Raw genomic sequence first — 144,179 nt, forward strand, 5'->3', positions numbered from 1 at the left:
TTTATTAAACCATCCTGGTGGTTGGAACATCATGCAACCTTGGCTGCTTTAGCTCAATCGCCAGTTATGTGATTGTCCTGAACTAGCATGGTTGAACAGACATTAGTTATTGACCAACCCAGTGGTTGAAATTATTGTGTTTCTTAGTACTTAAATTTGTTAAGTTTAATTTTTTGCTATTTGGGTCATATACCACTGTTAAATTGTAAAATTCAAAAATGAAAAGCAATATATTGTTATTTTCTAATAGTGAAATTCAGAAATGAAATGCAATATACTTTTTATTGTCTAATATGTGGAGTTGATACCGTCAGGCTAAACCATCCCGGTGGTTGAAATTGTGATAGTGTCCTAAACCATCTCGGTGGTTGAAATTGTGACTGTCCTAAACGTGTCCTAAACCAACCCAGTGGTTGACTATCCTAAATGTGTCCTAAACTAGCCCGGTGATTGAAATTGTGACTATCCTAAACCAACGTGGTGGTTGAAAATTATTTTGCTTCATTATATACTTTAATTAGACTATGTTTGTCCTTCTTTTAGTAGTAGCAAAAAGGGGGCTCAATGTTCTATTGTTCCTGCATGTTGGGTCGGCAGACGAAGTTGTATCTCAAGTTTATGGATCAAAATCTGGACATTTCAATTGGGCAGAGGAGCTTTGAGAATTGTAAGCCCTGGTACATCAGGAAACTCAAAGACAAGAATGTTTGTTGTTGCAAAACACACATAGACTTTGACCTAACCTAGCAAGCTATGAATGACTTGAGATTTGGTCATGTTAGAGCATTCCTCCATGGGAATTGATGCCGATTTCTCCCCAATGAATGTGCAGTCTGTAGGCCACCTAGATCCTCATCGTGTGTTGCAAGGGATGGTAGGTTTTGTAGCCTAAGGTCTCTGTGGGAGCTAGTGGTTTGTCCAAAGGGAGACCATGAGTGGCACAAGATTGAATGCATTCACGGCACATGGAAGTATTGCAGTTTAAAGCTGAGGAAGAAGACATTCAATGTCTGTCCAAATGAAATGAGGGAAGACAACCATGTTGCTCTAAAATGGAGGAGATTTGAAAATGTCAATGTTGAAGGATCCGCTAAAAAGAGATGTCTATTGTCATATAAGTGCACCTAGCCAAGGGAGCACGTGGTTCAATCCATCCCAAAATATGTGCTTCACAATTTCATGGCCAGCTGGTAGGATAAGTAGTTCAGGATGTGTTTTGCCAATTTTTCCCATGACACTATTGTATCTATCATAGATTTTGCAAAAAGTTATTCATTTCAAGAACAAGATGAGATACAAAGTGCTCACTGGTACAACAAGCAAATAACAATTCTTGTGCATATCACGTACAGTCATTTGCTTGATTCTTCCATGCTTGATGCCAATCTACTTGTTGGTTGACTCACAGAAGTCTAGGTCAGTGCAACGCACGTACCATTTCTACATTTTAGATGATAGGGAACATGACACCTTATTTGTGTAGCATGCTTTTCTAATGCATTGGGAATGGCTGAAAAAGGGGAATCCCCATGTAGAAAATATAAAACAACATTGGGTGTGGTTAGATGGTGCTGCCTCTCAATTTAAATCATCCCGTGGATTCTATGTCATCTCAAGGTTCAAATCCCAGATCACAGTCTAGACATGATGTGGAATTTCTTTGGGTCTAGACATGGCAAGGGTGAACATGATGGATGCAGTGCTATTATTAAGTAAGCTTGATTTAAAAACCAATTAGCATGCCCTCAAGAAAAACTCAATGATGCCCATGATGCTGTAACATGTCTTACAGCCAACCTCTCCACAGGCGTGCATTCAACATACACTAAACAAAGCCTTAAGAATACTGTAGTATGCAAAGTGTTCCACGAAGTGAAAGTGGATGAATTGCAAAGGAGAAGCTGGTACGATTGTGAGAAAATGAAAGGAATTTGTGGTCTGCACACCATATGGGGCTTTTCAAACAACCAAATGATTAAAACAAGAAAACTTTCTTGTTTTTGTAGTGTGTGCATCATAGGGGATCATGACGATTGTGAGAACATTGCAACTGTGAAGACATGGGGGCAAGCTCAAGTTTTCCCTCTACATTCAGATGGAATGACAAACAATGGAGAGACAAATGACTCGCCATAGTTTGGGGAGAGTTTCAATGAGCTCACTACTGAGTATCTAGAAGAGGGTAATAACTTATCTGAGGAGAATGAGAAAGATGATGTGGGGGTTAAAGGACACTATACTTTAACCCCGGTTATGTACAATACTCAAACACACACACACACACATATATATATATATATGGATAAAATAGAAGATTAGGGTGTTATGCACCCACCAAAACTTGTGTCTCTCAAGCTCCCTCTCTCCCCCTCAGCTTCTGTTGTGTCCTCCCAACTGGTATCAGAGCTTGGCAATAGAGCTTGGTGGTAGCGTGAACCACTTGGTGTAGCCTCTAGCCCATAGCCTCTAGCCCAGAGAGAGAGTGGTGCATCCCAAAGATCCTCGTTTAGCCGGAGGAGCTACAGATTTTGGAGCTACTATAGTAGTTGGAGGAAAGGGGCAAAATCCTCTTGGGCATTTGTTTTACTGGGTTGCAAAGTTGAAGGCGAAGGATATAAGCAAATCTTCTCAGACACACATATGTAGTGGCACAAATATTCGGAGCTAGAGACAGAATTTTGACTTGAAGTCTTAAAGGAAGTTGTAGATCAGATTTAGAGCTACATTTTCAACATCTCTGCCATTTGAGTTTTTCGTGAAAAGTTACAGCTCCTACAAAAAGTGATGGAATTTATTTTCTACAAGGATTTCATGTGTTAGATCTCCATATCCAGGCCATTATTTGCAATTCTAACACTCCCAGTGGATCTAGAGTGGTCCAAAACTTCTACTTGAGAAGCTACTTCTGATTCCGTGAACTTTTGAAGCTGTGGTGAATCTCTGTCTACTCCGACATCTTCATTTTGCCATTTTCTGTGTGAGTGGGATCTCAACATCCGGGCCTCCATTTGCAGAGTTGTCTGTCCCGTTGGATCTGGGACTATGCCTGAAACATATGTTTGCAAAGCTGCTTGCCATTCCATGAAGAATCAAGGGAGTTGTGATTCTCTGTGTTTTTCCGTCATCTCTTTGAAGGAAATTTCTCAAAGTTTCCAAGACCTTCTCATTGATTGCCATGTGGCATTTTGGCTAAGGTTAAGTTTCCTAAGGTTCATTTTTGTAAGTAAATGCAAGGGTTGACTAGCTCTTACTCCATCCTTGGATGAGATTTTGGAGTTGTGGCAGAAGAGAGATATTTGTAGATTGTCTTGCTGAGTTTGCAATGACGCCCATGTTTTGAGACATCCCAGTTCTACTTTCACTAGTGGTCATTGCCGTAAAGCCGTGATTTCTTGGATATACCTTATGCATATCACTTTGGTTGTAGTATGAGCTGTGTGTGCTCATTTGTGGTTTGCATTGGGTTGAAATGCATGCTTTACAGGCCATTTGGATGCATTGCGATCCTTGTTGGATGCGCTGATAGGCCCAGATTACCTTGTGGGATGCTTTATTGATGAAACTTTAGCACACAGATGCTATTTTATGCTGAGGGACAGCTTTGACATACTGCAATGGATGCACAAGTTGTGCTATGATCTTTTGGATAAGACATTATTGATGCTTATGCACATGGATGGTGTTTATGCTTGAGGCATTTGGCTCTTATTGGCATTATATTTACCATTGTTTTGTCATTGTGGGTTGACATTTTCTTTTGGGCCAGATTTGCTCATATGGATGAATAGTATATGCACATGAGTCAGATGCTTTTTTTTTAAATCCTTTGAGCCTTGAGTTTTAGTGACACTATCCTTCATTAAAGCAAACATATTGGGTGCACCTGGTATATGGTGTGATTTCTCTTTAGGTACTAACATTTGGGATTTTGTTTCATTTGCCTCATGGCATCCTCTTCCATGTCTAAAAGCAATTTTTTAGCATTAAAAAGTTTGATGAGACAAACTTTTTGTTGTGGAAAGAACAGATAAGGGATGTGCTTATTCAAAAGAAGCAGATTAAACCCTTGGCAGGGATTGAAGCTAAGCCTACAGATATGTCTGAGGATGATTGGAATTAGTTGGATGCATAAGGTGTTGAGAGTTCACGCTCAACATCATGTGATCATGTGTGCATAGCACCATCACGTGATCATATGTGCATAGCACTAACCTTATAGAGTGCTATAAAGGAAAGGGTTAGAACCCCTAACCCTAACCCTAAAAGGGTTTGTATATATTCTATTTTTTCAACTAAATTTAGTGTACAGTTAGTCATTTGTGGTGTGCTCTCTAGCTGTGCCCTCTCTCCTCATCTCCACTCTTCTCCTCTCCCCTCTTCATATTTTGTCATGGTATCAGAGCTCCCTTGCCTTCCATAAGGCATTGTGATCCATATGAGAGAGTGTGATTGATTGAGAGATCGAGAGATTGAGTGTTCTTTCACTTCTGTTGAGTGATAGAGAAATTTTCGTCCATTTGAGAGAAAATTCCGTCCATTTTCTTTAAGAGATTTTCATTCAGCTCTTTGAGAGAGAGAGAGAGATTATTGTGTGGAGTTAAGAGAGTTTCATATCTACTGAGAAAGAGAAATTTTGAATGTGTTCATTTTGAGAGAAAGAGAGGGAGAGTTTTCTGAGTTGAGTGCTTTGCAGAGAGATTCTCCTTACTTTGATTGTGTGAGAAGAGAGTTCTTTGGATGATTCTCTCTCTGAGTGGCAAGAGATAGAGAAGCCTCTTATGAGATAGAAACACCAAATGGCAGTAGCCTATCTACAACTCTCGAGAGACCCAGCTCAAACGCAGTCACTACCTCCTACCACCATAGCAGCTTCAAACAAGGTCCACAACTTCGCCAATGACTATGTAGCAATCAAGGCTCTAACAACACGTCTAAGGCTCACGGCCTTCTACAGTGTCTCCTAGTTGGTACCTGCAAGTGGACCTCCATAGTCTTCTATGAACTCTGCCTCTATATACTACTCCAATGACAGCTTCATCGACACACAACTCCTTCCAAGCCTCCCTTCAACGGTCGCTTCTAGCCCATCAGCAGTCGACCTGATGGAATCTCCTACAGCCACGGGCCATTGACGCAATGCCAACCCGGATGGTCGCTCCTCCAGCAAGAGCTCCTAGTAGTAGCCTCAGCCTCTACACTGACCTATAGACTCTCTGAGAGCAAGGACTCACAAAACTCGCCAGCGAGCACCTCCAATGAGTGCCTCCAAACGACGAAGCCCAAGCCAGCCCACGACTCTCTGCTCCAAAGCCTTCTCGGAGCATGAAGCACATGGTCGACTGACTTCCAACGGCTCAGAACGACCTTCTACAAGCTTCTTTGACGGATGACTTGCAAGCACACGGGCTGTAGCGCCAGCTCCAAGGAGTCCATGATGCCTATCCAAGCAGCAACAGACAAAGCGTCGCCTCCAACACATCCATAGCCAACAGCTCACCGACCCCTGCACGGGCAACTCCTCCAGCTTCAGCACGCCTCTCCATCTCCCTCGAACGGTTGGCCGACTCCCACAGGCAATGACGGACCTCCAAGCTTCTGCAAGTAGATGAGAGAGATGACGACGAAGGATGGAATCCTGAGATTCCGTCGGCATCTTGAGAAGATTTCGTTGGTCCTATCTCTACAAGACATGTGGCACCCATAGAAACTAAACACGTGGCACCTTATCTCCACTGCCACATCAATAGTCTCCAGCGCATGCCACGTGGCAACCTTATCTTATCCACTGCCACATCATCTGGCCATGTCACCACTGCCATGTCATCAGCTTATCTCAGTGCCACATCATCGACCACGTAAGCAATCCATGTCAACACTACCATGTCATCACCGGTAGCCACGTCAGTAGGCCACATCACTTGTGCCACATCAGCAGACACGTCATCAGTGCCACATCATCAGGCCACATCATCAGGCCATGTCATCAAGCCACATCATCACTGCCACATCACCTCTACCACCTCAGCACTGCCACCTCAGCAGTCCAATCAGCACTGACCTCTGCAGGCACAGTCCCTTGTCAAGCACACTGTGCACACACTACTGCATGTGCACACAGTTGCCACCTCAGCACAAAGCTTCACTGGCACACCTCTTGCTAAGCACAGTGCCACATCATCACTGCATGTGACTCACAGTGACACATCATCATTGAGCACATTTGCACTTCTTTTTCCCCTCCACCTAGATCAAGTCATATCTCAATCCAGAAAGAATTTGAGGGCGCTCCAAAAAGGAAAGTCGCTTGTTTTTTCGTGCTCTATGCGCTCGTTACATCATGCGCACATTTCGGCACAAGTTACACTCACATTTGAGCCTCGCTGACAAAACCACTTCCTTCACACACATTTGCCTCTACATCGACGCATCTGACCCAGCACTTAAAAAGAACAAAAGAAAATGAATTATTTGCTGTTCTTTCATCGATCGACGGTTGGTTTAGATCGAGATTAGACTAGATCGCCATAGAGGGGACGCTTTGAATTTCCCCAAGTTGCCAATCTAAGCCATGTCCGAAATTCCTGACTAGTACCTACTCGAAGTCAGTCCATATGCTCACATATGGTTTCACATCATTACATTACCTAAAACCTTACGTTCATCAGTTCAGTGAGCAGACTTCAGAGTTTAGAGGCATTGCAGATTGATTCAGTGGGCAGATAGCATTTGATTTCACACACACATGCCACCATTGTAAAGCCTATTTGGCTATCTCACGGCATCATGCACATCATTTCAGCCTTGTAAAGCCTTTTGGCTATTCCCGGCATCATTGCCACAAGCCTTGTAATATAGATCAGATTTTATATACTGTAGTTCTATCTTCACCGACGGTATAGAGATTTCACTTGGCATATTCAGTGTACTTGCAGTTGATTCATACAGAGATTTTCACGACACTTTTGGGTACATTTCTTGCACCATGTCGACTAGCAACCTCAATCTGGAGGCATCTGCTAAGTTAGACAACTCCAATTACGGTACATGGAAATACCAAATGGAAACCATTCTTGTGCTTCAGGACAAATGGGAGTATGTCGATGGGTCTACACCTAGACCATTGGCCGATCCAGCCACCAGTAGCTCTACTCCATCTGTTGTCACAGCACTAGCAACGGGATGTATATCGAGATCTACATCTACACAAATAGTTTCCGCACCAGTAGCAAATCCTGCCATTGCCCGAGCTCAAGCAGAATGGGATAAGAAAGACAAGTATGCCTATCACCTGATCAAGCAGAATGTGCAAGATGTCATGATAGGACAACTCAACACAGTCAAGACATCAAAAGAAGCATGGGATATGTTCGCAGCTCTCTACGAGTCCAAGAACACATCCAGGATTCTCACCCTAAGAAACCAAATCAACCAGAGTTTCCGCAACAGCAGTGAAACCGGTCATGCTTATGTACTCTGCATTAAAGACTACAACAATCAACTTGCAACAGTAGGAGAGACTAATATCCAACGGCAAATTCCAACACTGGAAGAACTTCAGTCAGTTCTATTTGGTGAAGAACTCAGGACTTAGGCCATTCAAGCACGTAAAGGTCATTCTAATAATCAGGCATTCACAGCTTCAAATAGAAGCAGAGGCAAAGGCAGAAACAGAAGTAGATCATACCAGAAAAGTGGTCATCATCAACAAAATCAAAGTCAGCATCAACATCAGCAGCAGCATCATCCTCAGCAAAATCAGAATCAACAAAGAGGAAATCATTCCAATCGAGGAAGATTCCAAGGACGAGGAAATGCATCCACCAATGTGTCAAACATTCAGGGCAACTACTGTCACAAGTTTGGACACTATGAAAGAGATTGCTGCAAGAAGCAGTACGACCAAGGCAGTCAATCCAATAGAAATTGAGGGAATTCCCGCGGAAGAGGAAATCATCATGGTGGACATTCTAGTCACAGTCATTTTGCAAATGAACATGGAAATATGTTTCTTGCAAGTGAGGAATTGCATCAGACTGATACAATGCACCTAGACACTGATTTCATTCCCAAAGAGGATTTCAACTATCAAGTCGACCAAGTGGAACAGGATCCTTAGTACATCGACAGCGGTGCATCATCTCATATGACAAATCATCAGGAATGGTTCACAGAGATGAAACCATTGGAAGGATAGAAAAATGTCATCTACACAGCAGATAATACGCCGAATCCAGTTCAAGGGATAGGTGTTATCCCTATGAACAATTTCACTGGTACAAAAAAATTAGTCAAAGATGTGCTCTATGTTTCGAAGCTCAGCAAGAACCTTTTGTCAGTAGGTCAAATGATGGAACACAACTAGGAAGTCATCTTCGATGGTGATGAATGCACTATCAGAGACAAATCCAAAAGATGTCAGCTAGTAGCAAAAGGTGTCAAGGAAGGACGCTTATACAAAATGCTAGCTACAGTACCAGATAAGCATGCCATGTCAGCTCAAATGCAACAGATGCCACTATCTACAAAATGGCACAAGAGATATGGTCATGTCAACTTCAAGTACTTGTTAGATCTCAGGAATCAGAATATGGCAATTGGGATTCCAAAGCTACAGTTTCTTGGAAAAGTTTGTGAAGCATGCTGCTTCGGCAAATAAAAGTGAACCAACTTCATCAGAAGTACCTCTCGTGCACGAGGTATTCTTGATTTGATACATACAGATGTATGGGGTTATGCCTAGACCCGCAGCATCAATGGTTCACTTTATTACTTAACCTTCATCGACGACTACAGTAGATATCGTTGGGTCTACTTTCTGAAAGATAAATCTGAAGTGTTTTCCAGATTTCAAGAATTCAAAGCCATGGTAGAAAACCAGACAGGCAGAAAGATCAAGGTCATGAGATCAGACAGAGGAGGTGAATACATGTCTTTAGCATTCATGAACTTTTGCAAAAATCATGACATATGAAGACAATTCACATGTGCAGATACTCCTCAGTAGAATGCAATAGCTGAAAGGAAGAATGGGACTTTAGCAAACAGTGCTAGAGCAATGCTTAGTGAAAAGCATCTTCCGAATCAGTATTGGGCAGAAGCAATAGCTACAGCTAACTACTTGCTTAATCGGCTTCCTACCGAACCGATACAAGGTATGACTCCTTATGAAGCATTCACTGGACACAAGCCACGCATTGGGCATCTCTGCATATTTGGTTGCATAGCATATGCCCACATACATGATGATCATCGGAGACTCTTGTGGTAGGTTGTCATTGTTGGGGGTGTCATTGAGAGAATAGGTAAGGTTTCCATGAACAAACTGGTCTACACACCTAGGCTTATGAATAGATTCTAGTGTTACAAAATAAAGAGTAGAACCTTATTGGTTAGAGGTCTACATCACTCCCTAATGGGTGGCCTAGATGAGGCAAAGAGCTATGTACTAGAGACAATCACCTCCCAACCCCAAGGCACATCCTCATATTTGATGCATAGACCTACTTCTTCATCACCAAGCAAGGGAGTAAGTGTAGAATGTTAGAGTGCTTCTCTCATCTATGGTGCCTCTTGTAGAGACATTATGGAAGAGCATTGAAGGAGGGATCATTTTTCTTTTTTTCCTTATTTTATTTTAAAGAGAGATTCCTTCAATAGGGTATCTCCAGGGCTAGCTCGTGTGAAGGGAAGGTTGAGGCACAAAGACAAGATAGGAAGGGGCTAGCTCTTGTGAAGGGAAGGTTGAGGCACAAATACAAGATAGGAATCTATTTCGTAGGGCACATAGGAAGGCTAAGAAGGTAGCTAAGAGAGGGCTTTTGGTTTCTAGGGTCGGCCAAATAGGTGTTGTACCCCTATTTTAGGGTAGGTTTGCCCTCAATTTTCATTCTTTACATAGCCTATACACATAACTCTCCTCCCCTATTTAGTCATGTATTGAAGCTCTGATAGTACGTACCAAGATTGTAGAGAGACATCTCACATTTAAGTCACCTATCATTACAAGTTTTATCAACTATTAAAGCTCTTAGTAGTATGTACCAAGATTGTAGAGAGACAACAAGTTCATCCCACATTTAAGTTACCTATCATTAAAACATTTATCAACTATTAAAGGTTTGAGTAGTATGTACCAAGCCCATGGAGAGACTTAGAGGTCTATATACCAATTCATCTCACATTTTGATTACCTATCTTTAAAAGCCTTATCAACTAATTTCAATCACCTATCTCACATTTTGATCACCTATCTTTAAAATTTTATAAACTCCTTCTTCAGTGGAGCTTGGTCATGTCAATTACTACTTCCATTCTCTATTTTTTAACAATAAAGCTCTCAATTTCAAACAAGTTTATTTCCCTTCTCTTTAAATGTTTGTTGCAAACAACATGAAGATTTTTTAATCCCGATAGTGTTGAAGTTTTAGGCTTTGGGAACCTTCAAATAATGTCATGTATGTTGTCTTGATGACCAGCAATGTCTTAACTTGCATGCTAGTCGAGTAAGCCCTAACTCTTTCCTCACTTACAACTTGCATGTAGGACAACCACTATAGTGTTTAGACTTAGGTGGTACATGTTATAAAACAAGAGAGAGTGCTCATGTTGGATGAAATCTCACAAGATGGGCAAGAGAGAGAGAGAGAAAGAGAGAGAGAGAGAGAGAGAGAGACAGAGGGAGAGAGAGAGAGAGAGAGAGAGAGAGAGAGAGGGAGGGAGAAAGAGAGGGAGGGAGGGAGGGAGGGAGAGAGAGAGGGAGGGACAGAGGGATGGAGGGACAAAGGGAGGGGGGGGAGAGAGAGAGAGAGAGAGAGAGAGAGAGAGAGAGAGAGAGAGAGAGAGAGAGAGAGAGAGAGAGAGAAACGGAGAACCACACAATAGAAGTCAATCGACAAGATAGTATTGGCTATGACCAACATCAAATGGAAGGTTAGAATGATCCACACATTACAAGGGGGGTGAACACCAATTAAATAGGAAACCAAGCCCTCATCTTCTAATCCAAACCCTATACATGATCCACATCCACAATCACCTGGATGTAGATTTCCACCCCTGTAGTCACCTTGATCTATAATCCTCGATACTCCTTCTCAATGGTTGTGCAAGTAAGTAGAGGCTTGTATACTCATTCATCTCACAATTTGGTCACCTATCTTTAAAAGTTTTATCATATACTTTTGCACTACAGCTTGGTGATTTTGGCAATCTTCAGTTTACTACTTTCATTCACTATTTTCTAATTGTAAAGATTCTCAATTTCCAACAAGTTTCCTTGCCTTCTCTTTAAGTGTTAATTGTCAAAAAAGATCAAAAGGCTCTTTTGGTGAGGGAATCACTTATCAAAATGTGTACATGTATGGAGTCCTCAAGTAGGGATAGGTTGTGCTTATGCACTCTCTCCTCTTAGGATGGATCTATTTTAACGAATGGGAAGGAGGCATCTAGTTGTTGGAAAACTCTACCACTCATTAAGAGGCAATACAAGGATAAGGTAGAGAGCTAGCATCCCAATTCTAGTTCCATGCTACATTTTAGTATTTGATACAACACTTGAACCTATTCCTCAACTTCTCTCTCTCTCATTGGATCAACCCAAGGGGCATTACCAAAATGTGAATTTGCACCTTGAAATTATCCTCATAAAAGTTTTTGTGGCACAAGAAAAAAAGAAGAGTAGTTGCAGAACCATATTTGAGATTGAATAGGGACATGGATCAATCAAGAGCAACGATATTGTTACCTAGGATTGTTGCCTTTTATAGTTGATGCTTCACCACCTTGAAAGAATTAAAAACTTGACTTCATTATAGAAGCAACCAAAGATTGATAGGCATGCTTCTTCCTCCTAGCAATTGCAGAGACATATGCTACAATTTTTTTAGCAACTTTGTGAGACATCCAATGGTAGCATGTCTAATTAGATGGCTCTAGTTGACACTAGTCTAGATGCGCAAGTGGTGACCATAGAACTGTTGGATGTGGTGGCCTTCACCCTCATGCATGCAGAAATGGGGCCATGGAAAATACAAAGGATTTGAGGAGCTCTGCACTATTGACACTTGTACAGAGGGGAATTTGATCCCATAAGCACTTGTGCCCTTGTGGTAACCTTGAATATATTAGACTTCTTAGCCCTCCACAATTATCACCTCTTGAGGTTTTTTGGGAGACTGTGAAGCTTTGGTTGGGCGATTAAGGAGCGAGACCTGGGGACCCCGTACCAACTCACATCTTCGGTGCCACGTGGTACATTCTTTGTCGATAAGAACCAATATGATTAACTGCATTTTTCACTAGCTTGGGGCACAAGTCTATAACTACTTTGGGAGTAGTGAGATCAGGAATATCAATAATAGACACCCACCAACTAGAGGTTTGGAGGCTAGACCAGATATATGATTTGCCAACACGATCGCCTAGCAAGAAATTATATACCTTTTGGAGAAGGCAAATACAAAGAGTTGGGCAGCCAAACCATCATTAGAGACAACAAGGAATGGCAAGGTACATATGCATGCAAACTATTGAGAGGAGGCATTGTCTAGTGGAAGTAACATGTGTTAGTCTAGAAAGACAAGCATCATCTTAATGTTTCCATCTAGAGGCCACATGGACATGTAATTGTCTCAACAAAGAGATCAAAAGGTATGTTTTCACTCTCTCTCTCTCTCTCTCTCTCTCTCTATATATATATATATATATATATATATATATGTATGTATATATATATATATATATATATCTTTGTGCATGGAAGGTACGTAAAAAGACTGTTGTCTTTGTAGAATTAGATTGTTGTTGTTGTTCTATCCAAGCCAAGAAGCTCCATTGTGCTATGCATTCGTCGTGTTCTTCTTGCCTTTAAATTACATATTGCACATATTTTCCACCATGTTTCCTTCAACATGACCTTCCCTTGATCCTTTTCTCTAAATTCTCTCTTGGATTAATTTGCTTTTTAATTTGTATGACCATGTAGCCATTCCTCTAGCAATCACAGACACCCTGGGGATCTCAAAGAATGGAGTCATAATCTAGAGGATGCATTCAACAAACTTTTGGTCTTCCATTTCAAACCCTTTCTTAGTCAATTTGTCCTTAAGGACCTCATCTTGTTCACATGATCCATCAAGCGAGGGGGCGGGTGGGGTGAGCGAGGCAGGTGAGCGAGGGGGTCGGGTGAGCGAGGGGGTCGGGTGAGGGCGGGCGGGCGGGGGGCGAGGGCGGAGAGGCAGGGGGCGGGGGATGGGAGGCGGGTGAGCGAGGCGGCTGGGGATGGGAGGTGGGTGAGCGAGGCGGCGGGTGAGGGGGAGAGCGAGCGGGAGGCGAGGGCGAAGAGGCAGGGGGCGGGGGTGGTCGCGGAGAGGGGGGGCTAGGGAGGGGAGGTAGCGATAGCGGTGGGGGGGGAGGGAAGCTCGCAGGAGCTCTGTCGATGAGTGAAGACTAGACTTGATAGCTGCTATCTTGAATGTATCCCAAACTCTTAGGCAAAGTGACAAGAAGAAACATTGCCTTCACTGAGTCCAAAGGCAATTTTTTGAGCTGAGAGTTGATTGACAATAGTATTGAACTCATTTGGATGATTGAACATTGCAGTTCCCTCATCCATGCATAAGTCAATGAGTTTTTTCAGCCACCCAATAGACTTGAGAAGTAGCACTTTGCTTCTCATAGAGATCATGTAACTTATCCCATACTCCACATGCATTGCCTTTAGTGTCCTTCACATTGAAGTACATAGATTTGGAAAGTGTGAGCATAATGGTGGAGCTTGCAAGCTCATCTATCTCTAGCCATTCATCATCATCTAGGAGCTTTGGCTTTACGCATCATCCAGGGCACCTTACATGATTTCTCCAAAATCCAATGCATTTACTACCTGATAACATATGTACTTCCCTTTATTCCTATGTGCTTGAGAGGTCTTGTGTTCAACTCCTCATGGATGCTTAAATTTTTCATTGTGGTTTTTGAACACACAAAGTTCAAAATCATCAAAAAGTCATCCACATGAAGACCATCTCAAAAAGGTTCATCACAATTACTTACTAGAGAGACATGATAAAAAGTGGTGATCCAAGGATTCAAAGGAGGAGATCTCAAAGGTTCTCATCTTCCCACTCAGGTAAAATTTTGATGATAGAAAGGAAGATATAGGAGACATATTTTGGCTCATATCTAGCATAGAATTCAAAGGGCAATTTAGAGCTTTCTAGCCAAAATGGAGTGAACGTCTTGTTTTTCACTTTGCATTGCTCAATTGGAATGTTTGAGCAATTTAGTGTGGGTACAGAGATCAAAGGACTAATTCTTAGTGTTGACAAGTTCTTTAATCATCATCAACGTGATTGTGAGTGGCATAATTTTGTATGCTAGACATTGATATTATTTTGTGGGAAGAAATTCTACATCTAGAAAAATTTGATAAATAATCTCTTTGTGGAAAGGAAGTTATGGGCACTTGTTGATGGAAAAGTGCCTGCTCTAGCGTAGAATGCCACACAAGTAGAGAATGTTTCCTATGATAAGATGGACGCTAAAGAAATAGACATTTTTATAGCATGTCTAAAGAATACAATGTTTGCTTAAGTGATGCATTTTACAAAGCATCTGAGTTGTGGACTACACTAATGCCCATTTATGAGGGAAAGACACTGGTCACATGTATTAATATAAAGACATTGCTGTCAAATCTCCAAATGAGAGATGGTGATGCATTCCGGAGGCCCAGTCGGACCCTCCCTCTCCAGATGCCTACCGCGTTATCCTGACAGAGCAACAATCATCTCGTGTTCAGGAGGTTGCCATTGACTTTGCCCGTACCTCTGTTTACGGTAGAGTCATTGGACACTCTCCCTCCAGATCTGCCATCAGGGACTGGCTCCAGTCCACTCTCCTGCTAGAGGATGGCCATATTGAGGAGGTGGCCCTTATGGGAAGGGGCATCTTCTGGCTCAAACTCTCCAATGAGAAAGCTGTGAGCAACCTGATTGCCGGTTCCCCCACATCGGTGGATGGAAAGATTATCATGAGAGTCCCGTGGTACCGTGGATTCAGCGCAGCAGATTTTGATGTTCGGTTCCGTATACCTCGCCACCCAGTGACACTAGTTTTTCCAGGGCTTGCTGCTGAGCTGCGGCCGATTGTCAGGGACTTGGGCTCCCATTTTGGATGGGTTATGCACGACACTTTCGCTGACGCGGTGACCACGACAGGAGCCCCCCGAGTCCGTGTGGCTGTGGCAGATCCTACGACTCTCCCTGCAGTGATCGAGATTGTGACAGATGCCGGCAGCATCACCCAGAGCATGATAGTCACCGGACAGCCAGGTCAGTGCCTGAGGTGCCACGGCTTTGGGCACTTGGCGGCTGCTTGCCCACGCTTCGCCAGCTCATCTCGACCCTCCCCGCCCCCGCCTCCTCCGCCCCCGCCCCCCCCCCGGACAGCCACGTCAAGAGGAGCCGAGGCAGTCGAAGCCCGATCCAGAGTTAGTGGGTGGTTGGACCGAGGTTAGAAGGAAAAGAGGAAAGAACAAGAAGATCTCGGATAAAGGCAAGGAGGCAGAGGTTACCCTTCCGGCAGCAGCACCCCAGAGACCTGACAGGCAGCCGCCCCAGGGACCTAGGAGAGCTTCTTCGTCGACGGCAGCCCACCCTTCACAGCCTCAGTTCCCCCTCTCTCCCGCTCCCCCGCCCCTTTCCACTCAGTCCCAGCCCCTTCCCCAGTTTCCCATCCCTTCGCCCGACCCGCAGCCTCAGCCCCCGTCTCTTCCTCCTCAGTCTCCTCCTCCTCCCTCTCAGCCCCAGCTCCAGAGGCGTCCCCATCCCCCCCTCCCTCCGTTCCCCTCGACTCCTCTACAGTGTTAGCTGCACCTTCGGCTTCCCAGCCGAGGGCAGCCCCCGCTCCGCCTCCTCCACCTTCTCCGCCAGTCGCCTCCGTAGAGTCCGAGTCGCCTACCCCTCAGCCTCCTCCCCCTCCCCCCCCGCTGGCAGGACACCCGGAGTCTACACCACCACTGGAGCAGGCTTCCATGGCCGCTAGCCCCTCAGTGGCAGACTCTGATGGGTCTCAGCTTCAGGAGAGAGAGCTTTCTCGAGACTTTTATAGATCTGGCCCCTGGGACTACTTGGACGTGGCCGACCTTGGGACCTTCCCGGCTTATCTCGACATCAGTATCTTCCTGCTCCGCAAAGGGGCGGATGGGAAGATTGTCGCCTTGGCCCCTAGGGATGGCCCTAGCTTCGCCTTCACGTTCCTCAGCGATGGCACCGAGACCTGGATAGACGACTCGGTTTGGGAGGCGCTCAGAGAGCAGACACACGCCCAGGTCTGTTCCTGGATAGGCCCGTCCGGTGGGCAGCTTCTCGAGACTCAGTGGTCCGAGGGCGATGTGCGCCTGCGGTGGCGTTGCGCCGCCAAACGCTTCCGACTGATTGTGATCCTCAGACCTACCCTATCATGGCCTCTCCCCCAGGATGTCAGAGCTTGGTCCCATCAGAAACTCCGAACTTTCTATGGGATGACCACTTCAAAGATCTCGAGCTGGCTTGAGAAAGCATTTGTTCATGGCACCAAAGGCCTCTCGCCTTTGCTGAAGGTGTTGAAGGACGGGCAGGACGACCCCGTATCCCCCTCCAAACCTTCTCATAAGCGGCAGCGCCTCCATTCCGACATGTCTGATTCTTCATCGACTTCGACCGCGAGCAGACAATTGTTCGCAGCCCCCCATCCTTCTCCATGAGCCTACACCTCGTATCCTGGAATGTGAACGGGTTTCACTCTTCTGGCACCCGTGGTCCCAGGAAGCTCATTTTGCGACAGGAACTTCAGCCTGCAGTGATTGGTCGTTTGGATGTACTTCTGCTCCAGGAGCACAAGCTCTCTGCGGCTCATTCCCGTAGCTGCGGGAAGGTTCTCCCTGGACGTTCCTACACTTACTGGGAGCCCTCGATCGGCGCACAGGGGAGGAGTGGGGGTGTCTGTACCTCCGTGTGCGAGCAGTTAGCCCAGGGAGTTTTCGGTCATGGCACGTTGGTCCCAGGCCGAGCCCTTTGGGTAGGCCTGGATTTGGAGGGATCCAAAATTGGAATACTCAACATTTATGCTCCTACAGACCTCCGATGCAGAGCCACCTTTTGGAGGACACTTACAGGGATTCTTCCAGACATGGATTCCTGGATTGTTGGAGGTGACTTCAACAATCTGGAGACCTTGGAGGACCAGCAGGGCAGAGGTCCGGAGTTCACAGGTATGGCTCAGGCAGAGCAGTCAGCTTGGGACTCCTTCATCTTCGCGACAGGAGGTAGGGACAGTTGGAGAGACCTGTCCTTCCGGCGTTGGCACGGGAGCCTGGACTTCTCTTGGGGCTTCCGCAGGGAAGGAGGCAGACTCCTGGAGAGGCTTGATAGATTTTATGTCAATGATTGGGCCATCAGTAGAGGCGGTCAGGCGGGTATAGTTCCAGGGACGACACTTTCCGACCATGCGCCGGTACTCCTCTCATTAGATTCGGCAGCCCAGACCCTTCCCCCCCGGTCATGCAGGATTCCCGACTCCATTTTCTCGAGGGAGGACGTGCGCAGCAGTATTTGCAGTCTTTGGGACAGAGACTGGGGGGAGTGCACGGATTTGGTGGACTCAGTTGCGCAGGCTCTGCAGGAGTCCAGCCAGATCTGCCAGCTAGCAGCCCTACAGGTTCGACAGGATTGGTGGAGTAGAGAGAGAGCTCTTCGAAGGGACCTCGCCTCCATTCAGCGACTCCAGCAGGCTTCCCCGGGCTCGGAGGAGCTTCGGATCCAGGCCCTTCGAGCCAGAGCCCTCCTGGAGGAGACACTCCAGCGCCGCTCAGAGTTTTCCTATCACGCCTCTCTCTCCTTCTGGGCCCGGAAGGGTGACCGGATGTGCAGGGAGTTCTTCAGGACGCATGGCCAGAGAGCTGCAGGTGATCAGCTTCGGAGTCTCAGGACAGCGGATGGTCACATCGCTACGGATCCGGGGGAGGTCCTGGGGTTGGCCACTGACTTCTACAGGACCCTCTTCCAGCAGGAGCCGCTTGCCCCTCGTGCTAGTCATGCCCGTGAGGAGGTGTGGAGGCACATTCCATCCCTGGTCCAGCCTAGCATGCAGGCGACGTTGTTGGTGCCGTTTACCTCGGATGAGATGCTGGAGGCCTTGATGGCTATCGACGGACAGAAATGCCCAGGAGAGGATGGGCTTCCCCAAGCATTCTTCACCTGCTTCTGGGACCAGATCCATCAGCCCCTCCTTGCAGCTCTGCAGGGGATTTTCAGCAGCGGTCAGATGCCAGAGAGCCTCTCTTCGGGACTGATTTGCCTCATCCCGAAGGGAGGAGATAGACAGGAGATCCGCCAGTGGCGTCCGATCACTCTCCTTACCACCGCCTACAAAATCCTCGCCAAGATGATCAGTGCCAGAGTTCGGCCTCTACTCCCAGACCTCATTCATGACACTCAGACAGGCTTTGTCCAGGATCGCAGTATCCTGGATAATGTCTTCACCTTTTCATCAGAGGCGGCGGAGTGGGCTCAGCACAGTGGATCACACCTTGCCATTCTACTTCTCGACTTTGAGAAGGCATACGATCGCGTGGACTGGTCCTTTTTGGAGGGGACTCTGGAGCGGCTAGGTTTCCCGGCAGGTTGGATTCAGGGTATCTCAGCTTTGTACAGGACAGCGTCTAGCAGGGTCATCATTGGAGGCAGGATGGGTGAGCGCTTTAGCTTGGAGAGATCAGTGCGTCAGGGCTGCCCCCTTGCTCCTTACCTGTTTCTTTTCTTCGCCGAGGCCATGACTTACTACCTTCGGGCGAGGTCTACCGGGATCAGGGGTGTTCGCCTTCCACTTCGGGAGGACACGGAGCTTCTGGACTCGGAGTACATAGATGATACAGCCCTTTATGTCCAGGACGATGAGAGGATGCTAGAGAGGGTGCGGATGGCCCTGGAGGTCTTCTGCTCGGCCGCTGGTGCGAAAATCAACTGGAACAAGTCAGTTGGTTTTCTCACAGACCCTGGGGCGTGTTCTCAGTGGGGGCGATTTCTGGGTTTCAGATGGATTCCACGGGGACAGACAGCTAGATACCTTGGCTTCCAGGTTGGCCTAGACATCACGCCAGCTCAGCAGTTTCTCCCGGTGCTAGACTCCATCCGACGGAAGCTGGGCTTTTGGAGCACTGCTAAGCTGTCTCTTGCAGGTCGTGCCCTGGTAGTTAACCAGGTCCTCCTAGCCACGGCGTGGTATGTGGCTTCCTGCTGGTGCTTCTCGAGATCCAGCGTGGCACAGCTCAGGAGGTTGGTTCGGAACTTCCTTTGGTCTGGGGAGGATGGTCTTAGAGATACCAGAGCCAGGGTTGCTTGGCAGACAGTCATTCTTCCACAGGCTGAGGGTGGCCTGGGGGTTATCGATCTAGAGCTTCAGAGTCAGGCCTTGTTAGGCAAGCTTGTCATCCGCGGTTTGACCCCGGGGGGGCAGACGTGGAAGATGTTACTTCAGCAGGGAGTTGGCTCTTGTGTCCCGCGCCGAGGTGGAGAGTGGCTACCGTCCCTCAGGTGGATCTTCACTTCCGCCCCGCTCACTCAGCCCCGTTCCCCACTCGTTCGTAGCCTCCTCATGGTTTGGAGGCGGCTCCGTCTCAGTCTCATTCAGTCCCAGCCCAGCTATCAGGAGGAGATCGATCGCCAGCCGCTCGTCTAGAATGGTCAGGTCAGAGACGCCGAGGGCCTTCAGTTGGGGGAGAGATCACATATCAGGTGGGACGGCTGGATGAGGGGGCCAGCCCGGTCCCTTCGAGTTTGGAGGGATACGTACAGACATCTGGAGATGACCGATCTTGCAGACGCAGCTGGAGGTGCACGCGGAGTCCAGGCGAGACGCACGGAGATCGACGGTGCAATCCCAGCTGCTTGGTTGGTTCCACCTGAGCCTCAGGTCCTCATGCCTGGTGACACCCGCTGGCTGGGACAGTTCACCCCCCGTGGCATCCCACTGGTGGTCGCAGGACGTATGGATGACTCCTCTATCTCCTTCTTCGCGGTTTCAGGGGATGGACGACTCAGGAGAGAGGATGCGCTCATCGACCCCCTACTCCCGTGGCAGAGGGTTAGGGTCGTAGGCCTTTTGGGGAAGGTCTGGCGTACCGACCCTAGTATCGAGCAGGACCAGTTGCAGCTTTGGCGTCTTTGGCTCTGGGAGGGGCGGGCCTTGTCAGAGCTTGAGTGGGACCCAGGAGAGTGGTGGTGGCCAGAGATTGTGACAGGACAGGGGCCGACCTCCTTCTTCGCCTACAGCACGGCTCTGGGCAGGCGAGTTCTCGGGAGGATGCAGAGCCGCCCCCCCACCCAGCGACCCAGCTGGTACGCACAGGGTATTTCCAGGTTCTTTTTGCAGGCATTCTGGAAGGCCTTGTGGGAGAGCTGGCGGCCGCGGAAGATCTCATACTTCCTGTGGCTTCTTGCCCACAAAGGTCTTCCAGTGGGGAGCTGGTTGAGGCAGATAGGCAAGGACGGATGCTGTCAGATTTGCCATGCGGATGAGGAGTCACGAAAACACTGCCTGTGGAGCTGCACGCGCGCCTAGGAAGTGTGGAGGTGGACTTTCGGGCTTCTTACTCGTGCAGCACCAGAGCTAGGAGTGATCACTTGAGGTGCGTTCTGTTGGTGCAGCACTGCACCTGGTCTTCATCACTTATTCGAGGCATGCCAGCAGGACCCCACTTTCCTTATCACACAGGGGACGTGGGGGCCGCTCGAGGGTATCCCACAGCACCTAGCAGAGGCTGATACAGGAGTTCGGGAGAGGCAGCCAGTCTGGGAGATTATCAGCAGCATTACAGGATGGCACATCTGGACCTCGCGCTGCACGCAGATCCTCGGTGGCACCTCCTTATCGACTGCCCAGATCATGGCGGAGATTTGGAGTGAGATTATTCATACCCTCAGAGGCCAGTGGGACCAGATTCAGGGAGACTCCCGGGCTGGTCAGGAGAAGCGGAGATGCTTCCTCCGGGCTTGGGACACACAGGGCCTCTTCTTTGAGCAGACTACGCAAGGCCTTCGGTGGCACTACTCACCACCCCGATGGCTTTTCATTCACACTCAGCATATCCCTCCGTGAGAGTATGACTTATTATGTTACCTTTTAGGGCTGCGTCCGGTTTGTGAACGCAGCCCGTCAGCTATAAGCTGACCTCTTGTATCTTGTTCTCGAAGTAATATAATTAGCACTGTTTTTTCGGCAAAAAAAAATACATTCAAGATAGCCATTAGTAACTCTGTACCTGCAGGTGTAGATGTAGAGAGTAGCCTTCTCACATAGGAGGTTAAGAGAAAGAATAATGCACAAAACAAAAGCGCAAGTGCCCTCACCATGAGGGGGATATCTTAGTATAGGGGGAGATATAATGTAAGAGGGTAGTCCAAAGGCAAATCTAGAAGCCAATGTAAACGCAGAACAAATGCATATAAAAGAGACATTGAATGCTTCTATTGTGGCAAGAAAGGTCACATGAAGAAAGATTGTTTCAAATGGCAGAAGGCCAAAGGAAAAGGCAAAGAGCACAAAGAGGACAACAAAAAGGAAGTGAAATCCAATGTCAAGATAGAGGAAGTGAATGCTTTGTGCAGCAAGCTCACCTGCATTTGCGCTCAACTTCACATTCTACTCCAAAGGAACTAAAATAGGCTTACAGCCTGTCATCCCATATTTGGACAGCATGTCCAATCCATACTGCCTCTGTAAGAGCCATATCCCACTTGTGGATCTAATCACCTCAATGCCCAAGAAGTAATGCCGCTCTCCCAAATCCTTCATCTCAAACTTCTGCTTCAATAGCATTTTCACATGAAGGATATCTTCATCACTATCACCTGTGATGATCAAATCATCAACATAAATGATAAGCAGCATAATGCCTCTCTGTTTTTCTCACATAAAGTGAGAAATCATCCCATATTTGGACAGCATGTCCAATCCATACTGCCTCTACAAGAGCCATATCCCACTTGTGGATCTAATCACCTCAATGCCCAAGAAGTAACGCAACTCTCCCAAATCCTTCATCTCAAACTTCTGCTTTGAGAGCATTTTCACATGAAGGATATATTCATCACTATCACTTGTGATGATCAAATCATCAACATAAATGACAAGCAACATAATGCCTTTCTCTGTTTTTCTCACATAAAGTGAGAAATCTGCCTTGGAAATCTGAAAGCCAATAGTGACAAGATACTGTCCTATCTTGTCAGACCATGCTTTGGGTGCTTGCTTCAAGCCATACAAGGCTTTCTTCAACCTGCAAACAAACTCAAGATGAACAGCATAAACATAACCTAGTGGCTGCTCCATATAGACCTCTTCTTGCAAATCACCATGCAAGAAAGCATTCTTTACATCCATCTAATGTAAATACCATCCCTTTGATGCAGCCATAGCAATGACTGCTCTTACGATTGCCATCCTTGCAACCGGACTGAATGTTTCTTCATAATCAATGCCATATGTCTGTACATACCCCTTGACAACTAATCTTGCCTTGTATCTGTTCACAGAACCATCTGCATTGTGCTTCATCGAAGACCCTCAAGTGCTTGTATGGTTGTGATATAGGTGCAGATGCAAAATGGACATGCTTGTATTACACCCACTCTCAGAAGATGCAAAAGGGAAGCCTACAATGGGAAAATGGCATCCTTTCTTGCAACTAAAGTGCAGCCCTTGATCATCAAAAAAAGGATCCTAAGTGGGATCCCATTCTACCAATTCCATTGGAGTAGGTACACGTGTGTACTTTGCATGCTGAACTACGTATACTCGAAAAGTTACTCTATCTCCATCTAGTTTATGCTTGGAATATGAGGCCATGGCAAGTATCTGCACAATGCATTGCAAAAGCTAAAGAACTACTCTCACTAATGGGACTTCACGGAGGCAATGTGAAGCTTAAGCAGGACAAGAAACAATCAGGAAAGACACAAAATCTTCCTACTAAAGTGTCTATGGGTGGAGGAAAGGCAAGGAGGTTCTTGTCCAACCACAATGCTGATAAAGAAAAACATACATTGGCTCAAAGCACCCTAGGTTGGGAGTACTGGAAAGCTTTGTCTGAGTGCACTACAAATCAAGCTTCGCATCCGCGAATTGCTACTTTGAGAGCAAAACTGTGGACAAAGCTTGATGCATTTATAAAGTTGCTTAGACAAGATCAAACAGATGAGCTTTATTATGAGAGATTCAGGATAGCATTGGGAGAATTCATATCATTGATGGTAGAAGCATGGGGGGAGTCACATATTACACATTACATGGTAATCCTCCTTAGGTTGAAATTTTGTGCTTTAAACTTGATTCAGTTTATGTTTCTAATACAATGTTTTTCTTTACAGCATATTCTTTACACATGCAGCATGGTTTGTGGAGCAATGGGGCCCTCTGTCCATTTGGAATACTCAAGGAATGGAGAAATCGCACTACAGAGCAAAGGCAACATACTTCAAGAATACAAGGCAATGGGGTGGTATCGCACAAAGCAATGCACGACACGAAATGTTCGATTGGTTTTATAAATGTCGTGGCCAGAACTCTCAAGCGCGATAAGGTAGAGGTCTCAAGTCTCGCAAAAGCGGTGATCGAAGATTGTGGAGCACACTTTGAGGAGTTCCACTATATCCCAAATAGCATGTGCTTGCATATTCTACCTCCAATTGTAGGTTCACATGGTACTTGTTGGATATGTCCTCGAATGGTGCCATGAGTACTCAAAGAGAGGTATCAGTGATGCAGGCTAAAATGTAGGGGAGAGCTAGCAAAGATGGAGCAATGAGACGGAGAGAGTAGCAAGGAAGAGGGAGGAGGAGAAGCAGATAAGGGCAAGAGGAGGAGAGTAGGGCGACAGGTGTAGAAGGGAGGGAAGGAGCTACTGTTGTAGAAGGGAGGAGGAGAGATGCTATAGGAGGGAGGAGGAGGAGGATTCTATAGGAGGGAGGAGCAGAGGAGAGGGAGCCTGGGCAGCTGGAGAAGGAGGGGAGAGGAAGGAGGGAGGAACCAGAAGGAGGAGGAGGAGGGGAGAGGGAGGAGGGAGGAGGAGGAGCAAGACGGAGGAGGGGAGAGGAGGAGGGAGGGGGAGGGAGGGAGAGGGAGAGGGAGGAGGAGGGAAGGAGGGAGGGAGGAGGGAGGGAGGAGGGGGAGGGAGAGGGAGGGAGGGATAGAGAGAGAGGGAGGGAGGGAGATTCAAAATTTGAAATTCAAATTTCAAAAAGTGGCCCCCTCCCCTCATTGATGGGGGGAGAGGTGGGCTCAAATGTGGGCTTAACCCACCTAGGTTGGGCTGGTTAGGCCTCTTTGGGACCCTCCAAGCCCCTTGCATTAGCCCACTAAGCATTCCCTAATCCATTCCTTATGAGGCCCTTTTGAGACCCTGATTCTCCCCTAATGGTTACATTCAATTTTGAAGTGGTTTTTTTACCAAATCGATATCCAAAGTGTGATCAAAGGTCATAACATTGTGAGCTGCTTGAAGTTGAGGGCTATGGATCCTCCATGTAGAATGGCATCTAGTTGTTGCTGACCTCAAGACTATTAAATGTATGTTTAATGTGGTACATGGAGCAAATACAAGCCATCCTTGTCTGCTGTGCATGGAAACGCGAGTACCTACAAAGGGTGGTAAAAAGAATCAAAAGAAATGGGCTTTTGAACTTGCATAGATCAATCAAACTAAGGCACCGGATAGGGATGCTATTGTGAGAATAATTGAAAAGTTGGTGCATCTGTACATCATTGATGCATATAACTTGAAGCTCCAACAAGAGAGTGAGAGGATGATTGCAAGAATTAAAAAGGCTCTTTCAGATTTGGGACTACACTCTGGGCAAGTAAAGATTACTCTAGGACTACACTCTGGGAAAAGTTCTTTCAGATTTGGGACTACACTCTGGGCAAGTAAAGATTACAAAAGATGAGAAAAGATCTGAAAAAATAGGCAATGTTCCTTGTCAACCAAGCTTTGGTGGTGTCAAGGCTTCTAATTCCTTTCTACAAATAAGAAGAATGACAAGCTCAAACATGCTAATGAGTTTGATGTATGGACAAAGTGACACAACACCTGTTGTGAATGAGGGAGGAAGGGATAAGAAAGATTAGAAAAGGCTCGAGTATGGTTAGCTCTTGATAGCTTGGTACCTTTACTACAAAAGAAAAGGTTCAAAGATGATGATGCATAGCATTTCACCAATGCTGTGAATGCCCCTGGGCACGTGGCTATGAACCATGGTGTCATGAGTTCGAATCCCTCCTCGCCCACAATCACCATTTTTGGGCGGTAGGGAGCATCAAGGATCCCTTCAATATTCCCAAGAGGGTGAGGAGGGAAAACAACTTTAGTCGGAATATGGAGATCGCTTGGGGAAAGAATCATGTCACACATTACATGGTGGTAATCTCTAACTCAGACATTGAGATGTGCATATTGAATGGTCCTATACTTACTAATTTGTTTTTCTATTTGGCAGCACATTTGATACACTCATGCACCATACATGGCATGGAATTATGGAAGCATCGGAGTGTGGTCCACACTCAAGGCATGGAAAGATCGCATTGGTAAGCACATTGTGCATATAATAGAGAGACCCAACACAGGGGTGGTAGAACTAAGTCAAGCTCAAATGTTCAATTGGTTCAATGGTGGTACAGGAATAACAAAATAAGAGCAGCCAACACTAGCATTCAAAGAGTCCTTAGTGTCCCATGCAATGCAAGTTGTTAACGCGGAACGTAGAAGAAGGATATACACATGGGAAATTTTGAGTTATTGGATGTTAATTATAAAGTTTTTCGCTCAAGGTTGCACCAGTTTTAATTTTTTTAGAGTTTATATTAAAAACAAATATTTTTAAATTTTAGGGTTTTGGGCCCTATATGAAAGAATGGGCCCTCATTTTCATTTCATTGTTTGAAGAGCTCTCCACTCCCACACCCCCTCCCAATTGCCCTGACACTCCACCTTTTCTCTTGCACCCTCACCCTTTTTCTCACACACTGTCTCCATCCTCCATGGCTAGGCTCAAGGTCAAGGTACTAAGGAGATTGGCAAAGTAGAACCCATATCCTCCAGACCTAGAGATAGAGCAAGATTCCCCGTCCTCTCCCCCCAATGATTGCCCTTGAAGGGAGAAACTGTAGTTCTCGAGGCTAGAGAGGGAACCACAAAGGGAGCAAAGGGTAGGGCCATAGCCAAAGGGAGAGAGGAAAGCCCACGAGGATCAAGACACAGAGACAAGGACTCATAGAGCATAGAGGAGGAGAACAAGGAAGAGGAGCAAAGGAGGGAGCAGACGACCAAGGCAAGAGCAGAGGATCAGTGTACATGCCCACGGGGGAGAGGAGACCCACCTCTAGCATGTCGAGGGCAAAGAGGCCCTCCTCCAGTGAGGAGATAAAGGTTCAAGCCAGGGACCATGGCACTTCGAGAAATCAAAAAGTTTCAAAAATTTATTGACCTACTCATCCCGATGGCAGGCTTTGTGAGGGTGGTACGTGAGGTCATGCAGGACCCATGTCCCAGTATTACAAGCATGGAATCATGGAAGCACCATGGTGTATTTCTAGAGATGCCTTGCTTGCCTTGCAGCATGTAACTCAGGCCTAGCTGGCAGACCTCATGGCTGACACTGAGCTGGCTGCAATCCACAAGAAAAGGGTCACTATTATTGCAAAGGATATGAAGTGCATTGTGTGTCTTAGGAAGTCCAAGGGCACTTAGGTTTTTTATATACACATCTTGGGTGATGGTTAGGGTTCAATTGGTGTACTCTACCTTTGGGCATCACTTTTGTATCATCCTCTTTTGAATATAACAAAGTGTCCTTTTTTGCATCATCTTTGTATCTGCAATCTCCAATTTATTTTCATTGTATTTGCAATCTACAATTTAGTTACATGCAATTTGAAACAATAAATAATATTTTTCCTTTGTGTTCGCAATCTTAATTTACTTACATGCAAAATGAAATAATATTTTGCAAATGTAACATGCAAAAGGAAATAATACTCAATTTCACTTACATGCAAAAGGAAACAATATTCAGTAACAAATAATAAAATAAATTGAAATTTGTATTCTTTATTGATTCAAATTGGTATTACAAAGAACATCCCCTTTAGGGCACATGTTACTCTAGCCTACGCTTCTTCTTGCTTGGCTTAGCTCCCTTTTTAGCTTGCTGGAGAGGGTTGCACAATTTAATTTTCTATGGCTTGGAAATCCATAACACCAGGTCACCCTGCAATAGCTATGATGCTATGGAGAGGTCCGGATTGTGTGTCTGAGAACAAAAATGAAGCTACATTATGCCTAATCAAAACAACACGATCAGCAGTAGGACGAATGGCCCTCATCTTCACCATGCAACTAAGGATCCTAAACTTCATAATATTTAACTTTCCATCTAGCGTTAATTGCTGATGGAAGACCAAAATGTGCAGAGCCACTCTGTTGATGTAGTGGCCAATTGAAGCCATCCCTCAAGCAGAAGATCCTCTGGTTCCACCCTTATGCTTAGCATATTCATCAATCCACAAGATATCTTGCAATCAACATCTTACATCAAAACCCTAAATCATGATTTGTGATTATATAAATTAAGAAAACATCATGTTTTAGAAATAAATAAGGGTTAGGGTTTTCTCATATGAGAAGAATCAAATCGTAAAAATATCATCCCTACCAGGACAGTGAGGACTTATGGTCCATGTGCATGATTTCTAGAGAAAAAAGAACCCTGTAAGCCCTAAATCTGCCATCATGCAACCAAGGCAGAAGATAGGGTAAACATGATCTACAGAGGCATGGGAACTAGTGGATGAAATCCACTAGTCAAAAGCCTCTCTAGGGAAATCATCAGTGCAATAAGATGCTTGGGAAGACGAAAGAGGAGGCTGTCGAAAGCAAGGTTACTCAACAGTGCGAAAATGACAATGTGAAAATGACCTTAGAAGTGTACTTTATTAAAAGGGGTATTGCCCTTAAAAATGCTTTTAATTAAAATATTTTTATATTTATTGTTTTTACTTTGGAAAATCTCTCTCTCTCTCTCTCTCTCTCTCTCTCTCTCTCTCTCTCTCCCCCCCCCCAACTTTCCCTTCCTTTGTCTCTTCCCTCCCTCTGCCTCAACCCATAGTGGCTTGTATGTTTTTCGATCTATGATTGACTTTGTCCCATAGACCCACGAGGTCTTATGAAGACGTTAATATATCTTTCTTTCTTATTTCCTTTCCATCCCTTTGTGTCCCTCATCTCTCTCTCTCTCTCTCTCTCTCTCTCTCTCTCTCTCTCTCTCTCTCTCTCTCTGGCACTCGATGATCATCTTGTTGCCTCATTGCCCTTAGCTATCTATGTCATGGACATTGGACACTAGATTTTATTTTTATTTTTTTTGTATTTTGTTAATGTCTCCAACCTTTGGATCAGTTGTATCTGGTTTTTTTTAGTCTCATACGTCTCTCGAAGACCTTAATAAACTTTCTTTTTTTCTCTTTCTCAATTTAGAGATGCAAATGAATAAATGCAATCTTAACTCTCTCTCTCTCTCTCTCTCTCTCTCTCTCTCTCTCTCTCTCTCTCCCTCTATCTCTTCCCTTCCTCTCTCTCTCTCTCTCTCTCTCTCTCTCTCTCTCTCTCTCTCTCTTTCTCTGTCTCTATCTCTCTCTCTCTATTAATGTCTATTCATACATCTAACAATGTCTCATGGCCAAGTGCATTATTTGTATGCCTTATTGCTCTCTCTCTCTCTCTCTCTCTCTCTCTCTCTCTCTCAATGTCTATTCATACATCTAACAATGTCTCATGGCCAAGTGCATTATTTGTACCCCTTATTGCACTCTCAACCTCTCTCTCTCTCTCTCTCTCTCTCTCTCTCTCTCTTGCACACTCTAATTGCTCTCTTACCCTAAAACATTTTTCCCTCTCCCTCTCTCCCTCTCTTATTCTCTCTCTCTTGCATAATACAAATATACAAATATACACATATTTAAAATTACAAATATTTATCGCTTTATCATTCATAGACCATAGAGAGCCACCAATCTAGAGGTGTAAACTTAATAAATAAAATCTTAACAATGAATGAAACAACACTTTGTATTATATATGATTTATGTTCATACATGTAGCAATCCCTCATGTCTAAGTGCATAATTGAAGCGCTAAGGATCCAAGAAAGTGGATGTTATGAAATCCCTACCATCATCTTCTCTCTCTCTCTCTCTCTCTCTCTCTCTCTCTCTCTCTCTCTCTCTCTCTCTCTCTCTCTCTCTCTCTCTCTCATTTTCCCTTACTCTATCTATTAGCAGTGAAGAAACAAACGTCGAATATAGTCTTATAGTTTTAAATATCATCTACCTCAGTCTCTCCCTCCTCCTTGCTTTGTGTAACAAACATATAGACAATGTGAGACAAAAACTTATCTACTTAATACAGAGAAAACTTTCAAAGTGAAATCAATTCATTACCTAGAAAGTATGTTTTCTTTCTATACTCCAAAAAGGTACAAAAAGAGTCAAAAATGATAGAACACCCATTTTTCTCACTCCTTCCAAGCAGAGTCAGGTCGTAACTTTGGTTTCTAAGAGAGAGTGCAATCAGTAGAGAATGAATAGAAGAGAAGAGGGATGAACAGAGCTTGGGGAGAAGTTTCTCTAAGAGATTTTCATAGGTGGAAGAAAAATGTAAGCAAAGAGGAGAGAGAATGACTAAAATGAAGATAGTTTGAAACCAGCTACTAGAAGTTGGTAGGAATGGATGTTTGAAACGTTGAAGAAGAGAGAGAATAGTGAGAGAGTTGGTTAAGAAGGCAAAGTTTGGGCCAAATGGTTGCACCAAGTGGAAAATGTGAACATAGTTCTAGCTAGGGAATAGTTTGCCATGGGAGGAAAACATAGAGGCCTAACATGGTCAGGGCAGGCTTACCAAAGTCAATTTTTTATTGTGAAGCACCAATGACAGTTTTTGGGGTATTTTGAAAAAAAAGTGAAATTTTCCCTAGATTTGGGGAGCCTCTATTATAGATAAGTCCACATGGCATAATCTCTTTCATGGATACCATATTCCCTTAGCCAAGCCTCTAATATTTTCGTAATTCTCCAAAGGGCCCTTTTTCAATCCAAAATTTTTATAATGAATCTCCCCCCATATATGAGTGCTCACACTTCCTCATTTAGAGTATTTATAATATTTCATTAAAGTAAAAGGAGATAAAAACTATCCCCCTTTTCCAAAAGTGAGGGATTGCTTTGATTTCCTTTTTACAAAGCCACGTTGGGCTCACTTGATCCAAAAATGGTTTATCTCTTCTACCACAAATATTGCCCAAGGTTTATAATATCAATGAAATGAAAAATTGATCCATGGCCATATAAAATCCCTTGGGGTTCACTCTTTGTAAGCGCCATGTAGCACGTGCTAGCAAGCATGTCTAATAATAGCCCTAGTCTTACATTTTTACATTTTCTCATGTCCCCCTCTTGCATGAATACATTTTTTAAATCTTGAAATTTAGACACTCCTCCATGAATCTACACATCTCTGTTAGTTTATAAATCCCCTCATGCATATAAATGCCATGTAAGTCCCTCTTTCAAAAAACGACCCCTTCATGCACTAACGTGCTATGTTACATGCTTTTTGAGTGACCCGTGTGGATAAAATATAAAATTGGCCCATGGCCATAGAATATAAAATTGGCACATGGCCATGTAATATGCGCTGTGCCACACCTCAATCAGTACCCTCATACTTATTCCAATCCTCATCATTAGTACCATCACTTGTACTGAAGCCCCAATTACATTAGTTGTTACAATCAATTGAGTTTGATTGACTAAGGCACCGAATCAGTCAATCCCAATATAATTGTGCTCAAAGACAAATAATCAAACACAACACCAATAACACTAGTGACATTAATATTAACATGGAATCACCAACAATATTGACCATCTAGCATGGCGAAGCACAAGTTAGTTAGGTGTCCCTAACTAGACAAAGCAAAGGATCCCCTGGGACCCGTGCCACGTCCGATGAGCTCCCATGGAATACTTTACCATAGTCAACACGACCAAAAATAAAATAATAAACATAGTAAGAATATGAAAAATACAATTTCGTAACATCTCTCTTGCTTAGATTGCAATTTACCTCAATTGCGTAATTGATTGTAGGATTTGATGAGGCTTGGAAAAGATCAAAAGAACTGTTCAAGCATCCACTAAGCATTATCTCTCGGATGTTTCTTAGACTTGAGCAAATATTTGACATAAACATTTTCTTTTACAGGTTGTGATCAATGGTGCATTCAATCTCAAGTATCATCATCGAGAATGTCAAAAAGTACATTTGAGAGATCATAAATTACTCTCAATGACTAAGAAATAGTGAATTTATCCAATTCAAAACTTTTGAGGGATTATTTTTATTCCTATCCTATACCAATAGCAAATGCTATACCTTATCCATTCATTTTCTTATGTAACTGTTGTACAGGTACAAGCATTATATTCCTCAACATCTATACCATTCCATACTAGTAAGATATTGAGAAATAACAACAAATAAAACAATTAATTCTTTAAGTCTTTTCCTTATTATGTGAGTAGCAATTAGTGACATATATTACTCTAAGGTTAGTAGAAGAATATGTGTACATCATTGCCTAATCACACGTCAAAGGTTTGATCATTAACTTAATTTTATGGTGGCTAGCAATGATTCCACATGTATTTTCTATGGCTAGAAATTACATGCAAGACAATATCTAGCATAACCATTCTTTAAGCTATTCTTGAAACTTTTTATCAACAATATTTATATCACAAGCAAGTTTGTTAAGGTTACATTCTCAACTAACAATTGTCTGTCCCCCCTCTTGCTAAACAAGTGTCATAAGTGTTGGGAGGCAAGCGTTGTATGGGTCATCTCGGGGAGCCATGTGGCAATTGCATGCAAATATTTGTGCATGGGCATGTGGGTAGATTAGGCTAGCCGTGTAAAGGAGATGCCTTTTCTTTAGCATCTCTTTGATCTCCGTAGCATCTTCGACCTGTCCATGACATTCATCATTCTGCGATTCTCCCATATCTCACCTTATCATGCCACTATCCTATCCACTTGAACAGAGTATTCTGAAGCAAGGTAGTCTCTCGGATTTGCTACATAATATGAGTGTGCAGCTTTATCATGTCGTGCAATAGTTCTATCATTTCATTTTGCAACGGTTTTGTTTTATTAAGAATCACCAATTTCTACAGTTGGTATCAGAGCAAGATCAAAAATATGAATCAATCAACTTGATCACCTTACGGGTATAAACTTTCCTGCATGGCAACTTGGAATCAAGCTCTACCGAGAAGGGTTTATGGCCAATAGTATCGGGAGTAGAAGAAGAATCGAGTGAATCTAACAAGCACAAGGCAACATGGAATAGTCACAATGAGAAAGCTCTTGGGATCATTGGTTGAGCACTTTGAGTGAAGTATAATCATCACCTTGATTTAATGACCAACGCAACATGCAATTGATGCACTATTTGGATCTCGACTCAAAAACTCGAAGGTAATTCTGAAACAAGAATTTTTCAACCTAAAGATGGATAGTACTACTTCTCTAGGTAAGCATCTTAGTCACATGAGAGCTATCTTGAATCAGCTACTTGACCTAAAGGTGAAGGTAGATGATGATGACATTAAAGTTGGTCTTTCAATTCTTCCACCTGCTTATGCTAGTATTGCCAAGATTCTACATGTGAAAACTATGAACTTTCTTTGAATGAGACGATTGCCACCCTCCCACCTGCTTATGCTAGTATTGCCAAGATTCTACATGTGAAAACTATGAACTTTCTTTGAATGAGACGATTGCCACCCTCCTAGACGATGAATGATGTAAAAAGCTGGACGAGAACTATGACATAGAACTGCATATATCTCTAAGATTCCCACTAGAAAAAACAAGGCGATCGCGAACCAGAAGCATGCACTGAAATCCTCAAAGTTGAGGGACGGATTTCTGTTCTGCGCAATGTGGATATCATGGAAATCCCCATCATCACGAAGAATATTGTTTTCGAAAGAGAGGAAACTAAAAAGAGAAGCAAGGAGGCAACAAAAGGGAAGAAAGTGGAACATGTTGTAGGTCTAAGCGAGGTGACAAAGATCGATTTACACCTTCTAAGTTCCTATGTTTGTAATAAAGCCAAGCCAAAAATAACCCATAGGGTTGAGGCAAGTTGACTTTTGGTTCTTATGCTTGTAATAAGTGTGTTAGTATATTTCTTTAATTTAATCTCCTGCAAGTTTTCAGACAAAAGCCTTTGAAATACTCAATTGGTTTTGTGACAATATTTGGCTTTTCGACGGTCTTTCTTGTTCGTCTACTTGATCCAGATCCTTTGATTTAGATCCTCTAAAATTTGTTCATAGCAAGCTTTATGCATGAGATTATGAGATCACCCATCCTCAGTTTCAGGACGTTCTTGGGAGGCAAACTTTGTATGGGTCATCTCCAAGGGTTGTTAGGTTAAGGGGGGAGCCATGTGGCAATTGCATGCAAATATCTGTGCATGGACATGAGGGTAGATTAGGCTAGCCTTGTATAGGAGATGCCTTTGCTCTAGCATCCCTTTGATCTCTGCAGCATCTTCATTCTGTCCATGACGTTCATGATCCCGCAATTCTCTCATATCTCGCCTTAGCATGGCTCGATGCTATCCTGTCTGAGGGGGGGGTTTCCTAACACTTTCGGAAGTATTACCGGAGGCCTAGGGCCACTGGTGCAAGAAGCGAGTAAGACGTGCCATAAGTGTCATTGATGGTACGTAGGTGAGTGCTTGTCGATGGTGTCAACTATGTGCAAGCGGTAGATGGTGTCAACTATGTGCAAGCGGTACAAGCGCTGAAGTGATGTGAGCAAGAAGAAGACCAAAGTGGAACAACATCATGAAAGCCATCCCTCGACATGAACAGCAAAGAACTTCAACCACATGACACAGGTCCGTTGTACCAGGTGAAGGGAGAGGAGGGAAGGAGAACACAATGAAAAGAGATTTTAGAGTAGCGAGCAAGATGGGAAGTAGCATAACTCATTAGAAAGCAAGATGACTGATACACTCCCAGAAGATACACACGAGACGAGCTCTTGACTCTAGCCTCTCACTCCTTCACTCCCGCCTCTCGCCCCTCCAAAAAAGTCCCTCTCCCCTTTCCCTTTCCCCCTCTTCACCTTCTCCTCCTCTGCTCCACCCCCAGCTACCAATCTCCTCTCCTTCTTCCTATTGGATGTCTTCTTGCACCCTTAGCCATCCTTAGCCATTCCACCGTTTGTGGGCCGCTCTGTCCTTGATGGCTTCCGCAACACTCCAGCCTGTCCTGGGTCAGTGAATCCCGTGCTCCATGTGTTCTTCTGTGCTCCTGACACTAGTTGGTTGAGAGGGTTGGTGCACCACCTATGCCTCTTAACTGTTGGACTGCTTCCCATGTGCACCAACAGGTGTATCTCATGTACCATTGCGCCAATACTTCCCTCTGATTGACTTTGACCATGGTGAGTCGAGGTTGAGGTTTGGCACTCTTCAGTCATGTATTGCTTCCGTCATACCCAAGTCATGTCCATGTCAAGTCATGTCATGTCCAAGTCATGTCCATGTCAAGTCATGTCATGTCCAAGATGTGAACACATGTGAACACGCTGCGACTAGGTATGACCAAGGTCTAACAACTTGGCATGTTGCTGAGGTGACCATGACGTGACCCAGGTGTGACTCTTGGTGGGTCGCCATAAACTTTGAGTACAACAGATCCCCCGCCACTATCATTCACCATCCCGGTGAATGACCTAGGATCTTGTGAGAGAAAGTTAAGTGTAAATTACAAATAAGAAAGTGACCTTGGGGTTGACATCCCAAAACTGAAAAGAAAGGGCTCATGGCCTTACAACTGTAAAACTGAAAAAAAAACTGGCTCATGGCCATACAACTCCAAATTCCTTATTTACATGAGAATCCAAATGTACAGAGCTCGCAAAAAGAAATGCCGAACTAAAAGATCCAGGAGCTACTGCTTGCTGGATGAAAGTCAGGGAGGGGGAGGGGGTGGGTGTGGTGGGTGTGCTGATGTTCCGGGGCTGGTCCTTGCCTCTTCCCCTCGACTGTGTCCATGAGGTTGCGGATGTCCTCGTATTTGGATTTATACCTATGGTAGCCAGACCTGTAATGTTCACATCGAGATTTGAGAGCAGCATTTTCATCTTGCAGCCCATGGAAGTTGTCCTGCAACTTGGAATGTGAAACTTGGAGATGGTCTTCTGCCTCGCGAATCTGCTTCATTTGACTCCGCACCACCTCCACCTATTGATCCACAGTATGCTTATCTGCAGCCAGTGAGGTGTATCTGTCCTGTAGGGCGGCAAGCTCCCGCTGGATTTGAGCCTGTTGGGCTGAATGATTGTCCTCCAAAACTTTCTTGGTGGCTGTCCACTCTGTCTCCTTTACTACAAGACATTGCTGAAACTCGTCGTGCTGAGTTTTCCACGCAGCCTCCCTTGCCTGTAGAAGTGCTCCCCACTCCGCTTCTTTCATTTGCAATGTTGTATCCCATTCTTTATTCATGCTGGCTACCTACTTCTCATGGTCCAAGCGGAGGTGTTGCTTCTGTGACAGAAGCTTGCAAACCTGACCCGTAGTATTAAAGAGGGAGGCACCCATCTGAATGAAGCTGTCATCTATAATGCGCTGAGCCATATGAAGGGACCTTTTAACCCATGCATACCTATCCCGATAGGTCATTCGGTCAGCCATGTCAATAAGTTCGCCATATTCCTCGAAGGCTGCTTTCATCCCCTCTTGCTCTGGGTCCTCGAGAGCTGCCACTGGAGCCAGTGTGTCGATGTCTAGGTAACAGTTGGGATACATTCTTGTTGGAAGCGATTGTGTCTTGCAAGGGAAGTGTGAAAATTTGGTCCAGGTCCTCCTCCTCCATGCAAACTGGAGACCGCTTCCGCTTTAATGCATACAGCAACCGTTTGTGTTCCTGGCTCTGTTCCTCTATCTGGGCCTCATGGGTGAATAGATCTCCTGAGGAGGTTGCGAAGTAGGTATCCAACATATCATTTTGAGGAAGTGGAGGACAATCCGCTTGAAAAGGTATCTTACCCCCAGCAAAAATAACCTTGCCAGGTCGAGTTTCCAGTAAGTCCTGTTTAGCAACCTCCATACTTGGTTCAGGGGTCAATTGTCGAGACACCCGGGGTGGTGTCTTCGCATCACCAGTGGCTCCCAAAGTAAGATTCAAGTTCAATAACCTGTGTAGCTCTGATGCCTCTCCATCAAGAGATTCCAAGGCAGAGGTGCCTATTGCCGTAACTTCTGTCGAGGGATCCCCCTGAGTTGGGGGGTTAATGTTCATATCTTTGCACCCTACTGACCCTGATGAGATGATCGGAGGGGAAATGGTCATGACTGCGGGTGAGGTAAGTGGTAATGTCTTGCCATGGTGGGTGAGACCTGAGGAGGGCAGGGGAGTGACCGGAAGAACATCATCAGGGAAATCAAAATCTGCCTCGAAGGGGATGGATGGAGAGGCGACTCCTGCATGAGCAATTGATGGCAAAGCTCCAGAGGCTGGCCCAAGAGGGAATGGCTCAGAAACCTGTGCTGCAGATGTGGGTGGAGCGAGAGTGGGAATGGGGACTAGAGATGCAGATGTGGGGGGAGCAAGAGTGGGAATGGGGACTGGAGAGGAAGAGAGGACAGAGACTAATGCAGCAGAGGCCGAGGATGCTGGGGCCGCACGAAGGGCCAGTGGAGCTGATCTCAAGTGGGGGATTATAGGAGCGGAGGGTGGGCAGTGAGGAGAAGATGAAGTATGTGAAGGTGGAGGAAAAAGTGCAGGCGTTGCAGCCCGCCACTGGTGCAAGATTTAGGTGAGGTGAGGTCCACAAGTACAGGTGTGTGTGCTTTGGCGTGTGCGATTTCGAACAGTGGCCCGGAATGTTGAATAAAAGAGGGATGCAAAATCATACTGAGTGATGGTGAAGAGAGCATTGAGAGCAAGACGGATACCTTTCATGATGTAGTAATGCCCGGGTGCTGAATAGAAGCGAGTGAAGAAGTAGCATGTGATCACTGCTTCTCTGCTTCCACCTTCCAAAACCTTTTTGCAATCATATCCCCTCCTGTTGGGTTTGCACTGTGAAAGGAATGAAAGGAGATGTGGTGAATCGTCGGAAGGAGGCTGAATAGGGAGAGCAGGGAGCCCCATGTACTGTGAGACCAAATTGGGTGTGAAAAGCTGCCTGGAGCCCATGAACTCAAAAGTGTCTGTGACAGAGTCATAAGATCTGATGAATCCTGTATACAGTTCCACATCCACAGGAGGGAAGATGACCTTGTCGAACTCAGTTAGACTGAGGGTCTGGATCTCGAAAGATGTCAATACCGAGGATAGTTTGAGGTTCGGATCAAGAAGAGGTTTAAACATAACCCGAACGTGGGAGAGGGGAGGGGTGGTTATCGAAGGGCTCTGTATCTCCGTTGGCCCACCCGACCCTTCTGAATGTGGTCTCCGTGCAAAGGGGGTGTAATCTGAGCCCCCATGGTCGAAAGAAGAGGCATTGGAGCTCTGAGAGTGGAAAAGAACCCCCCGCTGCTGTCTTGATTGTGGTGGCTCTCCATCCGAGATGATAGTGATGTCCGAACCAAGATGGGAATGCATCACTGATGAAGTCGGTCCTGCTAATGAAGTCGGCCCTACCGATGAAGTTGGCCTTGCTGATGACAGTAGCTCTGCTGATGAAGTCGGCCTAGCTGATGTAGTCGGCCCTGCTGAGGCTATAGGCATGGGTGAGGTCATGTGCACTACAGAGGCTGCCTGAGACGTCATGGCGGTATAGAAAGGGATGAAGAGCTTATCTCTGGGCAACCGTGGCTTATACTTGGACTTCTTCTCGAGCATGAAGAAGAACAAGAGGTGAAGGAAAAGCTAATGACGAAGCAGGAAAGGAAGCTGATGACGAAGCAAGAAGGTGAGTGATGACAAGGCAAGAAAGGAAGCAGGAAGGGAAGGGGAGCTGGTGACGAGGTAGGGGAGCTGTTGTCGAGGTGTTGGCAAGCCCGCTGAGAGATAACGAGATAGTGGGGCAGGTGGTGACAAGAGGGGGAGCTGATGGCGATGAGAAGGGGAGCTGATGGAGAAGCACGGAGGCTAGAAAGGAAGCAGGAAAGGAAGCGGGAGCTGAAGGCGATGAGAAGGGAAGCTGATGGAGAAGCACGGAGGCTAGAAAGGAAGCAGGAAAGGGAGGGGGAGCTGAAGGCGATGAGAAGGGGAGCTAATGGAGAAGCACGGAGGCTAGAAAGGAAGCAGGAAAGGAAGGGGCACTGATGATGAGGCAAGAAGGAAGTTGGCCAGGTGATAACGAGAAGGGGAGTCGATGACGAGGTCCAGAGAGGAAGCTGGCGAGGTGATAGTGAGGAGGGGAGCTGATGACGAGGTCTGCTGAGAAGGGAATTAGCAACCAGAGTATCTGCAAGTGATGCAGTCGAGGAGAACGCAAGAGGAGAGAGATGGAGCTGGAAAAGATAGGACACAATGGAGAGGTGGCACAAAGTATAAGGAGAGAGGTGGCGTAGTGGGTTGGAGTTGGCCCAGGGTGGCGCAGAGTGGAGATGGCGGAGGATGTGGAGGTGGGTAGGGAGTAGGAAGCTGGCAGGAGAGAGGGAGTGTGGGGGCGTGGCCCAGCCCAGCAGTGGGGGGTGGCCTAGCCCAGCAGAGTAGGGGAGATGGCGCAGGGTCTGGAGGTGGGCAGGGAGCAAAAGCTGTCACAATTCACTAGAAGAGGGGCTGCCAGGAGGTGGAGATGTGATCCAAGGCCAAGGGCTGCCAAGAGGATGCGCTGCAACTTTCATTGTAGATTTCATTGATGGAGGAAGCTGCCAGGAAATTCATCGATGGAGGGAGGGCTGCTATCACTGGTGGAGGGGCTGTAGGAGAAATCACTGAGGGAGGGAGAGGGGCTGCGATCTTGATGGAAGGGGCTGCAGGCTGCAGGAGAATTCGCGATGGAGGGAGAGCTGCAGGAGAAGGCGCTGGAGGGGAGGCTGCAGGAGAATCTGAGGGAGGGAGAGGGGGCTGCGATCTTGATGGAAGGGGCTGCAGGCTGCAAGAGAATTGCGATGGAGGGAGAGTTGCAGGAGAAGGCGCTGGAGGGGAGGCTGCAGGAGAATCTGAGGGAGGGAGAGGGGGCTGCGATCTTGATGAAGGGGATGTAGGAGAATCTGAGGGAGGGAGAGGAGGCTGCGATTTTGATGAAGGGGCTGCAGGCTGCAGGAGAATTGCGATGGAGGGAGAGTTGCAGGAGAAGGCGCTGGAGGGGAGGCTACAGGAGAATCTGAGGGAGGGAGAGGGGGCTGCGATCTTGATGGAAGGGGGCTGCAGGCTGCAGGAGAATTGCGATGGAGGGAGAGCTGCAGGAGAAGGCGCTGTGTTGGGGTAAAGGCACATTGCCACCCCTTTATTAAAGATATGACACCTATGACTGTCTTAAGACAGTCATAGGGTGAAAAACCTAATCCTAAAAAAACCTATGAGTATTTGGTGTGGCTCATCACTTCACACCCGCATCTTTTGTGTCACCACACTCTCTCACTCTCTCCTCCTTGTACTTCTCCCTCTTACCTTCCCTCTCAACTGGTATCAGAGCCTACCCCTCCCTCTCCACTCCGTCTACCCACTTCCCCTACCTCTTTGCCCTAGTGGCCAGCAAGGCAGCAGTGCAGGGCAGCGCGAGCTACAGCGGGGCAGTGCGGGCAATAGCAAGGGTAGCAGCATGGGCTACAGCAGGCAGCGTAGTCAGGTAGCGAGGGGCAGCAGCGCAATCAGGCAGCGAGGGGAAGGGCATCGTGCAGGCGCACACGTGGGCACAGGCAGCGCGCCATTTTGCGTGCCGTACAGTACAGTACGGATGTACGGACGTCCGTACAGCCGTACGGACACCGTACAGACGCCGCCGTACAGACTGTGACAGCAGGGAGCTGCGTCAGGGATTTTCGACAGGGAGGTGCATTTTTTGTTTTGGATTTGCATCAGAGGAGTGCATTTCGAAATTTCTCCTTGGATCTGTACCCTGCACAGGTACAGCAGGTACATTTGTACCCTACACAGGTACAAAGGTACAAAAGTACAGCAGGTACATCAGTTTTTCTTTGGGGGAGAAAGAAAAGGAGAGAGAGCACTCTGCTCTTCATTCAGGATCATTTTCAGTTCTCAAAACTGTGTTTTGAAAGTACAGCAAGTACCTTCGTGTCCCTCATGCTTGAGGTGACTAGTACCACAGTGTGTGGTTGATTGCACAGTTATCTTGTTTCGGGAAGGTAATGCCTTGATTTTGCAGAGGACTTTTATGCTTTTGCTGAGTGCAAATCTCAGCTCTTGGGTGACATTTTCAAAGGGCTTTTGCCTGGAAGTCTATGCAGTGTATGCCTTGAGGCAGTGTGGAGCCAGGGAGCCCACATTGGTCTTGTTTTCGCAGTGTATTCAGTGACATTTCTTGCAAGTCACATTTTGTGTACGACACCTTGGAAAATCTCAGTTGAGCCACGCTTGGCCAGGGCGCATCGACTTTACTCGGTCCCTAACTATCCATCGTTGACAGTGCTCAAAAGATTCTCTTCAGTGTTTGTACGTTGGGATCTGTGTTGTTATTGTGTACACAGGGCTGTTTATGCATTGCATTGTTAGGTGAAAGTGCCAAGAGAGCGCTACTTTTTTGTATGCTACCTCAGTTTTGAGGTGTTTTTCACTTGGTACAGGTGTTAAATCAAAGGGCTTTTGCCCAGATTTTGCTTGAGAGCACTTGGGTTACTGTTTGAGACCTTCAGATGCCTTTTATCCCTTTGGCAGAAGGGTGATTGCTTGGGATTTGTCCCATTTTCTGTTGCAGGTTTGTGACAGGCTGAAGTGTCTGGAGCCTCTTTTACAGTGAACAAAACAGTGTATGACAAGTGGTTTATGCATATAAAATCAGTGCAATACCTCATCTGAGGTGGGAGAAGGGATCAGGATAGCAGTGTTTTATGCTTCATCAGACGATGATGCACTGTTAAAGCACCTGTGGAACAGCTGCAGCATTCTGAAATTACTGTTTTATGCCTATTTGAGCACGGTACAGTGTGTCAGAAGGTACAGTAACTGGAGGGAAATTTACTGTTTTGCTGTAGATTCTTTTGACAGTAAAAAACAGCACTATTGTGAGTGCTTCTGGCTCTTGATAGAGCAGGTTTTTTCTGAGAAATCAGAACTTTATTCAGTCATTTTTTGACTTAGAGGGAGTCAGGAACTTTCCTTATCTAATATGGCATCAGGGGGAAGTGAATCTTCAATTCTGAACATAAAGAAATTGGAAGGAGCACACAATTATGCATTATGGGCAGAACAGTGTTTGAATGTACTTCTGCTAAAGAAGATTTCTAAGCCCATAAGGGTGAAGGGTGTCAAGCCATCTGACATGGCAGATGATGAATGGGAAGAACTTGATTTGTCCGCAAGGGTAGCTACCATGCTTACTATTTCTGATACTCTTGTGTTCAATGTTCAGGCCGAAAAGACCTCTTATGGCCTATGGCAGAGGCTAGCAGAGTTGTATGCCCAAAAGAGTTCAGCCAGTAAGGTTTATTGGTTGAAGAAGCTGGTTGATCTTCGCATGAAGGAAGGTACAACTATGACCTCACACTTGAGTGAGTTCAATGCCATCTTTACACAGCTGATTGCACAGGGTTTGAATCTTAATGAGGAGTTCAAGGCTACCTTCTTATTGTGTACCCTCCCTGAGAGTTGGGACACTTTCAAGACCACCCTGTCAAATTCAAATGTCATTCTTATGTATGCTGATGTGGAGAGCTCTCTCCTTATGGAGGAGATGAGCAGGAAAAATAATATGGGCAGCAAGTCTTCAAATGCTTTGCAGGTACACGATAGAGGCAGGACTCAGTAGAAGGGGAGATCTGCTAGTAAGTCCTAATCCTGCAGTCAGTCCCGTGGCAAAAAGTATATTGAATGCTTTTATTGTGGCAAGAAGGGACATGTGAAGTCTAAGTGCTTCAAGTTCATACGGGATCAGAAAGCCAAGAAGGTTGAAACAAAGGATGCAGGCAGTGGAAGCAAAGGCAAAGGCAATGCCAAGGCAGATGACTTGGATGCAGTGAATGTTGCAGTAGAGGATAGTGACAGTGACACACATGATGTTTTATGCTCTTCTGCTATAATTGCACATACTTTGGTTATTGATGGCCATGACATGCACACCTGGCTCTTGGATTCAGGTGCTTCTTTTCATGTTACTCCTCATAGGGAGTGGTTTACTTCCTACACAGGTACTCATGGAGTTGTTCATCTTGGGAACAACTATGCATGTCAGATTGCAGGGATTGGCAGTATACAGATAGTATTCCCTGATGGAAGCATATTTATGCTTGATGGTGTCCGCCATGTGCCGCAAATCAAGAAAAATTTGATTAGCACTGGCTTGTTGGATGACAGTGGTTACCACACCACATTTGGGGATTCCAAATGGGTGATTACTGATGGCTAGGTTGTAGTGGCTGAGGGTTATAAGAGTGATACCTTGTACCCTCTTTATGTTTCCAGTGTGGGTAATCATGTTGTTGCCATAACCGAGCTGCCAAAGGTTTCATTGTGGCATAGCCGGTTGGGACACATGTCTATTAAAGGAATGCAAGAACTATCACGTTTGGGTTATCTGCCGTCTCTTTCTTTTTCAGATTTGCCTACTTGTGATCATTGCATATTTGGCAAGCATTCTGTGACTCCTCATAAGAGGAGAACTCCCCAGAATAGAGCACCGCTTGATCTAGTGCACACTGATTTGTGTGAGATGCCACAGTTATCACTAGGGGGTGCAAAGTATTTTATTACTTTTATTGATGATGCCACACGCAAAGTGTGGGTCAATTTCTTGAAGCATAAGAGCGATGCCTTAGATGCTTTCAAGAAGTTTGTCGCTCAGGTTGAGAATCAGACAGGTCGTAGGCTGAAATGCCTCAGATCCGATAATGGGGGTGAGTATGTGTCACATGCTTTTGTACAGTTTTGTGAAGCTAAGGGCATTAAACAAGAACTCACAGCCCCTCATAATGCATCTCAAAATGGTGTAAGTGAGCGGATGAATCGAACTATTCAGGAGAAGGTTCGATGTATGTTGTCTTATGCTGCATTACCCCATGGCTTTTGGGCAGAAGCCGTGCAAACAGCAGTTCACATTATTAAGAGGTCGCCAAACAAGGCTTTGGAGTTGAAAGTGCCAGAGGAGGTGTGGTCTGGCAAGCCACCTTCATATAAGCACATACGTGTGTTTGGTTGCGAGTGCTTTGCTTATATACGCAAAGAACTGCACACCAAACTGGAGCCAAAGTCTTTCAGATGCATCTTTATGGGTTATGGTGACGAAGGTGAAATGGGGTACAGGTTATGGGATCCCGTTAAACGGAAGATTATACACAGCAATGATGTCATCTTTAAAGAGGATAGTGTACACAAGGAACCTGTGCAACCTGTGGAATACAGGAGGGTTATTTATGATGATGTTGGACAGCAAAGAATGCCCATTTATATGCAACAGCAGGCTACTGCAGATAACCCTGTTCAAGAGGGTATACAGGCTGAAAATCAGCCAGATAATTTTGCCAATGATGCACCACTAGATATGCCAGCAGATGGGGCTGTAGAACAGCCAGATATGGTGGTACAGCCACCTGTCATGCATGACGAACAGGCTGGATAGCAGCCTAATCCGGAACATTTTGTTAGGAGGAGCACCCGTGTACAACGGCCTCTTGACAGGTTTGTTCCAGGAGCCAACAATGTGGCTGATTTTATTATGCTGACAGATTGTGGTGAGCCTTCCAGCTTCAAGGAAGCTATGGGAAGAACAGAGAAAAGGAAGTGGGAGAAAGCCATGCAGTCAAAAATGGACTCCCTACTTCAAAATGATACATGGGACTTGGTGCAGCTACCTGCAGGCAGAAAGGTTTTGCCATGCAAGTGGGTTTACAAAGTCAAAGTGGATTCAAATGCTTTACTAAGGTATAAGGCCAGATTGGTTGCCAAGGGATTTAAGCAGGAGAAGGGCATTGACTTTGATGAGATCTTTTCCCCTGTAGTCAAGATGACTACTTTGAGAGTAGTGTTAGCTCTTGTTACTCATGAGGACATGGATTTATGTCAAATGGATGTGAAGACTGCTTTTCTTCACGGAGATCTCCATGATGAGATCTATATGAGTCAGCCAGAGGGATATGCTATTAAAGGGAAAGAGCAGCTTAAGCTCAAGAGGAGCTTGTATGGACTCAAGCAGGTGCCAAGAGAATGGTACAAGAAGTTTGATGCCTTCATGCAGTCCCAAGGGTATCATAGGTGTGAGAGTGATCATTGCTTGTACACCAAACGGGCAAAGGATGGCAGTTTGATGCTACTCATTCTATATGTGGATGACATGCTGATTGCCAGTAAATCTCAGCATGAGATTAGTGCTTTAAAGAAACAACTGCATAAGTCACTTTGACATGAAAGACTTGGGTGATGCAAACCATATTCTTGGCATGCGGATTACTCGTGACAGGTCCAAGGGACTTTTGTTTCTGTCACAGAAGTACATTGACAAAGTACTGCAGAGGTTTAAAATGGAGGGGGGGAAGTCTATTAGTACCCCGTTGCCTCCACATTTAAAACTCAGCAGTAAGGACAGCCCCAGATCAGATGATGATAAGGCTGAAATGGCCAAGGTTCCGTATGCATCTGCAGTTGGTTCTTTGATGTATGCCATGGTTGCCACTCGTCCGGATATTGCTTTTGCGGTGGGAGTCATCAGCAGGTATATGGCAAATCCAAGCAAGCGGCACTGGGAAGCAGTGAAAGGTGTCTTGAGGTATCTCAAGGGTACCAAAGACTTGTGCATATGCTATGGTAGGCAGGATGCATTGGTGCATGGTTTTACAGATTCAGACTATGCAGGGAATGCAGATAACCGGAAGTCTACTACCGGTTATATTTTCACATTTGCAGGAGGTGCTATATCATGGGTGTCTCGGTTGCAGAAATGCGTTGCACTGTCAACCACTGAAGCTGAATATGTTGCAGCCACTGAGGCTTGCAAGGAAGCAATATGGCTTACTCGGCTGGTGGGAGATTTGGGCATTACAGGAGATATGCCAGTTTTGCATTGTGATAGTCAAAGTGCTATCATGTTGGCAAAGAATCCGGTCTTTCATCAAAAGACCAAGCACATAGATGTGAAATATCATTTCATCAGGGAGGTACTGGAAGACAAGTGACTTGAGCTTGTGAAGGTGCATACTGATGATAATCCTGCAGATTTGCTCACTAAGAGCTTGCCTACAGAGCGGTTTGCACATTGCCGCCACATTGCTGTAATTTTTATTCTTTCCTCCCCTCTAGGCACATTGGCCTTTAGGTGGGAGGTTGTTGGGGTAAAGGCACATTGCCACCCCTTTATTAAAGATATGACACCTATGACTGTCTTAAGACAGTCATAGGGTGAAAAACCTAATCCTAATAAAACCTATGAGTTTGTGGTGTGGCTCATCACTTCACACCCGCATCTTTTGTGTCACCACACTCTCTCACTCTCTCCACCTTGTACTTCTCCCTCTTACCTTCCCTCTCACGCTGGAGGGGAGGCTGCAGGAGAATCTGAGGGAGGGAGAGGGGGCTGCGATCTTGATGAAGGGGCTGCAGGAGAACCTGAGGGAGGGAGAGGGGGCTGCAATCTTGATGGAAGGGGGCTGCAGGCTGCAGGAGAATTGCGATGGAGGGAGAGATGCAGGAGAAGGCGCTGGAGGGGAGGCTCCAGGAGAATCTGAGGGAGGGAGAGGGGGCTACGATCTTGATGGAAGGGGCTGCAGGCTGCAGGAGAATTGCGATGGAGGGAGAGCTGCAGGAGAAGGTGCTGGAGGGGAGGCTGCAGGAGAATCTGAGGGAGGGAGAGGGGGCTGCGATCTTGATGGAAGGGGCCGCAGGGGAAAGCGCTGGAGGGGAGGCTGCGTATGGTTTCGTTGTTGGGAGGGGGACAGCCATAAATACACAACCAAGAGATCCAAATTTAGAAAAGTAAGCCAAAAATAGCATGAGTGGGCTGCAAGATGCGGTGGATGAGCTGATCCCAAGGATCCACGCTGAGTTTAGCCAGATGCTAAATATAGCACTGGTCAGAATTGGGAGATAAAGGACAGACGCGCTGAATTTGGTGGCTAAATATAGCCTTGGTGGGAGGTGGTAGGTGAGAGAAAAAGCGGTGTGGGCAAGAGGAAATATTTGAATGAACACGGTGGGAAAATCGGAATTTGAATTTTACTCTCTCTTGTATAGGCCATTGGATGAGTGTGTCATAGAGGTGAATGAGGCTGAATGAGGCTGAAGGAGGGATGAACCAAGGGTTAACCAAGGATGAACAAGGGGTAACATTGGTGTGCCCATAGGTGACTGAGGGTGAAAGTGGCAAGAAGTGACCTAGGGTGAACAAGGGAGGAACAAGGGGTGACATAGGGAGGAGCATAGGTGACAGAGAGTGAGCTTGGGGGGTGACATAGGAATGAACAAGGGTGAACTAGGAGTGCACAGGGGTGACCTAGGAGTGAACATAGGTGACCTAGGAGTGAACATGGGTGACAGAGAGGTGAACATGGGGAGTTGACATAGGAGTGAACAGGGGTGACCTAGGAGTGAACAGGGGTGACCTAGGAGTGAACATGGGTGACAGAGAGGTGAACATGGGGATTTGACATAGGAGTGAACAGGGGTGACCTAGGAGTGAACAGGGGTGACCTGGAGGTGAACAGGGGTGACAGAGAGGTGAACATGGGGAGTTGACATAGGAGTGAACAGGGGTGACCTAGGAGTGAACAGGGGTGACCTGGAGGTGAACAGGGGTGACCTGGAGGTGAACAGAGGTGACAGAGAGGTGAACATGGGGGTTGACATAGGAGTGAACAGGGGTGACCTAGGAGTGAACATGGGGGTTGACATAGGAGTGAACAGGGGTGACCTAGGAGTGAACATGGGTGACAGAGAGGTGAACATGGGGGTTGACATAGGAGTGAGCAGGGGTGACCTAGAGGTGAACAGGGGTGACCTGGAGGTGAACATGGGTGACAGAGAAGTGAACATGGGGAATTGACATAGGAGTGAACAGCGGTGACCTGGGAGTGAACAGGGGTGACCTAGGAGTGAACATGCGTGACAGAGAGGTGAACATGGGGAGTTGACATAGGAGTGAACAGGGGTGACCTGGGAGTGAACAGGGGTGACCTAGGAGTGAACAGGGGTGACCTGGAGGTGAACATGGGTGACAGAGAGGTGAACATGGGGAGTTGACATAGGAGTGAACAGGGGTGACCTAGGAGTGAACAGGGGTGACCTGGAGGTGAACAGGGGTGACCTGGAGGTGAACAGAGGTGACAGAGAGGTGAACATGGGGGTTGACATAGGAGTGAACAGGGGTGACCTAGGAGTGAAGAGGGGTGACCTGGAGGTGAACATGGGTGACAGAGAGGTGAACATGGGGAGTTGACATAGGAGTGAATAGGGGTGACCTAGGAGTGAACAGGGGTGACCTGGGAGTGAACAGGGGTGACCTAGGAGTGAACATGGGTGACAGAGAGGTGAACATGGGGAGTTGACATAGGAGTGAACAGGGGTGACCTAGGAGTGAACAGGGGTGACCTGGAGGTGAACCGGGGTCACCTAGAGGTGAACAGAGGTGACAGAGAGGTGAACATGGGGGTTGACATAGGAGTGAACAGGGGTGACCTAGGAGTGAACATGGGGGTTGACATAGGAGTGAACAGGGGTGACCTAGGAGTGAACATGGGGGTTGACATAGGAGTGAACAGGGGTGACCTAGGAGTGAACATGGGTGACAGAGAGGTGAACATGGGGGTTGACATAGGAGTGAACAGGGGTGACCTAGAGGTGAACAGGGGTGACCTGGAGGTGAACATGGGTGACAGAGAAGTGAACATGGGGAATTGACATAGGAGTGAACAGGGGTGACCTGGGAGTGAACAAGGGTGACCTGGAGGTGAACATGGGTGACAGAGAGGTGAACATGGGGAGTTGACATAGGAGTGAACAGGGGTGACCTGGGAGTGAACAGGAGTGACCTAGGAGTGAACATGGGTGACAGAGAGGTGAACATGGGGAGTTGACATAGGAGTGAACAGGGGTGACCTAGGAGTGAACAGGGGTGACCTGGAGGTGAACAGGGGTGACCTGGAGGTGAACAGAGGTGACAGAGAGGTGAACATGGGGGTTGACATAGGAGTGAACAGGGGTGACCTAGAGGTGAATAGGGGTGACCTGGAGGTGAACATGGGTGACAGAGAAGTGAACATGGGGAATTGACATAGGAGTGAACAGGGGTGACCTGGGAGTGAACAAGGGTGACCTGGAGGTGAACATGGGTGATAGAGAGGTGAACATGGGGAGTTGACATAGGAGTGAACAGGGGTGACCTGGGAGTGAACAAGGGTGACCTGGAGGTGAACATGGCTGACAGAGAGGTGAACATGGGGGTTGACATAGGAGTGAACAGGGGTGACCTAGGAGTGAACATGGGTGACAGAGAGGTGAACATGGGGGTTGACATAGGAGTGAACAGGGGTGACCTAGAGGTGAACAGGGGTGACCTGGAGGTGAACATGGGTGACAGAGAAGTGAACATGGGGAATTGACATAGGAGTGAACAGGGGTGACCTAGGAGTGAACAAGGGTGACCTGGAGGTGAACATGGGTGACAGAGAGGTGAACATGGGGAGTTGACATAGGAGTGAACAGGGGTGACCTAGGAGTGAACAGGGGTGACTTGGAGGTGAACATGGGTGACAGAGAGGTGAACATGGGGAGTTGACATAGGAGTGAACAGGGGTGACCTAGGAGTGAACAGGGGTGACCTGGAGGTGAACATGGGTGACAGAGAGGTGAACATGGGGAGTTGACATAGGAGTGAACAGGGGTGACCTAGGAGTGAACAGGGGTGACCTGGAGGTGAACAAGGGTGACCTGGAGGTGAACAGAGGTGACAGAGAGGTGAACATGGGGGTTGACATAGGAGTGAACAGGGGTGACCTAGGAGTGAAGAGGGGTGACCTGGAGGTGAACATGGGTGACAGAGAGGTGAACATGGGGAGTTGACATAGGAGTGAACAGGGGTGACCTAGGAGTGAACAGGGGTGACCTGGAGGTGAACATGGGTGACAGAGACGTGAACATGGGGAGTTGACATAGGAGTGAACAGGGGTGACCTAGGAGTGAACATGGGTGACAGGGAGGTGAACATGGGGATTTGACATAGGAGTGAACAGGGGTGACCTAGAAGTGAACAGGGGTGACCTGAGGTTCAACCTGAGTGACAGAGAGGTGAAGAGGGATTAAGGAGGAGTGTGTGTCAGAGAAGGCAAGGGCTGTTTCCGTCTTGCCAGAGAAGGAAAAACTCAGTTTTTATTGGTCTCCCACCAAAGAGTGCAATGGGGTAGAGAGTAGAAGCTTGACAGGGTTAGGAAAGGGAATACATTGTTGTTATTTGAATAAATAGAAATTCAACTAATAGGAATGGAAATCCTTATCCAAAGAGAGAGAGTCAATGTGGATGATACTTCTTTACCCGTGAGCCATTTACAGGTGCTGGTAACTTCTTGCCCTCCAAGGTGGCCAAATAAACCCCTCCACTGGGAATAATCCTTGTGATAAAGAAGGGCCCTGTCCAACCACTGACAAATTTGGGTTTATGCTTCAGGAACTTACTGGAATATAACAAGACCAAGCTGCCAACTTGGAATTCCCTCTTCCTGAGATTTCTGTCATGCCATGCCTTCTGCCTTCTTTGCCAGACTTCCTGAGCAAGGATCGCTTCACGACGATGTTCATCCAAGGCTTCAAGATCCCATAATCTCTCAAGTGTGCATGCCTCCAAGTTATCATCCATCTATGCCATGACCCTAGTGATCTTCATGTGGAACTCATAGGGCATAACCGCCTCCAAGCCGTAAACTAGCTGGAAGGGTGAATATCCAGTGCTAGCCTTGTATGCGGTTCTGTAAGCAAAAAGAGCAGCTGGTAGTAGAATATCCCAATCTGCCAAGGAATGAAGGCATAACCGAGCCACAATATGAGACATGGTCCGATTGGAGCTCTCGGCCAAACCACCACCCATTTAGTGCCATAATCAGTAGCAATCAGAGCATACTTGTTCCCTCTTCGAGTTGCAGGAGAGATGGGTCCAACAAAATCCAATCCCCATCTATAGAAGGGTGGTACAGGGCTGGATGGCTGAAGGGGAAGGTACTCCCGTCGGGTAGGCTTCAGCCCCCCTCTTTGACATGAGTCACAGCGGCGCACATAAGCATAGCAGTCTTGGAATAGCTTTGGCCACCACAACCCAGAGCGCATTATCTTTCTAGCAGTGGCCTCTGGTGCCATATGACCTCCCCCCATTCCTGAGTGAGCCTCCTGAAGGATGGCTTGTGTTTCATGAGGGAGCACACACCTCCTCAAAATGTGGTCCTTCCCCAACTTGTACAGCTGACTCGCGATCAGTTTGAAAGGAGCAGCCTGAAGAATCTGCCTCCGCTTTTGTGCTGGAGTAAACCCTTTGGAGAACTCCCCTGTAGACAATAAGTGTACAATGTTTGCATACCATGGGGGAAAGCAATCCACAGCAAACAGGCAGTCATCTTTTGGTACTGTGGCATCGACACGGAAGAGGCCTGCATCTGGAAGGTCATCATCAACTCCTATGGCTGCTTCACCTGAAGAGATCCTTGACAAGTGGTCTGCTGGTTGATGTAATCGGCCTACTCTCACTAGGATGTCAAAGTCAAACTCTTGAAATAGAAGAATCCACCTACTCACTCTCCCCCCAAGCGTTGGTTTGTTCAGTAAGTACTTGAGAGCTTGATGATCAGTAATGATGATAAACTTACTGCCCAAGAGATAGTGCCGATACTTTGTCATGGCATAGACCATGCCCAAGCCCTCGCGTTCAGTGGTGCTATAGTTTCTTTCTGCTCCATTGAGTTGTCTGCTTGCAAAGTACACATGTAGGTCGAGTTTGTGCTCTTCATCTGGTTGGGCCAATATCGCCCCAATCGCCAGCCCACTTGCATCTACATGCACATGAAAAATGACATCCCATTGAGGTTGCCGCAAGATGGGTGCCTTTACTAGACGATCCTTGAGGTTGTCAAACGCCAGTTGTTGAGGTGCCGACCAGTTGAAGGACTACTCCTGCCGAAGGAGTTCCGTCAACGCCACCGCTATGTCGGCATATGACCTGATGAATCTTCTATAATAACCCACATGTCCCAAAAAAAGACTTGACTTCTCTGGGTGTGCGAGGAATAGGCAAGGTCAATATCACTTCCACCTTTGCTGGGTCCATGGTCATTCCCTTAGCTGAGACGATGTGGCCAAGAAGGACCCCTCGCAAGGCGAGGAAGAAGCATTTGTCCGGATTCAAGCACAACCTAGCTTCTCTGCACTTATCAAAAACCCACCTCAACTTACTCATGTGATCAGTCTGAATAGCAGGTTCGAGGTGAGAAGCATTCTTACCATTGAACACAGAGAAGTCATCCAAGAATACCTCAAGGAACTTTCCGATGTTCTCTTGGAAGAGTTTGGTGACAAGACGTTGAAACGTGGCCGGTGCATTGCATAGACCAAAAGGCATCATCCGGTAAGCATAAGTTCCCCATTGGGTGATGAAGGTAGTCTTTAACTGATCTTGCTCTCGCACCCGAACCTGGTTATACCCACTGTATCCATCCATGAAGGAGTAGAGAGCATGACCAGCTACGGTTTCTAGCACCCTGTCAGTGAAGGGGAGAGGAAACCTATCCCGACGTGTGGCGGTATTCAAACTCCTATAGTCGACACAAACTCGGAGTTTTCCAGTCTCTCTTTTGGGCACCACTACGATGCCACTAAGCCATTCGGAGTAGTCAACAGGGTAGATCAACCCTGCTTGCTCCATCTTTTGAATATCAGCATGGACAGCCTTGCCATAGTTAGGATTCATGCGATATGGTTCCCTGATCACCGGCTCTGCTTCCGGATATAGATCGATGCGATGTTCCATGAACTCAGTGGGTACTCCCTTTAAATCCTTATATGACCAGGCAAAGACATCAACATACTCTTGAAAAAAAATCAGACAATGCAGCAAGGAGATAGTCATGTTCCCAGACCCAACTGGCTACCTTAAGATGTCGTGGTTGGTCTTCTGTCCCTATGTTCAAATACCTCCAATCCCTGGCATGGTCAACTTGAGGTATGCTTCCTGATGTGGAGTTGTTCGGTTCTTCTACTCCCACTGCTGGGTGCACAGGAGAATCATCTAGAGAAAAATTCCCCACTACTTCTTCCATCCAAGAGCTCGGATAGGACGGTTGGGTGTGTTCTAGAAATGGTTGAAATGTAGAGGCAGCAGTTGGGCCCATTCTCTTCTTTCCTTTTTGTGCTTGCTTGAGCATTCCTCTGTATGGTAGTCCAACCACCTCGTATGTAGTTTCATGAACCTCCTGTGTCATTGGGGAGTCAGCTTCTGACATATATAAGTCGAGTAGAACAAGGTCCGCGACATCTTCTTCTCCCTGTATGCTGTGGGCTTGCCTTGAAGGTCTGAAGTTCCAGACTCCAGTGTGAATGTGGACGGCTCCTTCAAATTGTCCGGCCTCTTGACCCCTCCTAGGTTGGTCAGGTTGCATAATGGATTCAATAACCCTTCCAAGAGTCATTTCCGGTACCTCCTGCCTTTGAATGACATCAGTAAGTAGGTGGTCATCCTCTTCTTCTGCAAATCCATGAGTGTCTTCTCCAATACCATCATTGTGCTCAGCCAGCCCATGATCTATGTGGTCATCTTCTTCTTGCATAGATTCATGAGTGTTCTCTTCAGGACCATCATTATGCTCCGCTCGCTCATCATCTTCTTGCATAGCATCCTCTTCCTCCTCTGTTGTGACCCCATGGTCATTTTCTTGGTGTGAGGCATCCATGTCGTGTGCATCCATTGCTTCCATTGCTGCTTCATGGTCTTGTCTTTGAGTCACCCTGGTGGCCTCCCCACCACTTGGTCTGGTACTTGTGGACATCATTCGCTGATACATGTGGGGATTATTAAGAAGGCCAAAAGGCATCCGTTCATACATGAGATCAGCCAAACCAGGTGGGGAAGAGGCTTCCTGGCTCACCTCTTGCGCATTCCGTGAAGTACCAAAATGGGCTTCAGGATCCTCTTCTGGACACAACTCCACCATGTTGATGGCTAAGGATCTCAGGGCCCCCATCCAATCCAAGATGACAGCTTCTTCCTCATCTGGTCTAGCATGTTCCAACAAGTACGTCAAGCTCTCACCATCATCTCGTGCTGCTGTTACATAGGTTTCACCTTGGAAGGGTGAGTCCTCCACATAGGCCAACTCTTCTTCCTGTAGGGGCCAATCCCCAAGTGCCCATCGCTCCTCTTCCACCCCTTCTTCTTCTTCAAAATCCTCTTCCCCAAGTTCCACAGGTCGGTGGCGGGCCCTTCCAGTAACCATGTCTATTTCTAAGGATGTGGATCCCAAAGGTAGTCGAACTTCATCACTTGACCAATCTTGAATGGCCTTTGCTGAGCGTAACCATGGTCTACCAAGAAGTAGAGGATAAGTCTGCTCACCCTCCGTCATATTAAGTACAACAAAATTGGACAGGAATGTAACTCCCCCAATCTTCATGTGAACACCTTTTACAGCCCCCATAGGCTTCACCTTGCGTTGATCCGCCATGCGTACTTGGAAATGTACGTCAGTTGTCAATTTCAAACCCAGTTGTTGAAGAGTACCTCTCGGCATGATGTTTACTGCTGCCCCACCATCCAAGAAAACATCTTTTAGCTCCACCCCATTGATCTCCACTGCGAGCTTGGGACTTTGTTCACATGTGAGGGCAGCATAGGCTGAGCAATTGTCTAGTGTTACTCCATCTTGAACTGTTACTGTCTCTGGTGTGGGTCCGCCCTGAACAGATCCCCTTTGGCGCCCTCCTGGCATGCGATTCAAAAATGCAATAATCTGATGCTTGATATGTGGAGACAATTGACAAAGTTGTCGTAAGGTGATATTGGGCCTAAAATCCATCAAGTCATCCATCAAAGAATAGGGCTGGATAGTAGCAGCAACCTTTTGTGCCTTCATCCGCCGAGCTTCTGGCCAAGGGTCAAAGCTTACGCGAGGGAGAGGAGGTGCCTCTGGATTCTCAGTCAATATTTCCTGTGGTGACTCTCCCATCACCCATTTCCCCTTTTCTTTGGCACTACTAGGCTTCACCCCTTTTTCCTTCTCTTGCTTCATTGTGCTTCCTGAGTGGAAGGTGGATGGGCCTGCCTGCGACTCTTCACGTTTTTGCCCTGAAGTTGTCACTTCTGTTGCAAACCTCACTATTTTGGACTTGCGGGAAGGAAACTGAGGTGTGACGCCTTCATCTTCAGAACTAGATTGAAGATCTTTGGTGACACTCCTGATCACCTCCTGATACCTTGAAGGCATAGATTGCTCACTTGGAGCTGAGGTAGTTTTAGAGCTATTGATAGGTCTTGATGGCTGTGGGGCCCTTCGGGTCCTTTCTAATCCAGTTACAGGAGAGGACAAGGGTGATGTAGTCTTGTGCCCACTGTCCACCTTGGAGGAAGGAGGTGGGGATGCTCTTCTAGTGATTGAGCTGGTATTAGTTGGTGATGAGGCCTCCGATATTGATGTTGAATCATCCTTACTTCTGTCACCCTTCATTTGTGACCTAGTCACAGCTCCCAACACTGCACCAATCAAATGGGGTTTGTCACCCTCCCCCGCCACTACTACATCAACCATGTTGACTTGCGATGTTAATTCCCTTCTGCCATTGGGACAATCTCTGGTGTAGTGGTCATTTGTGTTGCACTGTGTACAAGAGGGTCCCCCGAATGGTTGTGTACAATCATCTTGGTAATGGCCGTACTCGCCACATCTATAGCACATGATGGGCCTGCGAAAGTTGGTACCTCTACCTCCACGTCCACCTCGGAACCCACCCCGTCGACCGCGAATATAAGGGGGTCCATATCCACCCCCTGACATAGGTGGTCGATACTGTGCATAGTAGGGCGGAGGATAGAAGTATGGAGCCCCAAATTCACTAGGAGTAGGAGCTTGGAGCAAAGGAGGATTAGGAAGTAGTGGAGGTGGAATGATAGGGTGGGTGGGTGGTTCAGGTGCCTTCACAGGGGCTAAAGCTAGGGGTACTGGCCCTGAAGTGGTCGGTGCAGCTTTGTTGATTGTAGCCACCAGTGGTTCCCCAATTGGATACTCCGGCAGAAGCTTCCTCAACCCCTTAAGATACCTACACTCGGAGGCATCATGTCCATAAATTTCACAAAATGTGCAAAAGGAGGTCGGGGTGGGTACCTTACGCTTCGATGGACATTCCCATTAGCCATGGCCAGAACCCTTGCAGTCGGTGCACCAGACACCACTTCTTATCTGAGCTTCAAAGGGTGACGGTCCATCCACTTTTGTTCTGTCTTTCAGACCTTCTTTGATTTCTTCTAATTCCTTCTTGAGTTGCTGCCATGCCTGTGAGCCCTCTTCTCTCGGAAGTTGGGCGGTCTGGGCGGGTGTTGAGGCGAAACTTAACTGGGACCGTTCCATCTTCACCGCTTCCCTCAGAAATTCTTGTAGTGAGGCATGCTCAGGAAGTTTGTCAACCAGCCTTATAGCAATGGTGGAGGGTAAAGCCTTCAAAAACCACCCCTTCATGACGGCGTCATTGGGTGGCACCGACATCTTTGCCGCCAAGACCCTCATCCTTGTGTACATCTCAGAGATGCTCTCTCCAGGCTTCATGGTGTCAGTGGATAACTCTTGGACAATCATGTGTTCGAATTTTTCCAACTTGAAAGTGCGTAAGAATTCCTCCCTTAGGTCTGTCCACGTCTGAAAGTGGTCCGGAGGAAATTGACTGTACCATACATCCGCGGCATCCTCCAATGACGAGGGAAAGATGTGAAGGAACGCATGCTCATTCTCCACACCTTTAGCTCTACATGCTGTGAGGAACTTCCTCACATGAGCTTCCGCATCCTCATGGAGGTGGCCTTTGAACTTTTGAGTCTTCACGTGGACCTTGTTGAGTAGCTCGAGAAGTCTAGCTCTGTCTGGAGGACTGAGAACGGGCCATCCCCACCCGAGAGGTTGGAGAGGGGGCCATCCCCACCCGAGAGGTTGGAGAGGATGCAAGAGTTGGAGGGAGTCCCGATGGGGCTGTAATGAGTGTTGGTGCTCCCAAGGAGGAGACCACCCCGACAACTCCTCCTGTGGAGGACCACAATGGAGAAGTCACTACTGATGTAGTCATAGAGGAAGTGTACCCAGATGGTAGGGCGTAAGTGGGGGGTCTCGGTGTTGCCGAGGGAAAGGGTGAGAACATGGAAGATGTGGGGGTGAAAGAGGATGGGAGAGCATTTGGGAAAGAGAGGGACGGAGTTGAAGTCATGGGTGAGTAAGCAGAAGGGAAGGAAGAAGGTGGTGGAAAAGGCAACACCGGTGTGGATGGAAAGGGAGATGAAACCATCATAGCAGGGCCGGAGCAAAAGTACCCCCCAATGGAATAGATGTAGAAGAAGGATTAGCTAGGAGCCCGGAGCTATGCATAACAGATGAGGTAGCAGCTTGTCCACAAGAGGTTGAGGCGGGAGCAGATGGAGTCACCACTCCGGTAGAAGAGGTGGTTGATGAAGACATCGTTGCAGGAGGAGGAGAGGGGCTGCCTTGACCTTGATAAGTCCCTGAGGAGTCCTCGTCCTTAGTACCCTCTTCTTTCACCTGTTCTCCGCTTTGCACTTCTTCTTCTCCGTAGTCCGGATCTGACCACCAGGGTTCCTGTTGGTCCAAGTCAATGAGAGTGTCGATGAAGTTACTTGCTCTGGCTACTTCTCCAATGGGCTCACTTTGTGCTCGAGTTGAGGACTTCGCAAACTTACGTCGCACGTAATGCTTCTTGTACCTAGTTTGGTCTGCCGGAAGTCTTTTCTCCACTCTCCTCAAGTACCTCCTAGTTCTCTCACTAGCTTCTTCAAATGTTTCAGAACTACTCAGCATAAGACCTCTCTCTAGGACCCTAGATCACCATTTCACTCGTGCTACTCAACACCAGCAGTGTCCCACCGTGATCGCCATAAACTGCCTGAGAGGGGGGTTTCCTAACACTTCCGGAAGTATTACCGGAGGCCTAGGGCCACTGGTGCGAGAAGCGAGTAAGACGTGCCATAAGTGTCACTGATGGTACGTAGGTGAGTGCTTGTCGATGGTGTCAACTATGTGCAAGCGATACAAGTGCTGAAGTGATGTGAGCAAGAAGAAGACCAAAGCAGAACAACATCATGAAAGCCATCCCTCGACATGAACAGCAAAGAACTTCAACCACATGACACAGGTCCGTTGTACCAGGTGAAGGGAGAGGAGGGAAGGAGAACACAACGAAAAGAGATTTTAGAGTAGCGAGCAAGATGGGAAGTAGCATAATTCATTAGAAAGCAAGATGACTGATACACTCCCAGAAGATACACACGAGACGAGCTCTTGACTCTAGCCTCTCACTCCTTCACTCCCGCCTCTCGCCCCTCCAGAAAAGTCCCTCTCCCCTTTCCCTTTCACCCTCTTCACCTTCTCCTCCTCTGCTCCACCCCCAGCTACCAATCTCCTCTCCTTCTTCCTATTGGATGTCTTCTTGCACCCTTAGCCATCCTTAGCCATTCCACCGTTTGTGGGCCGCTCTGCCCTTGATGGCTTCCGCAACACTCCATCCTGTCCTGGGTCAGTGAATCCCGTGCTCCATGTGTTCTCCTGCGCTCCTGACACTAGCTGGTTGAGAGGGTTGGTGCACCACCTATGCCTCTTAACTGTTGGACTGCTTCCCATGTGCACCAACAGGTATATCCCGTGTACCATTGCGCCAATACTTCCCTCTGATTGACTTTGACCATGGTGAGTCGAGGTTGAGGTTTGGCACTCTTCAGTCATGTATTGCTTCCGTGATACCCAAGTCATGTCATGTCCAAGTCATGTCCATGTCAAGTCATGTCATGTCCAAGTCATGTCCATGTCAAGTCATGTCATGTCCAAGATGTGAACACATGTGAACACGTTGCGACTAGGTATGACCAAGGTCTAACAACTTGGCATGTTGCTGAGGTGACCATGACGTGACCCAAGTGTGACTCTTGGTGGGTCGCCATAAACTTTGAGTACAACATATCCACTTGAACAGGGTATTCTGAAGCAATGCAGCCTCTCAGTTTTGCTAAGTAACACTACGAAAAAAGGAAGCTCATTTTGGAAATAGCTCTCAACCAATGGCCAGAGGGCCACCGTTATGTTGAGGACAATAGAAAAAAGGGAGAAAATATAGGAATGTCAAAACAACAAATAATACTTTATGCATAAACAACTATCAATAACAAACAAAAAAATATTTTCGAGATAATGACAAGATTCCAAGTCTGACAATGTCTTATTCAAAAAAGATCATGGACTGAAATGTGGTTTCCCTCCCAAGCTAGTCTTCCCGCTCCCTCCATCCCTCTCTCTTTCTCTCTCTCTCTCTTTCTCTTCCTCGCTCTACTCCCAAACTAGTCTTCCCGCTCTCTCTCTCTCTCTCTCTCTCTCTCTCTCTCTCTCTCTACCTCTCCAAGTTTGTATAAAACCTCCATACAACATTTCCAAATTTAAAATCAACAGCAATTACTCAGCAAGTGGATAGAATTCATCAAGCTTCGACAGTAACATCCTTTAAATCTCAACCCATGGTTGAAGCTTACAAAGTCTGGAAATGCCCATTGAAGACAATTCAAGCCAATTTTTATGTTGATGGCATAATTACAAAATAGATCTGTATAAGGTCGTATGGGTATAGCATATTTATGTTTAACCTTATAAAACCTCCTAGTTGAGATACTTGGCATCCCTTAAAATAAGTCTTAATGCAACCTCCTCCCAAGGATCATGGCACTAGTAACTACAATCACATCCTTCTCTTTGAACACATATTTAATTGTTAGAAATGGAATTGGAGAACCATTTTGTTCATTCAAAGTGACAAAACTCTCCACATACAAAGCAATCTAGTTGCCAAAAATTACCAGGATCAGCGTCCTGTATCTTACATCAAAATGTCCATAATGGAAGAAAAATGGACGTAAATGTCTTACCTTACAGAAATGGGCCAAAAGGCCAAACAGTTCAGTGTTGAAAACATCACAATTAACCTCTACTTAACGTAGGTGTGATTATCCCAGCAGCAAGAGTACTTTTACACTCAATCAAATGCAACTGTATGAAACTGGAAAAGGTGCCTGTTTATCGAGATGCTGCACTTGAAAAAATTCATTGATGTACTCATCAACAAAATCTTCAATTCAGGAAGCCTCTGCTTTAAGAAAGAACGCTCCTGGGCTTCCAAAAATTACCAGGATCAGTGCCCTGTATGTTAGGTCAAAATGTCCATAATGGAAGCAAAATAGAAGCAAATGTCTCACCTTACAGATAACGGGCGCAAGGCAAAACAGACTCACTGTTGAAAACATTGCAGAAACCTCTACTTAACAAAGGTGTGATTATCCCAACACTAAAAGCACTACTACAAAGGGCACTTTTACACTCGATGAAATGCAACTGTATCAAACAGAATAAAACAGGAAAAAGTGCCAGTTTACCGAGCTCCTGCAGTTGAAAAATCCATTGATGTAGTCATGAACAAAATCTTCAATTCATGCAGCCTTTGCTTAAGGAAAGAATGCTCCTTGCTTCCAACTCCTCGAACATATTCTGCAGAAGCTGAACATTTAAGGTATGGTTATTCCTCAATTAAATTACCGTTTAGAAGCACTGCTTTCAAAAACCATTGGCAGAAAGTTCCTGCTCTCATACGTTTTACAAAGGCGATTCTCTTCGTGATCTTTCCCATCATCTTTCTCACATTGTGCAGCCAGAGGTTGCATGTTAGTCATCCAAGTAGTAGTAGGACCCAGCTGACTTTTGATCCCTGTCCTTTGTGGAATCAAGCTTGTTGATTCGAGGTCTGAAGTTTGTGGGATCACGCCTAAAAGTGATGTCCAGATGCTGTTCCAAAATAGACAAAAAAGCACACATGACAGATGGTGAGAGCCCTGCACTGTAAAACTTGACACGATCAATGGAAGTCCGGAGTTCTTCACCATAGTGAGTTCACAGCTTTGTATCGTCCACTCCACATCATGTACAAACATACACGTTGTATAACATATGCAGGTGCAAGCCATAGACATCCACAAATACCAAAGCACTGAAATTCAAATGCGTTCTGTTCCATTAAACTTTTTAATATTCCTTTATCTTGAAAGATCATCATCACAACTATGTTCCAATCACTGGACAACTAGAGACTGATGAACTTCACAGTTTGTGACTGTTGCTTTACATTCTGAGCTCAAACACGTTTCCGTATTTAGCTAGATCTGCAGTGATATTAAGTGTTCACATTTCACCTCATGGATTTTCTCTCAGGTTTACATCCATCTCATACATAGTTATGAGAGGGTTTGACGCAATGAATTTTGCAACAATCCAATACATTTCACGTGAATTCAAGCAGTTTGCATCAGTACATTTTTTTGTTTCAGAGATTTCTTTAAGTGTGCCTTGCCCCTTGTCACTGCTCAGAGTATATTAAAGCGCAGTATGAGATGGTGAGCTAAAGAACGTTAAGGGGAAGCCTTCTGTTTATCACACAATTGACGTTACAAAACATTCCCCCCCCCTCTTTCCATTCCAAAGAAAGAACAGAAAGAACAGGGAAGAAAAGGCAAATGATTCCACCACTTAAAAATAAGTACTCAAGACTTAGTGGGCTAACTGACAAAGCTTCAGAGCAACTCTTTCATGAGTGGCATGAACAAGCACTTGTACGAGGGAAGTGATAATACATCGTCCATAACAGAAGTCGAGATAGGCAGCCAACATTTCAGCTTCCGCTTCATCTACACCTGGCTCATGCTACTGATTCCCTCTAGAACGGAATGTTCCGCTACCAATGTATTTCCACTTTGCGTGCAGCTTATAAGGAGCCTTTTAATCTTCCCTAAGTCTATTTCAGCTTCAGTAGAAGGGGATGTCATGGACACACTGGACATGGCTGCTTACATGCTAGGCAGAACAGGTCAACATGACAGCCAGACAAGCTGTCACATCAGCACAGGGACCTGGAGCACGTCCAGGCCACATGTACAGCACAGGCTAACAGCAAAGCAAGGTCATACTGCCACATGGCGCAGTAAAGTTACAGAAGACTCAATCTGCCCCTACAAACTCCCAGTTCGCCCTCTATCAATTGGGTCATTCCAAGGAGCCAGTAGTACTTCATTCCTTCATTCTACATCATCCACACCTTCAGCCTTGAGCAGCTCTTCAGTGAGCCTTCGGTGAAGCCCCTTTGCAGCCAATGTAAAGAGTAAGTTTGCGCCCAGTTCTACAGAATACAACAGAGGGTATACGCAGCAGAAGAGACTAACCCTAGTGAGAGCCAGGAACTCACACGGTGGTGTATTTCAATCCAGACTTCATTTCCTTAGTGTGTATTTAATAGATGTGCATCGAATAAATAGACAATGCTAAAGAGAGATGTAGAACCAGCAAACTCGTATTTCTGTCAAAGATGGACACAATACAAAATGAATGTCCAGTGTTATCACCCTCTAGTAGCAATCTAGATCTGAACCCCTATACATAAACAAAAGCTGTTCTCCTACCTCCGTGGCAATTCCAAAACGCTTGGCCTGCGCGCTCCTCAAGAGCTTATGTGTGCTTCGTAGTTGTGCCCCACAAACACACCTTCAGGCTTCAACACTTACATCAAATCATCACAAAATCCTCTGAGACGGAACAGGTCTGCCATGTAGTCTGTCACGAAGCTAGACCATGAGCTTTTGCCTCATTGGACTCCGCACCAAACATCTTTACTGCTCTTGTGCCTCCCAAAGTCCCAGTATGCCCATGACAACATGATATGAGCATGCGCTTCTATTTTCCTGAATTTGTGTGAAGAAATATTTTCATTTGTTTACAAGCCTTCAATGATCCATGCAGCAGCCCTGTAGTCTGTACAACAAATCAACAGTTCTTGGGGCAGTCTCACATAGCAGCAGGGGCGTCTCCCAAAACTTGTCATCATTTCAGTAGTGCTTTTGCCCTCTCCTTTGCAGGAGAGACTTCCAAGAACAACTCCCACCCTACAATAGTACATTGGGAGCTGGTCATATGGCACACATCATGTCCGCTAGAATTGGAAAATTGGTTTGATCGCAGTCAGAATCAAAGAAAAACGAAGGGGATGGAAATCCAAATGAAACATTGACAAAAATTGCAGCTACGGCTAAGAAAGATCAAGACGGTTGGCTTTGTGGATATTTTGCTCAAATATTATCATGTTCTCTGTGCCTTGGCCGAGAACACAAGAAGAGAAACAAAAGGCATTGCGCCTTCGTGCGAAGCATAAATGACCAAAGAGAAGACAAATGGCAATGGAAGCAAGGATGAGTTGTTCTCCGTTTCTAGACGAACTACTTCTTCAAGAAGACTTGGCTTGCTCAACAATATAAAACCTAGAGAAGATATCACGTATTGCCTATCTGGATTCTGGGTTGATCCTTAATCCCCTACCCATTCCCATCGACACTCTTGCCACGTAGCATAGTAGAGCTAGGCCATTGCAATTATCAGTGCGTCAATTGATCCTTTCATACGACGGCATTATATCCATGGAACCACAGTACCACATACTTTTGTAGAGTTCGACAGAAGCGGGTTTCTCCAAGGACCACAGGGACATAGCCCCATCAAAGGCAGCAAGGGGGAAAAGCAGAGCACCACCTAGGGCAAGATCTTTGCGGGCTGTTTGGGCTGCTGCTTTATCCATCTAATATTGCTCGTACTCTTGGGGATATAGGGAAGCTTCCATGGGTGGTCATAGTGGTTGATAAGGCACAAACTTTAGTGACTTTCATTACCCAAAAGCATAGAGCCCTTGCTATTTTCAGGAAGCATAGCACATTGGAGATTCTGAAGCCCTCTAAAACTCGCTTTGCCTATCTTTTCATTACCTTACCATGCTTGATAAAAGTAAAGGCCAATCTGCGACGCATGGTTCAGTCAAGAATGGATAGAATGGGATAAGTCCAGGAAACCAAAGGCAAGGGCATTTGAGGACATCATATTTGATGGAGACTTTTGGCATGCAACTGAGGAAATCATTGGCATTGTAAAACCCCTCTTTATTACTCTTCGCCTCACCGTCAAAGAAGGATGCACTATAGGATTAGTGTATGAGTTCATGGAGAAGGTTGGAAAGGCAATGAAAGGCTACAATTGGTTGCATAGAGACAAGTATATCCAAGTATTAAGTTTCAGCTTTTGAATGCTCAATTGCCTTTTTTCCTTTCCAATTCAAATTTGTATTACTTAGAATTTCATATATATTATGGCAGCACACAAGAGATCCAAGACATATGGGAGACTAGATGGAATAAGTATCATAGACCAATCCATGTAGTGACCCATATTTTGCACCCTCTATGGGCCAAAGTGATGATGAGGAGTTGTCACAGGAATGGACCAAGTTTCTAGAGAGAGCATACCTTGATGCAAGTCAACAAAACTCCATGGAGGATGAACTCCTCGCATTCAGAAACTCCTTTGGGGAGTTTGGTACAGCTCGTGCATGCATCCGTGAGGCCAAGTTGAGGCTTATTTCATTGTGGGACGAGTATGGCAAGAGCACGCTGGCTTTGAGGCAGCTTGCCATTAGAGTCCTCTCACAGGATTGCTCATCTAGTGCATGCGAGAGAAACCGGAGCGAGAGAAACCGGAGTGTATTCTCCCTTATACACACCAAGAAAATGAATAGACTATCCACTACTCAACTTGAGAGGTAAGTATCAAAATTATAGCAAGATTGAAATTTGAAAATTTGAAATCTGAGCATGACTCCTAAAATCTATGGGGTAGTTAAAATTTGAGTCTTTTAATTTTTGTAGTAGGCTTTTGTGTATGTCCATGCAAACCTATAGCTCCTTCGGAAAATGAAGAAGACACAAGGCCATTGTCAACAATAATCTAGTATGTACAGACCATAAATGAATAGCAGCCAGGCATTAAAATTTAACCATAAGATATTGACGCTTTCAACTGACAATTCTCATAAAAAGTGTACAGACTATTTAGAAGTATCCATAAATGAATAGCAACCACCCATTAATCAGCATTCAAATTTATTATTCGGCAGACAATGTCACAGTTGTCAACCATTGTAAACAGTCGAGACAAGTACCATACTACATAGATGATAGCAATGAGTCAAAGGTCAAGAATCAAGACTCAAGACTCAAGACTCATGATCCAAGTGCAAGTGCTCAAACATCAATTTGAAATGAGTTATGAGTCAAAGAGTAGTAGTACTAACTAGCTAGAAGATACTATCAGCTAGCTACATTCTCCTATCTACTCTTCAAGGGGCACAGCTGGCTAGATCTTGGTGTCATCATCATCAGCATCAGAATCTAAAGAAGATGAGAAGAAGCAAAAGAGGATTGTGCAGTTGCAACTGCAAGTGATGTAGCTCTTTGGTGCCCATGGTTCTATGATCGTGTGGCACGCGGTAACAATTCTCGCTCCCCAGCGAGAAAGGCACACATCATCATCCTCATGTTTGGGATGAAGCAAATTGTTGTCCTCAGGTACCTCCACACATATTTTATCTCGGTTCGCCTTGATTATCCCTCACTGCTATTGGATCTGTCGGTACTGTAACCGTGGACGCATTTGCGGTGGCTGGAGTCGCTGTGGGCTGAGGCATTGACTCAAACTCCCGTTGCAACCTCCCAAGTCAACCTCAACACCAAATGGCTCCAAACTTTCATCTTTCACAATTGGTAATTTGTCCCATCCAACTTGCTTATCTCCCCAGAGTTAGGAATAGGATATCTCACGGCCATGACAATGAACTGAAAGAGATAGAGATAGAAAGTCCTACACCTGCCTAAATCTGAGTTACCGTCCTCCTCACAAGCAGCAAGCTAATTCCGAAGCTTCGAATCAAGGTCACCCTTTCCCAAGTTCCTTGCCTTCAAGCTCCATCCATGTCATCGACATTATCTTTTCTTCCTGAATCTCTATTCCTACGTTCACGCAGATCACGGGCGATGGCATTCGATTGTTCCACCCAGCCTAACTCTCGTGGATCACCGATCTTCCTTCTCATTTCGTTCCTTTGTTTTTCATGCTTATCCACGAGACCCTCATTTCCCTAGATAGTTCTCCTTGCCAAATGTCATCATTTTAGCCTCTCCACTTGGTGCACCTTTTTACCCCTCTCTTGGGGCACATTTAAAACCACTTGCCCCTTGGCATTATTGCACATTTAGGTGCACCTAGGCCTTAGCACTCAGAACTACCTAGTCAATGCCATTTCACCCTCACCTAGGACCTTGGCAGTTACTTCTCTTGACCATTTCATTTACGCACATTAACTATTACAAAAGTTGGTCCTCTAAGAGAAAATGCCCACCGATCTTTCCGAGGTCATGCTATCTCGGCTAGAGCATAACATTCCTTCCCTCTTCAAGCATCAGCGTCCTCGATGATGAAATCTGGGAACGCTCTCCGTAACTGGTATATGGATTCCCAGGTAGCTTCCGATAGAGGCTGACCATGCCATGCAACCAACACCGTGGGTATCTTCCGATTTCGTATTTGCATTGTTCCTCGGTCCAGGATTCTTGTTGGCTTGCGCCTTGCAATATCCTCTATCTCCTGAAACAAAACCACACCTTCGATTAGTGAGTCACCTGTATGCAAAAATTTCTTTAAGCGCGAAACATGAAAAACCGGGTGCACCTTACACCCCTGTGGCAATTCTAATTCATAGGCTACACTGCCTATTCTCTTTAGAATTAACCACAGCCCACAGTATCGAGGTGATAACTTAGCACACTCTCCTGAAGTCAACGACTTCGAGTGCGAAGGAACTCTGAGAAAAACTTTTTCTCCTTCCTTAAATACTCTTATAGACCGATTTTCAACCGCATACACCTTGGCTCTATCCATAGCCTGGCGGATATTAGCTCTCGCAAGTGCTAGCATCTCCCGCATCTGAACTACAAAGTTCGCGGCACTAGGCACTTTCTGAGGTACTCCAACTATAGTTGGATTTGCTAGTCTATAACCATAGTTCAATTCAGACGGACTGAACTCGGTAGAGGAATGTTTCCTATCATTGTAGGCAAACTCCAACAATGGCAACCACTTGTCCCACGTATGTTGCCTCAATGACACATATGCTCTCAGCATATCCTCTAAAGTTTGGTTGACTCTCTCCGTCTGACCATCCGTCTCAGGATGATCCCCACTACTCATTCCCAACTCAGTCCTTAGTGTCTCAAATACCGCTGTCCAAAAATGACCGGTAAATCTGACATCTCGGTCTGACACTATGCATCTAGGCAATCCATGCAGACGAAATATATGTCTAATGAACAAATCCGCCACTTGCGGGGCACTAATAGACTCCCTAGTCGGAATGAAGTGAGCCATCTTGGTTAGACGATCAACCACCACAAGGATAGAATCATACCCTCCTTGTGTTGTAGGCAACCCTACAATAAAGTCCATGGAAATGCTCTCCCACTTACTTAGTGGTATCTCCAAGGGCTGTAAAAGTCCGGGTGGCTTCACCCGCTCGGCCTTACTTACCTGACACGAGAAACACCGTGTCACATATTCATGAATATGCTTTTTCATCTTTGGCCAAAAGAAATCTCGCTTCACGAGATCATATGACTTCTCGACTCCTGGATATCCCGCACATGGGCTATCATGGCACTGTCGGATGACTCTCTGCCTGAGATCATTCTGACTAGGTACTACAACCTTGCCATTTCTAACTAGCATACCATCCCTTATGGTATATCTTGCATAAGTTTGGCCTTTTCTAGATGCCAGGTCATCCTTTTCATTTTCCCCGGGTTTTAACACATGAGCTTTAGGCCACAAGCTCTGGACAAACTCGTCCACCTTTTGAGTTTCTCTTATCTCGGTCATTAGAGCACTCTCTAATACCGTGAAACTCAGATTGTGCATAATGCGAGACAACGCATCAGCAACCTTATTGTCTTTTCCTCTTCCGTACCGAATCGTTATATTAAACTCCTGCATAAGCTCTGCTCACCTAGCTTGGCGGCCCCTCAAGTCAGGCTGTTTACAAAAATGTTTCAGAGTATCATGATCTACATCCACATAAAACTCTGAACCATACAAATAATGCCTCCATGTTTTCAGAGCATGGATAACAGCATACAACTCCAATTCATGAGTTGGCCAATTCCTTTGAGAGGGAGAAAGCTTCTTGCTTTCAAAGGCTACTGGCCTTCCCTCTTGAAGGAGGACTGCTCCTACCGCAATGCCACTTGCATCGGTTTCTAGGAACAACGGTTTCCGGGGATCAACTATTTTTTACACCGGTCCTATGACCACAGCTTGTTTTATGGTGTTAAAACTTTCTTGTTGATTCTGTCCCCAAATAAAAGGTACTTTATCCGAGGTCAGATCAGTCAATGGCGATACTATTCCGGAATATCCCTTGATATGCCTTCTATAAAACTGGACAAATCCCAAGAATGATCGCAACGCGGTCAGACTCTGAGGGATTGGCCAAGTTAGTATCGCAGCCACTTTCTTCGGATCCATTTCTACCCCCTGTGGAGTAATTATGAACCCTAAATACTCAAGCCTAACCATACACAGTATAGTTTTCTTTTTAATCACATAAAGACTGGCTTTCCTCAAAGTACTGAACACTATTCTTAAGTGTTCACGATGCTCAGTAACACTTTTACTGAATATCAAGATATCGTCAATAAAATGTACTATGAACTTTTCGATATACGGACGTAGTAAATCGTTCATAAGCATGACGAAGGTCGCTGGGGCATTGGTAAGTCCGAAGGGCATTACCAAAAACTCATAATGACCAAACCTGCTCCTGAAAGCGGTTTTGTGCACATCCTCGACTCTAATCTGGATTTGATGGTAGCCGCACTTAAGATCTATCTTGCTGAAAATCACGGCTCCATGTAATGCATCTAGCAAATCATCAATCCGAGCCATCGGATACCTGTGCTTAACAGTGATATTATTCAATGCTCTGTAATCTATACAGAGGCGAAACGTATCATCCTTTTTCTTCTTTAATATCACTGGCGAAGCAAAAGGTGAGAAACTTGGTTGAATCTGCCCCAACTTGAGGTATTCTTCCAGTTGTCTACGCACCTCCGCCTCTTCGGCAAAACTCATTCTATAGGCAGGTCTATTTACAGGTTCTGCCCCCGGGATCAGTTCAATCTTATGTTGAACTTTCCGCTCTGGAGGTAACCCATAAGGTAGTTCATCCCTAAAACATTCAGAGAACTCCTCTGTTATAAGATTAGCCAGCTTGGCCATCTCACCACTTTACGTAACATCAGTGCTAGCCGAAGAATCATCCACCGGCTCTACCGATGCTGTGCAAAGGTATAAAAACTCTACTTGAGCTTTTCTGATTTCCATCACGGAAACCAACGGTCCCTGAGGTATATCTTTTTCACCTCGCAAGACATAAAGCACATCATTCATCTTGAATTGATATACGTGCTTTTTCCAATCAATGGCTGGATTCTTCCTAGAATGCCATGCCATACCCAAGGCTATATCTGCATGAGCAAGCTTGGTCATTTCAAAATCAAGCTTCTCAGCATAGTCCTGAATCCGAAGCTTCAACTGGGTAACCCTTTGGTCCCATACTTCAGTTCAACTTCCATCTGCCTTTCTGACTGTATACGCATAGTCAAATGGGCTTGTTTTTAACTTCAGCCTCTTCACGAGCTTGGAGTTAATCACATTGTGAGTTGACGCCGAGTCAAACAACACAATGACATCATGACTGGCCACTTGCCCTTTCATTTTAATTAACTCTGTATCATTAAAGGCCGTATACCCCGTTGCTGCGGGCTTAGATAGGATGTTATCAGGTGCACTCGTCACTAGCTTAGCAACAGATACACATAACAAACAAGGTACTAACCTCTGAGAAGGTCCCGCCAGTTGCATCTGCATATGTTCCGCATTGGGACTCTCCTGCATTTCCACGTCGCATTCAGATATTATCATATTAGCCGTGCGACGGTCTTTATTCAGTGGACAATCCTTCCACTGATGTCGCTGAAGGCAGCCGAAGCACAATCCTTCTTTTCTAGCTTTCTCTTTTTGTTCAGGGGTCAACGAGGACTTTGACCAAGCCCGGGCTGCCATTGGAGTTATTTTCCTTTTCACCCCAACGGTGGTACTTGTTTTTACTGGTCCCTCAACCGGCTTCACCTGCTTGGTTTGGCCACTTGGCTGCGAGACACTTATCTTTGAAATCCATTTCCTCTGAAATCCCCCTTTTTTCAGGTACTCATACTGAGTCCCTGCCTGCACAAATCCACCAGATCTGCCTCTGGCATCCTCATAGTTCAGGGCTACTGCAATAGATTCATCTAATGTAGTCACATATTTAGCCCGAACTTCCATTTTGATCTTGTCGTTCAGTCCATAGATATAGTCCTTTAACTGAACCGACATAGGGCGAGGGTCTGTTATTTTCATAACACATTCCCTGAATTTGTCGGTGTACTCTGCCACCGACAGACTCCTCTGACGAAGATTTCTATAAGCATCCCAAGCTCGGGACTCTTCATCAGGTGGGAGAAAGTGTTTCTTGAATTCAGCTTTAAACCCTTCCCAGGTGGTTGGAGCAACTTGATCCTTCTGTTGCTTTATCCACCATCTATCCGCTGCCTCAATAAACAGGTGTGTGGCCTCTCGGATTTTCTTTAGATCGGATCTAATTTCACAAATGGCGAAGCCTTCTTCCCACTTGTGTAACCAAACCTCGATCACATCAGAGCTGCGCTCGGTCATCCGACCAGCGTACTTCTCCGATCTATAATTAGCGATGTTAGGCACTTTGACCCTTGCGCGCTCTAATGAATGGATACTGGGCTCTGGCTCTGCTGGAGCTTTGCCCTTATCAATTCTCGACGGTCTAGCCGACAAGGCTTGTACCATCTCCCTAATCTCATTCTGACCAGCATTCACTTGAAGCTGCTGATTCATAATCTGGTGTAAAGCATCTTCTAATATCGAAATCCTACCGATCAAAGTAGGTGCTGCATGATGTGACATCTGTTGTGTAGACTGCACTCTAGACTCACTAGGATTCACCCTAGAATTCTGTCCTTCTGCCTCCATAGGTTCAAAATGGAAAATGGTTTTTCTTTTTTTTTTTTCACACGAAAACTCCGAAGGTATATAACACTTCAAATCCCCTTTTGCTGTACAGGCATAAACAACTGCAAACTGAAAACCTGAAACATATATATATAAGAGAAAAGATGCTCCCTGGTTGTCTTCGAAGGATGTTCGCAACAATCCCGGCTGCTCAGCCTTAATCGTTCACAGCATACTCAATTTTGTGCTGACAGGCCTGTTGACTAATTCGTCGATCCCCTAAGCTCGGCCACTGCAGACCCCAATTCAGTCGCACAACATCCCAAGCCTTGGAAGTTCCGCCTTGGAATTTTCTATCTGCCAAAGCTTGTAGGCTCTTAGGGGCTGCTCGGCTTCATGCTCCAGCTATTCGTAGGTGCGGCTCAACTCGGCTCTTAGGTGCAGCTAGGCTCCAGCAACGAGCTCAGCGCATGCTAGTTGTAGGTGGGCTCGCAAACCGTAGCCCAAAATTTTCACGTGCCTCACTTCCCCGTCAATCCTCGTCCAACTGCGCTACCCCAAGCCCAATTGAAAAAACGTCGTCAATCGTTGACGACCTCCATCGAAGTAATCCAGCGCCCACGGACCTTCGTAAGCCAATTGCGGGTCAGCGCGTTACGGGACCCCCAGGTCACCAACTAGCCTTCTCCATTGACAGTCCGAAACACCATCGATGCTTTTCTTTTCATCAACAGAGCCCAAGCTCACATCCAGCTCGACAGCTTGACCAGTTCGTCACAATTTCACTGGGCATCTCCTTCGCTCATCCGACCAATTGAGAAAACGTCGTCAAGAGAGAAAACGTCAATTAGCAACTTCCCGTCGATCTCTTCTCCCAGGCCAACAGTTCCGTCACCGCAGAGCACCAAACAAAAATTGGCCGTCCACCTTCACGCACAGCTTCCGTCTCTTGTCCCTTGCTCTCTCAACGCTGCTCTGATACCAACTGTCATCGACATTATCTTTTCTTCCTGAATCTCTATTCCTACGTTCACGCAGATCACGGGCGATGGCATTCGATTGTTCCACCCAGCCTAACTCTCGTGGATCACCGATCTTCCTTCTCATTTCGTTCCTTTGTTTTTCATGCTTATCCACGAGACCCTCATTTCCCTAGATAGTTCTCCTTGCCAAATGTCATCATTTTAGCCTCTCCACTTGGTGCACCTTTTTACCCCTCTCTTGGGGCACATTTAAAACCACTTGCCCCTTGGCATTATTGCACATTTAGGTGCACCTAGGCCTTAGCACTCAGAACTACCTAGTCAATGCCATTTCACCCTCACCTAGGACCTTGGCAGTTACTTCTCTTGACCATTTCATTTACGCACATTAACTATTACAAAAGTTGGTCCTCTAAGAGAAAATGCCCACCGATCTTTCCGAGGTCATGCTATCTCGGCTAAAGCATAACAATCCACTTGTGAGCTTCCTTCAAGGCTCTAATACCATGTTAGAGAATACAACAGAGGGTATATGCAGCGGAAGAGACTAACCCTAGATAGAGTCAGACAGCCAGGAACTCACACAATGGTGTATTTCAATCCAAACTTCTTTTCCTCAGTGTATACTTAGCATAGATGTGCATTAAGTAAATGGACAATGCTAAAGAGAGATGTAGAACCAGCAAACTTAATATTCCGTCCAAGATGGTAACAATACAAAATGAATGTCCATTGTATCACACTCTAGTAGCAGAGTGCTATCTAGATGTGAGCCCCTATACGTAAACAAAAGCTGTTCCCCTACCTCCGTGGCACTCCCAAAACACTAAGCCTGCATGCTCCTCAAGAGCTTTGTGGGCCTCGTAGGCATGCCCCACAAACACACCTTCAGGCTGATCCTCCCGGACAGCCACATGTAAGGCAGTGATGGCCCTGGAATATTGACCTCCTTGCTGCTCCAAAATGCAGCCAATGGTGAGGCACAAGCTCCCCCTTTGATCATGTCTTCCTTGCTGCTGTTAGGGCAGCCAATTGGTGAAGACCCTTGAGCTTTGTCTGCTGCACTCAGCCTCTTCTTTTGCTGCTCCAAGTTCTCCTGGATGACAGCCAAATCCTGGCTGAGGTGCTGCTCCAAACTTCTCACAAACTGGATGAGTAATAAGCCCAGAAGTGGCTCCCTTTATAGGGCCCAAAGGACCCTGAAAACTGGCCAACTGGTCAGTCAAATCTATCAACCCAGTCCTCCTGGTCTGGGTCTTTAAAACCCGACTGGTTCTGTGTTTCCTGCCCCAATTTCAGCCCTGCCTGGCCACGTGGCAAGCAGCCACAAAGCCCAGGCTATCCTGCCCTGTCCCAGGACCTGTTCCAGGCCTATCCTGGCGTGGATCTCTGCTCCATCCAGTGACCTATCCTGCTGCCTGATGTTCCGCCTACTCCTGGACTGTTTCCTGCTCTGGAACCTTTGCCCCAGATCCATACAGCCTGCTGCAGCCCTTCATACATGCCTGTACATAGGCGCCTGCATTATGTAGCAGCCCTAATTTTGCAGTTAGTTTAATTCCTAACCTGCCCTGGTCCACCTCCCCCATGCTCTCCTCATACGGGGGCTTACAGATGGGGAGGTGACCTTTCCAAAACCAGGGGCCTCTGCCACGCAACACCTCAAGACTGCTTGCTATATTCAAGGCTTCACATACTTGACAATGTCCCCTACTTCATCCACCAATCACTTCAGATTGCCTAGGGGATGCTCCCCATTCTGTCGACTGCTCATACTTACACTAGGTAACATGTCATCAAATATTCCCCATTGTGTGCATGCACACAAATTTCAGTGACCCCAAGGTTAGAGATGGCATTTAAACTTCTCTTACGCACGGTAGGAGGTGCTACATGTTACAAGTGTTTGTATCAACAGGAAGGTTACAAGTGCTATGACGGTTAGCACTTGTATCAGCAGGAAGGTTACAAGTGCTACGACGGTTAGCCCTCCTAAGGTGCTTGTGCTGTCTAATAATACCTTGGAGACCACAGCTAGCAATATGAGCAAGTCCACTGTAAAAAGAGTGCAGAATAGTTCACTAATCAAGGATTTGCTCATACTGCTAGCTGCTGTCTCCCAGGTTACAGCGGGCATTTAAATTCTTAAATGCACTGCAGAAGGGAAAACCTTCCTACATGCTACAAGTGCTTGTATCAGTAGGAAGGTTTGCCCTATAAGAGAATTTGAACGGTGTCTAATATTACCTTGGAGATGACAGCTAGCAATGGCCGGGACTAAGCGCTTTGCTTAAGCTGTGGTGTAATGGACGTGTGAGCTAACTACTACTCTCACTATCTGCTCAGATTATTTCACAAAAGTACAGAAGCGTAACTGTAACTTAAGGAGAAACACAAGTGCTTGCATAAACTGGATAAAATCAATAAAGCTATGTTTGCCGTCAATGGCAATGTTAATACAAAAAACGAACTTCTTCAGCTCCTTTTTGTCATAAATAGGCAAAGACGTTACCGAGAGAAACAAATTCATTCCCGTTAAAAGGCTTTGTGGTGTGTTAGCAACACAATCAACTGATGGCTTCCCCTCATATACAATAACCCGGTCTGCCAAATATGTTGCCATGATGAAATCGTGCTCCACTACAAATGCAGTCTTTTTTGCATGCAATATAAAGCGCTTTATCACCTTCGCAGCAACTATACGCTGCTCCGAATCAAGGTGAGCACTGGGCTCATCAATAAGGTATATTTCTGCAGGCTGTCCAATACCCACAATAAAGATCTATCAATTAAACTGTCAGAGAGAAACAGATACACGGTTACCAGCATGCAAGCTTGCTTCTGTAGGTAAAACCTTAGAACAACTGCACAGAGGACAAGAAAACATGCAGAAAGTACTTCACCTTGCCTAGACACAGACATAAAGCAACCCTTTGCAGCTCTCCACCAGACAAATTTACAACCTCCTGGTCCATGAGTGCCTCAATTTGCAGCGGCTTCATAACATCTGTGTTGAACTGTGGGTGCATGTATGAATCTCGAATTCTCGAATGCAAAAGACTTCTTACTTTGCTCTGAAATTTGGGGCTAATTTTTTGAGGCTTATAGGAAACATTAAACTCAGGAATTTCTACCTCACTATCGTCCACTGTATCTGGTTTCAGCAAACCAGCCTGCAACAAAATAACATGCAGACAACAGCAAACCGACAAATGATGTGGATCCAATATTCACTGAGAGCATATACAGCTCGTTGAACAAATAGCACATCAAAAGCACATTCACCACTCCAGTACATGATTTATGATCAACAAGAAAACGAGATACAGTGCATTGTTTTATGACAATTTTAAGCAAGGGGGGTATCCGAGTCCAGACCAGCATTCGTATAAATGTGGTCTTTCCAGTGCCATTTTCCCCTAACATGACAATAATCTGAGAGTCTGTAAATTCTCCCTCTTTCACTTCCAGCTTGAAATTTCCTTGAGTCTTGGACATTGTTGGGTACTTGTAGCGTGCATAGGTCCTGATCTCTTCAGCACTCTCCTGAGGGGTCTCTGCAACCTATAATCAGTGAGAAGATAAATGTAAGCAGATTCTGTAGAGTCCCAAAATTAAGAGAGATGAGAATTTACCACAAATATATAGCTCTTGCATTAAGTAGTTACTATGAAGATACCTTGAAGGTAAGAGACTCATTCCGAAACCGGAGATTTTCTGTAGGCACAAACCCAGCTAGAAAGATATTGATACCCTCTCTAACTGAAAAGGGAAGAGTCACCACTCCATAGGCACCAGGCTTTCCATATAAGCAGCATATGAAGTCGGACAAGTAATCCAAGACACTCAAGTCATGCTCCACAACTATGATGTAACTGCAAATATGAAGAGGTAAAACCAGTATTTCCTTTAGTGATCTCACATGAGAATTCATGTTTAAATCTATTTACATGCAAGTATACTTTCTCACACCATTCTTTTCAAAATTCTCAGAGTATTTATTCCTATTCTCTTTAAAAGCAATCTTTAGCCACTCTCTCCTTTACAGATTGAAGGGAGCGTTTCATGATTGAAGAAAGCATTTCACTTTTCCCTATATAGATTGAAGGGAGCAGTTTCATAATTTAGCTTGTCTTAAAAGTGTTAGAAATCAACCAACAAAGGGTACGCGCAGCAGAAGACTGATAGAATAGCCCGAGAGCTCACACAGTGTGTGTGGGGAGTGGAATCACAAACTTCTTAAACTTAAGTGCTTCAAATAGATGTGCAGACTCATCAATAGACAATGATCCAGCCAGATATAGAAGCTACCAAAAGAATATATTTCTGTCCAAACCTATGGACACAATACAAAAGAGAGATAGATCCATAGTCCCACCAAAGCATGGTCCTTTGAACTTACCACCACATACTTCTACTATCTGCCGGATATCTCTAGAACTTGAGCCCGCGTGCTCCACCTTGAGCGTATGTAGACTCTCCGTCCAGATCTCAGCTTCTTGCTGCCCTAGGAGACAGTCAAGCTTACCAGCCCTAGTAAAGCTCAGTCTGCAGCCACTCTCTGGTCTTCTCTGCCTCCTAGAAGTAGGCCTAAGGGCGTGTGAGTAGCTGCTACTGCTGCTCCCCAATATGCTGGACTGCTGGATGTATTTGTGAGGCTCCTAGCCTCCCCTTTTATAGGCCCAAAGACCTTCTGAAATGAGCGACTGGCAGCCCCTTCCTGGCTGACTCCAAAACCGCCCCCACCAAGCCCTATATATTGGGATGTGGGAGCTCTTCTTGGGCTGTGTGACCTGAACCTTTAATTGGGGGTCCGGCCCCCCTTTGTAGTGTGTGCCAGCTCCCCTACTCCCCCCTATGCATGGGGCTGCGGGCTGGCCTATGTGGCCGACTTCCTGCAGTCTCCTCCTACCCTATATAAGGGCTAAGGCCAGGCCCTTTGGGCTGCCGCCTGGCCCCAAAGGACAGCCCATATTGGGCCCTTCCCTTGGGTCAATCTAAGGCCAGTGTGGCTGGCCTGCCATGGCCACCGCCCCTGCCTTTTTCCTTGTCCTGCAGCACCTCTTCCAGGCCCATAGCCTGCTCCAAAGATTGTGCCACCTGGCTAGCCTTCTCCAGCCGCTTCCCGCCACGTGTCTCTCTCCGTACAGGGCCGTACAATGGCACCTACTGTCCCGGATCTGATCCACGCCCATATGGCAGTCTTTCTCCTGCCCATGTGTCTCTTTTCTGGGAACATGTTGCCCTAGGTTTCCCTCCCCCACGCTCTCCTCATTTGGGGACTTATAGATGGGGATGTGACCTTTCCAACAACCCCTCTCACCGACAGATGTTGGCCCAATGCCAATACGTCGATGATCTTGGCCTAGGTTTCCCTCCCCCACGCTCTCCTCATTTGGGGACTTACAGATGGGGATGTGATCTTTCCAACAACCCCTCTCACCGACACATCTCGGCCCAATGCCAATACGTCGATGATGTTGCCCCAACAGCTCCCATGATGAAACCCTCTGGCACAAGTCGACGTCAATTCCGGTTCCTGGCTTTTTCAACCAGTGGCTCCTGCTCTTCCAGGTCTAGTCCTGCACAAGCAAACCATCCTAGTACACAGGTCCATCCATGGTAGCACTCGTTGGCACCACCACCTTCAGTCACGTTCCCGCCTTCGAACTCGAGCAATCCAAACGCCACGATCTTCCAGCTGTCCCCCTCATGATGAGTGAACAACCTAGAGTCTTCCAGGCACCATGCTCTCAGGGTCTGTTTCAACACATCCTTCCTATGGCAAGGTCCGCAACAAAAGAACCATCTCGAGAAAAGAAATCCCAAGAATATTTCCATATAACCTCGACCACAAACTCTCACTGAGCTCTCAAGCAAGTACTCTTCTGGCTTCAATACACCTTGTCCATCACCTTCGGGCAATTTGTATCCGAGATTTGAAGAAGCACCCACACTTCCCCTTCTGCCTTCGAAGAAGGCCCATTCCTTCAAATCTCGCATTACCTGAGACATATGAAGAGCAAAATCTCTCCACATCACGCTATAAAGGCGTAAATTAAGAACATCAAGTACATACCAGATCGTCGTACTACTTGGGTGCTTGCTCTGAAAGAAAACCATGCACTTCATCGAGGCACATACCAATAACCTGTGCAATCCTGTACTGTCCCCTTCTGAATTACAGCAACCATCTAAACATGAAACCCTAGGGCACTCCATGGAATCCATCCTCGTGTCAATATCAATAGCCATGCACCTGGAAGATTCCAAGCACTCCATGCTGTCCTTCACCTTCGCAAAGGTTTCTAAATCCTTGTCAGCCCACATCTCAATGTCAGATATCTCCACTGTGGCTTCTAGGGCGGCATATCTTACCTCAGTAACACATGGAGAACCGTGACAACAAGACGGAGGGCCAAACCTCTAACTTTTGAGAAGTTGGGTCCATTATTGCTTTAGGAAGAAGCTAGGGAGAAGCTCTACAACGACGACGACGACGACGACGACAGGGCGTTACTGGAAAAGGATAACACTGGCAAAGGAAAGGGCAAGCCTAACTACAAGAAGGATGAATCTAGAGATGACGAGGACACTTTCAAGAAGAGAAAGCAAAAGAAAAAGTGTTTCTATTGTGACAGACCAGGCCATTTTGCGAAGGATTGCAGAAAGAAGAAGGCGGATCAGAAGAACAAGGAGGAGTCCGACTCAGATTCAAATGGTGACACAAAAGCCAAAGCTAATGTGGCAATCAAAGAACTGTTCTTGGTGACACGTAACGAATCTTTTGAAACTCTGAGGTAGCCTCCTCAGTACCATCAAAGACAACCGGCACGAGTCGACCTTCTGATCAACCGATGCTAGTTGATCCCTCACCACCTTGACCTTCGTCAAGTGGTCATGTACCGAATCTCCTTCATCCATATCTAAGTTGTAGAGCTGATGCTAAAGAAGCAAGATCCATGATGTGTTATCTGTCTCGTACAAATCCTTCAGAATGCCCACACCTCTACTAACATGTCGGTCATGTTAGTACTTAGCCCAAGTATGAGCCTTGTAGGTCAGGTCAACTCTATGAGTTGACTTATCTGATCAACCATATGGTTGATTGGGGGGCCATATAGGCCACCTTTGTATTTTCCTCTTATCCATTTGAGCAGTACAATGTTTTGCTCCAGCTTGTTGTTTGCTTCCCGCACTCCACTCCCGCTCCATTGTTTCCTGCACCCAACAGTGGTATCAGAGCAGGTTCTCTTGCTCCTACCTACCTTCCCTCGTGCTCTCCCATTGCTCCTACCTGCCATTTTGCTCCAGCTCACTCCTACCTGCCATTTTGCTCCAGCTCAGTCCAGTGCCTCATTTCATCGCCAGAAACCTGTTTTTTGAGCAGAAACACAGTCCGGCGATTGTTTCTTGACTTTTTGAGGTCCAATTTCAACATTTTTTGAAAATTTTGAGTTGCCTGCATACAAACAACCCTGCCCCACACCATTTTGGGCAAAATCTTTCTGTTCGTACAGTTGTATGGGTGTCCGTACAGAAATGTATGGACTGGTGCGTGATGCTGCCCAGAACCCATAAGCAATATTTGGGGATTTTGGTGATTTGCCCCAAATTTGACAGTTTTGCCCTTCCCGAAATTGGGGGTTTTGTCAATTTTGTTGAAATCTGCAGTGACATTGGCTTGGTACAGCCAATTTTGGGCATTTGGTAAACATTGACATGCAAGAACATTGACATTGGCTTGGAATTGCAGCACATTGAATCACATTTGCAACTTGTAGCACAATTTGGGGCTTTTCCCAATTTGCCCTTGTTTTGGCATATTTGCCCTCTCAGATTTTGGGGCTTTTGCCAGATTTTCTGTCCATTGCAGTGACATTTGCTTTATTCACCTCAATTTGGGTATATTATGTATTTGCCCCTTGATTTGGGCTTTTTGTCTTGTCAGATTTGAGACACACAGCCTCCACCTGGGACATTTTCAGCTCAATTGATCATTGGATACATTTGCATATTGTTTTGCAGGTCATATTTTTGGGGACAGCATGTGCATTCACTGCCTGACATTTGCTGTTATTTTAGGACAGCCAGCTCATGTTGCAGTGAAAGCCTTGAGGCTACTCTTGAGCGCACATTTTTCCTTCAAGGATTTATTTTTGCAATGGGAAGCAACGATTGGATGGGTATGTTCTCAGCTGAGGACAAGCTCGATGGACCCAATTATCCCATGTGGTCATACATAGTGAAACATTTGCAAGTCGCCAAAAAATTTTGGGGTATTGTCTCAAGTTCGGATCTTCGACCTTCCTCTGTGGCATCCACTTCTGCTACTGCTACAGCTGGTGCAGCTGTTACAACCACTTCTGGATCTACTCTTACCGCCGGTGCAACTATTACAGCCACCTCAGGATCTACTACTACTCCAGCCACACCTCCCACACCCGAACAGGCCAAATGGGATGGTAGAGATGCCCAAGCACATTCTATTATTGCTTTTTCAGTCAAGAGACATATCATTCCTCACATTGGTCTTGCAAAACATCAAAGGCTGCGTGGGACACGTGTTGCTTTCTTACGCAGGCAATTGGAGAATGTCAAAATGGAAGAGGGGGGCAGCATGGATGCATACATCACAAAAATCAAGGATTTTCAAGAGCAGCTCATTAATGTGGATGAAATTATTTCAGATGCTCACATAGTGCCCACGACACTCAATGGACTTCCTGAGTCCTACCACAGATTTGCTACTACATTGAGGTTGGTTGCCATGGGCAATCCCAACACTTAAACTTTCGACCAACTTGTTTCCCTTCTCCTGCAAGAAGAGCAGAGTCGCACAAATCATGCTGCCTCTCAAATTGCAAATCAGGCTTTTGTCGCTAATCACAAAAATGAGGGAAAGAAAGGGCAAAATTACAGCAAACCCAAGCCAGAAATTCTGGAGGCTCATCTACTGCTGGACACTCATCTAATTCTGCCCCGTCTGATGCAAAGAAGAAAAACAGCAAACGTTGTAATTATTGCCAGAAGCCAGGACATTACATTTCTGAATGTCGCAAGCACATCGCTTCTGAAAAGAAAAAGCAGCAAAAGGAACTTGTTGCCACTACTCCTGCTACTACCCCAGATCATGGTCATGAAGCAACAAACATTTCTCACCATGAGTGGGCTTTCACGGTGACATGCCAATACCATCCAGAGAAGCATGCTACAGCCTTGTCTATCTTAGATTCTAAGTCATATTGGTGCTTCGCCAGTGGTGCTTCCAAGCACATCACTTCTTGCAAATCACTCTTTCAGACATTCGGGGCTGCTCCACATGGTGGCACAATGACATGTGCCAACAATGCATCATACCCTGTGAAAGGGATCGGCCAGGTCGAGGTCAATTCAATTTCAGGTGATGCGATCACCCTCATGGATATTTTGTTTATCCTAGGTATCACGAAGAACCTCATCTCCATTGCAGCCATATCCTTGAATGGCCTTCAGGTTCTCTTTGATGGTTATCGATGTGCCGTGTGTGACAACCGGTATGATGACATCATAGTACTTAATAGGTCACTTTCTTCTAGGCTATATCACCTTGATGTTTATTACAAACAGCCTGCTATAGAGGCAAATTTGGTGGCTGAATCTGTAATTTCAGATTCCCACTTATGGCATGCGAGGTTGGGTCACCTCAACTATAGAAGCTTGGTTAAAATGCATTCACAAAACATGGTAGTTGCCACCCATGCATGCACCGGTTAAACATGTTTGTGAGGGATGCTTGTTGGGCAAAATGCACCGTTTCTCATTTCCAAAGGATGGGACAGTTGGTGCATCCAGGAAGCTTCACCTTGTGCATAGTGATGTGTGCGGGTCGATGCGGACAGCATCTCTTGGGGCTACCTTTACTTTTATACCTTTGTGGATGACTACACCAGATTTGCTTGGATATATGGCATGAAGGCCAAATGTGATGTGTTCCCATGCTTCAGACATTCGCTTGCCATGGCTGAAAATGAATCAGGGAACAAGCTCCTTACTCTACGCACTGACAGGGAAGGAGAGCACATGTCCCGTGAATTCTCTGATTTTTTGGCAGCTCAAGGTATTATTCATCAATGTACAGTGCCTTATACTCCACAGTAAAAAAGGACTGGCAGAGAGGAAAAATCGGACAGAGATGGAAATGGGCAGGTGCATGCTCAAAGGAAAGTCTTGGCCAAATAAGTTTTGGTTGGATGCTGTCATGTGCTCCAACTATGTGCTCAATCAGGCACCCACAAAGGCATTGAAGACTATCACACCTTACGAGGCATGGCACAGTCGCAAACCTGAAATTTCTCATATGCGGGTGTTTGGGTCATTGGCTTATGCTCATGTGCCATCTCAGCTGAGGCATAAGCTTGAAGACAAAGCCGTAAAATGCATATTCATTGGTTATAGTGCAGAGAGCAAGGGATACAGGTTGTATCAGCCCAACACGGGCAAGGTCATTGTCCGTAGGGATGTTGTATTCGCTGAAAATGTGCCTTTACCTTGGCTGGAATGCAAAAACAGCCTACTGTTGATTCCTCAAATGTCTTTGATACATTGTTGCCTCTCTTTCATTCGCCCATAGATCCAGAGCAACCAGTGCAAAGTGTTGTGCCATACACTTCTACCATTGCACATCCTCCTCCAATAGTTCCTGCTCAGCCTGATATGCCTTTAGTTGATGATCATGCTATTGAGCAGGCAGTTGCACAGGAGAGAGTTGTCACTAAACAGCAAAAATCAGTCCCGAGATGGGTTTTGGACACACTCAGGGACAGCAAACAAGCTAAGCCTTTGCCAGCCCGCACTAGAGGTGTGCATAAACAGATGCATGGCAACTATTTGGCTGTAGCTTTGGTTGCTACTGCTTGCAATGAGGAACCTTTATGTCACACGGATGCCTTTGACAGCAAGGAATGGATGGATCCCATGAAGATTGAGCTTGAATCCATTCATGCAAACAACACTTGGGAGTTGTGTGACTTGCCAACAGGCAAGCGTGCCATTGGCACAAAGTGGGTCTACAAGGTGAAAGGAAAAGCTGATGGCAGAGTTGACCGCCTCAAAGCCCGCTTGGTTGCAAAGGGATATGCACATCAGCACAGCATTGACTTTGAGGAGACCTTTGCTCCCACCTCACGTATTACTACTATCAGGTGTGTTATTGCTATGGCATCTCATCGGCATTGGGAGGTTCATCAGCTGGACGTCAAGACTGCCTTCCTTCATGATGATCTTCAAGAAGAGGTCTATGTCACTCAGCCACCTGGTTTTGAACAATTAGGTTCTGAAAATATGGTTTGACGGCTCAGAAAAGCCCTCTATGGCTTGAAGTAGGCACCCCGGGCATGGTATGCGAAGATACATGCATTTTTGACAGCCCGTGACTTTTAGAATAGCCCAACCGAGGCCACTCTTTATGTCCGAAAGAGTGCATCAGAATTTTTAATTCTGATTTTATATGTGGATGACATGCTTATCACTCGGCCAGATATGGAACAAATTGCAGATTTCAAGGCTGCTTTACAGCAGTCTTTTGCCATGACAGATATGGTCCGGTTGCACTATTATTTGGGCATACACTTTGCATGTGTTGAGGGGGGTATAATGATGAGTCAGTCCAAGTATACTGGACAACTCCTTGATCGCTTCCAGTTTGAGGATTGCAAGCCAGTTTCTACTCCATTGGAGCCTGGCTTTCATTTCTCCACCGAGGATGGAAGTCCGCCATTTGATGCATCCCTTTATCAGTAGGATATTGGTTGCCTCATATACCTTTGTCATACCTGGCCTGATCTTCAAGATGCCATTTCCCAGCTCAGCAGGTACATGCACAAGCCTAGTATGCAGCATTGGCAAGCAATGAAGCAGGTCTGTCTGTTAGAATTATTATTATATTCTAGCAGTGACCAATGTGATGTAATAAGTAGGTTAGGGGCACTTTTCCCTCTTTAGAGGTTTTTCCCCCTAACCACAATTAGTTCACTAACTATGGTTAGTGAAGGATAAGGTTTTGTCACTTAGACAAAACCTTTCCCTCTTGTTGTATTCAATCACTTCATCTATTGCAATCTGACGTTCAGCTCTCTTGCTCTCTCACTCTCCCTTTGTCTAACATTTAGTATCAGAGCAACAAGACCCTACTCCTAGCTCTCATAGACCTTCACGGTCTCCCGAAGACTTTAATAAACTTTCTTTCTTTCTTTCTCGGCCTGGCTCCCAGCTCCCAGCTCCCAACCCGTTACACCGAGCCTGAGCTGCACTTCACTCACATTGATATCTCCGTACAATCTGTACGGACGATTCCATACAGCCATAGTTGACTATTCCGTACAGTGGAATCCGTCGTACATCCAACGCCAATCTGTTCGTCCGTACATTCTGCATGCAGCCCGTCCGTACAAGTGCTATTGTCCGTAGACTGCAGTACAGCGCCGTACATCCATACAACAATCTCCATCCGTACATCCGTACACTGCAATCTCCATCCGTACGTGCGTTGTCTTTTGAACAATGCTGCTGGGTACAGGTACCTGCGCCGTACCTTCGCCGTACAATAGCCGTACCGTACAAGTAGTACTAGCTCAACGCCATATGTATCTACATCAGCTTCAACACCGTACAAATCTGCAGTCCGTACAACTATTCGATGTCCGTACATGTTTTCGTACATGTGACGCCATACAACGTACGGTTGTCCGTACAGACTCGAGGTGCACGTGCCCGTACAACTGTACCACATCGTACAGCCGTACATTGCGTCAGCAACCGTACCACTGTACGTTGTTATCCGTACAACTCATTTGGTGGATTCTATTGGTAGCACGAACTCCTCTGACGTACAGGTGCAAGTTCAGTTAGCAAGTGTTTTCCTTTGCATTGAGCCATTGTTTGGCTATGTATTCAAGGAGTTCTGTGGGCAATTGTGACCACATTTGGAGAAATTTGGGCCTTTTTTATAAAGTTTGGGGCTTTTTGTGAATTTGCCCCAATTACAGCTCAATTTCTCCCCAAAATTTGGGGCTTTTGGTTTTGCACTGCAATTTCCTGCATAATCGGGGCTTTCAGTTAATTTGCCCTCTTTTGGATGCGATTTTCCTCAAGAAATTGGAGCTTTTGCAAGTGGGTTGCAATTTTGCAGTGAAAAAGCAATTTGGGAATTTGCAGGCAATTTTGGACTCATTTTGAGTGACATTGCAAACCTTGGCAAATTTTGCAGTGTTTTTTGGCAGTTTTGGAGAGCATTTGCAGGATAATTGAAGTGCATTCTAAGCCTTTGACAGGCTGTGACAGTATTTGTCGCTGTGGGTAGCTTTTTCTTTGCAGATTTTACGTGTGCATTTTATATCCCAGGAAGGGATTTCACTTGGTCAGTCTACTGTATTTTTTGATATTTTTTTGTATAAATGGCTCAGAACAACTCCAATGAGGTGTTCGGGGTTCTCACACAGGAGGATAAGTTGGATGGCACCAACTACTCCTTGTGGAGTTTCATGGTTCGCAATATCTTGGTTGGTAGACATCTTTGGGATTATGTCAATGGGGATGAAGCAAGACCAAATACAGCTACTACACCTGTCACTCCTACAACTGGACGCAGGGGTGGAGGTATAAATGCAGCACAGATGGTTGAAGCAGCTACTCCAGGAGCTCCCACAGCAGAGCAGAAAAGATGGGACTCTAGAGATGCACAAGCTCTTTCAGTAATTTCTCTTTCTGTCAAGAGGTTCATTATACCTCATATTCAGTCATGCAAGACATCTATGGCAGCTTGGGAGATACTAGAGAGTATGTTTGCAGCAAGAAATGATGCCAGGGTTTCCTTTCTGAAGCGAGAACTTTCCCATACACATATGGAGGAGGGAGATTCCATGAATTCTCACCTCACAAAGCTTCACGACCTCAAGGAACAATAGCTGAATATTGATGAAGTCATTCCGGATTCAGAGATGGTCCACCACTCTCGGTTTCCACACCTCGCTGAGTTTGTCATTGAGGGGGGGCAGCAATCCTCTCTCCTTTCACGAGTTGGTAGGACTTCTATTGCAGGAGGAACAAACTCGCAGAAATATGGCAACCCGGGCTGGTGAGCATGCTATGCTCTCCAAGTTCAAGCCCAAGGGTAAAGGGCAACAAAAGCCACATGCCAATCAGCACACACATCAGCATAAAGCTGATTCTGGACAGCCTTCTTATAAGGCAAAGGGTGATACAAATAAGCAGAAAAAGAAGGGCATCTGTCATTATTGCAAAAAGCCAGGCCATTATATTGGAGAGTGCAAGAAGCGCATAGCCAAAGAGAAGAAAAGGGATTCCAGTATGGCTGTGTCAGATGCATCAGTTCCACATTCTCATGATGGAGGAGATGTTGCAGCCAACTTGGTTGAAGAGCACAATGCCTTTCTGTCTTGCACTTCAGATTTTTCAGTGGGTAGTTCTGATATTACAACCACTAAAGACGATGACCCATATGCTTTCTTGACTTGCAGTTACGATCCTTCAAAGGATGAATGCTCCTTTAGTAATGATGCGACACTTCATACTTGGTATTTTGACAGTGGTGCTTCAAAGCACATCACTTCCAAGAAGAGTCTGTTTGTAACTTTGCATTCTTCACCCACCAAGAAGAAGGTAACTTGTGCGATAATTCTTCTTATTTAGTGTGTGGAGTGAGAGACATTATTCTCACATCCACTGATGGCACAGATTTCAAAATTTCAGATGTACTCTATGTGCCAGGGATAAAGAAGAATTTGCTTTCAGTGTCCTCACTCAATAGAGGAGGATTTCAGGTTGTTTTTTATGATGACAAGTGTGCAGTCAGAGACAAAGAAAATGGCTATGCTTTGATGTTGTCTGGCACTTTGTATCGGGGTCTTTTTCAGCTTGATCTATATGAAAAAAGATCCCATCTTGCATTATCAATTAGCACTCCCACTGCTGCGATGCAGAATGCGAAGTTATGGCATGCCAGGTATGGGCACATGAACTATGGCAGCTTAATGACACTTCAGAGGCATGATATGGTCAATGCATTGCCTCCCTTGGAGTCGCCTCCTCCTCATGCATGTGAAGGCTGCATTCTTGGCAAAATGCATAGACTTCCATTCAAAAAGGATGATGCAGTGAAAGCTACACGAAAATTACAGCTTATTCACAGTGATGTCTACAGTCCCATGAGGACACCTGCTTTTGGGGGTTATCTCTATTTTGTTACATTCATAGATGACTTTACCAACTACACTTGGGTCTATGGTCTCAAGGCAAAATCAGAAGTGTTTATGCATTTCAAACACTTTGTGGCTATGGTTGAGAATGAGACAGGACTCAAGGTGCACACACTTCGAACAGATTGAGGGGGGGAGTATATGTCTCATGAATTTGAGACATTTTTGAAAGAAAAAGGCATCATGCATCAGCTTACAGTGAGGCTTACACCTCAACAGAATGGCAAAGCTGAGCGGAAGAATCGCACCGCTAGATGCATGCTCACAAGTAAGAAGTTGCCTCACAGGTTTTAGCTAGAAGGCCTCATGTGTGCCAACTATATTTTAAATCGGGCTCCTACAAAGGCTTTGAAGACAATCACTCCCTATGAAGCATGGCATGAGAGAAAGCCTTCCGTAGACCATTTCAGAGTTTTTGGTTGTGTATGCCCACGTGCCTGTGGAGTTCAGACACAGTTGCCAGATAAGGCACTCAAATGCATTTTTGTGGGATATAGTTCACAAAGCAAAGGCTATCGTCTCTACAATCCTGCTACACGCAAGATTTTTGTTAGTAGAGATGTTATATTCTTTGAAAACTCTGAAAATTCTGCACATACACATGCTGAATTTCAGATTCCAGCCTCTTCAGACGATGTATTTGAGGGGATGCTTCCTATAGCATTTGGTTCCCCCACTGAAACTCAGAATTTACAGCAACCTCCGCCAGATCAACATGTACAGATTCAGCCCCCAGCTGAATTAGTACAACCTCAGGGTGTGAATGAAGTTGTCAGGCAAGAAATTCAAGAGATACACGCAGCCAAAACAGTCCCGCATTGGTTTCTTCAGACTCTCAGGGAGAGTAAGCTTGAGGCTCCATTGCCTCGCAGAACTCGTAGTGCAATAAGGCACATGGGGGGGGCTCTTTCAGTTGAATCAGCTTATGCAGGTACTCTTCTTGATAAGGAGGAGCCTGAGACATTTAAAGAAGCAAAAAATAATGTGCATTGGATGAATGCCATGCACGATGAATTGCAATCCATTCATAAAAATCAGACTTGGGATGTCGTGGATTTGCCACCAGGTAAGAATGCCATAGGTACATGTTGGGTTTTCAAAGTCAAAAGAAAGCCAGATGGGTCCATTGATCGGTACAAGGCAAGGCTGGTTACAAAAGGATATGCTCAAAAAAAGGGCATAGATCATGAGGAGACTTTTGCTCCTACATCTAGAATGACCACCATCAGGTTAGTTATAGCAATGGCTGCAAATTTTGAATGGAATGTTCATCAGTTGGACATTTAAACAGCTTTCCTTAATGGAGACTTGTTGGAAGAGGTTTATGTCAAACCACCTCCGGGCTTTGAAATTTCAGGAAATGCACATCAAGTATGCAAGCTGAATAAAGCTTTATATGGGCTGAAACAAGCCCCACGTGCATGGTATGCCAAAATTGATGCCTTTCTAACCAGCAAGGGGCTGCACAATAGTCCAACTGAGAACACCCTCTACATCAAGAAGGATGGGGGGGATATTTTGGTCATCATTCTTTATGTAGATGACATGCTGCTCACCGGATCAAATGAGGAAGTAATTGCAGATTTCAAAGTCCAATTAAAAGCTACATTTGATATGTCAGACTTGAGCTTGTTACATTTCTTTTTGGGGATCCAGTTTATTCAAGAGAAACGTGGCATTGTTATGTCTCAATCCAAGTATGTTCAAAAGCTCTTGGACAGATTCAACATGCATGATTGCAAGCCTATGTCCACTCCCATGGAGCCAGGGCTGAAGCTTACAATGCATGATGCGGGTGAATCAATTGATGTCACACTCTATAGCCAGGCTGTTGGATGCCTCATTTATCTCTGCAATACAAGACCTGATATTCAGTTTTCAGTTTCTCAAGTGAGCAGGTATATGCACAGCCCAAAGATTATGCATTGGCAGGCTGTAAAACGCATCTTCCGTTACTTGCAAGGTACAAAGTCTTTTGGCTTGATGTTTCCCAAGGGGGGTGACTTGCAGATGCATGCTTACAGTGACTCAGATTGGGCTGGAGACTATGATACTAGGCAGTCCACCAATGGGAATTGTTTCTTTCTAGGACATGCTTGCATTTCTTGGTTGAGCAAGAAACAATCTACAGTGGCTTCATTTCCTTGTACATGACATTGGCACTGCAGGGGGATGTTAGAATTATTATTATATTCTAGCAGTGACCAATGTAATGTAATAAGTAGGTTAGGGGCACTTTTTCCTCTTTAGAGGTTTATCCCCCTAACCACAGTTAGTTCACTAACTATGGCTAGTGAAGGATAAGGATCTGTCACTTAGACAAAACCTTTCCCTCTTGTTGTATTCAATCACTTCATCTATTGCAATCTGACGTTCAGCTCTCTTGCTCTCTCACTCTCTCTTTGTCTAACACTTTCAATACTTGAAGGCCACCCAGCATTTGGGTTTACTCTATGGTTTAGAGGCCCCACTTGTTTTGCATGCATTCACGGACAACGACTAGGCAGGACGTTATGGTGTCACACAGAGGCAACTGTTTTATGCTTGGAGCTTCATGCATCTCTTGGTTCAGCAAGAAGCAACCTACAGTTGCCACATCCAGTTGTGAGGCTGAGTACAAAGCAGCTTTCACAGCTACAATAGAGTGCGTTTGGCTTCGCAAGTTATTTGTAGATCTTGATATCAATCAGCCCAACTCTACTACGATCTACACCGACAGCCAGAGTGCTTTGGCGGTTGCTAGAAACGCAGTGTTTCATGTGCGCATAAAGCATATTGAAGTCCACTATCACTATGTTCGAGAGCGATTGTCTGGTGGAGACATCCAGTTGTCCTATGTTCCCACCGAGGACAACTTGGCAAATCTTTTCACGAAAGCTTTACCGTAGCCCAAGTTTGAGGCATTTCGACATGCTTTACACTTGGCTCCTTTTGTTACGTGAGGGATCACTCTGTACATATCATAGGTTGCTATATCCCAATGGGATGAATATGTGCAACCATGATGTAGTTTCTAGGTATTCCTGAGATATTTCCAAGATACTTCAGCCATACCATGGAGGGGGGTTTGTTAGCACTCAGCCCTAGTATGAGCCTTGTAGGTCTTGAGTACAACTTTTATGTACGGTCTGCTTACAGAGATTGCGCAAGTGTTTGATTCAGCTAAGCACGGAGATTTGAAGAGACGCCTATGTGGCATTGTTGAGGTTTTGGAACTATGCTTCTGTACATAAGCTCGAGTATGAGCTGAGATAAATGCATCTGTTTTGGGCAGCTGATCTGAAATCGTCTTGGTCTTGGGAAATTCTGAATCATGAGGATTTCTGTGTGCTCGTGTGCTTTGTTCCAGTCAGTTGTTGTAGGAGCTTGTCTTGAGTCTATGACATGGATACCTGCTCTAGGTGTTGTGCATTTTGCTCCGTCCTCATTGAGCTCCACAATGTCATGCTGATCCCATTGGTGTCCAGGGTACATCTCTAAATCTAAAGCTATGTGTTGGATTCAGTGACTTGTGCTTAAGAGAAAAGATGGTGATGGTGACTTCATTTGTTTTGAAGGCTTGTCTTTTTGCTGGTTGAAAGAGGTGTTGGTAAGCGGAAAATCATATTTAATCCACTTGAAGGTTTTCCACTGCTCCCCTAGTGGTTTTTTCTGCTATCATCTGTTTTGGCGATCCTACTGGGGACTCCTTTGTGTCTTGGATTGAGATTGTGTGTGTGCACTCGAGACAAGGCAGCTCGGAAGTCTGGGAGACTCCCTGCTGCAATAATATTGCTCCAATGGCATCTGGCCCCAGGGATTCACATAAAATGTTTTCAAGAAATCTGCGGTTTTACAATAGAGACATGAGATAATGACTCTTTAACTGCCTCAAACACCTCCTCACACTCCTTTGTCCACTTCAAAGGTTCCGATTTGACCACTTGCTGAAGAGAAAACAAAATCTGAGATAGCATATGTATAAACCTTTAGAGATACTGAACCTTTTGAACGAAGGTATGTAGCTGTTTGGTATTCACAGGAGAAGACAGCATCACCAAAGCTTTCACTTTATTAGGATCCGGCTCAACTCCATTCTCAGAAACAATGTGGCCTAATACCTTTTCCTTGCTAGCTGAGTCTTCTTGGGATTTAGCTGGCCACCACTGTCATCCAACTCATGAAACACTTGATCCAACCTATCATTGAAGATAATCATGAGGGAGTTTGTGGAGGGCATTTTGCATTTAAAATCATGCTGAGGAAGACACTCACAGAAGGATATGTATGGCCTTCTCTTCAAAGGGATATAAGGCATTGGTGCAGGTCACGTTTGCAGTGTCAACAAATGAGTAAAATAGTCTTACATCTGGAGCTCAGGAACATTATGCTTGCATACAACATATATGAAGTGGGGAATAGATGCTATTGGCCCCTTGCCCATGACTGCCAGGGGAACTTGTTATATGTTGACGGTTGTAGATTATTTAACAAGGTGGGCTGAAGCACATGCGGTGCGGGCTGTGAACGCTCAGACTGTGAGTAAATTTGTATATGAAGACATTTGCTGCAGATTTGGTATAGGTCTCTGATAGGGGACCAGGTTTCAGAAGTGAATTGATGGATTTGTTATGTGATAAACTGAAATTAAAACACAAAGATGCCATCACTTGTTACCCCCCGTGTAATGGGATGGCATTATGGGCTTACAGGGTTGCAGTCAAGGAAGGCACACAGTTTTCTTTCATCTTGTTTATGGGAAACAAGCTTTGCTGCCCTTAGAAGTAGAGATTCCAGCCTTACAAATGTTGATGAAGATGAGTGAAGAATCAGGTTCAGCTTATAAGAACAGGTTACTAGCTTTGCAAGAAGCACAACTTGATAGACAGAAGGCAATTGAACACTATGCTTAAAACCAGGAAGAGGGCAAATAGAAAATTCAGAGATAAAAAGATCGAAGAGGGTAATTTAGTTTTAAGGTTTAACAGGAGTTTGGATTCTACTTTCAGGAAGAAGTTTGTGACTAAATGGGAAGGGACCCTTCCGAGTGACAAAGAAGTTTAGGAATGGCTCTTACCAGCTTGAAGACTTGGATGGAGGCAACACAAGAATAGAGTCAATGGTTTCAGACCCAAGAAATTTTTTGTCAGAATTATGAGTGTGAGCAGCTGTGGTCCTGTTACTATGAAGCCAGAAAAGCTAGAAGATCTCATGGATGAAGATATCTCAGAGGAGTTGCAGAACTTATACATGCCTGGCTGCTAGACATAAATGTCTGCAGATGGGGGGTGGCAAAATGATGGGATAAAATTTGTATATTATTTTCTTGCACACCATTTAGATATGGGTAGGCACTTAGGTGTGCACAACTACTAGTTAAGGGGCTTTTGGATTTAGTAGGGAGCTCTTTTGCAAGTTACCATGAACTGAAGTAAATATTTCAAGTTTATGTGAATATGTTTTGCAGGGAAACCAGTGGGAAATGATGAGTTGAAGTGTTGGTGCACTAGTTCACTCCAGAGCTTTGTGGTATCCATGTCACTTGTGTTGGTTTTAGGATGACATGCGTCCCTCATTCCCATCCATTGTCATGTGGTGATGTTGTCCCGCATAGGTTGTTTTATGTGTATTTTTATGTGGGGATTCATGCATTAAATGCCTTGTATGAAGCTTGTGTCTCCAAGATAACTCGGCTTAGAGCACTGCCAAGTTTGTTTTTGAAAACATTATGTGCAGATATGGATGCCCCATACAGCTGTCACTGATCAAGGCTCACATATCTTCAATGAAGTTATGCAGTTGCTGAAGACTGAATTCAAGATCATGCGTACAGTTTGGACCAATTACTATGCTCGTGTTGATGGCGAAGCTGAATCAACTAATAAGACACTCAAGCTGATTCTCACTAAAACAGTGCAGTCACATAAGACTAATTGGGATACTAAACTTCATGCAGCACTTTGGGCTTACCGAGCTGCTTACAAAAAAGGTGGTGCCCAAGGTCTAGAATTTGGGGATGAATTGTCTAGGCCTACGTTTTTGTGAAGGGATTAGGAGTGTGGTAAAATTCATGTTCTGATGTGGCTGGAAACAAAGGAAAGTAGAGCATCTGGAACAAGGTGGCTACGTGATTGAATTCTTCAACCTTCTGGTCGACGAGCTGGCATGGTATGTGGGATGGCAGCTGCTAGAGAGTTCCTGGAGGAGCTGGGTAATCACGCGAAGGCACAATTACGAAGGGACGAGATAGCTTTTGGAGCTGCTCATTTCTATACGGACGCAGACATGCTAGTGACCACGCGAGGTAGAGGCAAGACGGTCTCCTGATTGACGTACAGGCAATTGAGTACAGACTGCCCGAGGTCTATGTACGGATCATACACATTCTTGTGTACGGGTGTGTAAAATTTTGGTACAGACTGCACGTACGGGAACTATGTGGAGACACCTGTCGCTTGCACACAAGTGATGTACGGTTTGCTTATAGGGCTGCTCTACACGCTGGCGTAAGTTTGTACGGAAAGATTGATGATGGTATACAGGACAGCCTAAGTACAGCTTTTATGTATAGTCTGCTCACAGAGATTGCGCAAGTGTTTGATTCAGTTAAGCACGGAGATTTGAACAGACGCCTATGTGGCAGTGTCAAGGTTTTGGATCTATGCTTGTGTACATAAGCTAGAGTATGAGCTGAGATAAATGCATCTATTTTGGGCGGCTGATCTGAAATCGTCTTGGTCTTGGGAAATTCTGAATCATGGGGATTTCTGTGTGCTTGTGTGCTTTGTTCCAGTCAGTTGTTGTAGGAGCTTGTCTTAAGTCTGTGACATGGATACCTGCTCTGGGTGTTGTGCATTTTGCTCCGTCCTCATTGAGCTCCACACTATCATGCTGATCCCGTTGGTGTCCAGGCTACATCTCTAAATCTGAAGCTATTTGTTGGATTCAGTGACTTGTGCTTAAGAGAAAAGATGGTGATGGTGACTTTGTTTGTTTTGAAGGCTTGTCTTTTTGCTGATTGAGAGAGGTGTTGGTAAGCAGAATTTTTTCTGCTATCACCGTTGTCAGTTTCCACAGTTTCCGAGCTACTAAATGTCCGGATCTTCACCTTCCAGATGGGATAATTGGTCCCATCCATCTTCCCAAACTCTCCAAAGTTAGGGATGGTGAAAGAAAGAAATCAACTGGGGAAGAAGGAAAGTGGATCAATGAAGCCCTCTACCTAAAATGCGCAAGCAATGGTCTCTATAGAAACTGAGCTTCACAAGGAGCTCGCGGGTGCCAACCAGGTCCTAAAAGTGTGTAACTGTAAGAGATCCTCGCAGATGACCTGGTTCACCTCATAGTATGTAAGCGGGACGGATGGGGCCTAAATGATGTACTCGAAGGAAGGTAATCTGTCTATGTGGAGCCCCAAGCTCACAAACAACCTGCATGTCTCTGCATACCAACCCCCTTATTCACCCTCAGCTGCCAATGCCATGGATGAGGATAGGGCCAACCATGTTAACCTGTAGTGCAAAAGCCATATCTCTAACGCGGTATAGATATGTGATACATGGAATGCTGCATCAAGCTATAGTGGAGATGCTCCGAACTCAGCCAGGACAATCTGATGTGGGACTGGGGGCTTACTGAGGATCATCTGTGAAAGCATGAGAACTCAAAGCCTCTCGACTACGGCCGACTCTGTCACCGATAGGTCTCGCCCCCAACAAGGGCCGCCATACAATGCTCCAATGCCAAGGAGCCAAGATTGACTCATATGAAATGATTCCAAGAATCGAACCCACAGGCATACACATGCAACACAAACCAGAGCCTCAACCACCAAAACCCATGCAAGTTTTACAAAACGCAATGGGGAAGGATGGCTTATACACTGAGAGAGGGGGAGTGTTTACTTCATAGCAACAATGCCTAGGAGCCAAGATTGACTCATCTGCAAACATTGAGAGAAAGAACGATTGACTCATCTGCCAACATTGAGCCAAGATTGACTCATCCGCCAACATTGAGAGAGAGAGGTTTGCGACATGCCAAAAAGGCCTATGAGACCGTGCTCATACACCCCATGCAGGGGAACTAGAGGTGTCTAGCACAGCTTCACAATGTGTAACTATAAGAAACTAGATAATAGGTACTGAAAAGAAAAGGTACATCTCAAGTGCAGCAAGTGGGAGCTCAGCTAAGATCTTTTTGAGGAGCAGGGGAGGCAGAGGGGGGGCACAAAGGAGGTTAAAGGGCAGAAGAGAGAAAGAAAGAAAGAAAGAAAGTTTATTAAAGTCTTCGGAAGACCGATGGGTCTATCACACTGTGAAAATCCTGATACAACGAGCTGTGGTAGTGGAGCTACTAAACGAGCGTCCATACCAATGCAAAATGCAAAATGCCAAAAATGCAGAATGGCAGTACTAAGTCCTAAGTACAACATAGTCATGTCGGTGGTCGACTATATATCAATCTCAGCATCATCATCAATATCATCATCATCCCCAGCAACAGCAAGATATCAGGATGGATGAGGCAGTGGAGGCATGAAGTTGGCAATAGAGTGCTGTCGGCCACTCAGAGGTGCGGTCCTGGCACGTCTCTTGGTCGTAGCTCTACGTCTAACCAGGGCTACTGTGACCCCCGTCGGTCGGTCGTGCTCCAACTCTAAACAAGGGCTCCAACTATTTGAATCTATTCATTACAATTGAAAAAAACAAACAGCATGACAAACGAGAAAAAGAATGACATTAAAACAGCGTATCACCTAAGGCCAGATTGATATAAAAAGTAACATATTCCCAAGTAACTCTTGCTGATACAATTCCATCATGCACTCAATTTTCTCCATACACCTCACTATAATTCTCAAGGGGCTTTTTTCAAAAAAATTACCAAAGAGACTCTCCGAGATGGTGAAATGAACTAAAAAGCATAAGGGACATTTTAAACATCTCATGTTTTCTATGCATCTCCAAACCAGGACTCATACAGAACAATACATGCATGCAAGCCCCTGCACAGAGGTAGGGTTAATAGCAAACCTGTCGGGCCGAAGAAGAGACCTGACAACTTGTGCTGCTTTCAGCCTTTGTTTTACATCAAGATAACTAGAAGGTTCATCAAACATGTAAATTTCAGCATGTTGAATAGCAACAACTGCTATCGCAAAGCGTTGCAACTCCCCGCCTGACAAATCACCTACATCACGATCCAAGACTTGATTCAAGTCAAGGTCGTGACAAAGACCTTCCTTCATACTCCGTTCATCCTTTTGTGAAAGAACTTCTCCGACATTTCCTTTCACTGCCTTGGGAATATGATCAACATACTGTGGCTTGATTTTTGCCTGTCACAGATGATGTCTTTAATTTGCAATCAAACCCATAAGATAGGAAGGCAACAAATACATGCGTGAAATTACTACAAATAGCACCAATATAACAGAAGACAGCACAGGCAAAAACACACTTACACCATGAACCTGCACTGTGAGCATACCTTAAGATTATCCTCCAATATACGTGTGAAGTAATTCTGAAGCTCTGATCCTCGAAAGTGTGTCAATATTTCTTGCCAATCTGGCGGATTCTGCAAAAGCAATATTCCTTCAGCCAAAAACTTTTACCCGAGAATGTCGGAAAACCCAAGCTTGCAAATTTGCACCTCTATAAACAGAGCAATGACAAAAATTGGAACATCAAATGAGCTTGGAAAACTGCCTTACATCAAATCTACCAAGATTGGGTTTCAATTTCCCAGCCAAGACCTTCAAAGCAGTGGATTTACCAATGCCATTGGTTCCAACCAACCCTAGGACTTGACCTGGCCTTGGAACAGGCAACCTGCATAAAAAACAGATTTCCGTTATCATCCCTCGCAGTATTTTTAAAAAACGATTGGAATTCACTAAATCTTACCTAGGACTTTATTCAATAGGTTTCGGGAAAAAAACACCACCACCAGTAATAAATGCTCGAGGGATAAGCAGATGACTTTTGGAAATAAGCCATGCCTTTTCTTGTTTTCACTAGAGTATTGATTCACACTGCTATGCATGGAAGAGAGCAAATAAAACCAACAGGTTTCACATATTCAAACAAAGATGCAATTGATTTTCAAATCATTGAGCTCATACATAACAAGAAAACAAATCTACTCGCCTATGTAGCTTGAATGTGTTTGGCCCATAGCGGTGTGTAGTATCCTTGTCCAAATCTTTTGGCAAATTAATAATCTGGATAGCTTCGAAAGGGCATTTCTGCAATCACAAACCAAATTGCTCACCTTTCAATGCAGAAAACCACTGCACAATACATGGCTCTTTAGCTGACTAAATCTGTAATCAAAATCATGTTTCTTGACAAGGCTGATACTTAAGCCTTAAGAGAGATACATATATTCATACCTTAACGCAAATACCACAGCCAATACAAAGTTCCTCGGATATGAAAGCTATTTTTGAGGCTGGAGAGACCTCGATACACAATTTCCCTGCATGTTAAAATAGACAAACAAGTAGATGTGTCTTATGTATGGCCAGAAAAAACTGAGTCCAGTAATTGAACTTCGGTTGTACATAGATACTGAGGCAATCTCCAATATGATGCATGCCAAAAAGAGAAGCCCACCTTGAAATTTTGCAACAACAAAAAGGGAGGGGTTAAAATATCCTTCCATCCAACTCAAGCAGCATGCATGTGTGCAAACAATTACAAAAATAAACACTATTATCCTTCCTTCTATGCCCACCCAAGCTAGAGAGGCTTGCGCCAACAGACATACATCAACTAAAGCAGGGAAGAGGAGGATCCAACAATAATCCAAGTTAGGGATGTGTGATACCACTAAAACAAAGCATTCAACAGACACGAGAGTTGCAAAAAAGCTGTGAACTGCTGGGGTTAATAGATCCTTCATATACCCATCTAGGTTGAACCTACTCCATCGTAATCTCAGCTCCATCTCAGAAGTTTACACACAAACACCTTTACTCTCTCGGTCATCCGTCACTGCATGTATCCTGCTTGCATCAAGCGTGTTGAGGTAGACCATGTATTGGCAGAATGCTTCCCGTTTGATGCTTTGTAGATTTCAAAAAAGCCTTCCACACGGTCCCATGTAAAAAGCTATGGGAGAGACTAGAAAAGCTCCAAGTCCTCCAAGTACTCAAAGAGGCCACATTCATACTATACAAGAGGGTGCTGGCAAATTAGCGCAGCCACTAGTAGAAGGGTCATATCTGTTTATTTCAAGTTCCTGTAACCATTACTTTGACCTGCATGCTTGAGGGTCTGTAGAATCTGCCTAGTGCATCCAAGTGTGTTGCATGTCCCTCTTGTCTTTTGCGAAGAAGATTACGTCATCTACATAAATGAGCAATAGTAGGACATACCCCGCAACACAAACTTCCTCTCTACTGTGGAGAGAGGTCTGAATCCATCTCTAAAAAGACAATGGTGATGACCACAAGCCTCATAGTACATAGTTTTGTTCCTATTTATTAACAACTCGAAAATTCTGAGAAGCTAAAAAAAAAATATTTGGAAAGTTTTTCCAGAAGCTACATGGCACCTCAAGCTTAAAAAGAATATACCTAGATGAATCCAGGAACATTCCCAAACTCATCCTCTAAAAACACAACATAGTGCAGTTTCAATCTCACGATAGTCACTCATAAGATTGAAAACCATAAACTCCATGACGCATAGCAGGGACTAGCTACTATGACATCCCCACTGACTTCATCAGCGCCCAACGATGGGTGTAGACCATAGTATAAAAACATGCTCTCACACATACAAATCCACACACCCACACATATTTGAGCATCCTTTTATACAAAGTCTTCGTACTGAGTTTCTGTCGACACTCCGGAGGTGAAGGGCAAACTCAGCCATGACGAAGGCTAGCACTAAAGGAGAAGGCTAATCAAAAAGTAGTCCAAAATCTCTTCATTCAAGCTACAACTGCTTGTGAAGTCTAAACGATTTCATTTTAGTCTCTCCCAAACGAGCATCTAAATCCATAAAATTTTGTAAACCTTCATAAGAGTAGAATATATCTATCTTATAAATTATACTTTTTGATAGAACCAGTGAATGAACAAAAGAAAGAAGGGAGTTTGACAAAATTATAAGTAAATGAGGAATAAAAAATAAAAAATAAATAAAAGTCTAAAAATAAAAGTAGAAATAGAAATAGTTATAGAAAGTACAAAATTAAAAAAATTAACGTAGTACTCAAAGCTACGATTATGTTCTCATCAGTACCCAAGCATAAACTGCCATCTAGGTTTCAAAAGATTCCAAAATATCAGGTGGGGAAAGCATTCCAGGAAGACATGATAAAGTTTGTCAAGGATCTCTACAAAAGAGATGGGGAGGGGACAACCATAAATTCTCTATAAAGGCAACAAATGACACCATCACAAAAGATGATGTGGAGAGAGATCGGAAGAAGCTAGCAAATGGGAAGAAGTTCCATAGGTGTGGCTTCTTGCACTCATTTTGGAAGCTGCATAGACTTTCAAACCTCCCATTATTGTCCTTTCCATGCATGCATTCCACTTGTAATTATCTTCAAATTCAATAGGCATCTGCACCCAGATAAATACAAACATAAACACTAGTACAAAGTGTCTAAGTTTGTGACAAGGATGGGATCTGCAGTGTGGCATCACTATGGTGGTCCTCTATATGTTATCTAAGGAACTACGTCCACCGGTCAGCTGAGAATGCATTGATAACGGCAAAGGGCTATCGTTCCAAATCCCTGCCCTCATGTATTTTTAGGTATTCCATATCGATGTTTTCAAAAAGCCCTGTCTTTCTGGAACTTCATTCCCTTCATGTTCCCATGTCTTTAAAGCTATAAATATGATATTTCCTCTTTTCTTTGCTGAGACCCTCTTACCCATTCTCAGCTGCTGGATGAGGACCACCACAATGATGTCACACCGCAGTTCCCATCCTCTCCATGGGCTCAGATACATTGTATACTTTGTACTAGTGTTTTTGTGTTTGTATTTGCCTTGGGTGCAAATGCCCACTTAGAGCTCCATCTTTTCAGCTCATTATATCTGATTTTTTCAGTCTCATAATCTTTCTAAGACTTCCATAAACTTTCTTTCTTGTGTGAGAACAGAGTTATATATTGAGTCAGCTTCCAAAAACGACACGTTACGACTACAAAAAATTAAAATCAACTTCCAAAGATACATGATCAGCTCGTGAGCCCCGTACTTCAAGGCTATTAGAAAGAGCCGTTACCAGAAACGTTTCACGGTGGAAACCTAGAGTTTCGGTTTTGTTTTACTAATGTCTGGTTTCTCTGAGATGAAATATCTCACAAAAGGTGCAGTTTTTCTAAATATATGTAAGAATGTGTGACTATGATAATTATAGTGTTTAGATAAGGCTGTAATGTAGGAATGGAATCTACAGGACGTAAAACATTCAACCAAGCCCGAAAATCGCCATAAAAACTCCGTATAGCACCTGTTAGGACGACGGGGCAGTGCCTCTTGCACTCCCGGCGGCATTTCTTGGGCTTACAGCGATCGGAGCTGACGATGGCAATACGGGTGAGGCGATCGGCCATGATGTGGAGTTGTAGGAGGAATTTGGAGCAGGAAAGTGAGCAAAGCTAAGGCAAAGGGTTAACACGGCTGCCTTAGAGGCTTGAAGGTGGCACAATTTTTTCAACGGAGAACTTTGACAAGTAAGGTTATGAGTTTGACATCTACAGAACTTTGAAAATTCTTCCCTACGAGGGTTGGGAAAATGGGGATTTCTTTGGTATTGTTCAAGTTTGACTAGTTAGTTGAATCCCTGGTGTTTTCAATATAGGAGCTTTTCCTATTACATTTTTGGCCCTGCAAAGATCTTAGGAAATGGGGATTTCTTTGGTATTGGTCAAGTTTGACTAGTTAGTGGAATCCCTAGGGTTGGTCGAGGGCTAGCTGGGTGGTCAGTGGTGTTTTCAATGTAGGAGCTTTTCCTATTACATTTTTGGCCCTGCAAAGCTCTTAGGAATGGGGATTTCTTTGGTATTGGTCAAGTTTGACTAGTTAGTGGAATCCTTAGGGTTGGTTGAGGGTTAGTTGGGTGGTTAGTGGTATTTTCAATGTAGGAGCTTTTCCTATATAGCAACTTTCCTACCCAAGAACTTTCTTATAGGAGTTTTTCCTATACAGCAACTTTCCTCTAGAGGAACTTTCTAGTAGCAAGTTTCCTACATATCCTTTCCTCTGAACTCCTAATCCATCGATTGCTACTTGAACATTATTTTGCATTGGACGCAGAGAGTTTCCCCTTTCAATCATTTGTTTGCTTTTGTTTTGGCTAGATTTCTTTCGTCCCTCTTGCTTTTATGTGCATTCTCCTTGTCTTCAAAAAGCACCGCAGCAGAAGGTATTGCTCCGTTCATTTCGATTCCTCGGTTGTTTGTTTGCTTGTTCTGCAATTTGTGTGGAATTGCATTGCAGGGCCTTAGTGGGATCCCCACTTTGTTTCTAGTAGGGGGGCAGGTCATAGTAATGCGATCGCACCATAATAATTGAAATTCACTTTGTATTTTATTTTAATTCCCATCGACTTGGTGGCGTTGTTCTATTGGCGCATGGCGAAAGAGTAGGATCGTCTCCATCGTCGTGCTGTGCTGATAACCTTCAAGTGTTTCGTGTGCATCACTCAAGTTCTCAATGGCAAGAATGGAGGGAGCTGGATACGAGGAGCGAGATGTTTGGGAGAGGTACCCAATCGCAATTACAACTGCATGATGCCAAGTTAGAAACCTCCTGAAACTGTCTTCACTTGAATGTAGCCGCACACACTGCAGTTGTGAAGAAGGAAGAGAGTACCAAGCACGACAACATTGTGGCACAAATCGTGCCTCCAACTATCCATCCACCGTGTAAAGCACTTGTCCCCAACAACGTAAGGCCATCGAATTCGAACTCACTGCCCGTAGTAAAGATCAACGCTCTATTTGAGTTCATTTATCACCGATTTGATGTAACTTATGCAACATACATGCGAGTTGACCTAACTGATCGTGATTGCTGGCAAACAGTGACCCTCCACGTTCCTCACATATATGTATTCCAGTTGAAGAATGTGTTAGACGTAGATGGCTTTTACAGAATAGAGCGCCCTGCCGTCACTTCCAATATACCTAGTGAAGACGGGACATGCTTGGTCTCCTTACGTGTAGATGCAACCATTGCTGTCATCAAAGGAGAGCCATTTGAGGGTACTCCCTCCTCAGAGACAACTATCAGTTCATATGTGCCATGGGTATCCCTTCACTTCAGTAATGAAGAAGATTGCTTTTCTCATGGTTAAGATCGACCTTGAGGGGCCTCAGTTTGAGCAAATCATCATTGCAGATGGTCCCAACCCCGAAGATCGTGCAATAGTAAGTGTCTGTCTGGTATTGCGTGCATGCCCCATTGATGCCTTCCTTCTAGCTTGCATTTCGCGCATCCATATAATTGTCATTTGTGAATGATCGAAAACCAACTCTGACATGTATCGCCCAAGAATTCAACGAGGAGGGTATTGTTATGTATGTTGCACAAAACATTTCTTGCATGAGTGGTTGGCATTCCTTGGACATATTCGACTTTACCATTCTTGCGATTGTTCCAAAAGAAAGACTTTGGGCCATTCTAAAGGAAGCTTTTACGCAACACATATCAAGCCTTAGCTATGACCAACGTGTGAAAGTCTTCCTCATCACGTTGCTCACACGTGCACTCATGTATGGATTCGAGTAGCTTTCATTTCTAACTGGCATATGAACATGTGCACAGGTTACTAGAGTTTTTCAATTCACTAACTGAAATGGCCTCCTCGCGTCAAGTTCTTGTGCGGCAAATGTTCAGGCTCCCGTGTAAGTCGTGACCCTAAGTCGTGACCCAGCCAAACCATTCTGCTACACATGCGCTAGCCATCTTCACACTTGCCTCTTTGAAGGGACGCATTGTACCACGTGATAGTACTGAGGTTGATGTCAAGCTCCACGGTACCAATGCAGAAGCCATTTCACGGATGCACCGATCATTCATGGAGTACCACAGCCATAGCATGGTCGCAACATGTAATTTGTTAATGGATCGTCGCCCTTCAAGGCAATTCACAATTAATAGCTCCAGATTTGTCACTGCATTTGTGCGAGATGCATAGGCGCTCATTTTGGTTGGCATGATTGAATAATATGTAAACCGGCACACTCAGCCTTTGTAGATAACTTCTGCTAAGCTAGCACAAGTCAGTACATACATTGGGGTGAGAATAAAACCTCTTGCATTGCATGATTGTGCCACATCTCTCTACATACTATTGTCTTATTCGTTCTTTACAACAACACACAATTTCACGTCATTGACTCACTTTAACAAAAAGCATCTTCTTAACTCTGTGTTGCATAGGGATACGACTTCTCTAAGAAAGTACCAACGCTTTCACTAAGGGAGAGATCTTCTTGTGCTACCACCCCGCACACCCACGTTGCACCTACATCTTGAGTTGATCATATGCTAGACATAGACAACACATCGATGGATAGACACATCAATTCAACCATTGACAATGTGATGTGTGATGAGACCCTCATGGTAAAAAAGGCAAACACAACGGACATACTTAGCTATGTCGCAACACTTGTTAAAAAATAGTAATACAACTCTTTACTAAACATCCTACACAATCACATCGCGACAACCACTTTCGAAGGGATATCCCCCTTGCACAAGTTGAAGACACCATGCCAATACCAACAAGCTAACAAGCCAGCCAAGCACGAGGTTGTGTCCCTATTACAAGGCTCTTCTACGTCAAGATGTCTAGTTCATGATTGCTTGTTGTGCTTATCCAAAGTGCTTGGAATATCATTCACTGTTGTCCTTCACAAGGGCAACTCTATCAATCAAAGAATTACAATCGGCAATGACCATGGAGCTGTTAACCACAAAATACTGATGAATGATTGGGCTTACCTAACATTCCTCGCTCCATTGTATTAGCTCCAACCAAAAAGGGCTTACATGCACTGGTCTGCCGAAGATTGAGCTATGCTTACAAAAGCTTACATGCAACCTACCTCACTTGCCTACAAGCAAGGTCGTTTTGCTTTTAAATGAGCAACAAAACAACGATCAATACCCCATCTCTAGCATTCGCAGCAAGATCTACAAGATTAGGGCCCCTGACAACTCAGCACACAGATCAATTCCAATAGTGAATGACTCCCAAGTAGGATACATCCTTCATTCTGAGTCCCCCGCACAAGACCAACATACCAAACATGGCAGAACTGGACCTGCCACGAGGAAACAAAAAAGAGCTTGCAGGTCCCCCCAAACAATGTACAACGACATCATCCAAGGGGCACCCAAGACAAGGCAAGCCATCAAGGCTACCACATTGGAAGTCTCAAGAAAGAGCTATACAAAGGCTTTATGTCTGTATACATAAAAATATACTAGCTAATGACTGTCATGAATAATGAGGTGGGCATGGTTTTGGCCTAAGCATGTGATGTAGCTACTCATGGAATTGAGGTGGGCATGGTTTTGGCCTGAGACTCTATCCTAATTACATTAATTTTCCCAACATACCCCCATCAAATTGATGACCTCAACCCTAGTAGTAGTCCATGGGACACTTCATGGCTTGCCCACAGCTAGTGGCAACACTCGTGATCATGACCTAGCATGCACTCTAGTTGCATCGATAGTAGACTCATTTGAGCGTCCTCACCCCAACATCATTTCACTCTGAATTTGATCTCTTGGTTTACAATCCCCTTGTGGTTTCTTTGGCAAGATGACTAGGAGTAGCCCTAGATGCTATGAGTCACTCAAAACAAGACAAACCCACACTCATACTCAAACCAATATAGGTTGACTACCCATGCCAAAGAACCCTTATTCCAACACACACTAAGCTTTTAAAAATCCTTTCATCTTCAATAAAATTGGCCTCCTTTAACACGTTTTGTTTCTTCTTCATCTTAATTTTCTTTGACGAAGTTTACAGAAAGCTTTTCTTGGTGAAGCAATTCTTCTCAAAGTGGCCTGGTTTTCCACAGACACTTAAGCTTATCATTGGAGAAGGTATTTGATGTTGATCCTTTGAATGTCTTCGTGGTGAAGTAAGTTTCATTATAAAGATATCCTTGCCATTGCTTGATCTTCTTTTCTTCCTCCAGGAGTGATCCAACCATATGCACTAGATTAGTCAATGTTATAACAATGTGACCATAGTTTCTATGTGGAAAAATTTTCAATAAAATTGCTATGCACACATTTTCGTCTATATTTACTTTAACTCCTGCGAGTTGATTAGTCAAACTCTTCATTTGATTGAGATGTGCAGCAAGAGATTCATTCCGGTTCAAGCTCAATTCAAAGAGCTATATGAGGAGGCTAATCTTGGAACTTTTGGCTTCATGCCAAAAAATTTATCCACTTCTTCCCAGGCCTCAAGATACATGTCTTTTCCATCAATATGATGGATAAGTTCATCACTTAATCCTAGAGCAATAATTGCAGGTGCCTTCTTATCTTTCCCTATTCATATTGCTTTTGCCTCTCATGTAGATGGTTTTTTCTCTTTGCCATTTACAACGTTCCAAAGTCCCTTCCTCATGAGGGTGAACTTTACCTTGGTTTGCCAAGTGTGAAAAGAATTCCCATCAAATTTGTATAGCTTTGTTGAATTGACCATAGGGGAAGGTCTTATAGTAATACAACAGTGTCTAGTCCCTTACAAATTGATTATTTTGATGCAAAAAACTTGGGGCTGAGTGGTCAAGAAAATGCTCGTCTTGAAAATGGTAAAAATATATATGGCCCAAAGAGTCACCGATTTGCATCTTCAATGCAAAAATGGAAGCCATGAGAGGATCTACTCTCTTAAAATGTTTCAATGCTTTCAAAAATGCAAGCTTACTATTAATGCATAATCCTTAACACATATTTTTACTCATTGCAAGCATTAAACTTCCCAAAGATGTCAAAAAAGCTTCACCAAAACAATAGATTTCTCACCAATATGAGAACCATTCAAGGGGCTTTTTATGCCAAAAGAATGCCCTTTTAGTAGAGAATAAGCAAAAGAGAGGCTAAGTGCCGTGTCAGGTCATCCTAGCCAAGCTCATGAAGGGTGAATGTTTTTTTGTCAATTTCTCCTCAACTCATGGACCGTTTGAGCTCCAATTTGGATATGGGCTAGCTCTTAGTAAGCTCCATGCAAGGCTAAAAGGAATTAGATTGATTCGTTGTGTACAACCCGAAATATTCAAAAAGTCATTAGAGAAAAATTGAGGCAACACGCACAATAGAGAGGATATCTCTCTAATTTGTGAAGTTTAAGGTCATCTATTGGAGTGTAAAATGTTTCCAAATTTCAATGGGCAATGGAGCTCCCGAGGTGGGGGATCTAGCTCAAGCAAGAAAGAGGCAAAAATGTAAGAAGAAGAGGGCGATGGAGAAGAAGATGTGCACATGGCATATAGAGGTCTAGAGGCTCAAGGGGGATGCACCAGCTCTGATACCAACTATTGCAGTCAGTGGATGAGGAGTGGGAGAGCTCAAGGAGGGTAGAATGTGAAGAACATAGTAGCACACAAGAATGATATCTTTATTCAAGTAGAAGGGCCTTATATACAAGCAAGTCCAAAAGCTATTCACCTCATGGATGAGATCAGCTTCCATGACTTAGCCAACTCTCCACCGTCCATTTACTATGACTTATCAAACACACACACACACACACACACACACACATACAGACTTTGTTGTCTCGGAATGATCAAGACTAAGGTACGGACCTCCTACTGATAGGTATACAGACTTTATCTATGGACAGTCCTTTGGAAGTAAGCCTTGCTAAATTTATTTTTGGCATGAAATATCTTGTGCATCTCGGATGAAGAGTTTGAAACGAACTGTCTACTGATAAATATGATGGTTGGGCTCTTAGATTCATCCTATGCAGGTATAAGTATGTTCTTTCACAACTAGTCTAAAAAATGATGGATTGGGCAGTACCTTAGACATACACTTGGGCATAGTTATGAGCATGGGAATAAGGGCCTATTGCAAAGTTTTTTTGAAGAAAATAGCGTGGTGGCAGACTATTGTGGCACGAATAACGTAGAGGAATCCGACTTGGTCTGTTCATTGCCATAACCTCTATATATAGGATGGTATTCTTATATGTAGAAAGCATCGCCCTTGCTTTCTTAAGACCCACGATTTGGGTAGGAGCGACAGTGCTTGACAAGCTTGGATGCTTGGCTACTCACAATGCAGACAACATATGCCAAGCAAGATACAAGGGTAGGGACTCCACTTTTGACGATTTGTCTTACATGCTCTCTCTTTCCTAGCTATGGTAGCATGCTTCATGATTTACGTATGAGCGTTACAATTTGTTGGTGAAAATTTGATGCATATATGCCTAGGATGACGATTAACTTTTTGTGATACTCAAGGGTTGAGGTTGACATCACATTTTCTTCATTGCTTGAGTCCCCAGGCTACTAACATTTTGCATACCACGGTTTGAGTCCCTGTGTGAGTATAGCCTCTCCTAGCTTGGGACTATACACTCATCTAAACACAAGGTGACTTGGAATGATTCTTCTTTGTAGACTACTATGATATGCTCTCCTCTATCTTGGGTGCTTAGCTGGACCCTTTCTTACACTGATATAGGGCCTGATTCTCCTACTGTCGCATGAGTTATACCAGAATCAGATTAGATCGTAATCCATATGCTCCACCATGGCTATATTGTAGGTTGCTAAGGATCTGACAAAGGCATACTACCCAAATATCAGCGATCTTCACTCTCTTTCTAGTGCTATACTGGCACACTCCCTTTGCCATGTGGCTCGTCATGAATGCTACCTTGAGTGCTTCCCTACATGCTTTATACATATCATACGTATCAAATTCTATATGTAAGTCTTGCCTATGTATCATATCTACTTTGATCTTGGGTATTGCCCTACATTTTGTGCTACTTTGACATTTACATACGGCATACTTTCACCAAGGAAAGCGTAGTTCTCTAAATGAGGTTTTTTGTTTACAATTTGGATCTTAACATTGCTTGGCTCAGTATACAATAGATCATGGAATGATGTGTGGAAGAATAGATGTGTGTATGAAGTGAGTGACATGATATGCCATCTACATGGCATAAATCTTACAAAATCAGAGGTTCTTTTTACAAATGATAGAATCAAAATCGAGCTGGTTACAAACCGTGACTCAGGTGTGCGTTATTGAGAGAACATTTCCATACTCTATCGACATGGAGCTATTGGATGATGCTGAACCTATTGTCGGTGTACAACACGATGCACCTCAAGCTAAGGTTAATTTTATCTACCCAGAAGTTCTGTATGGTACTATGACATCGATAACCAATGGAGCTCTGTTGAGAAGCCTGCAGTCCCACTTTAAAAGTTCCTTGTTCTAACATGACTTTTATGTGGATGGATGCGGGTGAGTGGAACTCCTTCAATAGTGTATGGTATCTTCTGGTCTATCATTTATTATGGTTTTTTTCGATGAAAGCTTATACTGTCTGAATCAATATTGTCAAGTACTTTCATTGTAACCAAACTTTTATTTCTTCACGTGTGAGCATGCCAATAGCTACATTTTCATTCCCTTTTCTAATTCCATTGAAAAATCATATGAATAAAAATAAATCTTACTAATGTGCTAAGCGCCCTCTACCGATTTTCTTGTCCATTTTCCAAGGCAATAATTTTTTAAAGTTTGGTTGTTTGAGGAAAAAAAGAATTCATGAGTTGAAAACAAATGAAACGTGGCTACTAATGTTGAATCACTCAAATCAATGGACTACAATACTGACATGTCCTTATCTCGGTCATCCACCCTATGTGATGATGGTTCCCATCCCAAATGTAAGACAAGGAATTGGACAAGAACGCCCATTGTGTGTTCCTGATTTATTCCTCGTATTCTTCGTGCTTTCGAAGCCAATGCGCATTCCACTCATCCTCATCCACATCTCTCTTTTGCATCTTTGGTGTGGCAGTGGCAAGTACCCACTTGAGAAGAATGTTTCTTGCATCTCTTGGGTGCAGGATGTGATTTGGCAGATAGTGGGCATTGGGAGCAATTGACACAAGGGGATCGGGGGCAGAGGGATATTTTCTTCCATCTACAAAGGAATTTTTTTTATTTAGCCCAAACATTTGTTCTCACTCCATGCCTTGAGATTATAGACCTTCAAAAGATCGAACTACCCACAGTGAATGATTGTAGCTGTTCCTTGATGAACTCCCACACGATTGTCTTGTCACAGGAGGCGCTCAGTGCCATCTCTCCAAGCACGCCCTCCTTGTCATCGTCCTTAGTCTCCTCTCTGGCCAATTGCTTTGGTGCACATCGACCTCTGCCTTTGTCGTGTTACCCCTAGGAAGAGGGTGTGCTCACACTTTCGCTATGCTCACTAGAGGAACTATCCTCATTTTCCTCCTCCTCCTCTTCTTCGATGAACTTTCTTGCATTCCTTTGGAATCCTGCTTAGAAGCGTCGGTGCTAGCCCCAACAGATGTCATCGAGGCTCCACAGAGTTTCGAGGAGTCGATGATGCACTAATAAGAGTGTGCATGTTCGAGGGATCGAGCTGAATTGTCCTTCTTCATCTACCTCCCCCTTGCATTGAAGTAGCACCCCTAGGACCATGTAGTCTTCCTCTCGCAGAAGTTGCACCCCCTGTCGGAAGCATGTCCTAAGCATTGGGCTGGGCTATATCATCAAATCTCTGTTCACAAAATTTAGTAAAATGGATTTAGGAAAATCCAATAAAGCCCACTCTAAGCTGATGCAAAGGAAGAAGGACATGATAGAAGAGCTCACCACTTGTACAACAGGCCACATGAGTAATGCGTTTTCTTTGAGGTCCACTTCAGCCATCCTTATTGATTCCTTTCAATGGGGCCTTCTCATACATGCTCAAAATGACGGCACCAATGTTGTTGGATCGAATGCCTTTCGACTCATGTGTCTGACAGATGCACGTTTGAGCCACGGGATTGTGTTTGTCATCATACAAGATGACGATGTCATCTTGCTTGATTACGGGTGATGCCATTCTTGCTAGGATGTGGATTGAGGATACGAAACAAAGTTAGGGTTTGTAAGATCTGCATTCATGGCACAAAAACCCTCATTACAAGACAAAAAAGGTAAAGATAGGGGGGGAAGCCAGAGGCCTTTTTGAGGCATAGAGAGAGAGAGAGAGAGAGAGAGAGAGAGAGAGAGAGAGAGAGAGATGTGTGTGTATGTGTGTGAGCACCAACTTTTCCTACTATCACATTGGCAAATGCAGATACCTCAGAAGAAATTCCTATTCTAGAGGTTAGAATTAAGGAATTGCACCACGAGATGCTACAGCTTGGTGCATACCTGCAACCAATATATCTCCAACAACAGTAGCAACAAGAGCCTGAGGCAAGATTGGCACCAGAGCTTGAGGTAAGATTGGCACCAGAGCTTGAGGCTACATCAGCACCAGCACCGCCCATCAATGCCATGCCAGTCCATGAGCCACAAGGGGAGCTAGTGCTAGATCAATAGTATGACTATTGTACTCAAGTGACAAAATACCATTGGAACAACCCCCCACAAGTACTACAGAATCATCAGGATGGCTACATGGGCACCAGTTGTATCGGCAATATCACTAGTCCTCATCACTGTCTGTCATTCTCCAACATCAAGCTAGCCAAATGATCCAAATGTCCAAACTATTCACTAGCTTGGCTAAGAAAGAATATGCAAGAGAATTGGACAGACAGACAGCAACAGAAATTGAAGAACAATTTCAAGCAATCGCCATAGAGGTCAAGGCACTTTGGGCGCAAATAGATGAGAAGGAGGTAGAAGAAGTGCGCATGAACCAAGCTCTCCAAGCTCAAGAGAAGGCAGTGAGGGATGTGACCTCCAACCTCCACCAAAGCTAAACATAGCTGACAGTAGCAGTACAAGCAACGGCAAGGATATAGACCTACTATAACTCCTTGACCTCCGCACATGCTCAGCAAACGGAGGCATTGGCACAAGCTCGACTCACTCTAATTCACAGAGAAGAAGAACTCCAGGATTGCCAAGACAAGCTTGAAGACATGCAACAGTCTTTGGCAATACACACGTTCAGCATTGAAGAGCTTACAAGGGAATGCAGAATCTTAAAGGACCAACTTGCTACCACTCAAGAGACCAGCACTTCACAAGCACAAGTCTTGGACCAATGGTCCAATAACATTGAAGACATTCCGCAATAGGCGAAGGTCACCTTACAAATGAGAAAGCTTAAGGAGGCATATACATCCATCTACCATAAATACAAGGAAAAAATGGATGAGATGCAATCCCAAAAGATAATCATCTCCAAGCTTGAACTCCAATTGCTAGTGCACAACAATGAGGCAATGGAAGACAACACCAATGAAGCTCCACTACAATGCACAATGGTGGTGTACCAAGAGCTTGTGGTTGCTCTACAAGCGGAAGATCACCTCAATGCACGAGTGCTTATCCAATGGAAGCAACTCCAAATCAGGATCATATCTGCTCATCCAACAATCAAATGGGAACATTCCATAGGGACCAAAACTCTGTGCATAATTTGCCAAGACTTGTCCGAAGATGAGAAAAATATCTTCTGCCTATCTACAGATGCCGGGTTTAGAGCACTCAGGACGGATGCTTTCATTGCATATGTATGCCTCATGGGTAGTCCTCCCCTCAAGGTTATTGCTAGTTCATTGCCATTGCTACAAAGGCCATCACTATTATTTGCAAGGCATGACATAACCAACATCCCACCCATGCAGCTGATGATCCCATCGCACTAGCAAAAAGAAGTGTCGGAAGATGACAGGGCATATCTCACATCCAAATTCCCATATCTAACCACTCTTTTTGCCAACCTCATAACCTCACTTACCCTTGTTGCTATCACTCTCTTAACCTTCCCCAAGCTCCATCCTAACATCTATTCCCTCCATCGTCTCTTTGCTTAGGCCTCTCACCATTTTCAACTAACCCAACAGTCATAAACTTACGAGCCCCTCACACCTAGCTTCTTCCCTTCCCTTGCTAATCCTACCCTCGAGGATTACCAAGCTGCTCAAACCATTTGCCCAATTCTTCCCCCCCTCCCCTCTGCTCCCCCTTCCACAACTAATACTCTTCCATATTTCTCCCCCATGGCCCAAGATTCTCTCCCCGCCCTGTCATCACCTCTGGCACTACTTGTGCTGTCATCAGCAAAAAATGACACAGTATTTGATTTTGAATATCAGGATCTGTATAATCTAATTCATACTCCCATGCCAAGTTTCAATGATGGGTATGATTTTCATGAGATATTACTTCCCAGTAACCCCATCAAGGAATTTTGGAGCAAATATCCTAATATGAAAACTTGAGGTGGATGGACCCTAGACCGTGGACCCTAGACAACTTCCCTACCAACTTTCATCAGTGTCAAATTAGTGAAGATTGGATAAGAAAGTTGGATCCACAACCTGATTGGCATTGTCCCAAGCTCTTTGATGTAATCTTCTTGAAAGAGTACCTACATGCATCTCCATGTCTTAGAACCCATCCCAAGTTCTATGCACTTCCATGACGTCAAAGATGGGAAGCCAACATACACACTTCGGATGAAGATCTCACCATTAATTGGCCAATGATCGAACCATACTCTGGTCTAGAATGGAATATCCAAGGCATAATGATCTGAGTACTTCTACAGCATGAGCAAATAATGCGCGGCAACATTAATTGCTTCCTTCGCCTAAGTGCTATCTTTTGCAAAACATTGGAATACATTCTGGAGGTCCCATGTCACCTCGATAGCCATTTTCCTCCACTCAATTTCAATCCCACTGAATGGGTCGATGCTCAAATTACAAGCCGACTCTATCAAAGAGTCATATTCTTAGAAGCACGCCACGTATCTCTTTTTGAACAAATGGTGGATAGAAGCTACCTAGAAACTAAGCAAAAATTATATGGTGCCAAGGCTTTATAGCAACAGGATTGACTGGCACGACACAAGTTCCACAACCACTGGATAACATGCATGGCAACCCAGCTATGTGCTCACAATAAGCCATAACCCGAGGATGGGTAATAAAATGGATCCGGGAGTATGTTGTCTCTATGCCAACATGGACTTAGGTAGTATAGAATGTGTCTGTAGAGTAGCGGCAAAGCTCCACTTGTACTTGCATAAGTCTAGGAATAATCTCTCTTAGGAATCCTCAACATTCAAGTTCTACTTGTGATTCCTACATGCGAGTTCTACATGCAACTCCAACATGCAAGTTCTACTTGGGATTCCTACATGCAAGTCCTACATGCATGTTCTACTTGCAACTTCTACTTGTAACTCCTATATACAAGTCCTACATGTGATTCCTACATGCATGTTCTACATGCGAGTTCTACATGCAACTCCTACTTGCAACATGCAACTCCTACATGCAACTTACAACTCCTACATGCAACTTCTATATGCAAGTTCTACATGTAGAGAGGGAATGTCTTACAATTCCTACATGCAGAAAGAAGAAGCTCTCCAACTTGTATAAATACCCCATAATGGAATGAAGCCCACACTCTTTGGGGGTTTGTGTTGAGTTCTACTTTGGTATTCCAAGCAATTGTCTCAAGTGTCCATGCTTCCTTGCACTCCACGTCCAAAAGCATGTCCTAAACTTGCAACTCCTCCTCCCCTCTCCTCCAACCTTGCAACCCATCCTCTCCCTCTCCTTCTCCCCCCTCCTCCTCCTCCTCCTCCTCCCTCCTCCTTCTCTCTCTTCTTTCCCCCCATGCTCTTACATCTTCTTCCTCTCCCACTCCTATGCTCCCCCTAAACCCTTAGTTCCTCAACCCTTAACCTCCATGAACTATGAGGGAGATGAGTTCTCCACCATGTACTCTACCTTGAATCTTGGATCCTCCTTCAAAACTGTGAACTTCCCTCTAACCCTTAAACTCCTTCTAAACCCTTCAACCCCCAATGAAGGCGAAAGCCTTCATTACCTCAACCATGATGATGCACATTCCTTTCACACATGCATGCACTATGTTTGCTTACCACAATTAAGCCTACGTCTCTCACTGGAATATGACTCGAGGTCCTAAGGTACACGTATACTACAAACGACAACCTTGATATATCTGTAGGTGACAAAAACCCTCGGATAGTATGTAGGGTTCCGAGGCTTTTTGTCACCTATAGATATATTGGGGTTGTTGTTTGTAGTATACATGCAGCTTAGGACCTCGAGTTGTATTCCGATGAGAGACGTAGGCTTAAGTGTGGTAAGCAAACATAGTGCATGCATGTGTGAAAGGAACGTGCATTATCATGGTTGAGCCAATGAAGGCTTTTGCCTTCATTGGGGATTGAAGGGGCTGAGGAGAGGGGAGGAGGAGTTGCATGTAGAACTCGCATGTTGCATGTAGGAGTTGCATGTAGAACTTGCATCATGTAGAACATGCATGTAGGAATCGCATGTAGGACTTGTATGTAGGAGTTGCAAGTAGAAGTTGCAAGTAGAACATGCATGTAGGAATCACATATAGGAATTGCATGTAGGAATCGCAAGTAGAACTTGCATGTTGCTGTTGCATGTAGGAATCGCCAAGTAGAACTTGCATGTTGAGGATTCCTAAGAGAGATTATTCCTAGCCTTATGCAAGTACAAGCGGAGCTTTGTCGCTACTCTACACACACATTCTGTACTACCTAAGTCCATGTTGGCATAGAGACAACACACACACACACACACACACCCCTACACCTTCCTCTCTCTTTTGTTCAGACCATGCCCCCCTGCTCTCTCTCTCTCTCTCTCTCTCTCTCTCTTTCTCACTAAGTGCTTATTCTTTTCATTTGTAAGTTTTTAATTATCCCCAATTTTTTTCTACTACTTTTACCTTTTTCCTCAATGTTCTCCTCTTGTCCCTAATTTTCTTTCTTTTTTAAAAAATTTCTTACTATTTACCTAGTTTCCCTTACTAATTTATATTTTCTTTGTTAAAGTTTCCCATCATTTATATATACACTTATATATCTATATATATATATACTTTTTTATTTCTTGTCTTCGATTATCCTATGTTTCTTATCCTTATTGCTATATTGAATTTTTTATTTTTTTCTCTCTTAATGAACCACTATGAATAAACAATGTTATTTCTCTCAAGCTCGATTATTTACCTAATGCTGTTGTTTTTAATTACTCTGGTTATGTCCTAATTAACTATAACATCTTATAAAGTCCTACTTTCCTAACTATATAAAACTTAAGTAGATTAAGTTCTCCTTACTCTTAGATCTTTTTACTTCTAATTCTAATTTTAATATTGAGGGCCTTACTTAGTGACCTACCCTCAATAAAATCCCCGTCCTTGCATTTTCTAACCACCACTAATCACCTACCCATCCCACATTTTCATGCACTTTAGTGCAAAGGTACAAATGGCCCCGGCTCCCTAGGTAGCCCCAACCGACCGACTCTCTCCCCGACTAAACGTCGCTGCCCCTATATATATAAACTAGGCTACCCTTCTATAAATCCACAAACCACGACTATAAGCTTAGAGTACCACTCACCCATAATGGCTTCCACTGTCCCAAGAATCACTTCCTTGCGCTACACTACTACTTCTCCTAGGTCTACCCGTGACCTGTGACTTGTGACCCGTCAACAATCGACTGAGGTACTATGTTGCCACCCTCCCACCTTGATCTCTGCCTCTAAGACTCCAAGCTCTTGGCCTTGGCTGCTGTGTTGCTGCCGGCTCTGATTGTACATGGTCTTCTCCTACGCCTCTACGTAAGGTGCTGATAATTCCTTCAATTCCCACTAGCACACATTTGATGCAACCTTGGACACATAGCTTCCTCCTTCGTCAATGCCTTTGTACTACAAGACTCTCAGGTCTTGTATCGTTTATTTTTTCATTTTTTTCACACACATTTCCCCCCCCCTCCCTCCCTCTTTAATTCTTATTTTTTTTATTTTCCATATTCTTACCCCCCTTCCCCTTCCCCCCCCTTTATTAAAACACTCTTGAAATTACCTCTCTATTAAATCCCTTTTCAGTAGTTTTTTTGGCTAAGCTTCTAATTTATTATGACCCCGATAACAAGGGAGGAGGGTTTATGACACCTGTCTTTACAACTTAAGTTAACCTGGTTCTTATCATGTTGTCTTGTTGGATGGTGGCAGGTATGCAAATTCTCCTCTTCAGTAAATAAGATGCTTGTCAGGACTGCACCGGCATTATAATTTTTGTTTACACTTTTTTATAAACTTTTGGTTGTATGAACAACCATGTAATAAATAATTTTTTATCCACCCTTATTTGAGCTTCGTGTGCCGTGTTGTTAAAAGGTTTTTTATTTTAAACACACACACACACACAAAAATAAATTTGATTAGTAAATATATCTCACACACATAAACACTTATTTCTTTACACACGAACACACACATACACACATATGAATACTTTCCTAGCTATGAATTATTCTTTTATGTACCCTCGTTAAATCTTTCCTTTACACTTTCTTTTTAACCACCCCACATACGAAGCCCACTAATCATCCCATACCTCCTCTAATCCCTTCTTAACACATGCACTCATTCGCTCCTTACTCCTTTTGTGACTTAAACTTCACTTATGGCTAAATTCTATTGCACATGCAACAGGTTTTGGGTGCACCCAACCTATTGCACAAATCAAGAACCTATTGCACATGCAGGTTGAGGGTGCATCCAGCTTGTTGCTTGAATCAAGAAAATTTTGCACATGTAATAGGTTGGGGTTGCACCAAACCTATTTCTACAAATCATCAAAATTTCTTGATTTGTGCAACAGGTTTGAGCCTATTGCACATGCAACAAGCTGGGGATGCACCCAACTTCTTGTGTATGTGAAGAAATTTTCTTAATTTGTGCAACAAGTTGGGTGCATCCCCACAACATGTTGCACAAATTAAGATATTTTGAAAATTAATGATTGCAATTTAGGATTTAGGATTTAGGATTTATGATCTTTAGTTTAGGACTTAAGATCTAAGGTTTAAGATCTAGGCCCTCAGATCTAAGATCTAGGTTTAGGGTCTTAGATGTAGCGATAAGTGTCTAGGGTCAAGGGTTTAGGGTTTAGGGCTAAAATTTGGGTCTAGGATTTAAGATCCAAGGTTTAAGATTTAGGTTTGGGGATGTTTAATTTGCTCAATTTGTTATAAAATTAAGTGTATTTAATGTTAATAATTACAAGTGTGAGATTTTTAGGACCTTTTGTAAAGTTTGCTACTCTATTTTTTCTAAAGCAAAAATTCACCCTTATAGAGGGCATAGATGTGGTGTTATATGAGAAGAATAAAGTGGTTGCCTTTGGACATAGTCTTGATCCTGTGCATGTGTGTCATTTTCAATGTTATGGTTGGTGAGACAAGATGCCTAGTGATAATCACCAATGTGATCAGTCACATGATGTGCACTTAAAATATCCACATGGGATTTTGAAACATCAGGTGATATCTTGGAATGTGAGATTTTGGATATGCAATTGCATAGAACTCTTTGGGATTGAGATGAAATCGTTCCTATTTAGATATACTTTCAAGATATCAAGAAAACTTATTTTGAAAGGGAAAAAGTTGAGATGTTGTATTGCTTTGGTGAAATCTTAGTAGTTGGAAGATTTAAGGGCTATGCTCAAAATTTTATGTGCTTGATGGAGATAATTAAGTTGACTAGTGCAAGGGTCATTGAAAATGCAATGGATAGTACATCACATATATAGGTCCATAATACTACATCTCATCTACGAGTCCATAATACTATCAAATGGGGATTAGCTTTCTTAAAATAAAACTTGCCTAAGTCAGTTTCCTACAATGTGGTGGAAGACAAACCAAAGTATTACCAAAAGAAAATAATAGTAACACAAATGGGCTCCAAATTAAAAAGAAATTACAGAAGCTACAAAGGCTACCATAGTGGCATATTCACAGGTATTGAGGATATTGTAACAAGTGATGTTGATGCAAAAATATTTCTTGTGTTGCAAGTGATTTGAGCATTCTCTCACTAGTATAGAAGACTTGTCTTGTGCAAGTGACTCAAACATGCTCACTGCTATAGAAGACTTGTCTTGTGCCTGGAAGTGACTCGAACATGTTCACCGAGATAGAAGACTTGTCTTGTGTTGCAAGTGACTCAAAGATGCTTATTAATATAGAAAAAAAGTCTTATGTTGATAATGATAAGATGGGACTACAAAGAAAAAGAAATAAAGTGTGATCGATGGGATAAGTGATACAATAACAAGAATTGATGATATTATTGATAATGATCATGATGTTCCCATTGGGATGGAGAGTAGTGATGGTAGAACATTTAAGACTTGTAATGTTGATCCTAATGTTCTTATAGTAGCGTGACGCATCTAGATGAAAAAATATCTAATTGTGAAGGACAAGTAGCTCAACCACATAGTTCAAGAGGCATTGGCAATAGATTGACATGTTTAATGAAGTTGCTAAAGAATTTGAAGAGGTTCTTCTGCTGTAGCTAGTAGAATGAAATAGAGTTGTTGCCATTAGTGGGACTTAAGTGGAGGAGCTGAAGGAGAATGCCCACACTCTCAAGAAGGAATCAAGAAATTGCTCATGTACAAGGTGAGACTATGATATTGATACCTACAATAGTTAAACATGGGGAATAACCTCTTCCTATCATACGTGTGCAATCTGCATGGGCACATTATAGATGAGTGCTAGATCTGATGGCCCTAATGCAGCCACCTCGTGCATGTGTTTTGGTTTGGGGAGGTATTTTTGCATGTAACCTTTGTATGAAGAGCCTGTCATATGCCTTATGTTAGGATTAGCTTAAATTATAAGTATATTTAGTTTAAAACATATTTAGAATATATTTAAACTACCTAGCACTAGGCAATGCCCATGGTTTTAGATCTTCAGAGTCCAACCATTCATAGTCATTTGATGGACATGTTTTATTAACAAAACTCATCTCAAGCCCTAGGAATAGAGGCCATCCTAACTCAATCTAAATTTGAGCTTTATTTTAAATATTTTTAAATAAGATCTTGCATGAAATTTGAAATTCAAGGAGGGGACTCCAAGAAGATTATGGTTTCTTATATAATTATTTTTGAAGTTTTAGGAAACTATAATGGCCACCAAGAAACTTTCAATATAAAAGAACAAGGATCTTCAGAAATACATTGATCATGGTTGGTACTTAATGGCAAAACCAAAATATTGTGACTTGGTTATCGCTTCGTTCAAAGTGGCAAGTCCCAAATTCAACTTCCAAGTAGGAGGCTAGATGTGATCAAAGATGGGTTCATGACAACCTTCTATGATTATAGCTCTTAGTCCTAGCATTTTGCAATCAATTTATTTCCAAATTGATGGAGCCAACAACATCAACAATCAAGATAGAAGATCATACATATGATGTGTTACCAAAAGTCAAAGGCCTACATATGTATCTCCCTCAAGTTGAATATGTCGACTACAAAGTCCCAAGTATTGATGTTCATAGTAGAGATCAAAATATAAAGGGTGCTCGTCTCAATAGGAGATTAAGTGTCAATAATCTTCTTGAATATCTATACTAAAATCTTAATTTATCTAGGATAGAGCCTAGAACCTATGCTATTTCAAATCAAAATGGCAAATTAGAGAAGATTATATCCCTTGGGAATTATTCATGGATTATAGATCTCTATTGTATGTGTAACTTATCCAATCAATTTTGTCATACTCCGATTTGAGGAGGGCGATAGTGCATACACAATGCTTCTTGGAAGACCCTATTTCATACCCTAGTTCCCCTAGTTCTTTAAATAAGCTTGGGGCTAAGAGAGAGTAACAAATAAAAAAGGAAAAAAGAAAGTAAAAATACAAATAATTTCTACATGTTTACCAAATTCTCTTTAACCATTAATTGCAAAGGGATCAACATGGTTGCTAACTTAGAGGAAGATGAAAAGAATAGATTTTTGAATAGTAATCCTTCTCTAGATCCACTTTTTTTTTCACAAAAAAAGAGGGTTAAATAATAAGCCAAGTTAATTTGACATTACAAAATACATATTTCTACCTAGTAGAACCAAAATGGGGAGATAAAAGCAATTGTAGAGTCTAAGAAACATTCTAATATTATTTCTTGGGTGCCACTATAGTTGGTTTAAAATCCAAGTTTGAGTACCATCATATGGTGAGGTGTAGAGATCTTCTAGGCAATGGTTCCTTTGGTCGATAGAGGAAGGGATGAAGCCACAAGGGTGAACATATCTAGTGAAGTCTAAGTATCAAAAGTGGTAGGCTAGAGCAAGGGAGGTAAGTTCTTCCTTTTATGCTACAACTACAAAAGGTCTATTATCTTGGAGGGGTTTGGGAGTAGGGAAAGTAGATGGCTTGTAAAGTGAAGGCCATTTGTACTTAATCTAGGAAGTCTCAATAGCTTGATCACTCAACAAAATGATATTGCCCTTGCAATATAATTACCCTCTGAAATGGAATCATTTTTCCAATGGTCTGAGGGGCCATAGATGTTCTTGGTGGGCATGCCTACCTTCAAAAATCTCGACCTCTCCATGTGGAGTTGGAGTAACTTGTACAAAAGTAGAAGATCTAGGAATCACACCTTGGAACGGGGCACTGCTTGCTCTTGCATTGATGGGATCAAGTAGCATTTCAAAAACACTAGCAAGCAAGTACCATGTTTGTAGAACTGGCTTTTGGCCAAGGAGACATCTTTTTTACCACCTTGTGTTAGATTAGCCAAAATAAGCACGTATGTTTTTCAAAAATAGATTTTCTGACGGTCTTTTTCTCACCACTCAATTTGATTAACCATATTGTGCCCAAATTGGTATGAGTATTTGACAAAATAGGAAGATTCTCTCTACCTTAGGTTGCTTTATTAGGCTTCCTACATGGCTTAGAATGTAGAAATAGATATCAACAAAAACACTAACAACAGGGTTTACATCAGCAAAACTGTATGAAGATGGGTGGCTAAGCAATCAAATGTAACACAAGTATTGGACAACTATGCAAGATAACAATACAACAATGCAACCATACTTGTATCACTCAATGAAGTTTATGACTTAGCTACAAAACCAACACTCTATTGCTCTTCACTCTTGCTCCCTCGGCTTGAGGCCCGAGACTCTATGAAAGACAATAGTTTTGACTCCATCCTTCTAGCCTATGCATACCAACAAATAAGACTAGAATGCCCATTACAATCTACTAACAACCATTATATACTAAGACTTGGGACTCAAACTCAATTCCTTAAGCTATGCCTCCTTCCTAACTTGTTCCTTCAAAACCGTTGAACCACTAACTGGGATTGGTCCATCGATGCTCCTAGACTTTTCATAGCTATATTTGGTCCATCGATGCTCCATCTATACTTGTATTATTCAATGAAGTTTGTGACTTACAACAGCCATAGCTACAAAACCAACACTCTATTTCTTGTCACTCTTGCTCCCTTGGATTGAGGCCTGAGACTCTATAAAAGATAGTAGTTTTGAGTCAATCCTTCTAGCCTATGCATATCAAATAAGACTAGAATGCCCGTTACAGTCTACTAACAACCCTTTTATACTAAGACTTGGTACTCAATCTCAAGTCCTTAAGGTATGCCTCCTTCCTAACTTGTTCCTTCAAAGCCATTGAAAATTCTAGTCTAGCTGCTGTCAATGTAGTCTCAATGCAAGTGGACCTGACTTGAATCACCATGGTAACCAAGTGTTATCATTCTCCTCATTTGGAAGATAAACATAATTCCCTACAATTAAATTACAATACCACTCTAGAGGAGCATGCCATGGCTCTTGAAATTTTTTAGAGATAGTCCTCCATCCTTTGTACTCTGGTGGCCTTGAGAGAGGCCTATGCTAAAGTTGCTAAAGAATTTGAAGAGGTTTGACTGCACACCTGCTAGAATCAAATAGAGTTGTTGCTAAAGAATTTGAAGAGGTTCGACTACAGCTGGTAGAATAAAATAGAGTTGTTGCCATTAGTGGGACTTAAGTGGAGGAGTTCAAGGAGAATGTCCACACTCTCAACCAGGAATCAAGAAACAACTTGCTCATGTACAAGGTGAGACTATAATATTGATACCTACAATAGTTAAACAAGGGGAATAACCTCTTCCTATCATATGTGTGCAATCTTTCATAGGCACATTATAGATGAGTGCTAGATCTGGCTGATGGTCCCAATGCAGCCACCTTGTGCATGTGTACTGGTTTGGGGTATTGGTGCATGTAACCTTTGTATGCAGAGCTTGTCGTATGCCAATTCTCAAGACATGGAGAGACACACTGTGCTTGCCTACTATATATTTAGAGAAAGAAAAGGCAGCACGTGCATTGGCCACAAAAAGAAAGGCTATGTTTGATGAAGGGAAGATACAACCCCTTAATGAAAGGAAGAAAAAGTCCTTGTTTTGATGAAGGGAATATCTAGTCAAGCCTTGATGAAAAGAAAAAGAAGCCCATTGATGAAGGGAAGAACCCATCAGCTCATGGACCGTCTTGATGGTTTTACAGCACTTTTTGAGATGTGACCGCAAAAATTGATATTTTTTATTTGGCATTGGTATTGTTTTCTTCTATGTTTGATAAGAGTTTGAGTAGCAAGTGATAGCCTAGTGGCTCTCACTTATTTCTATTTTCTAAGATATTGTATGGGATTGACAGGATGAGTGGAATGGATCATTGTAAATACCATAGGTATGAATAATAAATACCTTGGTATGGGGTGAGAGTTATTTGTGTATAGGATATTATGGGGTTTTTAGAAAATAGGAAGAGTAAGTCATATAAAGAGGTGGGCTCATGTCCACGTGTTCCAATAATATAAGAGAGGCCACATGCCAAGCGTGTGGAAGGCATGTGGAGGAGTGTGGAGTCAAGAGGAATCCTTCTAGAATTCCTATGTGGAATAAGGAGGATGTGGACATATGGAAAAGAGAGGGTCTCTATGGGCTCCATGTGGGGAGACTCTTGACTTTCTCAATATTTTAAGAGTCTTGAGCATCTTTTGATGGGACACATGGAAAAAGTAGCCAAAAAGGACATGGATGGTGACATACGGGCTTATGTGATTGTTGGGGAAAGGAATCTACAGGCAGCAATTGTAAATGGGTGAAGGAGGGTGACAAAATCTCTATAAAAGGAGCCCTCCTCTCCCTTGTTCAACATCTCTTCCACCATTAGGCCTCATGTTGTTGTAGCTCCAGTCTCCTCAAGCCTCTTCCATGAGCCTTCTCTCCCTCTTGTAGATATTCTCTTATGTAGACTCTTGAGTCCATCTCTCTCTATGAGTAGTCTTGGAGCTTCCGCTCCCTCTGTATGTATGAAACCTCTTCTTCTCCCTTGTGTTTGTAGTATTTTGAGTGTATTTGAGTGGAGTCTTACTCTCATGGCAATGAAAGTCACTTCTTATTATTTTCCTTGAGTCTCCATTCCTTTTCTCCATTCCTATGTTCTTTCTCTCTCTATTCAAGTCTCTAAAGTAGTTCTTGTTCAGCCGCTTACTATGCACACATGGTCCATCCATTTCCTGAGCCACCATGCTCTCTTTTAGGTGAATTCTAGGGGTATTGGATCGTTGATAATTGTGAAGCCTTGAGGGAGTAGTTTGCTTAGGCGAAATTAGCATGGGTGGAGGGTAGTTTTGATGACAGTTTGACCCCTTGTTAGTGTTTTGCTCATAACTTTCTGCTCGATAGTCTGATTTTGATGAAACTTATATCAACGCGAAGATCTCTTCAAGGCACATGTTTTTATGTGATTGGATCTTAAATCAGATACTACTATAAAAACTTATAAGTCTCTATGTTTGATAGTTTGTTTTCATGACAGTTTTTATCCTTTTTCAGTAAACTGTCCATATCTCTTTAACCGATTATCTGTTTTCAACGAAACTTATATGAGTGTGAAGCTCTCTTCAAGGCACATGTTTCTTTGTTATTAGACCTTGAATCAGATACTACTGTAAAAATTTATGAGTCTCTATGTTTGACAGTCTATTTTCATAACAATTTTTACCCCCTTTTAGTAAATTGTCCATATCTCTTCAACCGGTTATCTGATTTCAATGAAACTTATATCAACACGAAGCTCTCTTTGAGGCACATGTTTCTTTTGATTAGATCTTAAATCAGATACTACTATAAAAAGTTATGAGTCTCTATGTTTGATAGTTTGTTTTCATGACAGTTTCTACCCCCTTTCAGTAAACTGTCCATATCTCTTCAACCGGTTATCTGTTTTCAATGAAACTTATATCAGTACGAAGCTCACTTCAAGACATATCCTTATAATGTACTTTAATTTCTAATATTAGTATTTTGGTGGAAGTTATAGACCTCTATGTTTTCTAGCAATTTGTAGAATGATTTTGAGCCATTTCGAGAGGCTTCTATGAAGGAGTTGCCATACCCATCCAGCAAAATCAGCCCCTTCAAGCCCCTAGATATATATCAGTTCATGTCATGTGGAGCCGAAAGATCTTCTAACAACGCATCGCTCTTCTCTTTGGCACCGACCGGCTTGGTGAGATAATGGCCTCTGCGGATCCTTTTCTTCTCCCAATGTTGGACTACAACGTCACTTGGGATGTTACCATATTCATTCTCCTCTAAGGGAAGCAAGGATTGTGGTTTTCTTTGCATGAAAATATTTTCTTCATCTCTCTTTGCAAGTGATAAGGGTCTCTATTATTAAGATTGGGAAGAGCAGGAAGCTAAGAGGTGCGTGAAGTTTCATTACCCCCAACTTCATGTCACAATGTACATGTTTAAAAAAAAATAAAAACATTATGCCAGAGTTCTTATATGTTTAGCAAAATGCTTTATACAAGCTATCTTAGGATCAACTACAATAATCATTAGTTTAAAAGTAACTACCACTAGCACAAGTCAAGTGGTTCCAACTAGCATGGTGGTTTTATGGGGTTTAATAGGATTTAATATCTTCTTGACCACTTTTTAGCATTTTTGGACACTGATTGAGAAATTTTGGGCACTTTTTAGTATTTAGTACTATTTGACTATTCTTGACCATGAAAATGAGATAAAATGGGCACATTACCTTGCATATGTCTCAAAGTAGGTGAGATTAGTGCTTGTGCAAAGTATCATATACATCGGAGACTCACACGTTGGAAAGAGGCACCTTGATGCATGTTTTTGGACCCTCAAGCATGATTCATTAAAAAAAACAAGGATAAATGCATTTGTGACCATGAAAATGATATCCAATGGATATGATACTTTGCATCAACCTAAAAGCAAGTGATATTGTTGTTTAATTTTGTAGACTATGAATGTGCCATGGGACATATATGGCATGTCAATATGGCCCTTAGCCCTAAAAAAGATCTCTCAAGGGCCATATTGACTTAGGCCCTATGTGAAACACAACAATGACAACACTTGATGAAAAATATATGAAAAGTATATATATATATACATGTTTCTTGGGTGTTGCAATGTGTGTATAATCAATACTACTCCTCATTCAATCCTCCTTTAGCTATTTCAATTCTCCTTCAACATTTAGATATATCTAAGTCTTTCAGATGATACTATTTTCCTTAAAGGTCTAGATGTGTGATTGCCTTTTAGTTGAAAAGACAATAAAACATATCCTAGAATGCTTGAAAGAAAATAACATCTGTGTCTAGACATAAAAAAGACTTGTAAACATATCCAAGTCATGAGCCTTTTGCTTGCAAACCACTATGCTAGTTGTGTCTGCTTCTTATTTCTATTTCAACCATAGGCCCATTTTAGGATAATCACATTAACTGGTGTTTGACTTGAACTAGCTTAGTGATATGTATTGCCATTCCAAGCACTAGGAGGATTAAGGACTCCAAGCCAATTTGGTGTCTTTTTTTAATATGAATTACAATGGTAGAACTTCAGCAACAATTAAACCATTACAAAACAACAATTTCAACTACCAGGTTGGTTTAGGACACAATCACATGAGCTCCAAGACAACCTAGCTTATTACAACAACATCGTAGCAATGACTTTATGATGTGTTCCAAGTATTTCAAAAATGGCTCGCTTTGGCTGAAAATCAGTCAAGTAGAATGCTTAAATGCCTACAAACTGACAATGGTGGAGAGTATCTCTCTCATGACTTTCAGTATTTTTGTGATACATGTGGGATCAAGAGGGACATCACATCCCCTCGTACTCTAGAGCAAAATTCAGTTGTAGAATCAATGAACCACACCATTTAGGAAAGGTTGCAATGTATGCTTTCCAATGCAAGTCTTTCTGGTGGTTTTTGGGCTGAGCCAATGAAGACTGCAGTGCATGTGATCAATAGATCACCTAGTAAGAGTTTGGATGGTGGTATTCCTAAAGAGGCATGGAGTGGCAAGAAGTGGCCAATCATAAGAGTGTGGTAGTTCCTTGTGTCCATGGGGTCACCTACTTTGTGTACGATGCAATGGTCAAGTAGGTGGGAAGCCATGGCACCCAGCATGATTGAACATCTACGCTAGGATCGGTGTCAAGACCTCCTGCCCATTTGTGAAATGCTTAGTTTGTAGCCCCTCATAATCCTGCTGTCCCTGGGATTCTTAGAATAATCATCCTCCCCAACATCCTTCCTCCATCCTTCTCATCCTTGCGAGGTCGCTTGTCAAAGGATGCCTGCACTAAATTATTTTTTTTCAAGAAAATTACTTCATTAATTATGAAAGAAAACCATGAGAGCAAGCTCAAATGTAGGAGTACATCATGCAATGCATGAGGAAAAAAACCTCAAAATGAGCTAATAAAGATCCAAGGCGGAGGCTGAAAATGCCATCTCAACCCTGAAGGATACTCAGAGAAGAAGGGAGATCCTCTCCAAACTCTGAAAAAAGTAACTCTCTTGGCTATGGTTGCTCTGGAGGATCAAACCTCCAGCCAAATTCTCAGGTAATCAATATATCCTTGGTGCTATTGATTATTACACTAAATTGGTTCAAGGTTGAGAATGAAACAAGCCTCATGGTTTAAATTATATGCATAGATAGAGAAGGGGAGTATATGTCTCATGAATTTGAGGCTTATTTGAAAGAGAAGGGCATCACACATCAGCTTACAGTGAGGCTTACCCCTCAACAAAATGGCAAAGCTGAGGGAAAAATCACCGCCTTTCGCCAGTAAACGCGTAGTGTTTCTGCCACGCCTGCCCTACAAGAATCGCAGTCGTAGCATAGCTTAGATGGGTCACTTGTAAAGGTGCATACTTGGGAAGATGCACAGGTTTCCCTTCAAGAAGGATGGTGTAGTACGAGCTGTTCGGAAATTACAGCTCATTCATAGTGATGTCTGTGGTCCCATGAGGAATCCTGCATTGGGTGGTTATCTCCATTATGTCACATTTATTGATGACTACTCAAACTACACTTAGGTTTATGGTTTGAAGAAAAGTTTAAGCATTTTTGACACTTTGTGGGCGGTTTGATGAAGAGGAAGGTGAGGAAAGGTGATGAAGGGGAGGGGGTGAGGACTGAGAGAAGAGAGTGTAGAGGAGTAGGAAATGATTCATCGATGGGAGCTAGAGAGGGGGGGTTGATGAACATGAATGCGAGGATGGTTAATGAGGGGAGGGGGGGTGAGGACAAGGAACATAGGTTGTGGAGGGGAAGGGAATGAATAAATGATTGAAGCGGAGAATGAGACAAGGGTGCATGGGGGAAGCAAGTATGGGGAGCATGATGAGGAAGGGGTGAGGAAAAGGATCATGAGAGGAAAGCATGTGAAGGAAGGAGCGGAGGTGAGCAGGAGGGGTGAAATAGGATTTTGGTGGTGCTTTTATTTTGGGTCTCTCTCTCTCTCTCTCTCTCTCTCTCTCTCTCTCTCTCTCTCTCCCCTTTTTTTGTTGTGCGGTCACTACACACAAAATATTTAGGATATCCAAAATTCACCTTAGGTTCCTCATAAAATCCCAAAAAACATTTCAAGGGAAACCCAAAGATGATGCAAAACCCATGGGATACTGAGATCACCCATTTTAATGGAGCTTGTATGATCCAAGGAGCAAGTAGCAACTAACAATTTACAATGCAAATGAATTGTAAAAGTTTCTTTGCCTCTCTCTTTGAAACTTTTACTTGTAAAGGATTCATATACAAGCTAGCCTCATCAAGAACAAAATGGCAAACCACTATGACCCTACTTTTAATGAAAGTAAGACTGCAACCGCATACTGTATTCATGATGCCAACATCTCTTATGATCATTTATTCTATTTAGGTATTGAGTATTTGTAGAGATGTGTCTCTTTCTAGTTTTACTATTCTCTATCTATTCCTTAGTTGCATGAGTATGTCTTCTCTATATCCTATAGTGTCTCTCATCTAGGGGTGTTACACATTGGCAACCACAATGTTCCCAACTCTGCACATTTGATGTGTGTGTATCCCCATGCAGAATCTTCCATGCCCACACTATCGTGTGGTGCCACATTTTGGTCGAGACTTGCGGGTTTTGCAGTAGAGATTCAAGCGAGCATTTCTCGTAAAAGTGATAGTTGCTCCGTGAGATGCAAGCGGAGCTCTTTTCTATCAAGACCAATCCGCGAGATGCTTTGTTTGGTGATTTTTTTCTAGCTAGCATTTTGATTCATCATGTTTGGCACTTGAGTGCAAAGGTCCAACATCTGTCTGGTCGTCTGTCAGAATAGAACCGAAGCATGCATGCAAACATGGTTGCAAGGACCTTCGAAACCACCAGTTCTGACAACGTGGTTGTCTCGATGGCCTAGATGTTACATTTTCACTGATGAAGATCCTCTAAAATAAGGAGATGCTTAGGAGTTGGAGAACCCAACTAGAGGTGCTCTAGAGCATGGTGATTCCCAATGGGAGTTGGAGAACCCCACAAGAAGTGGCGAGGTCACTCCCTGCAACACCAAGTGATGTTCTAGTTTTGCTCATGCTCTGCTGCCTGTTGTGGGTGGGCGGAGTGTATCGAGCAGAACTTCCTCACCAACTACAAAGAAGCATGGTTGGTGGCTATAGTACTGTTCCAAAATCTATAATCTTTGACTACAAGAGGTGGACCCACTGCTATTGCAATTGCAATTCCAATGGTGGTGGCAGTGAATGTCAAGTATACCAAGTTTCTAGGGAAATCTGAAGATGATCAGGATGGAAATGTGCATTAGTTTGATAGAAATTTTGGCAGGATTGTGGATTCTAGAATAGGGCGACCAAGATGTGGAAGACTATGTGGCTTAATTTTGCCAACTCCTGCAACGCATTCCCCAAGCCCACAACAACCTACAGCAAAAGTGTTGAACAAATACTTCATTATCGAATTAGTAAAATACGTACAGATGATGGTCGCAACTATGGATAAAGTAACCATGCCATTGAATGATGTCGCTGCACAAATGATCCATGCAAGCAAAGAACTTCGAGGATGCATGGCTAAACATTTTCAAGACGTATAAAGGGAAAGGCAAAACCAAAAAGAGATCTTCCAAGAAGAAGCACAAAGACAATGATGAAGAGTTTGAAGAGGAGAGCTTGGACAAAAGGAGTTGGAAGCTCAGGAAGAGAAGAAGCCCAAGAAGACTTCCATGGGAGGAAAAGGGAGCTCTGTGACATCTAGAGGACACTCGCCAGGCAAAGGAAGGATGGAACTCTGCTACATTGATTGTTGAAATCCTGGTCATTCAATGATGGATTGTGCTTTGAATGAAAAATAGTGTGCAATCTATATGTCCAATAAGCACACAACATCAAACTGCCATTAAAACAGATGGGCTGAGTGAGCATAAGAGTGGGTGCAATGGCTAGCCCCTACGGTCATGGATCCAACAGCTTCATACACATAGCAATCAGGGAATGTGGAGCCCTAGAAACACCCTTCATCTAGAAGTTCCAATGGTGGATAAGGCCATGGCCACATATGAGGAGGTGGCAATCGCAATGGCAATTGATTGAAGAATTGCTTGTTCTACCTAGAAGAGGAACATTGGTGGAACAAGTGTCTAGAAGCCAAAGAGTCTGGCCGATAGAAGTTGGAAAGGAAAAAGATGGCTAGAAAGATGCCGAGCACATCTATGGTGTGGATCATGGATGATGACACCAGAGATTAATGTCGTGACCATATCCAAAAAAATGGTATGGGGTTCATCGGCAAAGACGACTGCATGACTCTAGTGGCTAGTTCATGAAGAAATGCGATGATAAGTGATGGACTAGGTCAAGGAAGCAACTCTATCGGAGGCAGTGCCAGTACCAAAACCATTTGCGGAGATGATCCGCAAGGTGCAGTTTGCGGAGGTGCCAATGTTTGAAGTAGAAAAGAAACATGTGGGTTGGGAAAGGATCCTAGTATCTGCAGGTCACTCCAAAGTTAGCACCAATTCACATACTGGATGTGACAGAGAAACCAAAAATGGTAGTCACAAGGTTCGATGAATCAGGAGCGGAATACCTTCTAGATGCACTGATTTAGATTTCTCTCAGGTGCTTATTGAAGTTAGTGCCATAGTTTTAGAAGCAATTGATCTAGTCCTTCATGGATGAAATTGTAGTACCAAAGATGGATGTTTTTCAAGCCCTATCAACTGGCAGTTCCACTCATAAACATGCAAATTTGTCATTTTTGCAAAAGCACAAGGTCGAAATTTCTCACAAGTGCTAATTGATGGAAGGTTTGGAGTCAGTATCGTCACATTAAGGCAGCAACAATTTAGGCCACTGGGGTCAGTTACAAATCAATCATCTCTTGGATCCCATGCATATCTTTAAGAATGTGGGGGCTACTATTTGGGCACACTTGGTTGGTGCCAAAGACTCGAGAGGAGTGCGAGAAGACTTGCACCCTATGAATAGGATGCCTCATTTGTGGCCCCAAGTGCATGTTCGTAAAGTTGTCCTCCCAAAAGCAACATGGATCCTCTCCAAGAGAGAGGGGGCAGTGGTGGTCAAGGCGGACATTGCCTCTTTTTGAACATTGACAGGGTACATGCGTCGCTTGAAAGGAGCATTTTCAAAGGACAATAAGCTTAGTGGGCTCAAGTCCCATGATTAGCACAAGGTCTTACATGTATTCTAAGTTGTAGGATTAGTGTACTAACAATCGTGATGCGTTAGTGTAATTATGATTATGTTATATTATTGACACAACTTCTTTGTTGCTTGGATAGTTCATCCTCCCAATTACAGTGAAAGGGTGCTTACAAGAAGATGTTAGAAATGCTATATTCAAGATCAGTGGGGGTATTGTGAGGTATGCTTACTATAAACTCGCATTGATTGCATTTTCTTCAATTTAAGCTGAATAATCTGTAGACTTATTATGAATATATCTTACATGGGCACGTGAAATAGGTGGATATCTCAAAAAGAGATCTCCATATCGAGCATTGAGCAGGCTAGGGTGGACTCCATCGAAGCCGTATGCTTGCTTGAGAAGCACTTTCCCTCGAGCATTATGACAACTCAAGTGCACTTGATTGTGCACATAGTTGATGAGGTGGCCATTGCAGGTACCGTTCATAGTCAGTGGATTACCGACGATTAGTGCACCGCATGCGCTAAACGTCAGTGCTTAACCGTCGAAACAAGGCCCGTGTGTAGTAGTGGTACTAACTCACACATGCTCGAACTTAAGTTTGATCATGCTCCAACCAAATTCACAAAGATTGTACTAGTGCTCACATAAGCTCATGCCCTCCCTTCCAGTCATAGTTACAAACTCTAAGTGGAGTGAACTATAGTGAGGTTAGCTGTAACCACGGAATCTACTAAGGTAAGCAATGATGTAAGAAGAATAGTCAATAATCTCGCATGAGCATGTCTATGTGAGGACGTTCAAGATAATGCAAGAGAGCGATGATTTTGGATGTGGATTGCTTCTGCATCTGTTACATCTTTCCTCATGAGAGTCTACCGTTCTTTACTTTCCTCATGCATAGTTTGGTGGTTTATGTGTACTTGTTCTCCAGCAGCTCGTAGTGATTGCTCTCTCAATTCTGGTTCCTACAAGTGGTATCAGAGCTTCTTAGTCCTGTTGTTGCTGCCTATATTCTCAATCATTGCAATCTTTATAAGCTGCCGTTTGCATGATTAAGGAGTTGCAGTTGTGAAGCGACTAAGGATTCAGCAAGAAAAGTCCATCGCCTATCTTCTTAGCGTCACGTCAAGTTCTATGGGAGACATTAGCATCTCACATATCGAAAAGTTCACTGGAGATAATTTTCATGCATGGAAAATGACGATTCAAATGCATTTAATGGAGCGTGCAGTCTGGTCAGTAGTTGTAGGAGAAAAGAAGCCAAGCTCTATAGCGAAAAGGATAGCACATTGGGAAAAAAAGAATGAAAGAGCATTGGGAGTTATTGGGCGAGGTCTTGCCAGCTACATGCATCAAGTGGATTTCTCAAAAACTGCCACAGAGGTATGGATTGAGCTTGACGTTCTGCCAAGGCAAGAAACTCTAAGTCAAAACTTAAACAAGAGCTTTATGGGCTTCATATTAAGGCTTCGGACGATTTAGGCACTCGTATTAATAAGATGAAGCCTCTTCTGCGTCAACTACAAGAGGTTAGCGTGACGATTGAAGACAATGATGCCTGCGCTATCTTGCTTGCTGGGATCTCTCATAAATATCCAAACGTTACAAGAGTACTCCGGCTCAGCCTCAGTGAGATATGAGCTTCAATGAGGTAGTTGCAGCATTAAAAATATGAAGCAAGCAGAGAAAACAAGGACTATATGAGAAGGCTTATGCAATGGAAAAGTTTAGAACTATGAAGGTAAACGATTCCAACAGAACGTTGCTGGAAACATCGTTATGGAGAAGATATGAAAAAAGAAAATGAATCAGCTACAAAGGCAAATTTGGTGGAGTACACATCTGCTTCTAAAGAACATGCCAATTGTGTAGAGATTGACGATGATGACCATGTTTTCTGAATGCACCTTCAGATGGTGTAAATAAATGTTCTAGTTTCTTAGATTCCATGGTTACATCTAACCTCACTACAGTTCACTCCACTCAGAGTTTGTAACTATGACTAGTTTCCTCAACAATCCCGTCTCAAACTCGAGATGGTGGACTTTCCAAATATTCAGTTCTTCCTAATCAATGGACGATTACCTTATCAACAAAGGGAATCTATCTAAGCTAAGCAATGATATAAGAAGAATAGTAGGTGTAGAAACTCCATGCAATAATCTCGCATGAGTAGGTCTACGTAAGTCCTAATGCTCAAGATTATGCAAGAGAGCGATGATTTCAGATCTGGATTGCTTCTGCATCTGCTACATTTTAACTCATGAGAGTCTACCACATCTTTCCTCTCATCTACCACATCTTTCCTCATGAGAGTCTACCATTCTTTACTTTCCTTCATGCATAGTTAGGTGGTTTATGTGTACTTGTTCTCTAGTAGCTTATAGTGATTGCTCTCTCAATTTTAGTTCCTACATACCTCCCCCCATTTTTTAAAAGAAATAAGCAAGCTCTATTAAAAGAGGTAAAAAGAGAAAAATACATTGAGTAAAACTAGCGAGTTAAGATCATGGTAGAGCATCTCTCAAAGCTTTGGAAGAAATAGATAAACTGCTACCACGTGGACAAAGAAACGTCTGGATCACTTCATACAAAAACCACCAAGAGAGGATCCTTGAACTCTGACTGTGGTAAAAAAATAGCTAAGGAACATTTACATGCAGCTAGTGGTATATAAATGGGTCCAGGTGTGAGAAGTTGCAATCTTTTGCAATAAAAATTCTTCCTCAAATCGCTACCAATTCAAGTAGTGAGCACAATTGGAGTAGGAATAAATATATTTGTACTATTACTTGAAGTCAACTTTTGGTAGATAGAGCTTAGAAATTGGTATATTTGTATACAAACAACAAGTTATTGAACAATCTTGAGGATGAGGAGTTTGAGGATCGGGGCAAGAATGAAATGAGAAAAAAGACATATATGGGCCAAATTTTTAGGTGCACATTTATAACATGGATTTTGTACCATGCTTGCAAGCCAAGAGGAGGTTGTTGCTAAGGTCTTGATAAGTGTTTGCATGTTTGCCACACCCTATGACTAGGATTGAGTATAGAATTGTAGAATTGTTATAATTTGAGGGTTCTGAGATAGGGAATGACATATGATTATTTTGTTAGTGTTCAATGAGAAGAGGAGTTGAGCCTACGAGAGACATTGCCTAATATACTACCAGAGTGGCAAAATGCAGTACCAAAATAGGTAATATTGATTCTCTAATCCTACCCTGCAAAATGCACGGGCTAGCATCCCCCCCCTGAAATGAGGGTTTATATTATAAAGTTAAGGGAAAAATTTTACATCATGATAAGTTCTCTCCACTGGAGAGAAGGGAGAAGTGGCTTTCAAGAACATTAGCAACACAACGGTAGAACTCAATGATCGGTATCATGTGTCTCTTCTTTCAAGACCACATGGGTGATAACTTTAATAACAACCATGCCTGGCATGACAAGTGGTTTTTTTCTTTGTGCTTCTTGGTACTTGTCTCTGGGCTATGTAGAAGTCCCCATAGCCCTTTGTAGGGATTCCAGGAATATTTCTATTGATAAATTTTCATTTCGAATTCTTAATGAGATACTTGAAGGATTGGAGCAGGAGATGGGTCTTTTTAAAAGTGGTATTTGTGTGATGGGGGGAGTTGTTGAACATAGTGGGGCGAGAGGAGTTGAAGTAGCGAGAGGGGGATGGAAGGGGGTCCGGTTAGCCATCTAGGTAGGAGGTGAAACTGAAGGGGGGCATGAGCACAGTTGGGTGGAGAAGATCTGACAGGAGGAGAGGATCTGATAGGAGGACTAGGGGGCATGAGATCTGCCTGGCTACCTTGTGGAAGCTCCATCCCCAGGCTATCCACCAGCGTTTAAATTTGGACCAACAACGAACTTCCTTCTTTGGCCAGCTTGTCTTTTTCTTTGCAGCATTCTTGTATCTGAGCGTGGAGTAGGCTAAGCTTTTGGAAGTTATCGCTGCATTCCTGTGATCAACCATAAATTTATAAAGTAATTATTAGTATCAATCTAAACATCATTGAACACCTTAGAGAACCTTTGATACCAGACGGTCCATATCGCGGAGCTTTCCAATTTGAAGGTGCTCTACTGGGGGTATCACCCAACAACAAATAAGTGTAGTTAAAAGGAACCAAGGCTATGTGTTTACTCAGGAAAAGATGAGGAATATCTTCTTGAGCCCAGTGGCATCACTTGCACAAGCCATCCCCTAGGCCTATCTTTCTTGCCCGGTTGGCTGTCCAGACACCCTTGTGAAGAATTAGCCAAAGAAGGCAAGACTGTTTTTTTGGCACTTCTTTATCCCATACCCTTTCAAATCTTTTCATCCACATTTTGTTCGCATCTCTTCTGTGCCATCTTTGGTTAAGGTGCGTGATGAGATCTTCGTATCCTTCCATTAGGATAGAGATAGGAAAAATCTAGGACTGCTCCACCCACATAAATTCTTTTAGAGAAGGAAGCAAGCAACCTCCCATCCAAGGTAGAGAGTCTCTCGACCATAGGCCATAGGCTTTGTCTTTCTTGGATAAGCAGAATATCAAATCTGTTAAGTCTATATCTAATCATCAAAGTTTCATCCTTTATCCACCTACACTGGGCCCAGTCCCACAAGTCTCCCCACACTCTAATACCTTTCTTGTTTAGGCATAGTGCCCCTTTCAACACCTCATCTTGTATCTGAGATTCCGGCCATATGATTGGGAACTAGATTGAATCCTAGCTACAGAAGGCACCGGTCTTTCTAGAAAATCCCTTCCAAGTCATGAAAGGTCTTGTTGCTTCCCACACCTTCCACATACCCTTACACAACTCTGGTCTTTTAGCCACATAGGGCTCCTTGCCAAAAAGTGTGACACCGAAAGGAATCCTACATCTGAGAAACATTACCATGTCGATTTTTTGCAACTTAGAGTGGCCCAAGTAGAGTCAGCCTCTTGTACTGCCTTCAAAATTCATTGGGCCAAAGATTTTTCCACGTCCACTTTCCTAGTCCTCCTTCAGATTTTGGTAAAGTACATAATTTCCATCTAGCTTTGGCTATTTCGTATTGGCTTGTTTCCCTGCCCCAGAGGAAAGAACAAAAAATACTATTTAGCTGAGCTAGGCTCTTCTTTGTAGGCACCTAACAGGAGATAAAGTAGGTAATAGATGGGTAGATATAGTGGTTCAAGACAAATTTCCTTCAGGACAACGTTGGTTGTAGCCCTTGCCATTTGGTGATTTTATCTCTATCTCTATCAATTACCCAGTCCCATATGTCCTTCATTGAGCATTTGAACCCCATAGGTATAGCAAGTAGCCTGAAAACTTCTCCCTCTATAACTTTACATCCTTTTCAATAGAATCTATGGAGGTGCAGCCTAGTGCCAAAGACACCTTTTTTTTGTGATTAATCTTGGAACATGAGGCTAGACAGAATATATTTAACCATTCTAGAACAGCTTTCACCGATTTTTCATCATTTTGTGGTGTGAGATTGGTATCGTATGCAAACTACTGACAAATAATCTATCCGTTTTGATCCACTCGGATGCCTTGAATACTTCCCTTTTTAGATCCATCATGAATTAGCCATCTAAGAGCGTCAGCTGCAGCCGCAAAAAGGAGCAAGGTGAGTGGATAGCCTTGCCTTATAGATCTCATTAGAGAAAAAGGAGAGCAGTTTCCATTTATCTCTATCTCTGACAAAGAAGGAAGTTGACAAAAGAGATGAAAATAGGGCCCACCCCCGTATCCCTTAGGGAGGTTAGTATCCCCATTCCATTCACTCATATGCTTTATCAAAGTCTACTTTGAGAAAGCATATGTCCTGCTGATTTTCATTTGCAAATTATAATTCCGCCCAAAGAAATAGGATAGCCTCAAGGATTGTCTCCCCTGGTTAAAGCCTTTTTGTTCTTCCCTTATCCAATTGTGCATCTTAGACCTGAGTCTAATGGCCAGTGCCTTGGCAAAGATTGATCCTTCTTGTGTTTATCCTTCGATCCAAAAAACCTTTTTCTCGAGACTCTTGTCACAGTAAGAGCAAATACAAACCTATAGTTTCTTAGAAAACTTGGTAGAACTCAACCGAGAGTCCATCTCACTAGGAGTCTTACCTTTTGCCATTACATCAACCGCCCCCTTTAGTTCTTCTAGGGATAGATCTTTATCTAGAAGCAGGTAGTCAAAACCTGACACCTTTTTGCTTCTAACGTGTTGACATTGATCTCTAGCTCTGATTTTTTCAATCATAAGCACCTTTAGTTCCCCAAAATGCCTAGGAAGTGGATTAAATGGAGAAGGATGACTTGGGGTCAACTTTGGCTCAACTAGTTGAGATGACTCCATTCCTTGTAATGTGTAATGGTAGCACAAGCATTGACTGTTGTTTAGATTCTACTTGTATCACAGATGCTACAAAAGTTAACAATCTCATTGGACAAGTGGGCGAACTTTGAAAAAGGAGGACACGGAGCTTTTGGACTCGGAGTACGTAGATGATACAGCCCTTTATGTCCAGGACGATGAGAGGATGTTAGAGAGGGTGCGGATGGCCCTGGAGGTCTTCTGCTCGGCCGCTGGTGCGAAAATCAACTGGAACAAATCAGTTGGTTTTCTCATAGGCCCTGGGGCGTGTTCTCAGTGGGGGCGATTTCTGGGTTTCAGATGGATTCCACGGGGACAGACAGCTAGATACCTTGGCTTTCAGGTTGGCCTAGACATCACGCCAACTCAGCAGTTTCTCCCGGTGCTAGACTCCATCCGACGGAAGCTGGCTTTCTGGAGCACTGCTAAGCTCTCTCTTGCAAGTCGTGCCTTGGTAGTTAACCAGGTCCTCCTAGCCACGGCTTGGTATGTGGCTTCTTGCTGGTACTTCTCGAGATCCAGTGTGGCACAGCTCAGGAGGTTGGTTCGGAACTTCCTTTGGTCTGGGGAGGATGGCCATAGAGATACCAGAGCCAGGGTTGCTTGGCAGAGACAGTCATTCTTCCGCAGGCAGAGGTCCGCAGGCAGAGGGTGGCCTGGGGGTCATCGATCCAGAGCTTCAGAGTCAGGCCTTGTTAGGCAAGATTGTCATCCGCGGTTTGACCCCGGGGGGGCAGACGTGGAAGATGTTACTTCAGCAGGGAGTCGGCTCTTGTGTCCCGCGCCGAGGTGGAGAGTGGCTACCGTCCCTCAGGTGGATCTTCACTTCCGCCCCGCTCACTCAGCCCCGTTCCCCACTCGTTCATAGCCTCCTCATGGTTTGGAGGCGGCTCTGCCTCAGTCTCATTCAGTCCCCTCCCAGTTGTCAGGAGGAGATCGATCGCCAGCCGCTTATCTGGAACGGTCAGGTCAGAGATGCCGAGGGCCTTCAGTTGGGGGAGAGATCACATATCAGGTGGGACGGCTGGATGAGGGGGCCAGCCCGGTCCCTTCGAGTTTGGAGAGATACGTACAGACATCTGGAGATGACTGATCTTGCAGACGCAGCTGGAGGTGCACGTGGAGCCCAGGCGAGACGCACGGAGATCGACGGTGCGATCCCAGCTGCTTGGTTGGTTCCACCTGAGCCTCAGGTCCTCATGCCTGGTGACACCCGCTGGCTGGGACAGTTCACCCCCCGTGGCATCCCACTGGTGATCGCAGGACGTATGGATGACTCCTCTATCTCCTTCTTCGCGGTTTCTAGGGATGGACGACTCAGGAGAGAGGATGCGCTCATCGACCCCCTACTCCCGTGGCAGAGGGTTCGGGTCGTAAGCCTTTTGGGGAAGGTCTGGCGTATCGACCCTAGCATCGAGCAGGACTAGTTGCAGCTTTGGCGTCTTTGGCTCTGGGAGGGGCGGGCCTTGTCAGAGCTTGATTGGGACCCAGGAGAGTGGCGGTGGCCAGAGATTGTGACAGGACAGGGGCCGACTTCCTTCTTCGCCTACAGTACGACTCTGGGCAGGCGAGTTCTCGGGAGGATGCAGAGCCGCCCCCCCACCCAGCGACCCAGCTGGTACGCACAGGGTATTTCCAGGCTCTTTTTACAGGCATTCTGGAAGGCCTTGTGGGAGAGCTGGCGGCCGCGGAAGATCTCATACTTCCTGTGGCTTCTTGCCCACAAAGGTCTTCCAGTGGGGAGCTGGTTGAGGCAGATAGGCCAGGACGGATGCTGCCAGATTTGCCATGCAGACGAGGAGTCACCAAAACACTGCCTGTGGAGCTGCACTCGCGCCCAGGAAGTGTGGAGGTGGACTTTCGGGATTCTTACTCGCACAGCACCAGAGCTAGGATTGATCACTTGGGGCGCGTTCTGTTGGTGCAGCACCACACCTGGTCTTCATCACTTATTCGAGGCATGCCAGCAGGACCCCACTTTCCTTATCACACAGGGGACGTGGGGACCGCTCGAGGGTATCCCGCAGCACCTAGCAGAGGCTGATATAGGAGTTCGAGAGAGGTAGCCAGTCTGGGAGATTATTAGCAGCATTACAGGGTGGCACATCTGGACCTCGCACTGCGCGCAGATCCTCGGTGGCACCTCCTTATCGACTGCCCAGATCATGGCGGAGATTTGGAGTGAGATTATTCATACCCTCAGAGGCCAGTGGGACCAGATTCAAGGAGACTCTCGGGCCGGTCAGGAGAAGCGGGGACGCTTCCTCCGGGCTTGGGACACACAGGGCCTCTTCTTCGAGCAGACTACGCAGGGCCTTCGGTGGCACTACTCACCACCCCGATGGCTGTTTATTCACACTCGTCTTATCCCTCCGTGAGAGGATGATTTATTATGCTACCTTTTAGGGCTGTGTCCGATTTGTGAACGCAGCCCGTCAGCTATAAGCTGACCTCTTGTATCTTGTTCTCGAAGTAATATAATTAGCACTGTTTTTTCGGCAAAAAAGAAAAAGACTAAGTATGAATCTCATTAGAACTACTATAATAACTGATGCATAAATTAAGTCGGGTGAAAAAGAATTGTCACATAGCCTTCCTTTCTTAAAACATACAACCTCTCATAGCTGATTGATGAGACACGTTGATGCCATGCATGGGAATGCCATATTGATGTTCAATGTTGCATCATCATCCCCTCTAAAACTTAGACAACATTATAATGACCCCTACAAGGATTACCAAACATTTAGCAAGATACACTAGCATGGGAGTTTCCCCTAATTAGGTTAGATCTACAATCTTGGTCTTTATTAGACTGTCATATGCTCTGTGGACCATGATATTCACTTTGGTCCATGGGAGTTTCCCCTAATTAGTTCAGATCTCTGAACTTTTTTATTTGTAATATTTAGTTTACAATGTGAGTACAGGTGGATAATAGGATAATATTTTATTCCAATAGAAGAATCACATTGAAATCCCTCATGTCGTGGTCTTTATTGGAGTGACATATGCTCCATGGACCACGATTGTTTCTTTCTAGGGTTCCATTTTTCTTGAGGGAGAGGAATGAATGAATTCCCTCCTTAGTGTCGTGAACGAGTGCTCTCCTCTTGTTTGGGTTGGATTTAAAATAATTGCCTCCTTAGAGACAGTTGTTTCAACATCCACATCTATTTTCTTGGTAAGGTGCTCCTTGTTATTGGACTTTGGATCGTTGTATTGGTAGAGCTTCCCATCTAGCTTGGTAAGGTCAAAGTGAGAGTCATGTGGTTTTAACATTTGACACCACTAATCTCATCTTCATGTGAGCATCTTCATGCAAGACACCTGTCCAAAGTTGTATGCCAATGAACTATAATTAGGGATTATTACAAAATCATCAATGCTTTTAAATATGTCCAGTTGCATTGGACAATCATTGATGGTTTTGGAAAAGGTGAAATTAGGAGAATTAATAGCCTCTTAGAGACTTAGATTATCCTTATGAAATTGGGAACCCATCACACTATGTAGACAGACTTAGTTGCCCATGACCAAGACTTGATGGCCCCAAATCATTGTCTTCAATCTTCATCCCATCATCAAGGTATAGGAGCTGGCCAACCTTTGATAGGGGAGGGATACTGGTTATTTGAGACATATGACTTTTTTTTATTGTTGCACCGTCTAAAGATTTAAGACCACCTAGTCCTAAGCCCATGGTTTAAAATCTCTTGAACCCATACAAGATGGTAGGGCTAGTGTGCTTGAATCCAAGTGAATTGATATTTCACCACTCCATCCCCATTTAAAGGACCATGAGTAGTGGTTGCATGTTTGGATTGGATATCTATTCTTCAATATCCATTAATAATATAGATCCAATATAGTTATCAAGAAATTTATAGCTTTCTAGTGCTTCCATGATTGGTTCAATTAAGAGTGGGACTATCAGGAAAGTCTTGTGTCCTGAAATTCCCAAGTGTTGCTTCTCCTTTTTTACCATTTTCAATCCAAAATCAAGTAGTATCAAAGACCTTTTTATTAGTACTAGGGTCTAGATCTTCCCTGATATCCAGAAAAGGATGAGTTAAAGTGATTGAAATCAATAAAGTGTGTATTGAAGCTCTTAGATGAGTTGTTTGTTTCTACCTTTTCTTATGCTTTCTCTTTTGACTCCTCATATTGATGCATTGAATCCCTCTAATGAGGTGGAATATTTACCTCATAATTAGTAGCACTAGTCTTTACTACATTGGGCAATGGTAAATTCTTGATTAAATGTAGTGTCTATAAGGTCAAGATGTTTCTACTTTATCTAAAGAGGACAATAAGCCACACAATGTGTTCTTGAACACTTGAAGTAGTTGATAGATCAAACAATAATTTTCTATGTAGAGGAGAAAGTTGGGGATCCCACATATATGTCATGTGGGTCCCAACATTATGTTTGATGTAGTGCTCTATTGGATTTTCTTGGGCAATTTTTACAAGTTATCTTGTAGTAATCCCCACATTTCACTAATCATATATTGAATAGGGATAGATGCATGATTGATATTCAGTACTATCTAAGACGTAGTACTAGTGGATGCATGAAGATATTAGATGGAATATAAAACATTCATTTATTGATCACACCAAGGTTCCCTCTATGCCTATTGTACCTAGTTAGCCACGTGTCATCCTTGGGTGAGCTCCAAATTCTTGTATACATGCATGCACTCATGATTGAACATTTCAACAAATTTTATGGTGTGACATGTACTTTTGCTCATTTTCAACCATGCATGGTACATAACTGTAAAAAATTTGTGCATCAATATGCTTATATCATAGCTCTATGCGTCTGATGATCATGAAACTTTCCAAAGAATTTTAAATAATTAAATTCCTTGTAATATAAAAGTTTCAAAAGTATGGGACATGAATTATATGGGGAGAATTGCACATTCCCTCATTTGTGAATTATGCATGGTGCATAATTGCCAAAATATTATGCAATGATATTGTTATACCTCTCTGTCTGTTCGATGGTCATGAAGTTGGAAAATAATTTAAATGGATAATACCCTCATACTCATAGAATTTAATAAATATTTTACATTACTTGTATGGTGGGGCATGCACATTTTCTCTTTTTAAACCATCCATGGTGCATAATTATCAAAACATTGTGCACTGACATTCTTATACCATACCTCTATGTGCCCATTGATCATAAAAATTTGAAGATACCATTTATAAAAAGGTCCTTATAGTCACAAAGTTTTATACACATTAGACATGACTTGTATGGTGGGACATGCATATTTCCTCATTTTTGACCATGCATTGTACACAACTAACAAAGAAATTGTGCATTAGTATGCTTGTACCATAGTCATGAATCTTAATGAAGACCTTTGAAAGGGATGATGAATTGTGCTTGAAATTTTTAAATATGATCTAACATGACTTGTATGGCGACACATGCACATTTCCTCATTTTCAATTTTTCGTGGTGCATAATTGTAAAAGAATTATGTATTGATATGCTTATACCATACCTCTTTGTGATGATGGTCATGAAATAGGAAGCTTGAAAATTTTCATGACCATCAGACATGACTTACATGGCAGGATATGAACATTTTCAACATGCATGGTACATAATTTGCTGAAAACTTGTGCATCAGTATACTTATACCATACCTCTATATGTTCGATGGTGATTAAACTTTGCAAAGACCTTTGTATGAGTAGATACCTTGTACTTGAAATTTTTGATAAAGACATGACTTGTATGATGAGACATGCATATTGCCTCATTTTTAATTATGCATGGGAATAATTGCCAAAACATTATACATCGATATGCTTATAACATACTTCTAGTTGTCTAATTATATCGAAACTTGCAGAAGACCTTAAAATGGTTAAGGGCCTTATATTATTATAGTTTCCTAAGGATTATATATCACTTTCTTAGTGGGACATACACATTCTCTTATTTTCGACCATGCATGGTACATTATTGCCCAATAATGGTGCCATCTGTATGCTTATACCACAACTCTATGGTATGATGGTCATGAAAGTTTGCAAATTCCTTCTAATGAAATAGAGCCTTAAACTTTCAAAGTTTCATGAGGATCAAACGTGATATGCATGGAACACCCACATTTCCTAATTTTTCATTATGCACAACTATGCTTATATGTGTTCCTTGGTCAAGGTTTTTTAAAAAGATGCTCAATATTACCTTATATTTACAATGTTTAATGAGCATTGGAAATGACTTATATGGTGGGAGACACACATAACTACCAAAAAATATAGGGGTGCATGCATATTTTATCAATTTCAACTATGTATAGGGCATAATTGCCAAAAATTATGGATCAATATCCTTGTACCATACCTTTATGTGTCTCAAACAATAATTATAAGTAATCCCCTTTTTGAACTAAGGGATAAGTTAACCACCATGTACACCTCGATGCGCACTCTGTGCCGCTGGTGCTTACAGTCCTTTGTCCACGCCTCAAGGCGCACTCTGCGCCTCAAACTCCTCAAGCTCCCCACCACGCCATTTATCGTAGTCTCCCCTCTCCGACATACCCTCCCAACTACCCCTCTCCCCCTATTTAAACCCCTCTATTATGTACCCTCCCTCACATGCTCGAAAATCCTCCCACTGCACAGTACTCTCTGCCCACGACCTCCGCTCAATCTGACCCCTTGGCTCCTTCTTCGCTTGCAGTTTGCCTTCCCCGAACTTCGTAAAGTTGTGTCGATTCAGCTCTACCTCGATTTGCGATGTCCCTCCCGTGTTTACACAGCCTAGTTAAAAGCCCTCTTCATCACTCTCTCGCACACGTCATGGACAGCCAGGTACACTGTGCTTTTGCACGTCATAATCTCTTCTTATAGTTATTTAGTTATACCAAAATA

The 144,179-nt window shown here is 44.1% G+C and overlaps 1 protein-coding gene across 9 annotated transcripts; it reads right to left on the reverse strand.

Moving 5' to 3' along the window:
* Positions 1–59,262: 59,262 nt before the first annotated feature.
* Positions 59,263–100,402, reverse strand: LOC147892649 (ABC transporter E family member 2-like). 9 transcript variants are annotated; one of them, XR_015542327.1, is made up of 14 exons: positions 100,200–100,402; positions 97,109–97,194; positions 96,864–96,961; positions 96,428–96,545; positions 96,202–96,291; positions 95,745–96,049; positions 75,156–75,351; positions 74,855–75,040; positions 74,380–74,649; positions 73,989–74,234; positions 60,090–60,281; positions 59,876–59,996; positions 59,699–59,733; positions 59,263–59,610 (listed from the first exon to the last, which is right to left on the reverse strand). XR_015542327.1 is itself a non-coding variant. In XM_087387002.1 (12 exons), exons 1-11 carry the CDS (start codon positions 100,300–100,302, stop codon positions 60,162–60,164), a joined length of 1,818 nt encoding a protein of 605 aa, XP_087243128.1. In that variant the 5' UTR covers positions 100,303–100,402; the 3' UTR covers positions 59,263–59,996; positions 60,139–60,161. The 9 variants fall into 9 exon arrangements, 2 of the variants coding, with proteins under 2 accessions (XP_087243128.1, XP_087243127.1); XR_015542328.1 differs by lacking the exon at positions 59,699–59,733; XR_015542329.1 differs by lacking the exon at positions 59,699–59,733 and having other exon boundaries at positions 59,263–59,642.
* Positions 100,403–144,179: the final 43,777 nt, after the last annotated feature.

Source organism: Dipteris shenzhenensis, chromosome 16, assembly GCF_047967505.1.
Source record: "Dipteris shenzhenensis isolate YYH24624 ecotype China chromosome 16, Dip_SZ_1.0, whole genome shotgun sequence".
NCBI classification, from domain to species: Eukaryota; Viridiplantae; Streptophyta; class Polypodiopsida; order Gleicheniales; family Dipteridaceae; genus Dipteris; species Dipteris shenzhenensis.

Bases quoted from the DNA above. Each gene is read 5' to 3' on its own strand.
- LOC147892649 (XM_087387002.1), bottom strand. From the start codon at position 100,302: ATGGCCGATCGCCTCACCCGTATTGCCATCGTCAGCTCCGATCGCTGT. The intron at 96,546-96,863 runs GCGAGTAGATTT...TTTTTTATGCAG, and splicing joins AACACATTCAAGCTACATAG to GTTGCCTGTTCCAAGGCCAG. The intron at 96,292-96,427 runs GTAAGGCAGTTT...TTGCTTTTGCAG, and splicing joins CCAATCTTGGTAGATTTGAT to AATCCGCCAGATTGGCAAGA.